Below are 144,179 nucleotides of genomic sequence, written 5' to 3'. Positions count from 1 at the left end.
AAGGAGCAAGGAGGGGAGGAGCAGTGGAGTGGGCTAGCATAGATTCTTAAAACTGTATGTATGAAATTGGCAAACAAACAAGCTGTCTGCACATTAATGTTTATTGCAGCTCAATTCACAATAGCTAAGACCTGGAACCAACCCAAATGCCCATCAACAGTAGACTGGATAAAGAAATTATGGGACATGTACTCTATAGAATACTATACAGCAGTCAAAAACAACGAAATCCGGTCATTTGCAACAAGATGGAGGAATCTGGAAAACATTCTGCTGAGTGAATTAAGCCAGTCCCAAAGGGACAAATAGCATATGTTCTCCCTGATCGGCAACAACTAACTGAGCACCAAAGGGGAAAACCTGTTGAAGTGCAATGGACACTATGAGAAACAGTGACTTGATCAGCTCTTGTTCTGACTGTTGATGTACAATGTAATACTTTATCCATTTTAGTATTTTCTCTTTGTTTTGTTCTAGTACTGTTGGTTGAACTCTGTGATTAACACACAATTATTCTTAGGTGTTTAAATTTTAACTGAAAAGAGATCCCTGTTAAATATAAGAGTAGAAATAAGAGAGAGAGGAGATGTACAATTCGGGACATGCTCAATTGGACTTGCCCCAAATGGTGGAGTTAGAATCATGCCAGGGGATCCCAATACAATCCCATCAAGGTGGCATGTACCAATGCTATCTCACTAGTCCAAGTGATCAATTTCAGTTCACAATTGATCACACTGATAGGTCTAAGAGTCAAAGAGATCACACAAACAAGTCTAGTGTCTGCTAATACTAGCTGATAGAATAAAAAAGGGAGAGAACGATCCATCATGGGAAACAGGATACACAGCAGACTCATAGAATGGCAGATGTCCTAAACAGCACTCTGGCCTCAGAATCAGCCCTTAAGGCATTCTGATCTGGCTGAAGAGCCCATGAGAGTATTTTAGGCAAGGAAAGCCAAGACACCCTGGAAAAAAAAAAAAAAAAAGAAGAAGAAGAAGAAGACCTAAAAGGAAGATCTCTGCGAGTGAGATCCCAGTGGAAAGAACGGGGCCATCAAAGAAGGAGGTACCTTTCTCTGAAGGGAGGAGAGAACTTCCACTTTGACTATGACCCTGTCTGAATAAGATCGAAATTGGCGAACTCAAAAGGCTTCCCTAGCCTTGGAAACTCATGACTAGAGCCTAGGGAGATTACTGACACCATAAACAAGAGTGTCAAATTGTTAAGTCAACAACAGGAGTCATTGTGTACTTATTTCTCATGTGGGATCTGTCCTTAGTGTGTTGTCCAATGTGAAGTAATGCTATAACTAGTACTCAAATAGTACTTTACACTTTATGTTCTGTGTGGGTGCAAACTGATGAAATCTTTACCTAATATATATTAAATCGATCATCTCTATGTAAAGATAATTGCAAATGAATCTTGATGTGAATGGAATGGGAGAGGGAGCGGGAGATGGGAGGAGTGTGAGTGGGAGGGAAATTATGGTGGGGGGGAAGCCATTGTAATCCATTAACTGTACTTTGAAAATTTATATTTACTAAATAAAAAATAAATAAATAAACTACATGTATGAAATTTGTTTCCTTTATATAAATAAAAAGAAGGAGAGGGGAAAAGGAGAACCTTTCTAACCAAAGTTAGCTTTGGGAAGCAACTGGAGAGAATAACATGAAATTCGGGAAATCTACCATAGCCCCTTAGATAAGGGTGTGGCTACAGTATTTGCATGCAAGGGTCACATCCTGGGGCATGGTTTGAGCAGCACAAAAACTGAAATGGAGCTTTACCAACTGAAAACATCCACAACTACTCACGAAATGGGCAAGCAGCTGGTGAGACTAAAGGCAAAACCACGCCATGTTGGCTCCCAGTGCCTCGTAGAGTATGCCTCTGCTAATTGGAAGGCAAGTAATAAAACAGAGGTCCATTTTCTAAGTATGTATGCTATCACTTTTCTTCTGTTTAAGAGACTCTAACTTATATCTTTCTCACTTCAAATGAATTACAATGTTTTTCTTTCATAAATTTGTAGTAGTAGATAGTTGTTTCTCAATTAACTTTCATGAAATTTAAAACTAACAATACTGTGTTTCCCTCCAGTTTTTAAAATTATATTGCCTGTGAAAATAAGGTCTATAACTACAAGTTTACCTAACTGCTAGTGAAAAACATAACTACTAGTATCTATTATAAAACAATTAAATCAATCAAGATTAATGTGTTCAAACATCAGAAGATCTCCAGAAATGTGAGGAAGAGGAGGAAGAGGAAGAAGAAGTTGAAAAATGAGAAGGAGAGAGGAAAGAGAAGAAGATGTCAAAAAAAGAAGACGACTAAGCAAAGTGATCTGAACAAATGAACACTGATCGGTATTCTAATTCTGGAATCAGGTGATAACTTTTTTAAAATACTCATTCAAATTCTCAGTGAAACTTTAAAACATAGTATGTTTTTAAAGTACACTGCTGTAAGAAAAAACTCAGGAGAACAATACTTTTTAGTAATTATAAAAATGATTGACAGAACATATAAATCAATAAAAATGATTAGCAGAAGCAGCATTTCTCTGAAAACCAAGTCTGTGAATCAAAACTTGAAAAGTTCTTCCAGAAAAGAATTACCATCTTAGAATTATGTATGCTATGTCAAATTATCATTCATGTATGAAAGAAAACATTTGTTTCATAAATGAATGGATGGATGACTCACAGGTATAAGGCATCACAAACCTATGACAATTGTGAGCACTGGTAGCATTTATCCCCTCATGTAGGACTGGCAGTGCTAACGTCTGAAATAAGCAGTGCTGTGTCAGAACTGTGCTGATGGCAATGAAGCTGGTCAGAAATGCCAGAGAATCCATGCCTCCTACCTTTCTTGTCGACTTCAACCAATAAATGAAGAGAGAAGGGTGGGTAAATATGCCACCATTACTTTGGGGATAAGATAACTCCAAATTGTTTTCCACACTGATTCCCGAAAGTTTTTCAGATGAATGAAGCTCCAACTGCTCACAATGCTAATCTGCTGGCTAACCTATCCTTGTGACTCTACATTGGTAGATCAATAGATTAAAACCATATACTTGGGGCCGGTGCTGTGCACGGTAGATTAATCCTCCACCTGCAGTGCTGGCATCTTAAATGGGCATTGGTTCTAGTCCTGGCTGCTCCTCTTCCAATCCAGCTCTCTGCTATGGCCTGGGAAAGCAGCAGAAGATAGCCCAAATGCTTGGGCCCCTGCACCCACATGGAGACCTGTAAGAAGCTCCTGACACCTGGTTTCAGATCAGCACAGCTCCTGCAGTTGCAGCCATTCGGCGGGGGTGAACCAGCAGAAAGAAGACCTCTCTCTCTGTCTCTCACTCTCAATGTCTGTAACTCTACCACTCAAATAAATAAAATAAAATCTTTTAAAAAATATATACTCACATTTATTTATATAGATGATAAAACAGTGCTGAACTTAACATATATATTTAGTATTATGGATTTCCTGAATGTAATTCTGAATGAGAGAAAAAAGAGAGTATCATTATTCTTCATGGTGAATTAGAGACATTTCTATGAAAGTCAGATATTAAAACAAGAATATTTGCTTTAACATCCATTACTTGGCATTACTCTCAATTCTCTAGTCAAATACAATTAATTAAGAAGATGGAAGAGGGTTAATATAGGAAAGCAAGCCAGCAAATTAGCATGATTTGTAAGTGATAGGATTACCTACAGCCAAAAAAGGCAAAAGAAGCAACTGAGGGGCCTGCACTGTGGTGGAGCGGGTAAAGCTGCCCTCTGCAGTGCCAGCATCCCATGTGGGCACATGTTCAAGTCCCAGCTGCTCCACTTCCCATCCAACTCTCTGCCATGACCTGGGAAAGCAGTAGAGGATGGGCCCAAGTCCTTGGGCCCCTGCACCTGCATGGGAGACCTGGAGGAAGCTCCTGGCTCCTGGCTTCAGATCAGCACGGCTCTGGCCTATGCAACCAGTTGGGGAGTGAACCAGCGGATCACTCTCTCTATCTGCCTCTCCTTCTCTCTGTGTGTAACTCTGACATTCAAATAAATAAATAAATCTTTAAAAAAAAGAACCAACTGAAAAACATTGAAATCTATAGGAAAGTATAATAAGTAATTGAATTATAGTATTAACACACAAAAAATCAGGAAATTCTTTTTTTAAGCTTTTATTTAGTAAATATAATTTTCCCAAGTACAGTTTATGGACTACAATGGCTTTTCCCCCATAACTTCCCTCCCACCCGCACCCCTCCCATCTCCCGCTCCCTCTCCCATTCCATTCACATCAAGATTCATTTGCAATTATCTTTACATAGAGATGATCGATTTAGTATATATTAGGTAAAGATTTCATCAGTTTGCACCCACACAGAACATAAAGTGTAAAGTACTATTTGAGTACTAGTTATAGCATTAATTCACATTGGACAACACATTAAGGACAGAGATCCCACACGAGGAGTAAGTGCACAGTGACTCCTGTTGTTGACTTAACAATTGACACTCTTGTTTATGGCGTCAGAAAGCTCCCTAGGCTCTAGTCATGAGTTTACAAGGCTATGGAGGCCTTTTGAGTTCGCTGACTTCGATCTTATTTAGACAAGGTCATAGTCAAAATGGAAGTTCTCTCCTCCCTTCAGAGAAAGGTACCTCCTTCTTTGATGGCCCATTCTTTCTACTGTGATGTAACTTGCAGAGGTCTTTCATTAGTTTTTTTGTTTTTTTGTTTGTTTGTTTGTTTTTTGCCAGAGTGTCTTGACTTTCCTTGCCTATAATACTCTCATGGGCTCTTCAGCCAGATCGGAATGCCTTAAGGGCTGATTCTGAGGCCAGAGTGCTGTTTAGGACATCTGCCATTCTATGAGTCTGCTTTGTATCCCACTTCCCATGTTGGATTGTTCTCTCCCTTTTTTATTCTATCAGTTAGTAAAATCAGGAAATTATAAACATTAGGAGGCCGGCGCCGCGGCTCACTAGGCTAATCCTCTGCCTTGCAGCGCCGGCACACCGGGTTCTAATCCCGGTCGGAGCACCAGATTCTGTCCCGGTTGCCCCTCCTCCAGGCCAGCTCTCTGCTGTGGCCAGGTAATGCAGTGGAGGATGGCCCAAGTCCTTGGGCCCTGCACCCCATGGGAGACCAGGATAAGTACCTGGCTCCTGCCTTTGGATCAGCGCGGTGCGCCAGCCGTGGCAGCCATTGGAGGGTGAACCAACAGCAAAGGAAGACCTTTCTCTCTGTCTCTCTCTCTCTCACTATCCACTCTGACTGTCAAAAAAATAAAAATAAAAAATAAAAAATAAAAAATAAACATTAGGTAAATCATTAGTGTTAGAATGGAACAGTGCTCCTCACAGCTCTATTAAAATAAAAACTATATTATTTTTAGAGTAAACCTAAAAAAAATTACGTATAACTCATGAAAGAAAAAACCATAAGAATTATTTTAGCCCATTAAAAAAAAAAACTCACATTCACTTCTTCAGTCCTTAAATGGTCACAATGGCCAGGGCTGGGCTAAATTGAAGCCAGGAGCCTAGAACTCCGCCTGGATGACAGGGGTCCAAGCACTTAGGCCTTCTTCTGCTGCTTTCCCAAGCACCTTAGCCTGGATTTGTTGAGAAGTAGAGCAGCCAGGATTCTAAATGTTGCTCTGATATGGGATGCTGCCTTGCAGATGGTGGCTTAACTCACTGGGCCAAAGGGCTGGAGACTGTCATTTAATTTTTACAGTGACTTGTATTGCCAATATAATATTCTCCATTTTGAAACAAAAATGATTAAGATATACAAAATTTTAATATTTTGGAAAAAGTCATGGTGATTTAATTTTTATTCTTCATTAACCTTCCAGTAAAATCACTTGTCTAAATAAATTTTTACATCACCCATTTGTAGCCACAAAATAGGGGATTATTTTAAACAAGCCTACAGCACCCAGTATTCCCAGGCAGTCTCCTATCCAAGTACTAACCAGGCCCTACTCTGCTTAGCTTCCAAGATCAGCCAAAATTGGGCGTGTTCAGGGTGGTGTGGCCATAGACAATAGAGGGTTATTTTAAAGAGGGACTTTAAGCAAACGCATATTTTTTTATATTGGATCCACAATACAGATGAGTTTTAATATTTTTTTATTTATATAAAATGAACGAATTTCATATAGCAGCACAATGATACTTCCCCACTTTGACCTCCCCCAACCCATGTTCCCAACCTTCTTTCCCTTACTTTCTGATTTTTTCTTTCAATTTTTACAAAGACATACTTTCAGTTTATTTTATAATTACAAGTTTAACCCTCCACTAAGCAAAGGATTTAACAAGTAATAAATAGAAAAAGCACTGTTCCTCAAGAGTATAGACAGGGCTATAAACAAAAATCAAATCTCGAAATGTCAGTTTTACTCATATATATTACTTTTTTGAACTCTGTATATTTGTCACCACGAATTGGGAAAAACATACCATATTTGTTCTGAGAAATAATATCTGCTAACAAAACATCTATAGCTTCAAGATGCTTAAAATTCTTAGCAAAGAAACTATGCACACAACAGAAAAAAATAATCAAGGTTATATTTGCCTTCATTTCTGAAGGTTAATGTTGAACAAAAACCAAAACAACAAAAGACAAAATAAAATGGGTGACTTAGTATTTTATAGATAAGAATGATTTTAATGTTAGGCATTTCAAGTAGTTTGGGCACAGCAATGCATTTGCTCATTTATATTTTCTAGCTATCGAAGGAGGTCATTTAGAAGATCAAAAGAACCTGAATTTTCATTAGATTGATCAAAAGATGCCTTGTATGTTCCTTCCTTCAAAAATACCCATTAGCTTTGAAGAAAGGAACATGCTTATGCCAAGCAAATGTATTTCCTTTGTCTACTCAAACTAACATTATAAAAGTACTGTAATATTTTCACTGATACTAAAATTTTACTGACATCCCCAAAAAGTCATGCAGAATATTTTTTCATGCACAAAGAAATCCCTTTAACACAGTGTATGGTAGCCTAGATGCAATGTAACTCTATAAAGTCATGTCAACCACAAAATCAAGTGAATCTTTTGAATAAATTTTCTATGCCTAACAGAGTAAAATATTTTTATGTTTCAAGCATATATTTGCTGCCTGAAATGCAATAGTTCATAGAAACAGCACTATCTGCTCTGTAAATAATGTGTATAGTCTTTGAAAGTTCATAATTATGTAAATAATCTTTAAATCAATATTAGGTTTCTCATAGTAGGCTAATAAAGGGATTCGTGTGCAAAATAAAAGGAATGTTTATTTAAAACAATTTATTTATGACAAATTCTCCAAGAGTGGAAATACTGAGTAGAATATTTTTATTTGGAAGATATAGGACCCTGTATTTGAATACATTTTGCATGGTAAACAAGTTATATAAGAAAATTATTTGCTGATGATTTCTCTCTGTTTAGTGAACTAATTTGTGAATGCCACACAAAGTTACAGTGTAATGCTCATAGCAATATTCTTCATACCTAAACCTACTGAATAACCAAAGTGCCCATCTACCATTCTGATTAAGTGGTAGAAAAATCACCCAATTTGATGAAAACATAAATTAAACAGTTACTTTATTGTAAAAGCGAAAGCAATGGGGTCTTCGAGTAAATGTTTCCTGTCAAATTTCTCTGGGGTTGGTTAACCCTGTCTAAACATTCTGGATAAATCTGTTAGGTTGAGTGTTTTGAGAGAGATCGTGAAGGGGTGGAGGCACAAAATGAACAGGTTACCCAGTGATGCCAAAGAGCATTGGAAGAGAAGCAACAGAACAAAAAGGAGCCCATTCACCCTCCTATTTAAACCTTGTCAACTGTTTTGATAAGTCTCACTATTTCCTAATCACAAATGAAGAAACATGCATAAGAGAAATAAAATAAAATGTTCAGTCACCAAGACAATAAATGCTGGATTCAAGCTTTAAATCCAAGTTTGTGACCCCCAACCAAAGCTCTTCCTTCTCCACCACACTGCCTCTATGCAGACCTCAAGCCACGTGGTCCCTTCGGCACAATACTCAGCCTAGTTTTCATAAAACAGTGTAATGTCAACTTATTCCCATCAATCAAAACATCACAGATTGGCAAAACTCACTTGATAGTTTACACTAACAATGATGAGAACCAGTGAAAAATACCACACTTTGTTAGTCAGAATGTATATAAGCAAATATGATTAAAAATCAAAGACACTGGGATGACACTGTGGCACAGTTTGGGATGCCTGCAAACCTTAAAGTCCCCACCTTTACTTCCAAACCAACTTCCTGCCAATGTTTATCCTTGAAGCAGCAAGTACTTGTGTCCCTACCACCAAGTGCAAAACCTGAGTGGAGTTCCTGGCTCTTGGGTTCAGCCTGGCACAAGGCTGGATGTTGTGGGCATTTGGGGGATGAACCCAGGAAGGAAACTCTCTCTGTGTGTCTGTCTGTCTGTCTCTCTCTCTCTCTGTCTTTCTCTCTCTCACACATACACTCTCTCTCTCTCTCTCTCTCTCACACACACACACACACACACAGACACCATTCTTTTCCTCTTCTTCCCTCCCTCTCTTTCTCTGCCACTCTGCTTTTCAAATAAAAAATAAAATAAACGTTAAAAACTCACAGATATCATTCTACCAAATATATTTTTCTTGAGAGTTGCTTAGCTTGAATTACTTACATAAATGTCCTTTGCTGTAAGCTGTGCTTGGTGAAATATCACCAAGCATTAGTAATACTTTCAACCATTTAATATTTTCTAAGCAATGGGATGAGACAATCCAAATTTTCTGAGGAAAAAAATAGCAAACCTGTACACTTCTCCAGGAGAGCAAGAACAGGCAGAAAGAGGCTTAAATTTTATTTACAAGGCAAAATTCATTTTAAATGAAAGTCATTAAATGCTGGAATAAAGATAAAGGTCAAAAAAGAACAAAGATGGGCTTTACGAGGAGAATAGACTTTCTGTCTCCTAAAAGGTTTCTGCTATTGTACAAGGAAATGAATTCCTATAAATCTAAGGAGTTTTAGTTTACAGTAATATATGAAGGAATGTACTATGTCTACCTCTTCAATTTACAGGCAAGGAAAAGAAGACGCAGTGAAATAAAATGACTGCTTGTGAATACACCATGAATTTGGGTATCACCAAAATTAGAATTCATGGGTCAGATCTAAATTTCTTACACCTTGAAAATTCATTTTCACAATTATAGCTGACAAAAACAGGAACATGTTACTTGTGGTTTCAGAAACATGGTGAGAGAGATGACTAATGCACGCTACAAAATATTGAACCTACATTCTGTTTTCTCCCTCTCTATATAAATGTTACTTCTTTGTATTACCTTAAAGTCCTTTTTCCTTTGGAGAACTAAATATAAACCCAGTAACATATCTTGCTTGGATTTAGGACTTTGTACTAAAGAAAAAATATTTTAATTCCAAATTTAAAGATATTCAAGAAGGGATGACTTGAGCAGCACTTGTCTTGACTGTCAAGGAACAGTTTTGATTTTTTTTTTTGTTTTTTTCATAATATTTGTTGAACTCTTTATTTAACATAGAGTTAATCATATGTGTATAAAGTCACTTGAGGATGGATCTCATTAAAAAGTAAGAGTGGGAATAAGAGAGGGAAGTTTGTAACTGTAAAGCTGTATAGTTCTGCATATATTTCTACAGACTTTCTAAGGGTACTTACCATGAGATCCCAAATCCCATTAAGCTGGGTGGTAAAAATGTCATCTTAACTGTTAAAGTAATCATATAGATATGATTAAGTGTTAAAGGGATCATACAAATAGGATCAAGTGTCTGGTAATAATAATAGAATAAAATAAATGCTACAACATGCGAAGCAGTCCACACAGCAGACTCACAGAATGACATTTGCTTTAAGTAGCACTCTGACTTCAAAATCAGCATTAAGGCATCCTGGTCTGGGTGAAAAGCCTATGAGAGCATTTCAGGCAAGGAAGGCCAAGACACTGTGGCAAAAAAAAATGTTCTACATGAAGGATCTCTGTGAGTGAGACCCCAGTGGAAAGAATTGGCCATCAAAGAAGGATGTACTTTTCTCTGAAGGGAGGAGAGAACTTCCACTTTATGTGGAAGTTTTGTTTATGGCCTTGTCTAAAATCTACAGAGTTTGTGGATTCAAAGGGCCTCCACAGCCTAGGCAGTTCATGTCAAGAGCCTCAGGTGGTCACTGACTTCATACATAAGAATGTTAATTGTTAAATTAACACCAGAAGTCACCGTGCACTAACTTCCTATGTAGGACCTCTGTCCTCAATGGACTGTATTAGGAGAATTAACTGTAAAACTTGTTCTCTCTGTGTGTGTGTGTGTGAGTGCAACTTGTTGAAATCTTTACTTAGTATGAAGTTGGTCTTCTGTGTACAAAGCAAATTGAAAATGAATCTTAATGGAGAATAGGACTGGGAAGGGGAGAAGGAGGAGGAAAAGGAGTGGGAATGTAGGTGGGAGGGCAGATATGGTGGGAAGAATAACTGTATATGTACTTATGAAATTCTACTCCTTAAATAAAAGGTCTATTTGAGGAAAAAATAAAATAAATCTAGATGTTAGGAAATAAAAAGATATATGAAAGAAGTACAAGTGTCTAAGTTTTAAAAACTAGTCCAAAGAGTTAATTTTACCTTCAAATTGATGGATATTGTATAACTAGCTAAATCTTCCTCATTATAACTCATATCATATGTCCAACTTCCCTCATGAAATCCTAAATTTTATATTTTTAAGACTGTCTTCTTGGAGGCCAGCGCTGTGGCACAGTGGGTTAATGCCCTGGCCTGCAGTGCCAGCATCCCATATGGGCGCAGTTCAAGACCTAGCTGCTCCACTTCTGATCCAGCTCTCTGCTGTGGCCTGGGAAAGCAGTAGAGGATGACCCAATTCCTTGGGCCCCTGCATGCACCCATGTGGGAGACCCGGAGGAAGCTCCTGGCTCCTGGCTTTGGATCAGCACAGCTCCGGCCATTGCAACCAATTGGGGAGTGAACCAGCAGATGGAAGTCTTTGCTTTCTCTCTTTCTCTCTCTCTCTCTCTCTCTCTCTCTTCCTCTCTCTCTCTTTCTCTCTGCCTTTCCTCTCTCTGTGTAACTGTGACTTTCCAATAAATAAATAAATCTTTAAAAAAAAAGTCTTCTTAACTAACAAAGTTCCTAACCAGGCTATGACATCTGGTCAGGTAATCTTTGCCTGCATAAAACACTACCAATAAAAGTTATGTAAGATTCACAGTTTGAACATAAAGAAATATTGAAAACTACAGGCTTGTAGCCATTAACAAATAAAAAAATCACCTGGAAGTATTGCCCAGTAAATCTTTAAAAGGAAAGAAATATATCTCAATTGTTTCACCTTTTCTTGTATCTTATAATTTATGATAACTGCAAAGAAAAATAATTTTTTCTTCACTGTTTTCACTTCACACCAACAAATTTTAATGAAAATGACACTTGGAAACAAAATCCAAATTCGTTGTTAGTGTTGCTAGAGCCCCTGGTGTGTTTAACTGGAAATATGCATGGATGATGTCATGATAACTAAATTTCTCTGGGGTAATTCCACAGCTGAGTAACAAGTTTGAACTAGCAAATTCTAATCATGCTGACTAGTTTCCTTATCACCCTCTCTGGCGTTATAGACTTATTTCAAGTAAAAGAGAGTCAAGTGTTGAACTAGTTAACCATTCTGGCTGTGTGCTCTGGTGTCTGGCTTTTTCCACATAAAACTTTATTGGCATGACCATCATATATTGCATTTGCTTTTGGACCACATGTGATTGCTCTATTTCCATAATTAAAGCATTTACACAACTTGGAATTTCCATTATTGGTTTCAAGGCCTCTACCACTTATTTAGGATGCCCCAGCTCCAACACGTTGCTACATGTCAAGACAAAATTATGACCTCTAGGCTACAGACAAAAGCAATTATGTTAAATACATGTAGTCAGACTTTTATATTTTCCTAGTTGAGTCCCCAGTGTTCTTAAAGAACTCCAAATACTTTTGTTTTAAGTTAACAGTTACATTTTTTTTTACATAAGGACCAATGTCTTCTTTTTTCTTAAGAATGTTCCAGGATATTAAAAATTACTTGGGCTAAAATTAGAAATATTTTTATTTATAACTGATCATGAAGTTCTCAGCAAGCTGAACACAATACAAACACATTGAAAACACTGTTCGATCTCTTGGGCTTTTATAAGACACTTTAAGCATATGCATTCTTTGTCCGTGGCGAACATTCTCTTCACATCCCCTCCCACTCCAACATCTCTGTCCACTTACTGAGTGTGTGTACTTAAAAGCACACTACATGATGTTAGAATCATGGGACATTGAGGAGAGAACTTCCACTCTGACTACGACCTAGTTTAAATATGATCAGAGTCGGTGAACTCAAAAGGCTTCCATAGCCTTAGCAAGTCATGACAAGAGGCTAGGGTGAATACTGATGCCATAAACAAGAGTGTCAATTTGTTAAGTCAACAACAGGAGTCACTGTGCACTTACTCCTCATGTAGGATCTCTGTCCTTAATGTGCTGTACATTGTGATTTGATGCTATGACTAGTACTCAAACAGTATTTTTCACTTTGTGTTTCTATGTGGGAGCAAACTGTTGAAATCTTTACTTAATATATGCTAAACTGATCTTCTGTATATAAAGAGAATTGAAAATGAATCTTGATGTGAATGGAAGGGGAGAGGGAGCAGGAAAGGGGACGGTTGCGGGTGGGAGGGAACTTATGGCGGGGGGGGGGGACTCATTGTAATCCATAAGCTGTACTTTGGAAATTTATATTCATTAAATAAAAGTTAAGAAAAAAAGAATCATGGGACACATGTTTAAGTTGTGGTTCCCCCACATCACAACCCTCTTTACTGAAGAAGACACTTGAAGCTATTGTCTTCAGAATATCACAGAATTTCAGAATTGGAAGAGATTTTACATGTCAGTTACTCCAATCCTTTTTCCGATTCTTGAATTTCATCTTCAATAGCCAACATAATATCTCACATATGTTTCTGAATAGTTCCACTTTCCATCTTTTTCTCAGGCTTTGAAAACAAAATCCTTGATATTCTATCCATTGGCATTCAAACATACTGTTTAAATAAAAGGTAAAAAAGACACACAGATATGTAGGACCTTTTAAGTGCTGAAGAAGCACTTAAAGCACAACAAGCCAGAAACACCAGTGGAATGAGGTAGGTAAGGGGGAAGCAAGGAAAGTCAGTTCTCTCTGCCAAAGGATCAAAAAAAAAAAAAAAAAAAAGTCAAGTTAGCAAAATAGAAAGCTTACCCCAACCCAGCATCACAGAGAAAATGAAGGTATACATCTCTTCCAGAAAAGGCCAAGTGAGGAACAAAGCCCACCCTCACCTGACTATAAACAAGGAACCCCTCCTGCTTGAGTGGAGACGTTGGAGAACAGGCTTTCACCCCCAACTGACAGTAACCACCAGGTCCCATGACAGTACTGGAGACCCACAATTCCACCCTCACTGTCCCCTCACTGCAAGATAATAATGAAGCTGTCATTTTTGGACGTTTTGCCTACAGGTGGTTTCAGAAAAGACTCAGTACATTATAAGATTCAAATAAGATCCATACTGTCATTATACAATACTCAAAATATGCAGGATATAATTAAAAATTAGTCATCACGCAAAGAATCAGGAAAATCACAACTCAAATGAGAAAAGGCTGTCAACAGACACAAACACTGAGATGACAGACATGGTAAGATGATCTGGCAATTATTTAAAAGCAACCATCATCAAAGGAAAAAAGGAAGGAAGGGGAGAGAGAAGGATGAATGGAAGGAAGGAAGGAAGGTGTCGCTCCCCCTCTTCGTGGAGGAACGACACTAAACCCTGCCTAGGCTTCATATCCGAGTCACGGCACCATTATGTCGCTCCCCCTCTTCACGGAGGAACGACACAGGACCCTGTGCTGTTCTTTTGTCTGTTCAGCCCTCCCTGGGTTTGCTGCTGGTCCTTCCCGGGTTGGCTACCGACCCTTCCACCTCCGTGGAAGGGCGGTTCCCCCTGCCACTTTCCCCACTTCCGCGGGGGAGCGGCACACCGCCGGCCGGCTCTCTCGGGGGCTGCTCAGATGTTCCTCAGGTGTTCCTTCAGATAAATGTTGCTGGTGCATGTTGTCTCTCTCCTCCTTTATAGTCCTCTTCCACCAATCCCAACTCTGCTACCCACACGCCGAGTACACTGCTCTCCTCCAATCAGGAGCAGGATCAGCTCCTGCAGGTCATCACTCAAGTTGGCGAGAGGCAGCTGCGTAGAAGTTGTTACTCCCTTCTCAGCGCCATATTGTGGGAGGGCAGATGCATAGAATAAGTCTTAATTCCAGTAACAGTCTAGTCCGAGTTGCTCCCCACAGAAGGAAGGAAGGAAGAAAGGGAGGGAGGGAGGGAGGAAGGAAGGAAGTATGATTAACTTCTTGGAATGTATGTATGAAATACATTAAATCTGTTCCCTTTATATAATAAAAAATAATAGGCCAAAAGAAAGAGATTTGAAATGGTATGAATTTTATTCAAAAAGAAATGTCCTTACTTATATACCCATTGACCAATTTGTAGGTGTAAGTGACCAGTGAGACCCTAACTTTTTCAAGAGTACTCATTTATAATATGCTCTCTCAAATTATGTGAAAATTTAATTTAAAATAAAGATATGAATGATTGTTGAAATATTTTATTGTCTGTTAATGGTACTTATTTTTAGTTACAGAATTTACTAAGTAAAATAATTATAGGCACAAATCATTGTTTTTTCCTGCCATTCCTGGAAACAACTGAAGTATCTACTTTAATTTTGCTCTCATTTTCTTATCTTTAGTTCTAAGAAAAACAGCAAGAGGAATAATTAAAATAGTTCATTGACATTCCTAGTGAGTACCAATCACAATAACACGAATGGTTTCAGGTTTGTTGAAACAATGTACAGCATTAATTGAACCTTATAATTTCCAAAGTTTCTATATTTATCTGATTCTTATAACATATTAAATCCCTACATTCAGGACCCTTAAAGCCTATTACTTAATAATAAAATAATCATTGCAACCTTTAAAAAAAGGGCAGCCATCACAAAAATGCTTTTATTGCAAATACATTTCCCAAATGAAAAATAGAAAGTCTGACCAAAGAAATGGGAGGTATAAAATAGAACCAAATGAAATTTTAAAATTAAAAAAATGCAAATGTTAAACCCAACATCAGATCAATATCAGATGGAAAGGTCTATGAAGCAGTCAGTGAAATTAAACATAGAATAATAAAAATTACTCAAATTAAGATATGGATAGAGAATGGGCTTGAAAAAATTTCAACAGTTTCAAGGACCTGTGAGAATATGATTAAAGATCTAAGAGTCCCAGAAGAAGAGAAACAATGGCCAAAATTTTTCCAAATTTGTCAAAAGATATAACTCAAAAAGCTAACAAAACCACAAACAGTGTAAATCCAAAATAATTCATGCCAAGACATAGCACACTCAACTACAGGACAAAAAATTCAGAAAGATTACATTACCTATGCTAGAAAAACAACTGACTATCTTCTAAAAAGTTGTCACAAGGGACCTATAAGTCTGAAATTAATAAATTATATTTCATAACTATTGAATCATAAATATTTAAAAAATGAGTAAAGAACTAGATTTTATAGGCTAATAATATGGAGAAATTGTAGGGTTAGAGATGTGCAGGAAAAGACACACAAGCTACAAACCTGGCTCTGTAACTATTAGTTGTAAACTGAGCCTCAGGTTCCTGTTTCTAAGAGTTGTGCTAGGGCCCAGTGTTGTGGTGCAGCAGGTAAGACTGGAGCTTGCCACACTGGCATCCCATGTGGGCACTGGTTCAGGTGCCGGCTGCTATACTTCTGATCTAGTTCCCTGTTAACCACCTGGAAAAAGCGACAGAAGATGGTCAATGTGGTTGGGTCCCTGCCATCTACATGGGAGCCCCAGAATGAGCTCTTGGCTCCTTTCTTCAACTTGGCCATCTGGCCATGGCGACCATCTGGAGAATGGATCAACAAATGGAAGATATATATATATCTCCTCTCTCATCTCTGCCTTTCAAATCTTTAAGTAAATAAATAGAAATTTTACTAGACAATTTCAAAGATCTCTCCAAATTCTAAGATTCCAAGTTTTACACCCACAGGACTGAGAAAGTCATATAGCAAAATAAGCTGCTGATTTTTTAAGTTTAGAGGCATGCATTGAAATTGGGGAGGTAATGTTCAGTTACAAACTTCAAAAAGATAGGGCATTAAAATTACTGATGGGTTACAATAACCAGTGTGTCTTCCCTTCTTTGTCTCCAGTTTCCATTCCAATATCAGATCCCCAGTGATAATCTAGTCCCTAGGAGTTATTTGTGTGGTGGATGAAACCAGCAAAAACTGACTCTCAAGAGCCAATTGTAGGCCGGCACCGCGGCTCACTTGGCTAATCCTCTGCCTGCAGCACCGGCACCCCAGGTTCTAGTCCGGGTTGGGACAACGGATTCTGTCCCAGTTGCTCCTCTTCCAGTCCAGCTCTGCTGTGGCCCGGGAAGGCAATGGAGGATGGCCTGAGTGCTTGGGCCCTGCACCCGCACAGGAGACCAGGAGGAAGCACCTGGCTCCTGGCTTCGGATCGGCTCAGCACACCGGCAATAGTGGCCATTTGGGGGGTGAACCAACGGAAGGCAGACCTCTCTCTCTCTCTCTCTCTCTCTCTCTCTCACTGTCTAACTGTGTCTGTCAAAAAAAAAAAAAAGACCCAATTGTTAAACAGGCAGGAATTTTGCAAGCCATTTGTTAAATTGTTGGTAGCAAGAAATCAGACATGGTGGGATTAATGACACCACGGGAATGAGTGAGCATTTAAAAATGATGATTTTATTCAAGAACAGTGTACCAGCACAGCATTGGCCAATTCTCCTTCCATAGACTATAGATTGATTTGGCCCCTACCTACTCGTACAGCCTCAAATCTCACTATCAGCTTCTTTCAGTGTCATCCCATTAATGTCTTCAGAAACACTGAACATGTGCAGGCCCACAAGCATGCTATGGCCCTCTCTTGTACACGTGTACAGGCTGTCCCCTTTAGCACCACCAGCACCACCCTCTTCACTACATCCATTACCAAAACTAGTCTCCAAATCCAGCTTCAACTTTACTTATGTCAAAATAAGCCCTTCTGGTGCTTAGTTGTCATCTTCTCTGGAAACTTTCCCTGCCTCAGTTGAATGGGATAGGTACCTTTATCATTTCCCTCAGCACTCCACATTATCTTTCCATGACACATATCATACTGTATTGAAATTCCTTGTTTATGTCTTTGTGTCTCTAACTAAAAGGTAAAACTTTTGAAAGCAGAAAACATATGACTTATCATTGCATCCCCAGTTTATATGCAGTAGAGAGTATATGGGTATTATCAAAAATTTGCTGTTAAATAAAAACCTTTATTAATAACTCTAGATGAGTATTTGATTTTGCTTCATTATTTTCCATGAAAAAACATTTCCAAATAATTTTTAAATAATGTTCATCATCATTAGCCGTATGACTATTGGTGCTTCAGTTAGTTTTCATTTCCATAACAACAAAGTGCTAGATGCAGTACCTCTGAGCATATTCTAATTGCTTTCCATCGATCAGACAGTATACTTATTTAGGGCTCATCACTGCTCTCCCTGAACATAAACATGCTTAAAAGAACAAATAATAACAAAGAACATTTTCCTAGAGGAATTAAGGGTATAGTGTAAAAATTTTAAGTCTGAGTCAGGCCTGAGTATACCAAAACTTCATTATTCCAAGAAATGAATTTGAGAAGAATTCAACTTTAAAAATTTCCCTGATACCCAGAGAACCTACTTGATGTATTGCTTCCAGAAGGCAGTCACAAAGATTCTGGAATAAAATTTATGTATGGTAGATTCTCTTTGCTTTTGTTTGTTTGTTTTGTTATTGATTACTTTTTCTACTCTCATTCTTAGGGAATATTTTAAATATACTTTTTTCAATCTCTCATGAAAGCTTTTTTCCCAGGGGATTTCTTGATTTTTGTGTCACGGATAATTGAAAGGGATATTGTAACAGTGACTGAGATTATTCCAGCCAGCTTTGTTAGTCACCATGCATAATCATGTGCCACAAAATATTTTCGTCAATGAGACTGCACTTACAAAGGTGGTCCCATAAGAGAATATGACCTAGTGACATCACAGCCATCTTAATTTAAGTAAGTATACACTACAGTGTTCATACAATGATGAAATTGCCTAAGGATGCATTTCTCAGAACATAGCCCCACAGTTAAGTCATGCATGACTGTACCTCAAAAATGTAAATGTCTCTTATCATGATCAACAGTGTTCATACTTTTTGCTGGCATTGTTTGCAATGTAGAAGTCAGAAGGTCATTCAAAATACCACTTCTAGTTAATGAGTTAAGACTCGAATGGGAATTAACAGTAATCATGTACCAAGAAAATCACCATGGAATTTTGCTATCAAAAAGGGCATGAGAATGGTTTCTGCAGTCTATAACAATGGTTCAAGATTAGACGATTCTTAAGATACGAATCTTAAATCTAAATTGAGTTCTTCTATGCTCACCTTAATAAATACTCATTTTAACTGTATTAATCACTAACTACTTGACCTCACTAGCACCCTACCAGACCCTTAACATATGGTTTCTTCATCATCTTCAAAATATATGAGATAAATATCATTATTTCATGGCTTTTAGAACTACCCTTGACCAGATGACAAAATTAGCAAGTAACAAAATCAGAATATTAAAGTTCTCAAATAACTGCAAAGTCAGTGCTCTTCCTATCATCTGATGGTATCTAATCAGGAATACAAATGATCATTTAATGCATGATAGGATAATATTAAAACATGTTGAATTTTTTTAACTCATCAGACACTCAAAAAGAGTAAGTCCACTTTTGAAATTTTTACAAATCTTACCCACAGATGCTATCCTATCTCTCTTTCTACATATTCAATATCAATCCACATCTTCTGGACCTCTAGATAAACCAGAAATAAATATATTCAGAATCCACTTTTTCCCTTACCCTTTATAAAACACTAGGCAGAAGGAAATTAAAACCAGAAAAATACACAAAATGTTTTTTGGATTCTGATATCTTCACTTTCTTATGTACAGGAAAGTTTGGCATAACAGCCTGTTTCAATGCCTACATTTATGTACAATCATCCTTAGTAGAAAACTAAACATAATGGGGGGTCAACATTGTGGCATAGCAAGGTAAAGCCACCACCTGTGAAATCACCATCCTATATGGGCACCGGTTTAAGACCTGGCTGTTCTATTACCAATTCAGCTCCATGCTAATGCGCCTAAGAAAGCAGAGGCAGATGGCCCAAGTGCTTGGGGCCTGCCACCCGCATTCCTGGTTCCTGGCTTCTGCCTGGCCCAGCCCTGGCCTCTGTGGCCATCTGGGGAATGACTCAGAGGGCAGAAGACCCATCTCTCCTTCTCTCTGTAACTCTGCCTTTCAAATAAATAAAATAAATCTTAAAAAAAGAAAATTAAACATCATGAAGTCAGATGGATTTTCTCCTAGTGGAAGCACCAATAAGAGATCAAAATTTATATATCTTATAACACGTAACTGAAAGAGGTCAGAATTTTATCATCCTCTATTACTCCTACTGACACATACAAGCTCTTTTTCCTTATAGCATTATTTGGGAAAAGTAAAAGGAAGACAAAATTGAGTATTTGTTAACTTGTAAACCAAAAACATATTCATAAAATAAATGGCAATGATCAACAAAATGAAAAGGCACCCTATGAATTGGGAGAAAATAGTTGTAAATCATTTCTCAAATAAAAGATTGATAAAAAAAAAAACATACAACAAACAGTATTCAATAGCAAAAAAAAAATTTTTTTAAGGGTAAATAAACTACATCTTTTAAGACTGTAAATGGGCTGGCGCCGTGGCTCACTAGGCTAATCCTCCACCTGCGGTGCCCACACCCAGGGTTCTAGTCCCGGACGGAGTGCCAGATTCTGTCCCGGCTGCTCCTCTTCCAGTCCAGCTCTCTGCTGTAGCCTGGGAGTGCAGTTGAGGATGGCTCAGGTCCTTGAGCCCTGTTACCCACATGGGAGACCAGGGGGAAGCATCGGGCTCCTGGCTTCAGATCAGCGCAGCGTGCTGGCTGTAGCAGCCATTTGGGGGGTGAACCAATGGAAAAAGGAAGACCTTTCTCTCTCTCACTCTCTCTCTCTCTCAATGTTTAACTCTGCCTGTAAAAAAAAAAAAGAAAGAAAGAAAAGACTGTAAATGATGTTATCAAAGTAATCTTAATCTTTTAAATCTCACCAAAATTTATATTTTATAATTCACCCTGCATATCAAAAGGTCAAGAATAACACATTTCTTAAATCCAAATATTTTACAGCTGTACCCAAAAAGAAAAATCAAAAACAAAAAAAAAAAACTATGCTTGACTAAGGGCTAAAGTTACCCAAGCAGCCAAAATTAAAATAAAATATCCAAATCATTAGCATTAATATATTTACAGTTATAAATTCAGTAATCACTTTGTCATTAACAGTGATCGCTTGAGCACAGGAGTTAGTGCACCAGGGCTGGTAGTACAGGCTGTTGCTGTAGACCAGAGTCTGCTCTGCATCTTTGAACTGACAGCTCCCACCCAAAAGGTATTTTAAAATATGCGTTAAAAATTACACTGAGATCTTACCTCATACCTATTAGAATAAATATCAGAACAACAAATGATAGCAAGTGTTAATGAGGGTATGGAGTAAAGGGAACACTGGTACATTTTTGGTGGAGATAGAATTTGTATAGCCATGGGGCCGGCGCCGTGGCTCACTTGGTTAATCCTCCCCCTGCAGCACCAGCATCCCATATGGAAGCCGGGTTCTAGTCCCGGTTGCTCCTCTTCCAGTCCAGCTCTCTGCTGTGGCCCAGGAAGGCAGTGGAGGATGGCCCAAATGCATGGCCCCTGCATGGGAGACCAGGAGGAAGCACCTGGCTCCTGGCTTCGGATCGGCACAGCACGCCAGCCATAGCGGCCATTTGGGGGGTGAACCAACGGAAGGAAGACCTTTTTCTCTGTCTCTCTCTCACTGTCTAACTCTGTCTGTCAAATAAAAAGAAAAGAGAGAGACAAAATTAATTAATTAATTAATTTTTTAAAAAAAGAATTTGTACAGCCATTATGGAAATGTTTGGAAATTCCTTAAAAATATTATTCATATCAATAAGATTAAGTGTCTGCTAATAATAATAAATAGAATTAAAAGGAGAGAATGATCCAACATGGGAAGCAGGCCCTAGACAGCACTCTGGCCTCAGAATCATCCCTTAAGGCGTTCAAATCTGGCTAAAAAGCCCACGAGAGGAGCAGCACTGTGGCGTAGCAGGTAAAGCCGCTGTCAGAAGTACCAGTATCCCATGTAGGCACCGGTTCAAGTCCCAGCTGCTCCTCTTCTGATCCAGCTGTCTGCTGTGGCCTGGGAGGGCAGTGGAGGATGGCCCAGGTCCTTGGACCCCTGCACCCACAAGGGAAGACCCAGAGGAAGCTCCTTGCTCCTGCTATCATAAATAAGAGTGTCAATTATTAAATCAACAACAGGAGTCAATGTGTACTTGCTCCCCAGGTAGGACCTTTATCCTTAGTATATTGTACTATGCAAATTAATGGTAAAACTAGTGTTCAAACAGTACTTTATACTTTGTGTGTCTGTGTGGGTGCAAACTGTTGAAATCTTTATTTAGTATAGAGTTGATCTTCTGTATGTAAAGTAATTAAAAACGAATCTTAATGAAGAATGGGATGGGAGAGGACGTAGGAGGTGGGATGGTTGCGGGTGGGAAGATGGGTATGGGGGAAAGAACCGCTATAATCCAAAAGTTGTACTTATGAAATTTATATTTATCAAATAAAAGCTTTCTATAAAAATATATTTAACTAAAATGTAAGCTCTGCAAATGTTGAATTGTGACCTTATCCACCATTGTTTCTACAGCAGCTACAATAGTTCCTGATACCTAGTAAATAGTTGCTGAATAAAAAAATAATAAAATAAAGTATATTCATATCTGGGTCCATTTTTTCAGTCTTATTAATATTCTTAGGATCAGGGCATCAAAAAAAGTTTAAGTTTTCTGCGTGATCCTAGTGTGGAACCACTGCAGTAAGGCTTGTCCTTGGTGGCCAGCATTGTGGCACAGTGGGTGGAGCTGCTTCTTGCCATGCTGGCATCACATACAGAAGGGCCAGGTTTGGTCCTGGGTACTCTACTTCCATTCAGACTTTCTGCTAATGTACCCAGGCAGCCAGCAGGTGACGGCCCAAGTGATGGGACCCTTGCTACCTACTTGGAAGACCCAGATAGTGTTTCTGGCTCCTGGCTTTGGTTTGGCCCAGTCTGAGTTGTTGCTGGCAATCAGCGAATGACTAGTAAATGAAAAATCTTTGTCCTTCTGCCTTTCAAATAAATGAATGATTACGTGTTTTTTAAAAGGCTTGTCTTTTCTTAAAGCCCTTAACATACAGTATGTTAATTTCACCATCCCAACTCTCTGTCAATTCATTCAATAATTTATTGAACATCCATATGTCCTAGGCACAGTGTTTAACACTGTGGAGACAAAATGTTAGAAAGACCTTACAGGGCTGGTGCTGGTGTAGTGAGTAAAGCTAACGCCTGAAGTGCCGGCATCCTATGTGGGCACCAGTTCAAGTCCCGGCTGCTCCACTTCCTATCCAGCTCTCTGCTATGGCCTGGGAAAGCAGTAGAAGATGGCCCAAGTCCCGCATGGGAGACCTGGAAGAAGTTCCTGGCTCCTGGCTCCTGGCTCCTGGCTCCTGGCTCCTGGCTCCTGGCTCCTGCTTCAGATCAGTGGAGCACCAGCCATTGTGGCCAACTGGGGAATGAACCAGCAGATAGAATACCTCTCTCTCTCTCTCTCTCTCTCTCTCTCTCTCTCTTTCTGCCTCTCCTTCACTCAAATCTGACTTTTAAATAAAATAAATAAATCTTTGGGAAAAAAAGTAAATAAAGACCTCATCTTTGTATCTGTGGACTAAGAGGCAAAGGAGAGGTACAATGCAACGATTAATTCTGAGCAACAAAACAAAAGGTAAAGAAAAGTTTAAGAGGGAGTAATTCATAATCTTGAAAGATTAGGCAGAGAGGAAATAACAGATTGAAATACTTAAAGCGTAGGATATTTTGTAGAAAACAAATGACTTAATATAGCTGGATAATTGAGAAAAGAACCAAAAAGGACATTGAGAGAACAGAAGAAGAACAAGTGAAATTACAGACGGTGTCATATGCCACACAATGGAAAGGGCATAGTCAAGTCTCCTTTAGAAAAAGCACTAGCAGTGTTGCAATTAATGAATTTGATTTCTTTTCTGATGAAGATGGAATAACAAGAACCAAATGCACATATACTAATACCTGTAAAAACAACAGAAAAACTATACGAAATATATGAAATAATTATTTTAATGCACCAGACATCAGGCAATAAAAAAAAAAAAAACAGTAACTCTGTATGGTAGACACAAATGAGGTAAGCTCAGTCATTGCTGTAACTTTTAGCCTTGTGAAGATTCCAGTTCATACTGTAGAGAGAGGAATCCAGGTAAAGGACGGTTAGCTTCTGAGTTAAGGAGACAATGAACAAGAACCAAGGAGAACAAGGTTTCTCAAGTTCACAGAAGAGAGCACAGAGAGAAGAAGGCAGCACACAGAGATTACTCTGGAGAGGTTTCCCCTGAAATCTTTTGCTAAGCACTGATCAGTGCATATATCTGATAAGACAAATCAGTGCTGTTAAGAACCACCAGAAACAAGGAGGAAAGAGTACTCAATGTTGATTCCTACCAGGCAGAATAAAAACCTCATAGTTCATATGGGAAATCTGGTAGAATATATCTTATCTTAGTAAAGAGGAATAATTAGCCTTACACTACATATGACCTGACAAATCTTTTTAGCAGGACCCAAACAAATCAAATTGTCCTAAATGATGCTAATTGTGTTTCACAACAATGTTGAGTACCAGATAGAATAATCTGAAAGTAAGCAACACTCAGCAAGTTAAACTGTATAATGTCAGGAAAACAATAAAAAAAGACATGTAAATAATACTCATACTGAGGAGACAACTCAATTAATCAAAACTGAAGAACAAACTGCAAAAACATTAGAATTAGCAGATAAGGACATCAAAATTGCATTACATATGCTCAAAAATTTAAATATAGGCATTGAAGATACTAAAACACAGTTTAAACTAACAGAGATAAAAACCACAATGATTGAAATAGAAAGCATACTAAATGAAGTTAATATCAGAAATCACAAGGAAAATATTAGTGAATTTTCAGACATAGCAATAGAAACTTTTCTAAATGAAACACACAGAGAAAAAAATATTTGAAAAAATGAAAAGATTATCAGAGAACTGTGGGAAAACATCAGGCAACACTTTCAGAAGGATGGAGATTAGGAGAAATTTTTAGAAATAAGTTTGGAAAGTTTCCTAAACTTTATAAAAAATCAAACAATTCAAAAAGAAAAAGTGAAACTTAAATACAGAAAACATAAAACAAAGCATACCATGATCAAATTTCAAAACTGGTAATGATAAGAAATCGTAAAAGCAATCAGGAGATAAAGAACACTTTACATACAGAAAAACAAAAATAAAGAAAACTTCCCATTAAAAACAATCAACTGAAAATCATACTGGGCGAGGAGGCGGAGCCAAGATGGCGGAATAGTGAGGGCGCGCACCGATAGTCCGGGAAAATTTAGTTTAATAAAAGGGGAGTTACGGTAGCCGCAGAAAAAAGAACCAGGAAAATATTGCAGGGGAAACCCTTCTGGATGGAGTAGCCGTGAATTGGAGGACCTACTGGCAGAACAAGGTCGCCCACCGCTTGAAGCCAAGTCGCAGGACCGAGCCGCGGAAGCCCCAGGGTCTGCGCGCCAGTGCTCGAAGGGGAGTGCATGCCACACAGACAACAGCGGGGAGACTTGCGACGTCCAGGGCTCCGAGTCCGCACATCGGCGCTGGAAGGGGAGGTGAGCTCAATAACCCGAGACATTGGTGGGGAAACGGGGATCAGAATCTAGAGGGGGGCCGGAAAGTGCAGCAAACTCACTACCGGAAAGAAGGAAAAAAAAAAAGCTTCGGGGTTTCTCTTCCCCCTAACCTTGCAAAGGTTACAAGGCTGCAAGGCTTGAAGAATTCCCAAGAGACAAAGAGCAGGCCTCCTCTCTGGATTTACATATCAATGGGGGAGAGCTAAGGAACTGAGTCACTACAATTCAGTAGCCTAGGCAACCCAGTGGGAGTCCAGAGGAGCCAAAGACTGGAAGCAAAATACCATCAATTCTGCACAGCCGTGCCCTGCGGTGTTACTTACCCCCTGAATAAATAAAATAAATAAATAAATAAAAAGAGAGAGATTTACCACACATAACCTGAGGGTGTCACCTTTGCACACCCTTAACCAGGAAGAACCAGGCAGAGCTCTCAGGCCGCACCCATCTCAAGCCTCCAAGGCTCCTCCAACAGCAGGCAGTCCACTTAACACGGACACAGTATAAAAAAAAAAGAAAAAAAAAAACGCACAGTGACGCAAGAAGAATTAACTATGCCGAGTAACAAACACAGAAATAGAGGGAGCAAGATCAACGATGACACTATGATGCCTCCAAATAAGCAAAACACCCCAAGCCAAGAGTATGAAGATGATGAGATAGAAGAAATGCAAGATACGGATTTCAAAAAATTTATGATAAGAACATTTAGAAGTTTTCAAAAGCAAATCCTTGAACTACAGAAATCCTTAATGGACAAGATTGAAAATCTCTCTCGTGAAAATGAAATTTTAAGGAAGAGTCAAAATGAAACTCAGAAACTAGTAGAAAAGGAAAGTGTTATAGTGAAGAGAAATCAAAATGAAATGAAGAGCTCAATAGATCAAATGACAAACACATTAGAAAGCCTTAAAAACAGAATGGGTGAAGCAGAAGAGAGAATATCGGACTTAGAAGATAGAGCACAGGAAAACATACAGTCAAACCAAAGAAAAGAAGAGGAAATTAGAAACCTAAAAAATATTGTTGGGAATCTACAGGATACTATTAAAAAAACCAACATTCGAGAGTTCTAGGAGTTCCTGAAGGCATGGAGAGAGAGAAAGGATTGGAAGGCCTTTTTAGTGAGATACTAGCAGAGAACTTTCCAGGTTTGGAGAAGGACAGAGATATCCTAGTACAGGAAGCTCATAGAACCCCCAATAAACATGACCAAAAGAGATCCTCACCACGACACGTGGTAATTAAACTTACCACAGTGAAACATAAAGAAAAGATCCTAAAATGTGCAAGAGAGAAACGTCAGATTACTCTCAGAGGATCTCCAATCAGACTCACAGCAGACTTCTCATCAGAAACACTACAGGCTAGGAGGGAATGGCGAGACATAGCACAGGTGCTAAGAGAGAAAAATTGCCAGCCCAGAATATTATATCCTGCCAAGCTCTCATTTGTGAATGAAGGTGAAATAAAGACCTTTCATAGCAAACAGAAATTGAAAGACTTTGTGGCCACTCGTCCAGCCCTGCAAAAGATACTTAAAGATGTGCTACACTCAGAAACACAGAAACACGGCCATCAATATGAAAGAAGGGAAAGGAAGAACACCTACCAGTAAAAGAGCATGGGAAGCTCAAAGCATATACTAGAAAATATTTCCGGGAAAATGGCAGGGCAAAGTCACTACGTATCAATAGTCACATTGAACATTAATGGTCTGAATTCTTCAGTTAAAAGACACCGTTTGGCTGACTGGCTCACAGAACACAACCCAACTATTTGTTGCCTACAAGAAACACATCTCTCTAACAAAGAGGCATGCAGACTGAAAGTGAAAGGTTGGAAAAAGATATTCCATGCCAACAGAAATCAAAAAAAAAGCAGGTGTAGCCATATTAATATCAGACAAAATAAACTTTAATACAAAAACTGTTAAGAGGGACACTATATAATGATTAAGGGTTCAATTCAACAGGAAGATGTAACTATTATAAATGTATATGCACCTAATTACAGGGCACCGGTCTATTTAAAAGATATGTTAAGGGACTTAAAGGGAGATTTAGATTCCAATACAATAGTACTGGGGGACTTCAATACTCCACTCAGAAATAGACAGATCATCCGGACAGAAGATCAACAAGGAAACAGCAGATTTAATTGACACTATTGCCCAAATGGATCTAACAGATATCTACAGAACTTTCAACCCTACATCTACAGACTTCACATTCTTCTCAGCAGTGCATGGAACCTTCTCTAGGATTGAGCACATACTAGGCCATAAAGCAAGTCTCAGCAAATTTAAAAGAATTAAAATCATACCATGCAGCTTCTCAGACCACAGCGGAATGAAGCTGGAAATTAGCAACTCAGGAAACCCCAGAAAGTATGCAAACACATGGAGACTGAACAACATGCTCCTGAATGAACACTGGGTCATTCAAGAAATCAAAAGAGAAATCAAAAACTTTCTGGAAGTAAATGAAGACAACAACACAACATATCAAAACTTATGGGATACAGCAAAAGCAGTATTGAGAGGCAAATTTATAGCAATAGGTGCCTATATCAAGAAATTGGAAAGGTACCAAATAAATGAGCTTTCAGCACATCTCAAGGACCTTGAAAAACTGCAGCAAACCAAACCCAAATCTAGTAGGAGAAGAGAAATAATTAAAACCAGAGAAGAAATTAACAGGATTGAATCCAAAAAAAACATTACAAAAAATCAGCCAAGCGAGAAGCTGGTTTTTTGAAAAAATAAACAAAATTGACACCCCATTGGCCCAACTAACTAAAAAAAGAAGAGAAAAGACCCAAATCAATAAAATCAGAGATGAAAAAGGAAACGTAACAACAGACACCACAGAAATAAAAAGAATCATCAGAAATTACTACAAGGACCTGTATGCCAGCAAACAGGAAAATCTATCAGAAATTGATAGATTCCTGGACACATGCAATCTACCAAAATTGAACCAGGAAGACATCGAAAACCTAAATAGACCCATAACTGAAACAGAAATTGAAACAGTAATAAAGGCCCTCCCAACAAAGAAAAGCCCAGGACCAGATGGATTCACTGCTGAATTCTACCAGACATTTAAAGAAGAACTAATCCCATTTCTTCTCAAACTATTCAGAACAATTGAAGAAGAGGGAATCCTCCCAAATTCTTTCTATGAAGCCAGCATCACCTTAATCCCTAAGCCAGAGAAAGATGCAGCACTGAAAGAAAATTACAGACCAATATCCCTGATGAGCATAGACGCAAAAATCCTCAATAAAATTCTGGCCAATAGAATACAACAACACATCAGGAAAATCATCCACCCAGACCAAGTGGGATTCATCCCTGGTATGCAGGGATGGTTCAACATTCGCAAATCAATCAATGTGATTCACCACATTAACAGACTGCAGAAGAAAAACCATATGATTATCTCAATTGATGCAGAGAAAGCATTTGATAAAATTCAACACCCTTTCATGATGAAAACTCTAAGCAAAGTGGGTATAGAAGGAACATTCCTCATACAATCAAAGCAATTTATAAAAAACCCACAGCCAGCATCCTATTGAATGGGGAAAAGTTGGAAGCATTTCCACTGAAATCTGGCACCAGGCAGGGATGCCCACTCTCACCACTGCTATTTAACATAGTTCTGGAAGTTTTAGCCAGAGCCATCAGACAAGAAAAAGAAATCAAAGGAATACAAATCAAGAAGGAAGAAGTCAAACTATCCCTCTTTGCAGACGATATGATTCTGTACTTAGAGGATCCAAAGAACTCTACTAAGAGACTATTGGAACTCATAGAGGAGTTTGGCAAAGTGGCAGGATATAAAATCAATGCACAAAAATCAACAGCCTTTGTATACACAAGCAATGCCATGACTGAGAAAGAACTGCTAAGATCAATCCCATTCACAATAGCTACAAAAACAATCAAATACCTTGGAATAAACTTCACCAAGGACGTTCAAAATCTCTACAATGAGAATTACAAAACCTTAAAGAAAGAAATAGAAGAGGATACCAAAAAATGGAAAAATCTTCCATGCTCATGGATTGGAAGAATCAACATCATCAAAATGTCCATTCTCCCAAAAGCAATTTATAGATTCAATGCAATCCCAATCAAGATACCAAAGACATTCTTCGCAGATCTAGAAAAAATGATGCAGAAATTCATATGGAGGCACAAGAGACCTCGAATAGCTAAAGCAATCTTGTACAACAAAAACAAAGCCGGAGGCATCACAATACCAGATTTCAGGACATACTACAGGGCAGTTGTAATCAAAACAGCATGGTACTGGTACAGAAACAGATGGATAGACCAATGGAACAGAATTGAAACACCAGAAATCAATCCAAACATCTACAGCCAACTTATATTTGATCAAGGATCTAAAACTAATTCCTGGAGCAAGGACAGTCTATTCAATAAATGGTGCTGGGAAAACTGGATTTCCATGTGCAGAAGCATGAAGCAAGACCCCTACCTTACACCTTACACAAAAATTCACTCAACGTGGATTAAAGACCTAAATCTACGTCCTGACACCATTAAGTTATTAGAGAACATTGGAGAAACCCTTCAAGATATTGGCACAGGCAAAGAATTTCTGGAAAAGACCCGGGAGGCACAGACAGTCAAAGCCAAAATCAACTATTGGGATTGCATCAAATTGAGAAGTTTCTGTACTGCAAAAGAAACAGTCAGGAGAGTGAAGAGACAACCGACAGAATGGGAAAAAATATTTGCAAACTATGCAACAGATAAAGGGTTAATAACCAGAATCTACAAAGAGATCAAGAAACTCCACAAAAACAAAACCAACAACCCACTTAAGAGATGGGCCAAGGACTTCAATAGACATTTTTCAAAAGAGGAAATCCAAATGGCCAACAGGCACATGAAAAAATGTTCAAGGTCACTAGCAATCAGGGAAATGCAAATCAAAACCACAATGAGGTTTCACCTCACCCCGGTTAGAATGGCTCACATACAGAAATCTACCAACAACAGATGCTGGCGAGGATGTGGGGAAAAAGGGACACTAACCCACTGTTGGTGGGAATGCAAACTGGTCAAGCCACTATGGAAATCAGTCTGGAGATTCCTCAGAAACCTGAATATAACCCTACCGTTTGACCCAGCCATCCCACTCCTTGGAATTTACCCAAAGGAGTTTAAATTGACAAACAAAAAAGCGGTCTGCACCCTAATGTTTATTGCAGCACAATTCACAATAGCCAAGACCTGGAACCAACCTAAATGCCCATCAACGGTAGACTGGATAAAGAAATTATGGGATATGTACTCCATAGAATACTATACAGCAGTCAAAAACAATGAAATCCGGTCATTTGCAACAAAATGGAGGAATCTAGAAAACATCATGCTGAGTGAAGTAAGCCAGTCCCAAAGGGACACATACCATATGTTCTCCCTGATCGGTGACAACTGACTGAACACCAAAAAGGAAACCTCCTGAAGTGAAATGGACACTATGAGAAATGGTGACTTGATCAGCATAGCCCTGACTGCTAATGGACAACTTAATACATTATCCCTCTTAGTATTTTTTTTTTGTCTGTTCTACTTAATATGACTGGTTTAATTCTGTAATTAATACACAGTTATTCTTAAGTGTTGAAAATTAACTGAAATGTGATCCCTGTTAAACATAAGAGTGGGAATAAGAGAGGGAAGAGATGTATAATTTGGGGCATGCTCGGGCTGACTTGCCCCAATTGGTAGAGTTGGAAACATACCAGGGGATTCCAGTTCAATCCCATCAAGGTGGCATGTGCCAATGCCATCTCACTATTCCAAGTGATCAATTTCAGTTCACAATTGATCATAATGAAAGGACTAAGAGTCAAAGGGAGCACATAAACAAGTCTAGTACCTGCTAACACTAACCGATAGAATAAATAAAGGGGAGAGTGATCCAACATGGGAAGTGAGATACTCAGCAGACTCATAGAATGGCAGATGTCCTAAACAGCACTCTGGCCTCAGAATCAGCCCTAAAGGCACTCGGATCTGGCTGAAAAGCCCATGAGAGTATTTCAGGCATGGAAAGCCAAGACACTCTGGCAAAAAGATCTCTGTGAGTGAGATCCCAGTGGAAAGAACAGGTCTTCAAAGAGGGAGGTGCCTTTCTCTGAAGGGAGGAGAGAACCTCCACTTTGACTATGACCGTGTCTAAACAAGATAAGAGTCGGAGAACTCAAGGGGCTTCCATAGCCTTGGAAACTCATGACTGGTGCATAGGGAGATTACTGATGCCATAAACAGGAGTGTCAATTTGTAAAGTCAACAACAGGAGTCACTGTGCACTTACTCCTCATGTAGGATCTCTGTCCTTAATGTGCTGTACATTGAGGCTTAATGCTATAACGAGTACTCAAACAGTATATTTCACTTTCTGTTTCTATGGGGGTGCAAACGATTGAAATCTTTACTTAATGTATACTAAACTGATCTTCTGTAAAAAAAAAAAAAAAGAAAAAGAAAAAAGAAAAAAAAAGAAAGTATCAATTCCCAACTTGACTCTCACTGGGATTAAACATGACAATAGGTCTGATCTGATTTCATCATCATTTAAAAAAAAATCATCTATTATTTTTCACTTTATGTTTCTGTGTGGGAGCAAACTGTTGAAAGCCTTACTTAAGGTATACTAAGCTGATCTTCTGTATATTAAGATAATCGAAAATGAATCTTGATGTGAATGGAAGGGGAGAGGGAGTGGGAAAGGGGAGGGTTGTGGGTGGGAGGGACGGTATGGGGGGGAAGCCATTGTAACCCATGAGTCGTACTTTGGAAATTTATATTCATTAAATAAAAGATTAAAAAAAATCATACTGGGCAGAAAAAAAACATGTCAAAAATGTGGGGAAAAGACAATCTTTTTCAACCTTTGGATATTTAAATGCAAATACATGAGCTTTGAGACATCACTTATGACACTTTCAAAAATGAACCCAAAATGCATCATAAACCTAAACATAAAATTTCAAACTACAGCATTTGTATAAGAAAGCATAAGACAAAATCTTTATAAACTTTAACAAGGCAAAGTTTTCTTAGATAAAACACCAAAAACATGATCCACAAAAGAAAAAAATTGATAAGGGGCACTTTGTTAAATTTTTTTTAAGTTCTTATCTTCAAAATACAGTGTTAAGAGAATACAAAGACAAGTCACGGACTGAGGAAAAATATTTGTAATATGTATATTCAATAATGCTATACATCTAGAAATCCTGTTAAGAATAAAATCTCAAAATCAATAAGCAGATAATACAATGTACAAAATTATTTAACAGACATTTTGCCGAAGAAGACATGCAGATGGAAAATAAACACATTAAGGATGGCCAATATTATCAGTCATTAGGGAAATTCAAATTAAAACCTTGTTGAGGTGCCACTACATGCATATCATAATATCAAGGTAAAAAGACTGACTCTACCAAGTGTCGATGAAAATATAGAAGAACTGGATATCTCATGCAGATCTTTTGGAAATGTAAAATTATATTCCATAAAATGAAACACTACTCAGCAACTTTTTAAAACTGAACTACTCACAGATGATCATAACGAAAGGACTAAGAGTCAAAGGGAGCACATAAACAAGTCTAGTACCTGCTAATACTAACCGATAGAATAAATAAAGGGGAGAGTGATCCAACATGGGAAGTGAGATACACAGCAGACTCATAGAATGGCAGATGTCCTAAACAGCACTCTGGCCTCAGAATCAGCCCTAAAGGCATTCGGATCTGGCTGAAAAGCCCATGAGAGTATTTCAGGCATGGAAAGCCAAGACACTCTGGCAAAAAAAAAAAAAAAAAAAAAAAAAAAAAAAAAAAAAAAACCCTAAAAGATCTCTGTGAGTGAGATCCCAGTGGAAAGAACAGGTCTTCAAAGAGGGAGGTGCCTTTCTCTGAAGGGAGGAGAGAACCTCCACTTTGACTATGACCTTGTCTAAACAAGATAAGAGTCGGAGAACTCAAAAGGCTTCCATAGCCTTGGAAACTCATGACTGGAGCATAGGGAGATTACTGATGCCATAAACAGGAGTGTCAATTTATGAAGTCAACAACAGGAGTCACTGTGCACTTACTTCTCATGTAGGATCTCTGTCCTTAATGTGCTGTACATCGAGATTTAATGCTATAATGAGTACTCAAACAGTATATTTCACTTTGTGTTTCTATGGGGGTGCAAACTGTTGAAATCTTTACTTAATGTATACTAAACTGATCTTCTGTAAAAAAAAAAAAAAAGAAGAAGAAGAAATTGTCAATTCCCAACTTGACTCTCACTGGGATTAAACATGACAATAGGTCTGATCTGATTTCATCATCATTTAAAAAATCATCTATTATTTTTCACTTTATGTTTCTGTGTGGGAGCAAACTGTTGAAATCTTTACTTAATGTATGCTAAACTGATCTTCTGTATATAAAGAGAATCAAAAATGAATCTTGATGTGAATGGAAGGGGAGAGGGAATGGGAAAGGGGAAGGTTGCGGGTGGGAGGGACGTTATGGGGGGGAAGCCATTGTAATCCATAAGCTGTACTTTGGAAATTTATATTCATTAAATAAAAGTTAAAAAAAAAACCTGAACTACTAATGTATACACTACTACATGAATGATTCTCAAAGTAATTATGCTGAATGAATGAAGCCAGACCAAAAGAGTGCACATCATATTATCTCAATTACATAGAACCCTGAAAAATGCAAACTGACTTATAACAGTAAGCAGCAAATTGGTGGTTGCTTGCATTTGGGGAAGAGGTGTCTAAGAGGAGTAAGACATAAGGAAGGGTAATAAAGAGACATGAAATTTTGAACATGGTGGATTTGTTCACTATCCTGATTGTGATTGTGGTTTCACAAGAGTAATCATTCATCAAAACTTGTCCAATTGTACACTTTAAATATGTGCAACTATTATATGGTAAGTAGACTGCATAAAGCGATTAACTTAAAAATGTTAATTTTAAAAAATGAATTAGAAAAGGTGTCTGGAGTAGAGGCAGGGAACTAGCTAAGAGGCTATTTCATTATTCTAGGAACTGGCTGGGCTAAAGAGGCTGAAGGAAAAAGCAGCTGTGGGAGTGAAGGAGAGGATTTTATTATCATTTTGAAGTAAACCACTCTGATATAGTAAATAGAAAAGTCCACAAAAAACGCATATATTTGGGGCTTGGGAACCTAAATTACCATGAACCAAAATGTGAAATATAGATTTAGAAAACATGGGTGAGATGAGGGCTGGAATATAATGAGTTTGATTTTGAATGTGAATTCACTGGATTTCATATCCCTGAGTTATTTTTAGCATACCTTCATATAGGTATTTGCTTTAGTTTTTGCATTTGTTTTAAATGAATTTTCACTGATCCTCCCACCCTCCCCTCTGTCTATCCTCCCCAGGCATTTAAATTTAGATCTCAAAAGAATGTGACATACAATGTTTTAAAATATCAGGCCTGCAATTAAAATTCATTAAATATAATTACTGTTAATAACTCATTATAAGTATATTTATTGATCATCTACCATGTGCCAAACACAAAACAATAGGGGCGAATGTTTTGCACAGCAGTTAAGATGCTGCTTGGGGTTGCCCCATCCCATATCAGTGCCTAGGTTCTAGTCCCACCTTCACTTCCACTTCCAAGTTATTGCTGATGCATATTATGAGATGCAGTAAATGATAGATCAAGTACTTGGGTCTCTGACACCCAGTTGGAAGACATGAATTGAGTCTCTGAATCCTGGCTTTGGCTTGAGCAAGCTTTAGCTATTGTGGACATTTGGAATGTGAACTAGCAGATAGAAGCTGTCTCTGTTCCTGTCTCTCTTCCTTGCAAATAAGTAAAAAATATAAATAAACACATTTTTAAAAAGGAAAATACAGACTTCATCCCTGTCCTCATAGAATGCAGAATCTGTTTGGAGAAAAAGAGTGATGAATGTTATGATAGGAGCATCACACAGGATGCTGTCTTGGCACATAGTGGGATTATATAACATGGCAGAACATTTTTAAGAAGACTTATTGAAAAAGTGGTATTTGAGTGTAGTGCCAAACTCTAATCAACTCTGCTAAGAGACTATGTGGAGTTGTTTGAAAAAGCAGGAAGTGCACGTGCAAAGGCCCTGGAGATGATAGAGAGTCTTAAAGAACTGAAAAAGATTGAATACAGAATAAAAGAGAGCAAGAGTGCTGGATAAACATGTCTAAAAAGAAGTCAGACAGCAGAATTTTTTTAAATCATACGTATTCATTGTAGAAAATTCAAGAACTATTAAAAAAGAAGCTAAACTAATCAAGAAATTTTGCTATTGGGTTAATCACTGTCAAATATTCATCTGGTCTATTTCTCTCCAAAGATAGCCAGATTGTATACCAGGTAGACGCCTGGACAAGAAATGGAAGGAACACCCACCCACTTTGGATTTGAGAGATATTAAATCAGGGACTATTTCTAGCTCTAAAGGGGATTGGTGATCCCCAAAAGCTAGTAACAGTGGACAGAGGAAGAGAAAGTCAGACACAAGACTGCTTTTTTAAAAATTTTAAAATTCTTGAATAGTACATATTTATTTTCTTGATTAACTAATTACCCATTTTCAATTCCCATTACATTTTAATGTACTTTTACTTGTAAATTATAACCTATTTTAGGCCTTTTCTTCGTTTCCTCTTTTTTAGAGATTGATTGATTGATTTGAAAGGCAATGTGACAAAGAGAGAGGAAGAGACAGAGGGGGTAAGAAGGAGAGAGAATTTTTCGTCCTCTGATTGACTCCTCAAATGCCCACAAAAGTCAGAGGTAAGCCAGGTCCAAGTAAGGAGCTAGCAACTCCATGCAGATCTCCCAGGTGGGTGGCAGGAATGCAAATATTTGGGCCATCATCTGCTGCCTCTCAGGTGCATTAGGAGGAAGCTGGACACAGAGTTGCCAAGACTAGAACCAGGCACTGTGATATGGGATACAGGCATCCCGAGCAGGGTCTCAACACACTGCACCACAATGCTCACCTCCTACCTCATTTTTTTAAAAGGATACATTTTTGATTCACTGCCTATATTGATGAGAACTTCTGCCAGACACATGTCTTTCATACTTTTTAAAAATGTTAGCCGGAGCCGCGGCTCACTAGGCTAATCCTCCACCTAGCGGCGCCGGCACACCGGGTTCTAGTCCCGGTTGGGGTGCCGGATTCTGTCCCGGTTGCCCCTCTTCCAGGCCAGCTCTCTGCTGTGGCCAGGGAGTGCAGTGGAGGATGGCCCAGGTGCTTGGGCCCTGCACCCCATGGGAGACCAGGAAAAGCACCTGGCTCCTGGCTCCTGCCATCGGATCAGCGGCAAAAGGAAGACCTTTCTCTCTGTCTCTCTCTCTCACTGTCCACTCTGCCTGTTAAAAAAAATAAAATAAAAAAAATTTTTAAAAAAGTACAAAAAAAAAATGTTACAAAAGTCTATTGGGGAGGGGGAGGTACACTTATGAATTAAAAGATATTAACATGTAATGACTTTCTTGTCATCAGGTCCTAATTCAGGTTAACATCAAGATAGGGTACATTCCCCATCTGTTGTTAGCTAAATATAGTCCTTGAATACATAGTTTCTTTAATTGGGCCTTTAAAACCACTAGATAAGTACTGTATGGCCCAGCTGAGAGGCCCAGGAGAGAAGATGGGGAACAGTAAATAACTCAGTTACCCTACAGGTAGAAGAATCATCTCTTGGTGAGAATAGAACCTGGCAAGATCCACACCTATAAAGGCTGCTGGTGGGTAGCATTCCAACAGGGAAGTGCTGTAGTGGGCAGAATAGCAAAAAAAGAAAGGAACGTGGAAAAAAATTTACTCAAAATATGTGTTTTGTGTAAATGAAGAGTTGATATGACAGGGATAGTGTTGGATATAAAGCTGAAAATATATAGGAAATTGGATTCTGGGTTTAGGGATTTAAATTTTATTCTTCATGCAAATGGTTATGCACTGAATACAACAGGCAAGTGTGCATCTTTTAAGGAAATTGGCAAATTTCTTCAAATCTAAAATAAATCAACTTAAGATACATGGTTATCATATATCAACTTGAAGGTTATAGAACACAGACTGTAAGATGCTTCACATTCCAGAGAGATTAAAATGTGGAAAAGACGGAGAATTTACAATTGATGAAAACTGGTAGCAATTATAAATGCCTGGTTATTTAGATAACTCCTATTTTTAAATACTTGGCAAAATGTGCCTCCAACTTTATATCCCTTTCTTTTTATAAATAAGAGTACTATACATCTTTCAAAAGGTGAAAATAAAGTTAAGATGAATTAGAATATTTCCAACAGTATTTGATAGTTTTTATAATTTGGGAGATCAAAGTTTGAAAGGACTTCAGAATGATGCTAACTATGCCAGTTAGTTGCCTCAGAAAATCTTTTTTGCTGAAGGCAACAGTCTATATTCCTTAGTAGAAATGTATTGTGAAAATGCATGCTACTTATAACAAAAATACTAGCGCATAGTCACAAAATTATAGAATTAAGTGGATTCAAGTCACAGAAGTTATAAAATAAATCACACTTTCACAACACTCCTAGCCATTCAGCCTCCATTTCTTTCCTGCCAAACAGCAATCCCATAAGGACAGAGACCCTCTTATGCTCACTGTTCTAGCCCCTTAAATGCTACACCATCATCAACAAATATTTTTGAGTGTGTAAATGATTGTTCTTGAGGGGGAATTTTACCACTCATATAGGAGTCTATAGAAAAACTCAACTCTGAGGAGACTGAAGGGCAGTAAAAACCATCTCTGGGTCCTGCTAATCAAGTCTATCCCTTTTATGTTAGCTTTGCAAACATTTGAAGGCAACTTCTCCAAGCCAAACTTTCCAATTTCATTACTTAATTTTCCACATGTCAGTGTTTCCACGACTTTCTACTATCCCCTATAGGAGCTACATTTGGACAGAGCTTTTAAGGCTTGTCATTCCCAGAATTAAATATAATTATTTCCTATGTTACCTAATCAGTCCAGAGGACAGAGTTGTTTTTCTAAATCTGTTCAAGTTATTCAATCCTTCAGAAAATTACATCAACTATGGCAGAACGATGCTGATGACAGATCTTTCAGAGAAAACTAGTGGATAAAACTGTGAGCTGCTCCAGCCCTTACCCAAGAAGGTTGAATTCAACTATTTAATTCAACTTACTCTCTCTGTCAGGTGTAAAATGCTAAGAGAGAGAGATTAATAACATTCTCCATTTATTGAACCTATATTTTTCATAGGGGCTCTCGTTGTGGTGTAGTGGATTAAGCTACCACCTGTGATGGCCTGCATCATATGCGTGCACCTGTTGGAGTTCTGGCTACAGCACTTCTGATCCAGCTCCCTGCTAATGGCCTGGGAAAGGTAGTAGAACATGGCATAAGTGTTTGGGCCCCTGCACAGTTTTAAGCAACTTGGAAGAAGCTCCTGGCTGCTGGCTTCAGAAAGACTCAGCCCTGGTCATTGTGGCCATTTGGAGAATGAATCAATGGTGGAAGATACTCTCTCTCTAATTCTGCTTTCCATATAAGTAAATAAATCTTTATGGAAGCCAGTTTGGAGATTCCTCAGAAACCTGAATATAACCCTACCATTCAACCCAGCCATGTCACTGCTTGGAATTTACCCAAAGGAAATTAAATTGGCAAATAAAAAAGCTGTCTGCACCTTAATGTTTATTGCAGCTCAATTCACAATAGCTAAGACCTGGAATCAACCTAAATGCCCATCAACGGTAGACTGGATAAAGAAATTATGGGATATGGAGCCGGCGCCGTGGCTCAATAGGCTAATCCTCCACCTTGCGGCGCCGGCACACCGGGTTCTAGTCCCGGTTGGGGCGCCGGATTCTGTCCCGGTTGCCCCTCTTCCAGGCCAGCTCTCTGCTATGGCCAGGGAGTGCAGTGGAGGATGGCCCAGGTGCTTGGGCCCTGCACCCCATGGGAGACCAGGAAAAAGCACCTGGCTCCTGGCTCCTGCCAGGATCAGCGCGGTGCGCCGGCTGCAGCGGCGGCCATTGGAGGGTGAACCAACGGCAAAGGAAGACCTTTCTCTCTCTGTCTCTCTCTCTCACTGTCCACTCTGCCTGTCAAAAAAAAAAAAAAAGAAATTATGGGATATGTACTCCATAGAATACTATACAGCAGTCAAAAACAATGAAATCCGGTCATTTGCAACAAAATGGAGGAATCTAGAAAACATCATGCTGAGTGAAATAAGCCAGTCCCAAAGGGACAAATATCATATGTTCTTCCTGATCGGTGACAACTAACTGAGCACCAAAAAGGAAACCTGTTGAAGTGAAATGGACACTATGAGAAACAGTGACTTGATCAGCCTTTGTCTGGAATGTTGATGAACAGCTTAATACTTTATCGCTTTTAGTATTTTTTTTGTTCTACTTAATACTATTGGTTGAACTCTGGAATTAACACACAATTATTCTTAGGTGTTTAAATTTAACTGAAAAGTGATCCTTGTTAAATATAAGAGTGGCAATGAGAAAGTTAGATGTACAGTTTGAGACATGCTCAAGCTGACTTGCCCCAAACGGTATAGTTAGAAATGTGCCAGTGGATTCCAATTCAATCCCATCAAGGTGGCATGTACCAATGCCATCTCCCTAGTCCAAGTGATCAGTTTCAGTTCACAATTGATCGTAATGAAAGGATTAAGAGTCAAAGGATCACATAAACAAGACTAGTGTCTGCTGATACTAACTGATAGAATAAAAAAGGGAGAGAACAATCCAACATGGGAAGTGGGATACACAGCAGACCCATAGAATGGCAGATGTCCTAAACAGCACTCTGGCCTCAGAATCAGCCCTTAAGGCATTTGGATCTGGCTGATGGGCCCATGAGAGTATTTTAGGCATGGGAAGCCAAGACACTCTGGCAAAAAAATAAAAAATAAAAAAATAAACCTAAATGAAAGATCTCTGTGAGTGAGATCCCATTGGAAAGAACAGGCCATCAAAGAAGGAGGTACCTTTCTCTGAAGGGAGGAGAGAACTTCCACTTTGACTATGACCTTGTCTAAATATGATTAGAGTCAGTGAACTCAAAAGGCTTCCATAGCTATGGCAACTCATGACAAGAGCCTAGGGTGATTACTGAGGCCATAAACAAGAGTGTCAATTGTTAAATCAACAACAGGAGTCCCTGTGCACTTACTCCCTATGTAGGATCTCTGTCCTTAATGTGTTGTACTATGTGAATTAACAGTATAACTAGTACTCAAATAGTAATTTACACTTTATGTTCTGTGTGGGTACGAACTGTTGAAATCTTTACTTAATATATATTAAATTGATCTTCTGTATATAAAGATAATTGAAAATGAATCTTGATGTGAATGGAATGGGAGAGGGAGCGGGAGATGGGAGCATTGCTGGTGGGAGGGAAGTTATGGGGGCGGGGAAGCCACTGTAATCCAAAAGCTATACTTTGAAATTTTATATTTATTAAATAAAAGTTAAAAAAGAACAAAAAATACATTTTTGAGAGTTTTATTTGCTTTGTTTTTCTGAAGAGAGGCTATTCAAGCATTCATTAAACCTAGGAAGTTCTCAGTCTTCTAATTTGCATAGTCACTTAGAACCACCTGCAGTAGCCTAAATATGAATGGAGCTCTGGTAATTCAGTAACACGAAATGGGAAATGCAGTTTCATTATCCTGGAGGTTTTTTTGCACACAAATTGCTTCTGCTTTTATGACAATGTTGGATCATGAACCCATTCACCTTAAGGTTGGGTAATGAGGCCTATAAAGCAAGTCATAAACATGCTTTGTTTGCAATGTTGTTTTTAGAAACTCCAATCTTACGGAAAAATCTCATTATTAAAGCATTTGCAGTTTTCCCAGAATCATAGAGTTAAAAGGATTTCTGACTTGAGAGGTAAGTTCCCTTAAACATTAGTTAATAAATTAAATGATTTGGTGGCAGTAAAAAGAATTTCTCATTTTACTTCAAATCTGTAAACCTGGAACACACACTTCTTTACTGGGACCTTAAGGACTTGGTCTAGAAATGGCCCAAAATACAAACCCAAAAGAGATATTGATTTGAGGTGACAATCTGGGATCAATAATTGCTTCAAGGAAAAAAATAATGAAACTACATTTGTGCCATTAAATAAATACTAACAAAAATCCCACCATGGAAGCAAAAGGTCAATTTTAAAAATTAATGAGTGCGAACTATAGGGGAAAAGCGATTAGTTTTTGCCCATTACATTAGCACAAAAGTTTTTTTTTAAGATTTTATTTATTTATTTGAGAGAGAGAGGTACAGACAGTGAGAGGGAGAGACAGAGAGAAAGGTCCTCCATCCACTGGTTCACTCCCCAAATGGCCACAATGGCCAGAGCTGTGCCAATCCTAAGCCACGAACCAGGAGCTTCCTCCAGGTCTCCCACGTGGATGCAGAGGCCCAAGGACTTGAGCCATCTTAGATTGCATTCCCAAGCCATAGCAGAGAGCTGCACTGGAAGAGGAGCAGCCGAGACTAGAACCGGCACCCAAATGGGATGCCGGCACCAGGGTGGAGGATTAACCTACTGCACCAAGGCGCCAGCCCCAAGCAAAAAGTTTTAAAGGCAATAACATTCATAGCTAATGAGGATAAGCGATGTTCAGACTTTGTTCACTTGCATACAAGTTGCCACAATTTGGAGAAAATACCATGGAAATGCCATTAAAATTTAAAACACATAGACTTTTTGAATCAAAAATACTGTTGTTGAATTTTGTGTTTACTTGAGGGTTAAGCTTATGATTATAAAGAAAATTTAAAGTATATCATTGTAAAAATTAAAAGAAAAGCAAGAAATGGAGGGAGGGTGGGAGTGAAGAAGGGTAAGGTGAAAAGAAAAACAGAAAATACATTTGAAGTAAACATGTGAAGGTGTTTGTCGCCGTAAAACAGCACAAGAAGAATGTCTATAATCATGGTTATTCAATAAAATACAATAATATTCGACTATAAAAGTATGTATTAAATTGTTGGCACTGGAGGGATGCCCTCAGACTTATAAGATCAGACTGCAATATACAGAACCTAGTCCCTGTTCTATAAAACCAAGTAGCAACAAAAAAATAAAAGCCATACAAGTTTATTTCTGTGTCTGTATTAGCATGGAGCTTTTAAAAGTGATTACCTCAGGGTACTGGTAGCACTAAGAGGTGATTTAAAAGGGGATTGAGAGAGAGGGAGGGAAGTATGGTTATCTTCTTAGAAGTGTACCTATAAAATCTGTTCTCTTTTTTTTACTAAAAAAATTAAAAATAAAAAGGAGATTTGGAACTTCATAATCTGCATTAGCTACTCAAAACCACTCTATATAAACATGAAAAAAATCAAAGAGTTTGATTGTTATTGGCACACAGCTTCAAAAAACCTCCTATTTCTGTTCCATCCACCACTATCCCATTAAGTTCACAGCACCTAAAGATTCCTACATGGAAATTCTGATATTGACATATTTTCAAGAAAGTGAAATGAGAAAGAGATTGCTTTTCCATATAAAATTTTTTGACTTTCTAAAATTATCTTGTAGTGCCTTGGAATTTAAGATCAAATTCTTTAAAAAACTATGCACAAAAAAAGTAGCAGAAATACTTAGAAATTTCTACCACAGTGTGTAAATGTTGTTTTTGCTTTATAGGAAAGAAAATAGTTGCAATTACGGACAATAATAGAAATGTTAATTTGCTTTTCATCATGTACCTTCATTTTTTTTCCTGGTATTTTTCTTTGTCTCACAACTGTTCCCAAAATCTACACATTGCTAGCCCTTCCAGGACTAGAAAGAGTCAGATACTTCAAATCATACGTGGACACTGTGTTTTTGTCCTCTCTTCAATATTTATCCTTTGGCATTGCCTTCCAAATTCATATACTGTATTTTTCATTCAAAGATCACAATCCCATGGGGCCGGCACTGTGACGTAGAAGGTAAAGCCCCGGCTGCTCCACTTCCGATCCAGCTCTCTGCTATGGCCTGTGAAAACAGTAGAAGATGGCCCAAGTCCTTGGGCCCCTGCATCCACATGGGAGACCCAGAGGAAGCTCCTGGCTGTGGACTTCGGATTGGTCTAGTTCTGGCTGTTGCGGCCGTTTGGGGAGTGAACCAGTGGATGGAAGACCTCTCTCTTTGTCTCTCTCTCTCTCTTCTCTGTCTCTCCTTCTCTCTGTAACTCTGACTTTCAAATAAATAAAATAAATCTTTAAAAAACAACAACAACAAAGATCACAATCCCAAATATTGTAATAGACAGGAACATTTTCAGAATTAGTTTTCCAGGAATTAGGATGAACTTGCCCAAGCTATTGGCCTTTCATTTCCATAACTGTTTTTTCTTGTAACCAAAGGTGCCTCTCTATTGAACAAAGTCTGTGACGAGGTAACTTACATAACTTAAACTTTAACTCCCACATATGCAAAAAGTTAGGAGATTCATGCATACAAAGTAACTTGTGCCTACTTCCATTACATTAATATGTAGTATTGTGGGTGTTTATGTGACTATATTCCCAGAAACCTAAGCTTCAAGAAGGTAGGCTCTATGTCTTTTATTTCATTATTTATAGTGTCTAGCAGAGTCCTTGACATAATAAGTGTTTATTGGATGAACTGAAGTACAAATAATTTGACATTTAATGAAGTTCTATTTAGTTTGAAAATATAAGGCTATTAAGCTCTCAAATTTTATTTCTCAAATTCTAGTGTATCTGTTGTGTAAAACTAAGAATAATAGTATTCTCTGCATACCAAGCTCAAAGACTAAATCTGAAAATTGGATAAGGTAACTTAAATGAAAGTAATTTATAAACTCTTATACTATGAAAGTGATGAATCCATTAGAAGGTTATTGAAATATGTTCATCCTAATTCCTGGGCAGCTCTGAAATTATGAGCCTCCAAAAAAGATACAGATCCACTAGTGAATAGAGACACAGTCTCAGAAATATAAATTTGAGGACTATCACACTGAGTTGCATAAGAGTAAAAATAGAGAGCGTGGTAAATCCACTTGAGTTCACTTTAAGTTTATACTAACTTTGTATTTTCTCTTATTCTTCATTTTTCTCTTTGCAGCTCTGTGATTAGGCACTTGGGAAACATTTTCAGTAGCTCTCAAAGTCTCAAAAGATTAAAAGCTAAATTCTTTAGAAGTATTTATGTGAATAACAGATAATCTGAATATTTTACCACATTAAATGACACGACATAGACTACATTTAGTTTTGTAGCTATTTCCAACTGTGATGGCAACTTCCAGTTTCTGAAAAGTTCTCCAGCAGGATTTGCTTTAATAGGAAGGAGAGAGGGAGATACGTGAAGGTCACTGCCTGAGTCAGTATCACCTTGCTAGGAACTTAGGCCAGATTCTCCCTCTCTTTGCTTTAGTTTTCTCCTCCTAAATTCAAAGGCAGTAAACTATGGCATCTGTAAGATCACTTTTTTCTCTAATATTTTAAGATTTTGTAACTTGGATCTGTAATTTCCAGTTATTATTTTTCAATCTGGAACAAAACAACCCTGACCTTGCTTTCTCAAGACTAATTCCTGCAAATTACCTAAAGAAACAATTATACGATGGGGTGTGTGTGTGTGTGTGTGTGTGTGTGCTTGATTAATTTATTATTGCCAAGCTTTCCTCTGATTTTGATGAAAAAGATACTAAAAGTCTTGGAGAAATTGCAGGCAGATATAGGCATCATAAATGTGGTCTCCTGTCTCAGTTTTCCCCTTTTATTTGGGAATCAAACCCTCACCAGGTATAATATTCAGGAATAAGATTCTTCCTAGACTAGGAGAATGTGAAGGGAAATAGGTCTGTTTTCAGCAACCAATCTCTGAGCTAAGGATCTCCCACCACCTGCTGCTTCGAATACTCTGAAACTCCTGCTCCCGCTAGCTTTCCGGGGAAGAGAGGCGAAAACTGGAAGGGAGGGGAAGAAGGTTGGTGAGAGCAAGAGGCGGGGAGTGAGGAATGGGAGGCAGGAGGAGGCGTGGCCCAGTTTGAGGCCGTCGGGATAAATACTGAGAACTGGGTGCGGGGTGCAGAGAACTCCGGTGGAACGCGCGAGCCGAGCAGCACCGAGGACAGCGCCCGCAGCCCCCGCGCTCAGGTCTTCCCCTGCAGCTTGGATTCGCACTCACTGAGGTCCCCGCTCACCCCACTCTCTCTCGGACACATTCACACCCACTCATCCATACCCGCACACACACTCCCCGCTGTACGATGGCAGAATCCCACCTGCAATCATCCCTGATCACAGCCTCACAGTTTTTCGAGATCTGGCTTCATTACGACGCTGATGGTGATTATCTGCCTTTTTTTTTTTTTTAACTATTTCCAGACCCATGTGCATTCGTCTTCCCACTCTCTCTCCTCCCTATCTCCCTCCTTTCTATTCCCTACTCCTGCTCCCCCACCCCCAGACCTCACCTAATCTTATCAACCCGGACTGGCAACGTGAAACTTTGCTCTGCTTCTCTATAATCCCCCAAACTTAAACTTTTGGCTTTCCAGGAATGGTAATAGTAGAAGACAGAAAGCAAGGAATCTGGAACCCTGCCCCCCAAAGTTTCTATGGCTGCGTTCAGCACCTAACCATCTTCCTTTGTCCTCAGTGGATCTAAAGTTTGACAACCGGGAGGAGAGCCGAGTTTGTACCCTCAGCTGGTTAATCAATGTAGAGTCTATCAAGTCGCCAGAAAGACAGCTGTCTTGGAAAGTAAATGGGAAAGAAAGTCGGATGAGATATCTGACACCTGCGTGCCTCTTTGTCTTTGCAGGAAGTGGTTACCTGGAGGGAATGGAGCTGCAGAACTTGATCCAGGAGCTCCAGCAGGCGCGAAAGAAGGCTGGATTGGTATGTTCAAGTTTGTGAAGGAAGAGAAAGACCTTCGACTCTAAATACATAAACATTCTTGTGTTTTCATAGGGAGCCAGCGGGGTCTAATGCTTTCCAGGAAATGTAAACGTTTATAGGCTAAAAAAGAGTAAGAGAAAATAAAATTAAAAAAAAAAAAAAAGCCTTTCCAAATGCATAGAGAAAAGGAAAGGGGGGAGGGATGGAGAAAGCGGGGAAGGGGGATTTCCTAACGGGGAAAGCCTTACAGTCTAAAATCAGAGCTTTAAAAATAAATACTTTATCACTGTACAGCTTTTATACCTCCTAAAAGGAAAGTGTGGGTGCATGAAATCTTGCCCAGATAACCACCTCTGCCGTTGAGTTCGGTTAGATAATTTTTAACTTCTCTTTTACTGTGTGAGAAGAAGAGGGGTAGAAATGCATTTCTGCCCCTTGGTGGTCAGGAAACAGATCTGCAGGTTATGAATCTGATTCTATTGCCAGTTACAATGGTTGTGATGTTGATTTTGTTGCGGAGATAAGAAAAACCTCTTGCGTTGACTCTCCTCACTTTAGCACTTTGTTCAGTTTAGCAAGACGAAGTCTCCATTTCAGTAAAAAGGCTAGAAACTCCAAAATCGGAGAAGTTAAAAGTAAAATAAAGAATTGCATATGATACAAAACAAGAAAGAGATCCTCTGATGGTAAACAATGGTGTTTTGAAATGAGCGAGTTTTTTTTATTATTATTTAAACCATTAGTTAATTAAACAAATGAACATTCTTACTAATTATAAGTGGCTTTTGGAGGACATTAACTAGCCAGTTTAGAAAAATGTTTTCAGCATAAAAAGATATACCCACCCTTCACACAGATGAGATGGCTGTTAAGGATTAAGGATTTTATCTATTAGAGTTTTCTGTAAGATTGTCTTTCAGAAGGTAGTGTTGGATTTGCCCTAATTTAAATGTTTATAGCCTTTGGCCTTTTTGACTACAGTGACAATGACATTTTTTCATTATTAATGATATACTTATCTGCACATATTATATAGCAAATCACCACCTCTAGTAATGAGTAATATTTATATATATAATTTATTGATAGTATTATCTTTTTGTTCTATCTAAGTTGGAAATTGTGTAATACTTATCCCTGTATAACATCTTGCAAAGAATCCTAGAGGGCTCTAAATGTATTCTAATGCATTATAGAACTATCAATTGATAAAATCATTGGCCAAATTGACTTTAAACCAGATTGTGCTCAAGGAATTGTTTTACCCTAACTTAACATAATGTAGATCTAAAAGTATAATAGAATGAGATCTAACAAAAAATGTTTTACATACTCCCCCTCCTCCCATCTTCTATGTAAATAAATATGCATAGTACTGTCATTACACTTCTGTGGATCTTTGGATAATTAAATAGAAGCAATTCTTGTCCTCATTTAAAAATCTATATTTAAAATATGTGGTTGGAAAGTCTTAGTTTCCATAAAATTGAGAATTAAACTTGGAAGATGCTTCCAGCAACTAGGAGATATTTTAATTTTTCTGAAGTAATTTTAATATTGAGATTTATTTTAATCTTAGAAATTCTCATGAGTTCTATAGATCTTTTATGATTTTTTGCCCTGTTTTAGTATTTGTACCTTTTTGTAAATAATGCCTTTGTGTTAGAGCTTTAGAAATTTTAGAGCCTTTTTTTAACTGACTAATGCGTGTTGCTACAATTATTTTATTATAACCCAATAATACTAAATTTGAGCACAAGCATGAGATTTTATCAAGGTTCCCTGTACTTCAGTCCCTGTACTTGAAGTCCTTATTTATGTGGGTTTTGAATAGTTAAAATCTAACTCAAGACCTGGATTGAGAGGCTCATCGACTCAATCTGTTTCACTATACCATTGGCCCCATTACAATAAGCTTACTTTTACATATTTTTATCTCTCTTTAGACATCAAGATTGACCCAAATCTTTGCATTTCTAACTATAGGATAACAGATTTCATTGCACTAATGGAAACATTGTTTAGCTTCTTATATTCATAATGTAAAATTTCAAAAATTTCACTAAGTGAATACAGCATCAATGAAATATAACAATACCATAAATTTCTGAAACTATTTTTTCCACTAATATAGTATTTAGCCTTTAAATTTGCATTTATTTTTATAGATGTTTAATTGGTGATGATGATGATTATATGCTTTGCATCCTTTAAAAAATAGATTTGGGCACAATTGTCACCCAGAAATTTCACAAACTGAATGTGAAGATTGCCAGTTAAACCAGTAGCATTACATAGTTTTAATATTTAAGAACGAATTCTTTGGTTTTTTTGTTTACTTTAAGTTAGATGTTTAAAAATATAAGGACTGACAATTCCACTATTGTCATAGGATAAACATGATTCTTTTCTTGCAATTATTCCTGTAACAAAACGTAATCATATAAATTTCAATTTACCTACAACAGAGTTTTTTAAGTTTAAAATATAATTAAATTGTTCAGTTACAAAATATTACCTTAATTATACTAAAGATATTTACATTGATTTCAAAAAGATTTTCTAAGTACTATTGGTAATGACATTTAGCCCCAAAATAGCACTTAAATTATATCAACCTATCCACTAATGATGTTTAGCCTCAATATAGCCCTTAAATTACATTAATCTACCTATCCCTAGAGCAAACGTGTTGTCAGTAACCACCATATTGCTAGTTATGATGAAAATTGAGACCTTAATTTGCTTTCCCAAGGACATAGAAAGGGACATTAGTAAGGGCTGACCTATTTTAAATAGGTTCAGTTAATGCAACAGGGCTATTTTAAATGGGCTATGTTAGAGACCCAAGGGTAAAAATTGAACTTCCTGAATACTAGGTCTATGTCAGATCACTACTTTATAGTCCATAGCTTTCTAATCTGTCAATATGTAAAACAGATTATATAATTAATACAACAGATTTAAAAACAAGTTGAATACAAAGAAAGCATTCACTTCATCACTCTTGAGTATTTTATTGTACTAAAATACATGGGAGAAAGAACATAATCTTAGAAATAAATGGAAACAGAGTAACCCTGGAAAACTGTTCCTCAAGTTACTCTAGAGACAAAGATCTTAAGCATATAAACAATGGCTTAAAGTAAGGTCATCAACATTGTCTGTGATGAATTCAGATTTGTCAAGTTATTGTTTTACCTAAGAGTTATTTTTCTGATATTTAATGTTTTAACTTATTTAGCCAATGAATGCTTCTTTCATACTGGAAACATTCCTTGCTTACTAAGTGAATACTATTCAACATTCACATTTTTTGCTGTCCAAAGCAAAATCACATATTACTACTCTCTATGGAAAAAAACATTACTGTAGAATAAGGAACCTGTAACAGGAAAAAAATCATGCAATAATATAAAAGAAACTTTACTGAACAAATAATACTTAATGTCTATTAACAATGTTCATTCCCTAAATGTTATTAATTGAATGATTCTAAATACATTATCAAAGAATTTCAAAAACAGTTATAGTGGTTAAAAAATGATGATTATAACTTTCACTTGAAACTAATAAATACCATATATTAGTTATATCTTTAATTTGCATGATAACAGTTCATCAACATACATAATTCCAAATGGTTTCCATTTTGGTTTTCCTGTAAAGTAAGTAATATTAACAGATCACAAGCATAATTGTGTATTTTTACAAAGTTCTTACCTGCTTTTTTATAATTTTAGGAATTATCACCTGAGATGAAAACTTTTGTGGATCAGTATGGGCAGAGAGATGATGGAAAAATAGGAATTGTAGAGGTAAGAAACTTACATGTTGCCTGATTTAATAAATGAGCTTACTTTTGAGGTTGTATCCAAGTCAAATATGTCATAGAAAGACTCATTCAGAAAGATATATTTTACCTAAGTAATGTGTTACTGTCTATTTTGTATATAAATAGAAGTAAACAGACCTATGAGTTTTTGCCTTAAACAGAGCTTAAATTTAATACATTATGAAACTGAGACCCTGGAGAGATGAAATGACTTGCCTCTAGTCGTGCAGCTGTTTGCTGACACAGGTGTGGTTAGATAAACAAATCCCCAACTTCAGGATGAGTATCCACCACATTAAATCACCAAGCATCAGCTCAGTAAAGTGTCCGAGTATTTGATTCACTCATGTATCTTATCTTTTAGCAAAGTAGACATTTCTGTTAAAATATAATATGAAATGTTTGCAGGTCAATGACAATGTCACACTAAAATGCTGTATCCTGGTTTTGGTAATCTATTTTAAATCTACAGATAGCCTTAGAACTTCACTAAAGTGAATATTTTATGATGTGTCCATAGGTACATTTTTCTTTTGAGTCTCTAAAAGTGAAGATAATGGGTGTCAAATCTTTGACAATGACTTTTCCAAAGGAAAACAACTTCTTTTTATTTGTGAATCAAGAAAGCAAAACTTTGGTTATGCATTGATTCTGCATTTCAGTTTGTGAAAAAAGTTGCTCCCCTTCTAGTTTTCCAAAATCTAGTGGTATCTTGAATTCTTTCTTTAATTCTGCAATTTATTAAAGAAATTGAGTGGAAGCTTTTGTCTAGAAAAATTAATAAAGTCATTTTTAAAATATGCCGAATTATGAGCATAATTATATTATTCTTGTAGCATGCTCAATGTATTAGATTGTGAAGTATTCTGACTCTCAAGAACATTTGGTCATAATTTACCTATGATTAAGAGGAATAACCTGGTTTTCAGATAATTGATCTTATGAGGACACTTGTGATGCCAATGTTAAATATACTTACGTTTAAACACCTTCTACAAATAGAATTAAGAGAGGGCATACTATTATTATCTTTGTAATTAAAAATTTTCCCAGGAGTATGCACTTTCCACTTTGCCCATGTGTAACTCATTACTATGTAAGTAGATAAATTAATAGTAATGGGACTTATAAACTGACATGGAGGACAGCTAATCAAGATATGAAATCAAGAACAAAAAAGCTTAAATGAATATAAATAAAATAAAGTAAATCTAATTCTTCAAAACTAGTCTGGAAATCTGACATCAGTGAAATTACAGATTGGCTATTTCAGTTTGGCATACTTTGTAATTCTAGCAGAGGAAAGATTGTCATGTTACATATGACATATTTCACCTTGAAGGACTTCAATGGTTGCAGCCATTTATTTTAGTTCATTTCTTCAGAGACAACGAGGGTTGTGCAATTAAAGTATGGATCAGTTCACAAGGATTTTACATTTTCAAAAGGACAAAATAGATGAACATTTTGAAGTCAGGTTCTATTATTATACATATTTTAGTCACTTATGACTTTTATTGAGGTCTAACTTTAAGGAGAGATTGGAGGGTCACATAGCAGATGCATTGTTTCAGAGGTGTGATGCCAAAAATTTCCCCAAAGTTTGGGATGAGAAGCTATTACAGGAAAGAAAGGGGTTTCTGTTTTAGCAAAGAGAAATGAGTATAGTTGACAGAATAAGACAAAGAAGGTAATAAAGGCTGAAAAGAAGATATGAGGAAAATTTACAGCAACAATATTAAGAAAAAAATTTGCATGTCATTATACAATTTATAAAGTGTCAGTAATTATGCCTCAGCTGCACTTCCAAGTAGCCATATCACGATTTATACCTCTAATGGGGTTGCCCTTTGTGTGTACTTCTCTCACATCTAGTACTTAGGTTTGTCACTGTATTCATCTCTTGCTTTGAAGCTGTCAGGAAAAAACAAAATCGTTATCTGCATCTCTGTAAGGCTCTTACTAGCAGTGACTGAATCCTCAGCAGCCATTTCAGTTCATAGCATTTAGTAGCTAGATGAGAAAGAGCAAAGGATTCCAACCAACTGTAAACCTTAAGGCAAAGGCTTCATATCTGCTAGAAACAGAAGGAATATTTAAAGACCCCTATTGTGGTTTGAGTTCCCAGGGAAGCATATCTAAGTAAAAGAATAGCAATGAGGAGGTTAACTCAAATTAGCAAGAATTCATGTGCTCACTACCTGTAGAAGGGAAATGAAGAGAATAAGATTGGAAAGAGGAAGGGGCTAGGGTGTGATACAGTCTCAATGGAGACCTCAACTGTCCTACAGTTTGCTCCGAAGAAGGGGTGACCCTTCAGAGATACCTAGTTTTTGAATAAGAGGGTTGGTCTTTTGATACATGTGGATCAGTTCTAGCATTCAGTCTCCTTGGAGACACAGCTGCCTTCAGCCCAAGCAATTTCTCAAGGGGGGTTAGCACACAGCAACATACCCCACACCTGAAAGGATATCACAATGCCTACTACAACCCCATCCACAGCTCAGTAATAAGTTGTTCAAATTTTCTCCAAACAATTTTACTTACATTTATTTACAGCCTAACACTGACTCTAGACACATAATCAAAAGCCTTCCTTCATTGCTTCAGTAAAGTATACACTGAAATTTGTGTAGCTGCTGGGCAAAGAAACAGAAAATAAGATGTAGATTTTATCCTCGAGTTGTGTATAGACTAGTAAATGAGATAAGTAGAAATAAAGTTTTGCTTCCACACTTTCAAAGCAAGCAGCAAAATTTCATAAGAGCATCTCTGAGGGATCTGTCTGCAGCCACAGCTATCGGCCTTCCACTTATACCCTTGATAATCTCCACTCTCGTCTGCAACCTATAAAAGGTATAGGGAGTTCATAAAAAAGCAGGCAGGCAGCCCAGAAAACAAAAAAATCACCCACAATCTAAGAAAAGGCAATAGTGGCTACTCCTCTGGACAACAGTGAGTTACGAATCTGAGACTAAAGCAGCCCTTCTTAACATCTTCCATAAAAGACCTTTGGCACATTGCAAGCAGTTCTTAGATGCCACAGCTGGAGAAAGAAGGAGCCCTGAAATTTTTAAAAAAAGATTTATTTATTTGAAAGTCAGAGTTATACAGAGAGAGAAGAGGCAGTGACACAGAGAGAGGTCTTCCATCTGCTGGTTCACTCCTAAATTGGCCGCAATGGCCGGTGCTGTGCCGATCCGAAGCCAGGAGCCAGGAGATTCCTCCAGGTCTTCCCACATGGGTGCAGGGACCCAAGGACGTGGGCCATCCTCTAGTGCTTTCCCAGGCCATAGCAGAGAGCTGGATGGGAAGTGGAGCAGCCAGGACTTGAACCGGTGCCCATATGGGATGCCAGCACTGCAGGTGGCTGCTTTACCCACTACACCACAGCACCAGCCCCTCAGGTAGGTATTTTTCATGAAGTAGAACTATTGGCAAATCCACAAGAATTTCTTTCAGGAGTGTGAGTATAATATGCTGGGCACCACTCTAGATATTCACAGGAGGCAAACTAGAAATATTTTCCACCTTCTTGAAATGAATGTTCTAGGGGGAGATTCATCCAAACTTATTAAGTAGTATCTGACAAAGATACATACAAATAAATAAAGGAAGAATTAGTATCATTGATGTCCTTTTTATTAAATTAATGCTTATACTAATACACAACCATGATATAACGTGGCCAAATACTCGGTATCACACAGAGTTTTCTAAAATATTAACTGCCAGCAGGATCCATTAGTCAATCTGTGCTTTGAAGTTTCTGTTCTAACATATTTTCCCCCTCTTGAGACATAAGCTTTTTATTTTATTCTGTTTGTTCCTTTCTCCTTCCTGAATCATTCTTTCTTTCCTTCCTACGTCTTTTGGAGTTTTTGATAAAAACACCCTCCAGTACCTCTGCAAGACAGTATTATTAAAGGCAAGTCAGAGCTCTACCAAAGGCTTGAGGGCATGAAGCTTCTCCCTCCACCAGAGACCCTCTCCCATCCCAATCCTTTACTGTCCTTTCTCCAAGTTTTTCTCTCCCTCTTAGCTTTGGGTGTAGACCTACTCTCTAGGCCTGAGTTACCTGGTATCCGGCTACTATTGAGAACAATTTTTAGCTACTTTTCACCAGCATCCCATGTGCAAGGAGGAAAGAGGTCTCTATAAGAAGATGGTGTTTTAATGTTCCATGACTGGGAACATTGTCTATCATGCCCAGACTATCTTGATGTCACATATAAAAATCTCCAACAAATGCATATTTGCAGTCCAAGATTAAAGAAGAGACCAAATCATTCTATTATTTTTTTATTATTTGACAGATAGAGTTAGAGAGAGAGACAGAAAGATCTTCCTTCCATTGGTTCACCCCTCAAATGGCCGCCACGGCCAGAACTATGTCGATCCAAAGCCAGGAGCCAGGTGCTTCCTCCTGGTCTCCCATGAGGTACAGGAGCCCAAGCACTTGGGCCATCCTCCACTGCCTTCCCAGGCCACAGCAGAGAGCTGGACTGGAAAAGGAGCAACCGGGACTAGAACCCGGCACCCATATGGGATGCCGGCACCGCAGGTGGAGGGTTAACCAAGTGAGCCATGGCACCAGCCCCTCTATTATTATTTTCAATAAACATGTTATTAACTTAATTTTCTAATAATCATCAAATTAAACTGATCTTCAATTTATGCCAATCACCAGGTCAAGTCATTAAGTTTCTGATCCTTAGCATCCTCAACTGAATTATTTGGACTTGAAATTAAATTGAATTACAGTATTTCTGGAGGATAGGATTTTATGATTCAGAATTCAAATGAATTAAAATCAGAGGTCACAGAAGTATATCACAATTTTAACAAGAGACCTAGAAAACGCATACACACACATATACAGAGCCATGATCTAAATGTGTTTATGGATCAAAATCTAATCACATTTTGAAAATTACTGGCAAATACTATACCCCTACTTTCTCCTTTTAGGTATATTATTGTCTAATCACACTATTGGCTTTTTTTTAAATAAATAAGAGAATATTTTAATTGGGTCAGACTAAACATTCTAAGATATTTGTGCCACTTTCCAGTTTTAGTCTCACTCCTAATATGCAGTGCTTATAAACTGAATGGTTTAATTTGAGGCATTTTTTCAAACATAGAAATAAGTTGAAACATATTTTATAGCTTAAAGAAGATGAGATTATTTACTTATAAGGTAGAGTGATGTTTTATATTAAATTTTAGATTTTTGAATGGATCTTAAAAGAAGGAAATTTGTAAAACTAGATGTGTTAATCTTTTATGTAACATTGTAGAGTTTTTAAAACTCATATAGACTTGAAGGTTGATCTAGATTATAGGTTTTTAACATAAAGTCCAGGGATGAAGACCCATCCCTCTGCTTCTGGGAATTCATGGGCTTCCAGAAATCAGATGAAATGTAATGGGGATAAGTTCATTCCTTGATGCAGAGATGCAGTGATTCCAACAGAAGGCATTTCTGACTTCGTACAGTTGAGAAACACTGGTTTCTATTTCAGCTCCTTATTTTAGTGAAGAGGCTACTGAGGTCCGGAAATGGCAGAGGGAGTAGCAGCCAAGCCAGAAATAGAACTCACGTCTGCAGTGGGGCCATCAGTCCAGCTCTCTCCTTCTCTGTACGCAACACATAGATCATGCTAGTCTGAAAATGGGATCAGGAACACTTTTATTCTTAAAAAAAAAAAAGAAAGAAAGAAAGAAAAGAGGAGTGTTGAAGGTATGAAGTGAGGTTGAAGGGGAACTGTTAGAGTCATGCTGTGATGTTAAAAACTTAATCCAGGCCAGCACCATGGCTCAATAGGCTAATCCTCTGCCTGCGGCGCCAGCACCCCGGGTTCTAGTCCCAGTGGGGGCGCTGGATTCTGTCCCGGTCGCTCCTCTTCCAGTCCAGCTCTCCGCTGTGGCCGGGGAGGGCAGTGGAGGATGGCCTAAGTGCTTGGGCCCTGCACCCGTGTGGGAGACCAGGAGAAGCACCTGGCTCCTGGCTTCGGATCAGCACGGTGTGCCGGCCACAGCAGCCACTGAGGGGTGAACCAACGAAAAAGGAAGACCTTTCTCTCTGTCTCTCTCTCTCTCACTGTCCACTCTGCCTGTCAAAACAAAACCAAAAAAAAAAAAAACAAAAAAACAAAAAAACACCTTAATCCAGGGTTCAAGCAATGGATGTTCTGTTAGCAGAAACCAACAATTTGGAAGCAACTTTTCTGTTAGTGTTTGATTTCCCACTTGTCATTGTGGACTGTCTTTTCTATGCCTTTCCACTGCTTCACAATCATCTTCAGTTTATCTTCTTTCATATCTCAGAGTAGAATTTCCCCTCAGACTTAGAAATCCAATTTTTCTTTCATTGCCTTCTCCTACATTCACATTTCTCACAGTATATTTCATTTCATAAGAAATTTACTGGCTCCACATATGTTCTTCCAGGCACTTTGGAATCTGTGGCACAGATCATGGGAAGGGTTCTGGGCAACAGGATGAACCTGCTTGTAGCCCAGCAGGACAGATGTTGGTCCCGTTTGAGCACATACCTGCTGCTGCCACCTCACTAACAGGAAAACCAAGCCTTGCAGAGCCCACAAGCTTTGGAAAACATGATGGCACTTTGTCAGAACAAAGTATCAGCCAGAGGAAGTTGACGCTGATGTTCTTCCCCTCCCGCTTTTCCTAGGGAAGATGCTGAAGACAAACTAAGCACCAGGTGATGACAGAGACTTGTTTTCAAGCCCCTTGCAAACACTTTCTCTTTCTCAATCTCTTCCAGTTGGCCCATGTGTTACCCACAGAAGAGAATTTCTTGCTGCTCTTCCGGTGCCAGCAGCTGAAGTCCTGTGAGGAATTCATGAAGGTATAAGAAATTTGTCACTTTCACTGTGGAATTTAGGAAAATAAATGATTTTTAACATGTTTGGTTTTCCTTATCCAAAATTACTTACAGACATGGAGAAAATATGATACCGATCACAGTGGCTTCATAGAAACTGAGGAACTTAAGGTAAGCAAATAAAAACTTGGGCTACTTTTTTCCCCTTTCAAATATAATTATGAACTGCTAAGAACTTCATAGCTTTTTAAAAAACCTCCCACTGAAGAAACTAATGTTGAGCAATGGCACATTTTCACCCACTCTTCCACATCATTAATGAAGTAGCAGATCAAAAAAGAGATTTTAAGTGCTTCTTGAAACTCTGTTCAGTAATACAAAAAAATATCATTTTCTGGTGTACACAAATTGTTATATAAGGCAGATAGCCACAGAACCATATAAAAGCCCAATAAGCCATTCCTTTCATTGAATTTTTATTTTACAAATTAAACACATATATATACATATTTCTCTTTCAAAAAAGACAAAGAACAAATTATTGCACATTAATGTATGCCAACTACTTTGCTTATAATCTTATATAAATTAGTAATACCCCAGTGATGAAAATGGTTCAGAGATGTTTAGTGATCTTCTGAGGGCCACACAACCCACTGCCTCTGAGCAATAAAAATAACAACCAAACCCTAATATAATCAAACTTTTGAAAAACTGCCACTTTGAAAATGAATTTACCAATTCATGTCATATGAGGGACAAACAGTTAAGTATAAAAGGAGGAGAAGGCAAAGACAGGTCTGAAATAAGGTCTCACCTTGCTAAATCTCTACAATGTTCTTGTTTGTTCCATCTTTAATACTGGAGTGACAATACCTTCCTCTCAGATGTACTGTGAAATTCAGGGGATATGTTGTACATGAAAGATTTTGTTAAATTCAAGACACGGTAAATTGTATTATTAATGAACTCAATTTTCTAGCACATATGGAAGTATCTTTCACCTCATTTCCTTTTATTCAGCCCAAGACATTTCAGACCAAAAGTTGCAGTTTTCTCTAACTTCAGAATATAAGCAATTAATAGGGAAGCAAGTTGATATTTGTTGAGCATCTACTATGTGGCAGGCACAGTACTTGGTGCTCGAAATGTATATTTACAATTAATCTTCACAGAAGACTTTGCAATGCAAGTATGATCATTCCAAATATGCCAACAAGGAAACTGAAGTTCAGATAGATTCAAAATTTGTTCAAGGTTACAGAACTGCAAAGGAAGAGAACATAAATTTGGACCTACAATACCTAATAATACTAAATAATGCTTTTTTCCTGTAACACTACACGCTTTCAAATTTCATTCATTGAGATCTACTGCTTCCACCACATGGGGAAACATGAATGTTAAACAGTTTCCTAATCATAGTTTAACATAGTTTAGATATTTCCTATTCAACTACAGCCTTGTGAAAGTGAAAACATTTTTAGCTTTTTAAAAAAAATTTATTCATTTTATTTATTTCAAGCATAGATGAACAAACAGCTAGAGGTTGCCCGTCCATTGGTTCAGTGCTCACATGCCTGCAATAGCCAGGGCTGGGGCATAATGAAGCCAGAAGTCAGAGATTCTGTCTGGGTCTCCCACAAGGATGGCAGGGATCTAAATACTTGAGCCTTCACCTGCTGCCTCCCAAAGTGTGCATTAGCAAGAATCTGGAATCAGGAGTTGAGCAAGTATGGAAAACTGGGCATTCTGACATTGCTGGTGTCCCAAACAATATCTTAACCACTAGGCCAAATGCCTGCCCCATAACATTTTCAATGTGGAGTCATTGAAAACAATGACTTTTATAAACTTGCAGCTCAGCAATCTAGAGCCCATAAGGTGACAGAGCTTATTCTATTAGACACACACAAAAAAACCTTTTAAAAATCCTTTCAAGTTCATACTGAAAACCTTAGCTCATTTCCAATACTGACCTCGAAATATTCTGTCTCCTCCTTTGTTCTAAATTTTGTTCTCAGAAAGAAATTCTAAAAAGAAGTTCTCCTCCCTAGAGAATTCTGAAGATAAGTTGGCATTCTTCTTTAATGGATCTTTCAAAAAAGCTAATTTTAAGACCCATAATAGAGTAAAACACCGCTTGCTCTCAGACACGACTTTGAATCTCAGCGTCCCTAGGTTTCTCCCAGGCTATTTTTGTGACCACCATTTTAGTCTCTAATGAGGCTTTTTAACCCAATTAATCTCTGACAAAAGCCTCATAAGGCTCAAAAATAAAATTCACCCCCAACAGATAACTTTGAATTTTCCATGCTTCACTTTGGATTTGAAGTGGAATGTTTCAGGTGAAGATAAATTTATTAAACCAAGAAAAAGTCTCCTTCTTTCAAAAGAGTGAATGAATGGGTGCATTTCAGAAGGAGATAAACCACTGTTAAACCAAAGAAACCCAATCCTTCAACAATAACTGGGCACGGTATCTGCTGAGTTTCCCATAATTACATTAAATCATTTTCTGAGAAAACAAAGGAGTTGCAAATGAACAGCACTATATAAAATGAAAGACTATTCTATACTTAAGTACTTTCACTATCATTTATACGCCAAACCTTTGTAAAGCTTTTATTGATTTATGTCTCTCTAAAACAAAAAATGAAATTCAGTCCTCAGCTCCAACTGTCAAGTTAAAAACCATCTTTTTTCTTCTTTCCCACATTAATCTCTATTTCAATGTGATTAACGTGTACCCTTCAAGGGTTAGATGACATCATCTGTAGGCACCTGTTTTCAAGTGAGTGGTCAGCTGAGGCATTTTAACCAAAGTGTTCTGGACTACATCAAGTTTAAAAGCCACTAACACTTTGGAGAAATGAGCTTCATACTGGCCATAAACTAGTATACAAATACAGCCTGTGAGAACAGAAAGTGCATTTGAAATTAGAGGTATCTCTCCATCTGGTTTACTGATTATTTTTCAAGCATGTTACAGAGATATAGAGAAAGGCCCTAAGTGTCTTACAAAATAGTCACATAAAGACTTGTCCAGATATCAGATAGAAAGGCATCCCTTGAGCTGGCTGGGTTTTAATGTTTTTAATTCAGATTCTTACATGGTGCATAATCCAGATAGTCCTTTTGTTGAAATCTGAAAAAATTCTATATAGCTCAGTCTCTGATGGATCAAGTCTCAGTAAAATTAAGATACTGTACCTGTCACTGGCACATTCATTGCCACAATGATTTAATATTGCATCCAGGGCCCTCTCCTCACCCAGTTCTACCCTCACAAAAAGACTCTTTGTATTCCTTGAATGTTCTATTTCAAGTGGAAGCAGACTATATGCATAATCGATGTCACTTATCTGAGTGTTCTTGATCTCAACAGAACTTTCTAAAGGATCTGCTGGAAAAAGCAAACAAGACGGTTGATGACACAAAATTAGCTGAGTATACAGACCTAATGGTAAGACTGATTGTGAAAAGATGGTAGCTAAGAGCTCATAAAATATTACTGTGTTCTTACTAATTCCTGAAGCTACACAGGATGAAATAAATAAACCATGATGTGGGCATCACATGCACACAGGTATCATTTCATTTGTAAAGGATGCTTACATCTTGTAATGCTGAGTTCTGCAGGCATTAAGTTCCAGGCTCAACATATGGGCATTGCCTCTCTGTGGAGCTATATAATTTTTATCTATCGAAATATTACTTTTTTTCTTGAGAAATTAGGGCATATATCACTGAATTACATAATTTATAATTTGTAAGTTATATTTTATATCACCCAAAATTCACTTTTTGTGGAGGTTCTGAATCTATTATTTATCTTCTAGATTAGAAAATGATAGGCTGTGTAAGAATTTAAACAAGCCTTCTAGCTATTTTATTCGTTAAGATACTTATAATGGATCCCCTTTCTTTCCATTTTTACTTCAGGCTATTATGCTGATGCTATCAGTGAGGAAGTCCAAATATAGCCTTAGCTTGATGCTATAGTAAATAGTTTAACCAAGATCTATTATAGAATATTGATAATAGAATCAAGAAAATTGCTTTATGCTTAGGCATCTTATATGTTGAGAACAAATAAACAAATAGATTAATGTGGTCTAAATACAATAAGCCAATTCACATGAAGTTAATTTGTTTCAAATAGGTGATATTTTCTTATTTTGACTAATTACAGGGTTAGGACTTCCAGGAGATACATAAGGGTACTTTTAAAAGTTCATGGAAAATATATATTGTTAAAAAGCTATGTATTAGTTACAATTTTTTTTGCCCCCAACAAAATACTCTAGGGAATTTAAAAAATATCATGGAAAATGGAAATAAAAGATAGGTTGAGGGGCCAGATCTGTGACATAGCGGGTTAAGCTGTTGCCTGCAACGCTGGCATCCCATATGTGTGCTGGTTCAGGACTCGGCTACTCCACTTCCAATCCAGGTCCTGGCTGATAGCCTGAGAAGGCAGTGGAAGATGTCCCAAGTGCTTCGTCCTGCACTTGTATGGGAGGTCCAGAAGACCTGAAGCGCCTGGCTTCAATCTGGCCCAGCCCTGGCCATTGTGGCCATTTAAGGGGTTGAACCAACAGATGGGAGATCTCTCCCTCCCTCCCTCCCCACCCCTCTTTACGGGTCTTTTTCTCTCTGTGTAACTCTGATCTTCAAATAAATAATTCAATTCTTAAAGGAAAAAAAATATAAGTTGACTTTGGTAAAAGAGACATTTGAAACCCATGCAGAGTTTTTCAATAATGTATATTTTCCATGAACTTTTTAGAGACCCTGAAGCATTTATAAATGCTTCAAGTATTGTGGGGAAACTGTGAATTCTTACAACTTGGATTCAGATAAATAACCCAGAAACCATAGTTGTGTATTATAAAAGCTGCTGTTTTGTTAGACTAATGAAGGAGTTAGAATTTGTCACTTTCCTGAGAAACAGTCTTACAAAGGACTTGATTGTAGTTGATGTAACTGAGGTTTACTTTCAACCTTAACCTACTTTCTGGGGATAAAAAAGCTACTAGGACTTCTTTATGCCTTATTCACAAAGCTGTGATAATTGTTTTAAAGATGGACTAATCTTGAGTTTCAAAATAACCAAAAATATCTTCATGGGGCCTCCTTAATTCTTCATCATATGTCCATTTACAATAACATTAGCAAACAAATGGGTAGATTTGCCTGCTATGTGCCACAATGGGCAGATATAAACTCTGATTAGCTTTTGGGAAATGGACAATAACCTACATTTATCAATTTTCTATTTTGTTCCTACCTTAAGGGATATCTATTTAAAGTCAAATCTCCTTTCCAGGTAGAAATTTTAAGCAACCTTTCAAAAGCCACTCAAATGGGACTTTTCCCCTGTTGGACTGGCCCAGGATATCTGATTAAATGTCATAAACCAGTTCAAATTCAGGAAGCAAATTAATCAAGAACTAATTAAAATTTAAATATATATGTGGGTAAATATTTCCCTATGGGCGCTAAACTGTGTGATCTACTTGTCCAGGATCTTGGTAGATAGTATGACAATATCAGAATTTATGACCTATTTAGTGTTCTTTTAATGTACATATTATATATTAATACATTGTAGTTATACTACATTCTTCTAACATGGCAATAATTGCTACTTTTAAAAATGTGGATGTTTCTCTAATAAGCATAAGTGTGTTCATGTCAGGTTGGGTCATGGTGCATGATGAGTATGTAAGTATAATGGAGAGTTCCAAAGATTTACTGAATATGTTGTACCCAATTAAAAATTATGCAAGAATTCTATTTTCTAAGACTCTGTTCATGTTATCTGTATATTGCTTTTGTTTGTATTCTTTTGCTCCAAAATTATGAAGTTAACTAAATTTTTATTGTCATAACATTGTTTGGAAAGATTTAGGAAGTGCCATGTACTGCAAAGCTCCAGCCCTCCCATATCTGGACACACATACAAATATATTTGCAAGAAGAAGAAATGATGGTAGCTTTGAAGTCTAGCTAAGATCACTACTCCTCTGTTTGGCTATTCCATGCTGTTCTGACACGCTTTGGCAATTAACTCAAGTTCCAAAATTAAAATGTTGCATTAGAAGTTTAAAAAATGCTAGTTTCAAAAAGTTTTATATTCATTTGATAATTCAAGCTGCTTTATTTTGAATGTACATGTCCTTCATTAAATAAATCATTCATCAATGGCTAGAATAATGTCATTCTGTCTTTCAGCTGAAACTATTTGATTCAAATAATGATGGGAAGCTGGAATTAACTGAGATGGCCAGGTAAGTTTAGGAACTGCACATAAGTTCTTATAATAAACTGTTCTCTTTCCAAAAACCAATTTATTCATATGTTTTTCTTCCAAAAGGTTACTACCAGTGCAAGAGAATTTTCTTCTTAAATTTCAGGTATTTAATTTTTTTCTCTACAGCAAATAATACTTTCCTTGAAAAGATAGAATGTGAGATATTTGTCAAGGGAAATATGTTGAAATACAGTAAGCATTTTAACATTTACTCTCTTCTCTGTCTCCTAGGGAATCAAAATGTGTGGGAAAGAGTTCAATAAGGCTTTTGAGTTATATGATCAGGTAAAAATTCATTTTTTATCCTCTCTTTTTATTGTGATGAAAACAGCACATGATCTGCCCTCTTAAAATTTTAAGTGTAAAATATCGTATTGTTCACCATAGACAGTGTTGTTCAGCAGATCTTTAGAACTAATTCATCTGCATAATTGAAACTTTATGCCTATTGATTAATAGCTCCCCTTCCCCTAGCACTGGCAATGACCATTGTATTTACAATTTGAGTTTAGCTATTGTACAAACATCGTTTAAGTTAAATTTTACAATACTTGTTCTTCTCTGACTAACTTATTCCACTTATCATGTCTTCAAGTTTCATCTATATTGTCATATATTGCAAAAATGCCCATTCTTAAGGCAGAAAATATTCCTCTGTGTGTGTATATGCATATATCACAATTTCTTCATTCATCTACTGGTGGGCATTTAGTTTGTTTCCACATCTTGGTTTTGTGAATAATGCTACAATAAATATTGGAGTGTTAATATCTCTTTGAGATCCTGATTTCAAATCTACAGGTTAAATACCAAGAACTGAAATTGCTAAATAATATGGTAGTTCTGTTTTCAATTTGTTTAGGAATCTTAATTACTGTTTCTCATAGTGCCCACACTATTTGGGATTCCCAACAATAGTGTGCACCCCAAGCAGTGTCTCAACAGCCGAGTCATATGCTCCACCCAGTTTATTCAAATCTCCACCAACATTTGTTTTGTTTCATAATATACAATCTAAAAGCTATGAATTAATATTTAATTGTATCTTCTTTTTAATTCTCTGACAGTCAGTGATATTGATCATCTTTCATATACCTGTTGGCAATCTGTATGTCCTCTATGGAACAATGTCTGTTCTAGTCATTAGTTCATGTTTTTCAATTGGATTATTAGGTATTTCACTAAAAACTATAGAGTTGTGTGAGTTCATTGTGCACCTTGGAAGTTAACACATTATCTGATATATATAACTCACAAATATTTTCTCTCTGTAGGTTGCTTTTTCCTTTTGTTGATTGTTCCTTTGCTGGGCAAAAGCTTTTTAGCTTGGTGTAGTCTCACTTGTCTATTTTTGTGTTTCTTGACTGTGCTTATGATTTCAGATCCACAAAATCATTGATAGGACCAATGTCGTAAAGTTTTTCCCTGCCCTGTGAATTTTAAAGTTTCATGCCTTGCATTTAGATCTTTAATACATCTTGAGTTAATTCTTGTGTAAGCCTAAGGATCCAGTAACACTCTTTTGCATATGATGTTCATTTTTCCACCACCATTTGCTGAAGGGATGATCCTTGGTCAAGTATCTGTTGACATGTAGACTGATTTCTGGGCTCCCTCTGCTGTTGCATTGGTCTGAGTGTCTCTATGCCAGAAACAACCAGGCAGCATAAGGCTTCAACCTTTATTCTTCTTTCTCAAATTTGTTATCTGGAGTCTCCTGTGGGATGAATGTTAGTATCATTTTTCTGTACCTTTAAAAAGATGCCATGGGAATTTGGAAAGGGATCACATTGAATCTTTAGATTTCTTGGAGTAGTATGGACATTTAGTAATATTGACCTCTCCAGTCTGTAACACAGGAGGTCTTTTCACAGGCCTGTATCATTTTCAGTTTCTTTCAATGATACAAGTTGTAGTTTTCAGGATACAAGTCTTTCACCTCCTTAATTGCCTTTATTCTTAAGTGTGTTACGAGCTTTTTGTTACTTCTACTAAAAATACCTGAGTGGAGCTTCCCAGAAAGGAAAAGGTTTATTGCATGTCACAGTTTACAAGCTCACAGTTCCGAACCTGGCAGCACCATTAGCTTGGTGCCTGGAGAAGGCTGGCAGTAGCGCAGGGGCTGCTGACAAATGATCACATACTGAGCCAGGAAGCAGAGAGAAGCTAGGATAAACTCAGAGTAAAGAAACAGTCCTCTGGCAAGAACCACACACACAAACACACACACACACACACACATAGCTAAAGATCTCCCACTGGAACTCCATTATTAGACCTAGTCTCCACCCTGAATCCATCAACATTTAACATTAGGCCTTTAGAGTTTAGATATCTGCCTGAGTTTGGGAAACTAAGTCCCTGTTCAATCCATAATATTAAGTATTTTATTATTTGGTGTACTATTGAAAACAGGATTTGTCTAATACTTTAGGAGTTTACTGTTAGTGTACAGAGACACAATTGGCTTTTGAAGGTTGGTATTTTGTCTTGCAACTTTACTGAGTTTGTTTACTAATTCAGAGGTTTTTTTGCAGTCTTGGGGATTTTCTTTATATATAAATCATGTTATCTGTAAATGGACAATTTTGTACCTCTTCCTTTTGCATTTGGATGCCTTAAAAGTTTGTTCTTGTCTATAATTTGATTTTTGAGAATTTAGAAAATGCTCACTAGGGGAAAGTAAAAATCTCAGACTTCAGGTTCATATTGAAAAAAAATGGGCTTTAAAGTCATACAACTAATTCATTCTTTCCTAGGAAATGTATTATGATATGTCCTATATGATACAAAGCTTGATTCAGATCCCACACTGTGATTTATTGACTTTGAGGCTTTGAACAAGATACAAAACTCCTTGGAGCCTCAATTTCTTCATTGGTGAAGACATGGGCTCTCAATCATCTGCCATTTCCTGGTGTGGTATCAGGCCCCTGACATTTCCCCAGGTCTTGGCACCCATCCTCACCAGATGAATATATTTATGATGACTTTCTTACATACTGTGACTGACTTTGTTACTCCCGTTTCAATAGGAGACAATACTGTTAAGGCAAAATGTGAAGTATAAAAGTATTGCAAAATATTTAAGATATTTTATAAATGTGACATAAGTGAGAAGCAACTCATTTTGTAACTTGGGAGCAGCTAAAGATTGTGAGGGCCTGACATACAGTATTTTTCATGGCTGGGCGATTTCTGGGTACTCTAATGATTGGCAGTTTACTTCATTCCCTACCATCACTGTCCATAGTGTTGGTTGTTTGCTGTTTTCTCATCCCCCAGGATGGTAATGGGTACATAGATGAAAATGAACTGGATGCCTTACTGAAGGATCTGTGTGAGAAGAATAAACAGGTAATTCAGTTAACATGCCACTTACTTCTTAGGCAGAATTTATGGGTCTATCTTGAGGCAACCACACATCCATTTTGTAAATCTATTTAAAATATTTACAGAGGAACAAAAGTACATTACCTGTCTTGACTAGATTTGGTTCTGGCCTACATCAGTGTAACTATGATAAATAGTTTTAAGAAAACAACAACCTGTGATTATTCACATTTGTTTAAGTATTTAACCTAGCTCTTTTTTTCTAAAACATTTTGTTGAGAGGTACAGAGAGACATAGATACATGCACATATACAAACACACACAACTGCACACACACAGATAGAACTCCCAACTCATTGGTTCACTCCCCAAGTGATTGCAATGGCCTGATCCGGGCCAGGCCAAAGCCAGGAGCTGGAAACTCAAACCAGGTGGCAGGCACCCAATTACATGAGCCATCACCTGCTGCTTCCCAGTGTCTACATTAGCAGGAAGCTGGAATAAAGAGCCAGAGCCCAGTGTAAACTCCAGGTACTCTGATATGGTACACGAGTGTGGTAACCACTAGGCTAAATGCCTGCCCCTTCAACTCTTTTTTTAATGGATTGATCTAACAAGGAGGTTTCATCTCACATTGTATCACTTGTCATTGGCTAATTAACTTCCTTAATGCCATCTATGTTCTACACAGGAACTGGATATTAATAATATTCCAACATACAAGAAGAGCATAATGGCTTTGTCGGATGGAGGGAAGCTCTACCGAACAGATCTTGCTCTTATTCTTTGTGCTGGAGACAACTAGAGTTGGTGGCTACTTGCTAGTGACACATTGTATCTAAAAAATAACTGTGCATTATAAGGGAGTAGGCTGTATTTTCTTTTATATCTGTAAATTTAACTGCATATAGATAATTATCCAGGATGTGTGGCACATTCTTTTCAGCTTGTTTCTATACTGTTTGTAATGTACAGTTTTTGTAACTATATGACTGAAAAAGAGAAAGTCTATGCTTAGGCCAGTCAGTACACCCAACTAAAACAAAAGTAACCTACCATATTTCTGCTTTCATAAATACAGTTGGGCACTATGATTTCCCTAAGAATTCCACCAGAATTAATCTCTGAAATTCTAATCTTTGATGTGTAAATGGACATTTGCTACTGAGTAAGAGAGTTATATATGAAAAGCATTTTTATTTTAAATAATCATAGGACTGTCCCACAAATGTATTTCAAAGTTATATTTTCAACTGTTAGAAAGAATGTGCTTTTACATCTAAAATACTCACCAAAATATCAAGAAATAGAAGTTAATTGTGGCTTTATGTGGTTACAGTCACACAGTAGAAGATTTAGTTTATTATCAACAACTGTCTATTGCTTGAATCCATATTAAACTATTGGTTCAAATTGAGTTGGTAATAAGAGAAGACAGCACCAGATGACACATAAATCTGTCTGATTCTATGTCTTTATTTCCACAAACCTAACATCAGAGAGTATGACCTTAGTCCATTTTCTAAACTGTTTTCACATGTTGCAGATTATGCTTATTCAAGTAAACTGCTGTTTCATGTCATATTCTGTGTAATCTGATTAAATTTAATATACTGAGTATCCTGGTGTCTAGTTTGCATACTTCCTGGATTTTCTTTCTATGTAGAAGTGTTCATTTCCACCAAGGGTATCTGCTGCCTCTGAAAATATTTTTTGTAGCTATAACAACTCTATTTTTTACTATGTAATTGAATTTTAATGTAAAATTCATAGCATCCTGATTATTGAATGTTATACCATCAATATTTTTGTGTATTCTGTGAACTATATTTCATATTGAGATCAGCATTCAAAATAGTTCTATTTCTATCTGCAAATAGTTTCAAATGAGTTTTAAAAAAATCTGAAGAAAAATGCTAATGTAATCATTTATCTTATCTAGTAAGGAAGATTCTAAAACATTCTTTGACCCACATCCAAGTCAATTCCACCTATTTGTAGCTAGAACATTCTATAACCAGATATAGTTAATATGTAATAGTTGGCAATTTAGTTCTCAGATTGTGAAGCAGAGAGCTGTGAGAGATGTGTCTATGTATTATAAAGTTATCGCCAAAAAGTTAATGATGGTTCCGGGTCAGCTTGAATGTCCCTATTCTATAAATTCAACACTTATTTTTCAGTTCATAAATAACAAAAAGGTAAGCTTTTTCCCTCAAGAATGAACAGAAAAGTGATCTGTCAAAAAAAATTTAACAAATAATGTGAGTGGTAGATTGGCTTTGCCTCTAGTGTATAAATGCAAGCACCGAAATTAACTGAATTTAACTACTAAGTATAAATAAAGAAGAAAATAAACTAAATATTTTGTATTTGTTTACTCTCCAAAGTATTAGTTAACATGTAATTCACAATCAATCCAGGTAGAAATATAGAATGATCAAATTATTACAGCCTAAAGAATCTAACTTGACTAAATGAGTTACTTGTATTAGATCACTTATGGAATAAAGGGGTATCTCTGGCATTCACATTTACAAACAAAAAACTTTCAGAAAGTTCAAATATCTGAAAATTTTTTTTGCCCAGTTGATATTGTAAAATATTTTTTATGGAAGGTTTCCAGAGGAATATGAGAAAAAAGAATTTTCTTACAATTTATCTTTAGAAAAAGTTATTCAGCACAAAATACACACAAAATCTGTCCCAGGTTTGGCATTCTTGCAATAATAGCATGGAAAAAGAAGGAAAAACAGCAACAAGAAAGTATGATGGGAGTAGTTCTGAAGAGACTTTCTGGAGTACTCACAGTAATAATGGTCACAAATCTAGCATGTAGGATATTAACACCTAAGCACTAGCAAACAAAGAAATCCTTCCACCTCAACTAAATCCATCATACTTCTATATGCATGTCAGGTCTGATTCCTGTGCCAAAAACAGGGGGAACAATTGTTTTTAAATGAATGTAGAGGGGTAAATGTAAGATGATTGGCACAGGGCCTACCTCACACTACAAACAAAACTCATTCCACGCTTAATACCAATCTTAATGCAAAAGACATGCATGCAATAACAGAAGAATATATTCAATACCCTGTGCATGGAAATATTTCTTAGTACCAATTAAGAAGAAACAGATTTAAAACTTGGACTCAGTTAAGTACTGCTGTTCAGGAAAATATACCATTAAGAGAGTGGGAAAAATTCAAAGTGAAGAAGGTATTTGCAACACATATAACTGACAAAAGCACATATCCAAAATACATAAACATTACTCCTGGAAATCCACTTTTTAAAATATAATGCAAGAGAGAAAAGTGCAAGACAGCTGAGCAGACATTTTACAAATATAAAAATAACTAAATGTCCAATAAACATATAAAAACTGATCAGCTTTATTAGCAAGGAGGACAAACACCAATTTAAAAAATTAGACACCAGAAAGACTACAGCTAAAGATGCAGCTAAAGTATTGGTGGGTAAGGACGTGACACAGTGGGAATGCTCACACTCTGCCTGGTGGGAGGTTAGATCGTGAACTCTCTAGAAAACCATTTGGCAGTATCCTTAATTTGAACATATGCACATCCTATAATTAAGTGATTTCACTATTTATCACCAATCTAACAGAGAAAGGTGGGTTTGTTTTCATCACAGTAACATTTATTTAAGCATTGTCTTTGGCATAATCTTTTTTTTTTTTTTATTTGACAGGCAGAGTTAGAGAGAGACAGAGAGAAAGGTCTTCCTTCTGTTGGTTCACCCCCCAAAATGGCTGCTACGGCCAGTGCACTGTGCCGATCCTAGACAGGAGCCAGGTGCTTCTTCCTGGTCTCCCACGTGGGTGCAGGTGCCCAAGTACTTGGGCCATCCTCCACTGCACAGAAGAGAGCTGGACTAGAAGAGGAGCAACCGGGACTAGAACCCGGCACCCATATGGGAAGCCAGTGTTGCAGGCGGAGGATTAACCAAGTGAGCCACTGCACCGGCCCTAGCATAATCTTAACTAGAAACAATCTGAATGATTACCAATAGTAAAATGAACAAATGTGGTACCTTCATTTATAGTATATAGTCTGTAGAATATCACTGGACAGTGAGAATACATAAACAATTGCTACCCGGGAAAAAAAAAAAAAGAGGCAGAAACAGAACACATTGTTGTATGATTCTATTTACATAAAACAATTTCACTATGGTGTTAGAAGTCAAGATAGGGAGCAGGTACAGAGTCTTGATGAGGGACAGGAGCGAGTCTTCTGGATTCCCAGTGCTATTCTGCTTTTAAAATATATATATTTTGAAAGGTAGAGTGATAGGGAGAGACAGATCTTCCATCCACTGGTTCACTCCCCAGCTGACCTCAACAGCCAGGGCTGGGCCACCCCAAAGTCAGAAGCCAGGAACTCTGAGTTTCCCACAAGGTAGCAGGGGCCCAAGTACTTGGCCCTTCATCTGCGGCTTTCCCAGGCCATTAGCAGGGAGCTGAATCAGAAGTGGTACAGCTGGGGCTTGAACCAGTACTCAGATAGTGGGTGCTGGTGTCATAAGCAGCAGCTTAACCTGCTGTGCCACAATGCTAGCCCCAGTGTTCTACTTCTTGGTCTGAGCAGTGGTCACATGGGTATATTCATTTTATGACAATCTCATTTATACACTTTTCTAATTAAACATTAAAAAAAAAACTAATGGGATTCTCCCCCTTAAGGCCTTTTGCAATATAATGGTATCTCATATAGATCCTGTCATCTCTTGATTTAAGCTATGATCTAACCTGGGCAAGATACAGCAGTCACAAAACTTCCTTGAGCCAGACTCTTCAATGGTAAAATAAAAGGATTGAGAATTAGTAGCATCTAAGGCTTTCCCAGCTCTAAAATTTTATTATTCAAAGCCACTTAAATCTCACTGCTTTATTTTCCACAGGAACAATAAGGAAACAATGGCTGTCATACTGTACCTGAAATATCTCCTGCAGGTTTTCACATTTTAATTGTAAGATGAGTGACACTGTCACCAATAACCCCACTTTAATTTACTGAGTATTAATCCCTCCATTAGTGAAAGAGAAGCAGGACTCATAAAAGGTACCAATCACAGTGACAAAGCCGTAATTCTTAAGGTGAAAACAGGATGTGGCCTGTCATAGGGTATAGTGACTCTCCATCAATAATGTTTGTTTCTCTTTCAGACTCAGGAATAATTCCTATTAGTTGGTATCCTCCATGTCTTCTCTCTTCTGATTCTGTTAGATCACAAATTTTGCTCCCTCATCCACTATTTGTAATAATATGCAGAAATGAGGCAAATTCTGAGAGATGTTTAACAGGAAAAATTACATACAAGCTAACATAAATAAAAATGTTTACAATCTCCCATTAAGAAACCAAGTTAGTAAGACAAAAAGGAAATTTATAAGTGTAAAAAAGTATACCATCTCACTATCAAACACATTTTTAAAAAACTGTTTTCTAAAGATTTATTTTATTTGAAAGGCAGAGTTAGAGAAAGAAGGAGAGACAAAGAGAGAAGTCTTCCATGGGCTGGTTAGCTCTCCAAATAGCTGCAACAGCCGGAGATGGGCCAGTCTGAATTCAGGATCCAGGAGCTTCTTCAAGGTCTCCCACATAGGTGCAGGGGCCCAAGCACTTGGGCCATCCTCTATGCAATCTCAGGCACATTGGCAGAGAGCTGGATCAGAAATGGAGCAGCTGGAACCTGACACCCATATGGGATGCCGGCACTGCACGTGGCAGCTTAACCCACTATGCCACAGCACAGGCCCCAATTAAGCACATTTTAAAAGGAGCTCTGTATGACATTGGTAAATACTTTTAAAATATTTATTTATTTGAGCAAGAGAGTCAGACAACCAGCCAGAAAGAGCCCCCATCCACTGGTTTGCTCCCCAAATGTCCACAACCTGGTCAAGCAGAAGCTGGGAGCTGGAAACTCAGTCCAGGTCTCCCATGTGAAAAGAACTCAACTACCTGAGCCATCACCTGCTGCCTCCCAGAGTGTGCATTAATAGGAAGCAGGAATCAGAAAGGACCCGGACATGGTGATATGGGATGCAGGTACCCCAGTAAGCAGCTTAACCAGTAGGCCAAACACCTACGCCTGGAAAATTGTTATCAGGTAATTTTTTTAAAAATTATTTATTTCATTATCTATTTATTTTACTTGAAAGAGTTACAGAGAGAGGAGAATCTTCCATCCACTGGATCACTCCCCAGATGGCCACAATAGCAAGGGCTGGGCCAGGCTGAAGCCAGGCCCTTCATTCGGGTCTCCCTCATGGGTGGCTGGGTCCCAAACACTTGGGCCATCTTCCACTGCTTTTCCAGGTGCATTAGTAGGGAGCTGGATTGGAAGTGGAGCTTCCAGGACTCAAATAGGTGCCCATATGGGATGCTGGTGCTGCAGGCAGTGGCTTAATCCACTATGCCACTGCACAGACCCCCAACTGAATGGTTTTAAAAGGGGAAATAAGAAAATATTGAAAACAAAAAAAATTATAAAGTTATAAAAAGGTAAAAATATCAAGTTAATAAAAAAGAGATATAGTTATATTGGTAGAATTGGTGGAAAGAAATATCTATGTCCATGTGTGTTTGGAGAGAAGCAGAAGGCAGAGGATGGGCTTGGAAATGGAACAAGAGACTAAAGTATCACTTATATAAGAAAGTCCACAAAGGTTCTAAAATTGGGGGGGGGGGGTGTCAAGAAACAGCAATATAAGCATGGGGCATTTTCCAGAAGAAAAAGCAGACAGTGAGGAGCTGAAGATGGCTGTTTTGTGAAGTGAGCTGGGGAATGAACTGCAGTAGACTCTTCGTATAAATTACATATACAAACTACCTGCACAGAAACTGTTACATAAAAAAGCAAAATGTTGAAAATAAACACACTAACGTAAAGAAAATTACTTTAGGAGGTTAGTGAGCTTTTCATTTTTTTCATTCTTTTGTATTCTCACATTTCCTATTATAAAAAACAAAAGAGCACATTGTAACCCATGAGACGTACTTTGGAAATTTATATTCATTAAATAAAAGATAAAAAAAAAAAAAAAAAAAAAGCAGAAAAAGCAGCATCCATTTTTCATCGTGTTTCACACTGTTAAGAAGCATTTATTTCTTTTTATTTATCAGGAAGACAGAGAGGGTGAGAGAGACAGAAGCAGAGACAGCTGGATATTCCATCCACTGCTTCATTCCACAAATGCCGCCACAACAGCCAGAGATGAGCCAGGCTGAAGCCAGGAGACTCCATGTGGGTGGCAGGACCCAGGTAGTTCAAACGTCATATTCTTTACAATTTTCTTGGAGAGACAATATCCCATCTTATTTATCTTTGATATACAATGGCTATCATTGTTCTGTCACAGCATATGCATTCAATCACTGTTAATTAACAATCTATTAGACTTGACAATATTCAAGATTACAGTCAGTTCCTACTACTTCTGTTTTCTGACTTCTACTGTAACCAAGAAAAGGCAGCGTGGCCTTAGGAGCCTTTTGTCTTCCTGATGAGTCCTTCTATTGTGTCCCACTGCTCCTTGGTGACCTGACACAGAAAGAAGAGGTCAATTTAATGTGACTCTCACATGTTTTCAAAGCTTAGCATCCTAGCTACTAATATATCATTCAATATACACAAAATGGCATTACCTTCCTCAGACTGTTGAATTCACCCGATATAAGTACTTCCTCTCCGCCATCAAATCTAATGACCTGAAAAAATATTAAAAACCCCGAAATTAAACTCATTTTTAAAAGTTTCTGAGCCATAAGCCATTTCCACATCTTAATTGGATAGGATGTCTTCTTGGCACTTTCAATCAAAATCCAAATGTTAAAAATAAAACTGATGATTAAATCTAAATTGATTTACTCCATTCGGAATACTCTACCATTTCAAATTCTACCCAGTCACAAAAATCATCTTAAAGACATATCTCTGGGGCCAGCGTTGTGGCATAGTAGGTAAAGCCGCTGCCTGTGATGCCAGCATCCCATATGGGTGCCTGTTATAGTCCCGGTTGCTGTACTTCTGATCTAGCTCCCTGCTCATGCGCCTGGGAAAGCAGTGGAAGATAGCTCAAGTCTTTGGGCCCCTGCACCCACGTGGGAGACGGGATGAATCTCTTGGCTTCTGGCTTTGGACTGGACCTTCTCTGGCCATTGTGGTCATTTCAGGAGTGAACCAGTGGACAGATGAAAGGTATTTATCTCTTTCTTTCTATTTCTCTCTCCCACACATCTGTCTCCCACTCTCTATGAACTCTGCTTCAAATAAATAAATAAATAAATCTTTTTTAAAAAGACATCTATCATGATAACTTGCACCTTATAAAATTAATTTATAAAGGAATACATTTCTTAAGCTAATTTTACAATTTACAGATAAGTAAGATTTTAAATCACCTTTACATTCAGCATTGTTAGAAATGGTTCCACAACAGGGCTCCCTACTCTCCAGCCATCCCCACCAAATAAAAAGAGCCACAATCATGCTTACTGCTCCATTAATCCAAGAAGCATAATCACTACAAAGGAAAACGGCAAGATTTGCCAGTTCTTCTGCAGTCCCCAGTCGGCCACAGGGAATTCTTTCAATCATATCTTTCTCAAATGCTCCAGTTGGGTCCATACGGCTAAAGGCACCCTTGAAATTAGAAAAGAAAAATTGTTTTTAAAATTCATCCCATTTTCTACTTAAGAAACAAGTTTGAATATAATAGAATGCTTTTATATGGCAGCCTGTTCATCGCTTGGGCCTTGGAAGTACCAAAATTTCACCAAATTCTTCTACATTCAGTTTAGTTCAAAACAAGTCATTTTATCTGATTAGACCTAAAACAATTACTGGAAAATGTGACATTTTACTTTAATTAGCCTCCTTGTAAAATTAGGATATCTATCTTAGCTACCTCACAAAACTGTTGCAAGGATATAAAGAAATACATAAAATATATATAAAATATATAAAAGTACTCAGGAATACAAGGGTCCCCAAAAATTTCATAGAAAACAGATATAATTAAAAATAATGCATGGGCTCCAAAATTTTTTGCACCAAGATAAATTTATCTTTTTAATTCCATCTTTCACAAACTTTTTGAAATATTCTCATATGCACAAGTGTAGTGTCACAGAGGTAGTGGTACCATTATCATTTCGTTTAGTACACAGAAAAGTGACCCAAATAGGAAATATTGAAGAGAAAATTATTTTTCTTCTCTTTTGTTCCCAAAATAACTAGAAACAAGGAAAATCAGTATGTAAAAATTTGAAATTCAAGTAGATTCTGGAGAGAGAAGAAAATATAACTGGCCACACAATTTCTGGTTCATGTTAATGATATGAAGGAACACCCAAAGATGAATTATGAATGTGCACTGGTTAACAAAACTGACGGAATCTTTCTGTACTTGTGCCTTGAAGCCTACATGACAGTTTTCCTCAGTAACACAGCCATGAGACAGGAAACAAGCAAGGCTCTCTGTGAGTCCTCCAGCTCTCTCTGGACAGGTATAAAAAAAGCATGGGCAGAGGGCAGCAACTAGTCTTGGTTCTGTCCATGCTTGCTAGGAAGTTTCAGTTCTTCAGTTTGGTTCTTTTATTTTTCTTTTGCTTTTTTTTTTTTTTTTTCCATCACTCTAAAACTAAGTACTTGGGGCCCAAAGCTGTGTAGTAGGTTAAGCCTCCACCTGCAGCACCAGCATCCCATAGGTACACTGGTTCAAGTCCTCACTGCTCCACTTCCGATCCAGCTCTGCTATGGCCTGGGAAAGCAGTAGAAGATGGCCCAAGTGCTTGGGACCCTGCACCCACGTGAGAAACCAGGAAGAAGATCCAGGCTCCTGGCTTCAGATCGGCCCAGCTCCTGCCATTGCAGTCATTTGGGCAGTGAATCAGCATATAGAAGATCTTTCTCTCTGTCTCCCCCTCGCTGTGTAACTCTACTTCCCAAATAAATAAATAAAAATCTTTTTTAAAAAATTAAATACTTATTACTTGGGCATAATTCATAGTTCTCCTGCTAGACTACAAACTCCTTGAGGGCAAGCACTTTGTCACCAAAGATTTTTAACTTTTTCAGTATCTACACACAATGGACACTCACTACATACAAGTTAAATAGATAAGTAAAATGGGTGTGATCTTTCCTAGACATAGGATACTAGAAATAACCTTCTGTGACGAGAGAATTCTTTTCAGACAGAACTTAGCAAAAGGTCATCCTGAATTATGTGCTTTCATATATGATATGCATCTGAGTTATTTTCCACTAGTTTCATTAAACTCTTTATTATTTAAATGTTAGATAGGATATTCAATCAAGTTTTACATACTCAGGTAATTTTTGCCTTTAAAAATTTTTATTTATTTAAAAGAATTTTTCTTCTCTTTGTTTCTACCCATTGAAGTGCTAGATAAAACCAATATGACCACTTCCATATTAATATTGAATACTCAAGAACTACCTACCACACAAATGTTCCTTAGTACAAGTTACCAAACTTACTGGGTTTTCAAAGCTACATCCTTGTTGGATCTATCAATTTTTACTTTACATGAAAACAAAAGGAATTATGAGGATGAAGTTATTTGCAGTCATTAGAGTACAGAGAACTGTGGACATTCTGAGCAACATCTGCAACAGCATTACTGATAATTATGAGTTGCAACGAGCGTCTGCAGGGATTATTAATTTTAGGTGAGACGTATGCCATCAGAAGGATTTTTAATCAGAGAGATGTAGGAGTTAGATGACATGCATAATTGACAGAGTGAAAGGCAAAGACATGAGTCAAAGAAAACGCTACCTATAGCAAGACCAAGCTCGGATGATAAATTTCCAGAGCATCACTTAAACTAAAAATACAGTTAACAGTTTTATAACTTTAAAAAAGAATATTCGGGGGCCAGCGCTGTGGCATAGCAGGTTAACGTCCTGTCCTGAAGCGCCGGCATCCCATATGGGCACCGGTTCTAGTCCCGGCTGCTCCACTTCCAATCCAGCTCTCTGCTATGGCCTGGGAAAGCAGTAGAAGGTGGCCCAAGTCCTTGGGCCCCTGCACCCATGTGGGAGACCAGAAATAAGCTCCTGGCTCCTGGCTTTGGATTGGCACACCTCTGGCCATTGCGGCCATCTGGGGAGTGAACCATCAGACGGAAGACCACTCTTTCTCTCCCTCTGCCTTTCCTCTCTCTGTGTAACTCTTTCAAATAAATAAATCTTTAAAAAAAAAAAAAAAAGATGTTGGGGCAGAGGTTTGGTGCAGTGGTTAAAATACCACTTGGAATACCTGCATCATATATCATAGTGCCTGGGTTCAAGTTCTGGCTCAGCTTCTGACCCCAGCTACCTGGCAATGTATACCCTGGGAGGCAGTAGGTGATGGCCCAAGTACTTGGGTACCTACCACCCTGTGGAACATCCAAAATGACATCCCAGCTCCTGGCATCAGCCTGGCACAGCACCAGCTTTTGTGCACATTTAGTGAGTGAACCAGCAGACAGAAGATCTCTCCAGTCTGTCCCTGTCTCTGTCTGTCTCTCTCTACATTCTTAATCAAATAAAAAATTAAATAAGTAAAAATTGTAAAGGGATGTCAAAGTAAATCTTTAAAATAATCATAAAAATTAAGAAGTATAGGATAATAGCAGATAGTGACAAAGCAAATCGGAAAAAAAATATCAAAATTGACAGCATAAAAGATCCTTGAAGATGAAGACACTGAAAGAGACATTATCAGGAAGCTGTGCATATGCTATGCCCTGCCCACCTCATTATTTCTTCTATTAGATAATGGCACAAACTTCTTCCAACATTCAGGGCTTCAAATCCAGGTATCCCCAAAGTCCTTCACACAATAATCAGAATACATAAATCACTTTTTCATGCTTTAATCATTCACAGGTTAAGCAAATTAAAACTTACTTTGGTTTTTATAGGCCCTGGCTGAATCACATTGAATCGCATTCCATATTTACCCCATTCAGCTGCAAGAGACCTAAACATTACAATAGATAACATTAATTTTAAAATATTATGTCAAAAACCCAAATAACCAAGACTCACTGTATGCTTACTACATACCAAAGTTTATAACCCCACCAGGCAGAGACTACTCTTACTCCCTAGGTAACAGTTGGGGTAACTGAGGCACAGAGTAATCAAATCTTTTTGATAGGTCATATGGCTGATTTGTCAAGCTCAAGTGGTCTAGCGTGAGAGTCTGTCCCTCAACTCCTCTGCTGTAGGATCTCCCATTTATGCTTTAATGCCCTTGATCACTAGGCTGCACTACCTACCATGTACATTTCAGAACAAGAAGTCCAATATTAACATATATAATTAGTATATTTTTTGGAGTAGGTGTTCATTACTCACATAAAAACAGGAGAGCTTCACGCCCTTCCCTTATATATTCTGGAGATTAATCTTGCATTTATAAAGTTCATTATAATTTTATATATAGCCTGGTAATTTTACATATAGCATTGGATTACAATGTCTGCAATATCACAAGTAAGTTAATTGAATAAGAGATGGATTACACAGATTTAAAATATTAACCACATCCATGTTTAACTAGGCTTTAATACAATTGTTGAACTGCGTTAAAAAGGAAATAGGAATCTAACAAAACCTTTCTAAATGTACTGAAGCAAAAGAGAATCCAAATAGCAAACACAGAACCTTGAAGCAATCTGTTTTAAAAGCCTGCCTGATAGGTCTATATACTTCACAAATTTATAATAGTATGTATATCCATGTGTATGAGGATATTTCAAAATATTAATGGAAAAGCTATTAACAGATTTTTTCCTAATGCAAATAATCTGAAATCCATACACAGTTTTTTTTTTTTTTTAAACTTTTATTTAATGAATATCAATTTCCAAAGTACAGCTTATGGATTACAATGGCTTGCCCCCCATAACGTCCCTCCCACCCGCAACCCTCCCCTTTCCCACTCCCTTTCCCCTTCCATTCACATCAAGATTCATTTTCGATTCTCTTTATATACAGAAGATCAGTTTAGCATACATTAAGTAAAGATTTCAACAGTTTGCTCCCACACAGAAACATAAAGTGAAAAATACTATTTGAGTACTAGTTATAGCATTAAATCTCAATGTACAGCCCACTAAGGACAAAGATCCTACATGAGGAGTAAGTACACAGTGACTCCTGTTGTTGACTTAACAAATTGACACTCTTGTTTATGGCATCAGTAATCTTCCTAGGCTCTTGTCATGAGTTTCCAAGGCTATGGAAGCCCCCTGAGTTCACTGACTCTGATAATATTTAGACAAGGCCATGGTCAAAGTGGAAGTTCTCTCCTCCCTTCAGAGAAAGGTACCTCCTTCTTTGATGACCCGTTCTTTCCACTGGGATCTCACTCGTGGAGATCTTTCATTTTTTTTTTTCCCCAGAGTGTCTTGGCTTTCCATGCCTGAAATACTCTCATGGGCTTTTCAGCTGGATCCGCATGCCTTAAGGGCTGATTCTGAGGCCAGAGTGCTGTTTAGGACATCTGCCATTCTATGGGTCTGCTGTGTATCTCACTTCCCATGTTGGATCATTCTCTCCCTTTTTGATTCTATCAGCTAGTATTTGCAGACACTATTCTTGTTTATGTGATCCCTTTGGTTCTTAGTCCTATCATTATGATCAATTGTGCACAGAAATTGATCACTGGGACTAGTGAGATGGCATTGGTACATGCCACCTTGATGGGATTGAATTGGAATCCCCTGGTATGTTTCTAACTCTACCGTTTGAGGTAAGTCAGCTTGAGCATGTCCCGAATTGCACATCTCTTCTAATGAAGAACTGGATTAAGGATTCCTCTGGGTTGCCTTTAGAAATCTCTCTTTTTTTTAAATAATAGGTAAAATCCAACAATTTTATGTAGTACAAGCAAGTGGTATTTATCCCACGTAAGCAAGGCTGTCAGCATACACAGTTTTTTTTTTTTTTTTAATTTTTGACAGGCAGAGTGGACAGTGAGAGAGAGAGAGACAGAGAGAAAGGTCTTCTTTTGCTGTTGGTTCACCCTCCAATGGCCACCGCGGCCGATGCGCTGTGGCCGGCGCACCGCGCTGATCCGAGGCAGGAGCCAGGTACTTATCCTGGTCTCCCGTGGGGTGCAGGGCCCAAGCACTTGGGCCATCTTCCACTGCACTCCCTGGCCACAGCAAAGAGCTGGCCTGGAAGAGGGGCAACCGGGACTAGAATCCGGTGTGCCAGCGCCGCTAGGTGGAGGATTAGCCTAGTGAGCCACGGTGCCGGCCCATAGTTTTTTCTATGATCTGTTTTATTTAAATATATATATATATGGCTTTCCAAAAAATTTTGCACCAAAATAAACTCATCCATTTTATACAAATTTCTTGAAGTAGCCTCATACATTCTTAATCTAGTTTTTAAAAATGCTTTAAGGTATCTTGAAGAATACAAATAATACAAATGAAGAAGGAAGGAAGGAAGGCATGGAGAGGGAGTGGGAAGGAAGGAGTGAAGAATAAGGAAACATACAAGAGCAAAGAAGGAAGCTAATATATAAATGGATTTTTAAATTCCATGTTACTGCCAGAAGCAGGTCACAAATTTCTATCTAGCCTTTTCATGGTCCTATGCAAAAAAAAAAGTTAAGCATAATAGGTTACACAATTCACAGTGTTCATATGGAAAAAGCAAGCTAATTACTCAGGAAAAGCATAATTTTTTCTAACAGAAAAAATGATTTCTTCTGGAAGACTGATAAAAGGAAAATGTGATAATGTAATAGTGTCCTTAAGACATTGTATCCTTGCAACAGATGAAATTGAGTATGTTATATGGAAGCACAGATATCTATTAATAGAGTCTGACAGTATCACTTCAAAGGCCAATTCAGTAAAACCAACTCTACAGGATATGCAACATATGATCCAATGCCAGCCTTATTCTCACCTAATCCATGGGTATATTTGAGAAAAACAGATTGACTATACCTTTTTCAGGCAAATCACCTCCAAGTTATGCTTTTTTAAAAACAGACATTCATTCATTCATTTATTTGGAAGGCAGAATAACAGGGATAGTGGGAGAAACAGAGAGAGGAAGGATAGGAGAGAAAGAGATGTAGGAGGAGAGGAAAAAGGAGAGGGAGGGGGAGAAGGAGACAGAGGAAGAGACAGAGAAATCTTCCATCTGTTGGTTTATTCTCCAAATGCCCACAGCAGCCAGGGTGGGCCAGGCCAATGCCAGGAGCATGGAACTCCATCTTGGTTACCTATGTGAGTGGCAGGAACCCAAGTACTTGGACAATAATCTGCTGCCTCCCAGCACAGGAGTCAGCAAGAAGCTGGATCAGAAGTGAAAGAGTCAGAGCTTGCATGTCAAGCAGTTATTTAACCCACTGCACCACAATGTCTCACCCTCGAGAATGCTTTCAACGAAGTTCATGACCATACCGTGGGTACGTACTTGTAGTGCACTGACTCCAAGCTGCTAGAGAAGTAGTAACTTCATGTCTTAACAGGATTTCTAAACTGAGCAGAACCTACATTACGCTGGGAAAAACTGAGCAACCTATGAAACAAATGAACCTAGGGAAAAGCCATCCTAATCTTAGGGATGTGCCAGATAAATTCATTCCACTAAGGCAGCAGAGGATGGCCTGAGTGTTTGGGCCCCTGAACCTACTTAGGAGACTGGAAGAAGCTCTTGGCTCCCGACTTTGGCCTGGCCCAGCCTTGACCAGTTCATCTGGGGAGTGAACCAGCAGATAGAAGACCGCTCTTTCTCTAGGCACACTGCCTTTCAAATAAATAAATAAATCTTTTAAAAAATATTTTTTAAAAATTTCATTCCACTGCTAACATGATCTATCAGCTCCCACTGAGCTAACTTATATTGAGGAACTACTGTGACATGATAAGGAATTCACCTCTCATGGTTAGTGGTGCATGTTAAAATGCTGAGCACACGGCTAAAATATTGGCTATTTAATTTTTTTTTAACTTTTTATTTATTGTAGAAGCAGAGAGAGAGGGGGACACAGAGAGAGATCGATCTCATCCACTGGTTCACTCCCAAAATGCCCAGAATAGTCTGGGTTAGGGCGGAGCCAGGAGCCCAAGCACAATCCATGTCTTCCACATGGGTGGCCGGAACCTACTTGAGTCATCCATCATTACTGCCTTCCAGGTCCTCATCTGCAGGGACAAGGAAGTATCAGAGCTGGAAATTGAACCCCGTTACTACAAAGTGGCACACAGGTGTTTTAACCACTAGGCTAAACACCTGCTCCCTAATTTAAAATTTTTAAGTTAAGCTTTACAGTAAGAGTGGCTATATTTCATGGGTCCAACAGCTACATATGGCCGTGCGTTAGGGTGATTGCAGAACATCCCTTTCACTACAGAAAAGTTCTTTGGACAGTACTGAGACTGACAAATAGGGCTCACTCAAGAGATAGAATGCCTGCCTTTGGTGAATTCAAAGTACCCTCTGTTTTACTTTTCTCCAAAGGGAGATCAGAAAGCAAGAAATTAGTTTCATGAGTTAGCAGAGTACATTATTTACGTTCAGCAGCAGGATTAACTAAGGAGTACTCACTTGTGCATGGCTTCCACGCCTGCTTTGGAAGAAGCACTTGGTACCACAAAACCTGATCCAGTCTCCGCATAGATAGTTGTGATAGCAAGAAACGCTGCTCCTGAAGTTTAAAAGGACACAGTTGATTAACAATAAAGCTATATCAATTCACATGAGGAAAACGCAATTTAGAAGAGGATCTCATTCAAGAGGGTGTAACAAAAACTGAGCTTTTCAAAGAAAATTCACTAACCCTAACTTAGTAAGAGAGTAATCAAAGACAATTGCTAGGTCCTGCTACTAATCTTGCTGTCCCTTCAGATGGCCTAGTCTGTGCTTACCTGGAATTCTATTCCTGGTGAATCAACAAAAGACCCAAATCTCAGAGGCATTCCCTGTAAGACCCTATGTTATCAGCTAAACAGGATTCCTATGAACTAAAGACCACTTATGTGTGAACAAATCATAATCAAAATTAGCAGAGTTGTCCGCCTCCAGCCATGATAGGCTCACTCTTGTGCTGTAAACATCAAGCAAACTGTACTTTCACATGTGTACATCAGGCTGGCAAGGACAATGATTCCTGAGAGAAGGAAAATGAATGAAATGAGTCCCAAGATCACCCCCAGATTTTTGCCTAAAAAATTACACAGGCTGTAGCATAAGGAGGCGTAATCCAAACAGAAAAGTACATTTGCATTAAGTTAAAGAAATGGAGATCAGAGTTTGGGAAGGCTGAGGAAAATGAAATTTGTGACTAGGAGCTCCCAAAGGAGGAACACATGCAGGACAGAGCTCCATAAATCTGCAAAAAGTCTCCTTGGATCTTTGGCCAAATACTAACCTGTATATATTTAGGGAAAGATTCTATGAGGCCAGATAAAGAACTACTGCCAGGGAGCTATAAGGCTAACAATTCCCAGAGCTCACATAAGGCTGGGATACTTGTAAATTCTAAGTAGCTTCACTGAACCCCCATGGCTTTCTGCAGAGAGCTCAGAAAGACCATGGCCTTAGAAGAAGATTGCATTATCCCCAAAATAAAGTCTTCTGTACACTTGCTCAAACAAAGCTTTAAAATGAACCTTGAAATGATCGGGCTAATCTACAAGTAACTTAGCTGCTTGCCAAAAAAGAACTCATCACACATCAAAGGAATATTTAAAACACACTTATAACTTACACACAAAAATATAAAATACATGGTATGTAATCAAAAATTATTACACATAAAAGACATAGAGACATAACCAGGAGAAAAATCAGTGAATAGGAAGAGTCCCAGAATGGACAAGAGATAGAAATAGCAGATGTAGACCTTTAAAATGCTATTATAAAAATGTTAAGGAGTTCAAGGAAAAAATAAATAATAAAAATGAAAAAATACAAAAATAGAAATAACACTTCTGAAACAGAAAAATACAATATCTGACATGAAAAATTAATGCACTTTGCTGCAGAAGAAAAGATCCAGGAACCAGAAGACCCAGAAGTAACTATCCAAAATGAGGAACAGAGGAGGAAATAAGTTGAGGGAAAAAGGAGAACAGATCATCAGTGATCTGTGGAATAATATCTAGTGTGCTAACACACATATAACAGGAATCACAAAAGGAAGAAGTACTTAGAGAAATAAAGACAAAAAATTCCAAATTTGGTGAACAGTAACTTAACAAATCACAACTAGTATAAACAGGCTAGGGCTGGGGGAGGCATATAGTAAAGCCATTGCCTGCAGTGCCAGCATCCCATGTGGGCACTGGTTCAAGTCCCAGCTACTCCATTTCCAATCTAGCTCCCTGCTGATGCACCTGGGAAAGCAGCAGAGGATGGTGCAAGCCCTTGGGCCCCTGCACCCACATGGGAGACCTGAAGGAAGCTCCTGGCTCCTGGCTTCAGATCATCCCAGCTCCAGCCGTTGCAGCCATTTGGGGAGTGAACCAATAGATGGAAGATTCTCTCTCTCTCTCTCTCTCTCTCTCTGCCTCTGCTCTCTGTAACTCTGCTTTTCAAATAAATAAATAAATCTTTTTTTAAAAAAAAGTGATAAAATATTACTAATAGCTAGAGGAAAAATAACACTATAAATATAGTAACAGATAAAAATTTCACTGATTTCTCCTCAGAAAGCAGGTAAGCTAAAAGGCAAAGGGATGGTGGTACCTTTAAGGTGCTGAAAGAAAAATCTGTCCACTTTGCATTCCATACTCAGCAAAAGTATCCTTCAATGAAATAGGGCATGGGTGTTTAGCCTGCTAGTTGAGATGCCGATGCGCCACACTGGAAATCTGAGTCCAGTTCCTGGATCCAGCTCCTAAGTCCAGCTTCCTGCCAATGCAGACCCTGGTAGGCAGCAATGATGGCTCAAATACTTGGGTTCCCTTCACCCACACGACAGACTTGGAATGAGTTCCCAGCTCCCAGAACAGTCCAGCCGAGCCTCAGCAATGGCAGGCTTTTAGAGTGAACCAGCAGGTGGGACCTCTCCCCCCACCAAAAGTTAAAAATAAAAATAATTTTAAAATCTGCAAAAAAGAGATGATATTTTCTGATAAACAAAAGATTAAAGAATCTTCTACCACCAGACTTGCACTGTAATAAATGTTAATGCAAGTTCCTTTAGCTAAATAAAAACTATATTATATAGAAACTCAGAGTATCAGTATCAGAAATGTTAATTATGTCATAAATATGACATTTTTCCTTGTTTTCTGGATTCCTGTTTAAAATTATTGTATTTGGTAGTCATTTTACATAACATTTAAGATGTCTTTTATGATGCCTACATCCCATACCAAAGTGCTCTCTGAAACGGGACTGGGAATGGGAGAGGTAGGAGGAGAAGGGGTAGGAGTATGGGTGAGAGGGCAGGTATAGTGGGAAGCTATACTTAAAGCTGTACTTATGAAATACATGAAGTTTGTATTCCTTAAATAAAAGGTTTCTTTGAGGAAAAAAATAAAGTTTTGAGAAAACAAAAAAAAAAAGTGAAGTTCAGACACCTCTGCCTCTTATCTGGCTTCCTGCTAAGGCACACAATGGGAGGTGGAAGATGACAACTCAAGTACTTAAGTCCCTGCCACTTAAACAGAAAACTCAGAATGAGTTTCAGGCATCCTGGCCTGATCCTGGCTGTTGCAGGCTTTTGTGGAGTGAACCAGTGGATATAAAAAAGCAGCACTAAAAAAATATATAAAAGCAACACAGCACATACAGTAATCAACAGTACGTGGGATATAGTAGGTTCACAATGAAAATGAAAGCTTTAAAGAGTAATCCTTAGCTCCTCAGAAATCAGTGATTTTCTAATTATTTAATCACAACATTGGCTAAGAGCATACTCTTTTAATATCCTGAAAAGCATCAACATTCATTTATATATTTTTATAAAATATACTTTAAGAAATTTAAATTTGAAAGAAAGTAGTTTGAAGATCATTCAGATAAGTTTTTTCTCTCCTTCACATATTTAGTTTCTCTTTCCCTCAGCATTTTCCAGAGTAGAAATAAAATTCAGCACATCCTGGAGAACATGGGGGTGGAGGAGGGGGCTGGAGTACCATTTTGAGGATATGAGAAATAAGAATGATTATGTTAGTCATTCTGGTAACTACTTTTCTATATCAAACTTAGCCTCTCAGACATCTGAAAATTACTTGGGTTCTAAAATATTACTCTGTAAAAAAAGGAGGGATGTAGAACATCCCACATTAGTGGGCTCTACTGCAGTATACTAACAACAGATGCCAAGTATACTGCAAAAGTACAAAAACTACTTTAAAAGTGAATTACTTACAAAAAACAAATGCTTCAATAGAAAGTGCACTATCTTCCAATTAAGACTTAACAGATAGGTTTGTTAAGGGTGAGAGAGAAGGAGTTAAGCCATTATAATATAATTTAGATGCCAAAAATGAATGTTACTGTACTCTTCCTTTCTTCAGGTTTTCTAAACCTAGAAAATTCAGAGTCCACTGTTGACAATAAAATACTATTGCTTTTAAATTTTACTAAATGCAACAGGAAGTAAAAATTTATAACTGCCCTGTGCAATAAAATAAATGCTACACAGTGAAACAATGAGCAGTTGCCCTTCAAGAAATGAACAGCGGTGCTGAAAGTTCAAAGTAAAGAATTCCCAGATTCCCAGGATTAGTCAGATATATTTTTCTTTTTCTAGGAAGGCCAATTATTTCGATTAGAATGGGAGAAGATTTTAAATGGCACATTCTAAAGCCCAGTGCAGTCAACTGAAATGCTTCTATATTATTTAGTGAGGTCAACAAGATGGAGAAAAGGAGCAATAATTGAAATAAATAGGCTATAAAAACCAATACATAAACCAATTAACACAGAACTAGAGAACCCAAAAATAAATCCATATACTTATAACCAACTGATTTTTGACGAAGGTTCCAAAAACATACATTGGTGAAAGGACAATCTCTTCAATAAATAGTGCTGGGAAAACTGTACATTCATATGCAAAAGATTTAAATTAAACCCCTATCTGTCACCATATATGAAATCAACTCAAAATAGAAGACTTAATTGTGAGAACTGAAATATGAAACAACTGGAAGAAAACACAGGGGAAATACGTCATACTTGGTTTAGGCAGTTATTTTGGAGAAGATCACAAGAGCACAAACAAGAAAAGCAATAATACACAAATGAGATTATATAAAACTAAGACGCTACCTACAGCAAAGGAAAGAATTAACAGTTTGAAAAGACAACCAGAGAATAAAGGGAGAAACCACTGCAAACTATTCACCTGGCAAGAGATTAATATCCAAAACATACAAGAAACTCAATTCAACAACAACAATAATGATAACCTGATTTAAAAAGGTTAAGTAACCTGAATATATATATATATATATTTAAAAGAAGATAAATAAATGGCCAACAAGTATATGAAAAATAGCTTAACATCACTCACTAATCATCAGGGAGACAAAAATCAAAACCATAATGAGATCTCATGCAGTTAAAACAGCTACTGTCAAAAAGACAAAAATTTACAAATGTTGGCAAAGAAGTGGAAAAAGGGGAATTCTTATATACTGGGGATGTAAATTAGTACAAGCATTGTGGAAATCAGTATAAATATTTTTTTCAAAAACTAAAAAGAGAACCATCAGATGACACAGCGACCCTAAGGGCATACAAATATATTCAAAGGCAATGAAATCAGTATGGCAAAGAATTACCTGCACTCCCATGTTCAATGCAGCACTAGCCACAATAGATAAGACATGGAATCAACTGGGATGTCCATCAATCAATGAATGGATAAAGGAAACAATGTAATATTGTTCAGCCAAAGGGGGAAAAAAAAAAAAGAACTCCTGTCACCCATGGCAACATGGATGGACTTGAAGGACATGTCACATAGAAAGACAAATACAGCTTGTTTTCACTTATTTGTGAAGGCTAAAGAAGTTGATCTTGTACAAGTAGAGAATAGTATAATGGTCACAAGATATTAGGAAGCAAGACTAGACAGAGGGAGGTACCAAATATGATTAGATTGCAAGAATAAATTCTAGTGTTCTATAGCACATTAGGGTGACTATAGTTTAAGACAATTTATTATATATCTCAAAATAACTAGAAAAGAGAGTTTTAAAGCTACCTAGCAAAAAATATATTAATTATCCAGAATTAGTTATTATAGATGTATACATGAATCAAATTATCACATTATACCCCATAAACACAAACAATTCTTATGCACCCATTACAAAGAGAGAGGGCTAGCAATATGGTGCAGCAGGTTAAGTCAACACCTGTGACACTGGCATCCAATACTGGAGCAATAGTTACAGGCCCAGTTGCCCTTGTCTTGCATACAACTTCCTTGATAATGCACCTGGGAAAGCAGCAGATGATGGCCCATGCACTTGGGTCCCTTCCACTCACATGGGAAACCAGAATGGAGTTCTAGACTTCTGGCCAGTCCTAGCTATTGTGGCCACTTAAACCAGCAGATGTCAATCTCAATCTCTCTCTCTCTCTCTCTATCTCTATCTCCCTCCCAGCCTTCCTCTTCCTCTCTCCCTTTCTGTCAGTCTGCCTTGCAAACCAATAAAATTAATAAATCTTTAACAACAAAAACAGAGAGGAGGGAAGGCGGGAGGGAGAGAGGGAGAGAGGGAGAGGGAGAGAGGGAGAGAGGGAGAGAGGGAGAGAGGGAGAGAGGGAGAGGAAACAAACTCTAGACCCTTTGGCTCAAACAAGGTTTCCTATACAGGCAACTTTGCAGACTGAGTTGCTAAACACACCCTGCACAGCTCCACTACAGGAGGATTCTGGAAGCTGATCTTCCCAGGCTTGGCCCAATATGCTTTTATTCTTCATTATCCTTTATTGTTCTTTTTGTATTCTCTCACTGTAAACCATGGCTGGAAGAAATAACTAAAGTAAAATTTTTTACTTACTTACTTATTTATTGCCAAAGAAACCTTTCATTTAAGGAATACAAACTTCATGCATCTCCTAAGTACAACTTTAGGAATATATTGATTCTTCCCACCACACCTGCCCTCCCAACCCACCTCCCCCTCCTTCTCCCATTCTCAGTCCCATTCTCCACTAAGATCCATTTTCAATTAATTTAATACATAGAAAGCCAACTCTATACTATGTAAAGAGTTCAACAAACAAAAAAACACACACACACAAAAAAAAACTGTTCCTAAACAGTTGAGACAAGGGCTATACAAAGTCATTGCATCTTGAAGTTAATTTCACTTCTTTTTTTTTTAAACTTAATTAACTGTAAAGAAGTACACAAGAATGATAAATCTTTTTCAAGCACTTAGACATAACTATAACTTATGAGACAAAGACCTCCATGTAATACATTAAAAGAAAATAAGTCCTTGAGAACGAGTTTTAACATTAATTAAGGGTCAGCGCCGTGGCTCACTAGGCTAATCCTCCACCTGGTGGTGCTGGCACACCAGGTTCTAGTCCCGGTCGGGGTGCCAGATTCTGTCCCGGTTCCCCTCTTCCAGGCCAGCTCTCTGCTATGGCCCGGGAGTGCAGTGGAGGATGGCCCAAGAGCTTGGGCCCTGCACCCCATGGGATACCAGGAGAAGCACCTGGCTCCTGCCTTTGGATCAGCACGGCGCGCCAGCCACAGCGCGCTGGCCGTGGCAGCCATTGGAGGGTGAACCAACGGCAAAAGGAAGACCTTTCTCTCTGTCTCTCTCTCTCTCACTGTCCACTCTGCCTGTCAAAAACAAACAAACAAACAAAAAAACATTAATTAAGGAAGTACCTAAAAAAATAAGTAATGGAGTTGGACACTTAGGCATAACTAAAACTTTTGAGACATAATATCCTTCACTTAACACACTAAAACAAAATAAATCTCTGAGAAAAAGTTTTACTGTTGATTCTCATACTATATCTTTCCCATAACAGGCATTTTCCATAAACTTTTTGAATATTCTTCATATATGGACTCAGATATCATGATTGTCAATAAAGCTAACTGTCAGGAAAGCTGCAAACAGTGGCTCAAGTGTGTTTAAGAATTACAGGAAGCTCAATTTTCCTTATATGTGACATATAATTCCTGGATTATAGATTATAAATAATTCTATTACTAGCTGTATAACTGTGTGACCTTGGGCAAATCACAACTCTCTCTGAGCCATAGATCACCTATAATATCAGAAAATAAGAAATCCACAAATGTTAGCTTCTAGGGATTAACTGTTACATAACTGTTGCTGTTCTACTCATTACTCTTCTATCCTCATGCAAAAAGTTCCATCTTTTAATATTTATTTATTTGAAAGTCAAAGTTAGAGAGAAAGAAAGATTTGAAAGGCAGAGTTACAGAGAGAGAGAGAGAGAGAAATATCTTCCATCCATGGGTTCACTCCCCAAATGGTTACAACAGCTGGGACTGTGTAAGTTCAAAGCCAGGAGCCAGGAACCTCCTCTGGATCTGCTATGGGGGAGACAGAAGTCCATTGCTCTCCCAAGACATTAGCAGGGAGTTGGACTGGAAGTGGAGTAGCTGGGACATAAATCACCAACCAGTGATGCTGGCACTTCAGGGCAGTGGTTTTATGCATTACGCCACAACACTGGCTCTAAATTTCCATGTGAAAACTAACAATATCCAGCTTTTTAACCATCTGTAACTGCAAATGATGTTATCTAGCAATTCTGATAATTTCATTTAAACCTCACTCCTGCCATTAAATCTACAAATACACCTATATCAATAACTCCAACTCAACTTCTTCCATCTTTCTGGTAGATTTCAAAATTAAGGTGGATGAGATCATAAATTTACCTTGTAGTTCCATAATTTCCCCATCCACTGTGCCCTGGTCTGATCCTCCAATTTAGCCACAACCTAATCTCTGTCAGCATTCCAAACCACTGAGTACACTGCCTCACTCTCTGGGCTCTGTCTTTCCAGTTCTCTCCCATTCTCAAACCATTTATGCTCTTTTAGACTTCATTTTTAAAAATCTTGATGTTTTATCACCTATCTTCTTTAGGCTTATAATAACCTCCTTTTCTAATTTTCCTATTTAACAACATAATCTAACATAACTAATCGCTAAATTCTATATTCTCTTAAGACTTCCATCTTGCAACCCATCAATACCACAATTGCTTCTCCAGTGTTACAATTTAACACTGTTGTAAACTGTGGTTGAATCCCATTGGAAAAATGCATCTAGAGATCTTTTCCTGGGGCCTCAACATAACTCATCAGCCCTTTCAATATCCGGAGTAAGCCCCTTTCGGAATCACAGCACCTGAGACTCAACCATTCCTTCAGTGATTCTCTCTTTCTCCTTTATCTTTACTACTTCTTTTCATCGGGTCCTCCCCTGAGTCATTATTCATGTTCCAATATCCACTGGAATATATCTCTTTTTAAGAGCCTTCAATTTAATTTTACTCATCTACAGAAAATAAAGGCCAAGTCCCTTAGCCTCAGCTCCTGACTCTCCAGGAATTATATGTCACATAGGAGAAACATCAAACTTCTCGTAATTCTTAAAACGCACACTTGAGCCATTGTTTACAGCTTTGATGACAATTAACCTTACTGACAATAATGGGAAGAAGAGGAACTTCCCTACCTTTGTGATGATGGTATAAAGGAAACCTGTGTTGGTCATTTTTCAGTAAGAGACCAGATTAAAACCTAAAAGCCATCAATGCTCTAAATATTATTCAAAGGAGGACCATATAATTTTTTAAATGGTTAAAACAAACATTTTGTAAAAGGGTATTACCTACTAATTAAAGTATTAATATATCCTATGGTTTTTAACACGATTTGGCTCCCAAATGTACACAGGACTTTAAAATACAAAGCCATAAGTACTAAGAGGGCAGAACTTGATCTGATCAATTTAAGTTATTGAAGGTATGCCTTCAAATGACAGTCATCATGATAGGATTGGTCCAGCTACTTTCTCTGCTTCCTGGCTTGCTATGTGATTCTTCTACACTTGCTCCAACCACCAATGGTATCCACTTCACACAGCTGAGGCCAAAGAAATGAGGCTACCTGACCCTGGACTTGAATCATAAACCAAAATAAACCACTTTCCTTCATACATAGCTTTTCTCAAGCAATTTGTTGTAGTAAAGAAAAAGCTGACTAATGCAATATAAACATATTTAAATATTTACTATAAATACATCCCTCACATAGGTTGCAAACTAGAAGTATAATTATAGTAATTTGTATCAGGGCTCTGTTTTTCTAATCCATTTTAATTATGGGTCATCAAATTTCAGAGACTTAATAGTCCCCTTATAAAACAAAATTCATATACTTGATAGTCCCCTCATAAAAGAGGTGGTAAAAAATATACTTACTGTGGAAGTAATTAGCATATTCATTAGCTCACCCTTACTGACCACTAGTCCTGGCGAGTGACTCTTCTTAACCCTTCACAAAACTGCTCATGCATCACTGCAACAACCCTAGGAAGGGAGCTCTCTTATTATCACCATTTTACAGAAGACATTAAGACACAGAGAGGAAATTTGCCCTTGCTCACAGGACAGGTAACAGTACAACCAGCATGCGACTAGTGAGTTTGGCTATGGAACCTACAATCTCAACCACTATGCAAGACTGCCTCTCCAAGAAATTTCTAATTACATCAAAAAGAAAAAGGATTTCCCTTCAAAAATCCCCAAATTTCCTTCCTTTACATTACCTTCACAAAACAACAAATGAAGGTACATAGTTGCTCCGAAAAATTTTAATAAGTGCGGTTAAAATCCAACCTGGTAAGATAATGCTAGGAAAAATTAATTTTAAAAGGATGCAGCTCAATAGGCTAATCCTCCACCTGCGGCACCGGCACACCGGGTTCTAGTCCCGGTCGGGGCACCGGTTTCTGTCCCAGTTGCCCCTCTTCCAGGCCTGCTGTCTGCTGTGGCCCGGCAGTGCAGTGAAGGATGGCCCAAGACCTTGGGCCCTGCACCCCATGGGAGACTAGGAAAAGCACCTGGCTTCTGCCTTCGGATCAGCACGGTGCGCCGGCCACGGCGGCCATTGGAGGGTGAACCAATGGCAAAAGGAAGACCTTTCTCTCTGTCTCTCTCTCTCTCACTGTCCACTCTGCCTGTCAAAAAAAAAAAAAAAAAAAAAAAAAAAAAGGATGTTACTGCTGCCAATGATAAATTTCAAAATATTACCATAAATGTATTTTATGGGGGAAGGTGATCTGGAGGGTGACTGCTACTGAGTAAGAGGTTTCCTTTTTGGAGGGAAGAAAATGTTCTTAAATCAATTGCACTGATGGCTGCACAATGCTGTGAATAGACTAATGACTGGACTGTACACTTAAATGGACGAATTGTATGGTATGTGAGTTATATCTCAACAAAGCTGCTCAAAGGGAAAACTGTGTATTCTAATATTCTTTAAATGCAGCCACTGTTCTAAAAAACCGTGGACATAATATAAGGAAATGCACCCATATGGTTCTTAAATAATTTAAAGTTACACAGTGTATACCTAGTACTTGCACTGTGGTCTAATAAGGAAGGCCTATTCTTCCTGCTTCTGGATCAAGCTGCATTTGCCTCTGCTCCAGCTGATCATGGCCAATGTCTGAACATTTTCTTTTTCCTCAAACAATATAGTGAAAAAACATAACTGGGTGCTCCAAGATGGCAGATTAAGGAGGGAGTGCACTGATAGTTTGGGAAAAGATAGTATAATAAAACTGGAGATACTGTAGTCTAAGGGAAGAGTTAGGGGAAAAAGTGCAGAGGAAACTCTTCCAGAACTAGTGAGACACGGTGGACCTACGTGGAGGTCAAGGGCGCCCACAGCTCGGGACCCCAGCCGCTGAGACTATGCACCAGAGCTGGAAAGGGAGGTGAGGCGAAACCACAGTAGCCCAAGACACTGGTGGAAAAGTGGTAGGAAGTGCCTAGAGGGAACGAGGCTTGAAGCCCCATGGGGGAAAGTTCACCAGGCTAACTAGAGGAGAGAAAAATAAATAAATAAAAGGGACCAGTACGGACACGATTCTCTCTCTCCACTCACCTTACAAAGGTGGGGAAAAGAATACAGCAGGTGCCATTTTGGACATATGTAACAGCTGAGCCAGCTCAGGGCTGTGCCCGCCCCCAGTCATGCAGAAAAACCTGACTCTGGTGGGGAGAAATAACAGGAGGTTAAGACATAGTGAATGTGTGGAGCTTATGGACTGGGACTGTAAAAAAAAAAAAAAAAAAAAAAGCAAAAACTGAGGGTGTGTGAGAGAACGCACATTATGGCTGAGACTTGAGTACGCTCTGTGAGAGATGCCACAAACTCGCTAACTTTGGCAACCTGGTGGGAGACATCGCAGAGGAATCTGAGCTTACTCTGAGGACTGCACAGATCCTTTGTGTGGTCCTTGGGATGGAGTAGACAAATATTATACCCACTGGGGCTAGCGTTTAAGCACTGATTGCCATTAAGGAGAAGGGCTCAGCTGAGCAGAATTACTTCACTTCTAAATAAAAAAAAAAAAAGAGAGAGAGAGAGAGAGAGAGAGAAGATTTACCACGCCTAACCTGGGTGTGTCACCTTTGGCACACCCTTAACCCTGAAGAACTGAACAGAGCTCTCTGGCCACACCCACCACAAGCCTCTAGAGATTCACTAAAAGCAGACAGAACACTTAATCTAGAGTCATAGCATAACGAGAAAAGCCACCACAATGAGGAAAAAAAAAAAACAAGGAAGAAATCCAAGAATATCTCCACAATGCCAAGCAACAAACGCAGAAACCAAGGAAATAAGAACAAGGAAGACATTATGACACCCTCAAATGAACATGACACTCCAATACAAGATTACAAAGATGATGAGATAGAAGAAATGCAAGATACAGATTTTAAAAAATTTATGATAAGAGCCGGCGCCGTGGCTCAATAGGCTAATCCTCCACCTTGCGGCGCCGGCACACCGGGTTCTAGTCCCGGTCGGGGCGCCGGATTCTGTCCCGGTTGCCCCTCTTCCAGGCCAGCTCTCTGCTATGGCCAGGGAGTGCAGTGGAGGATGGCCCAGGTGCTTGGGCCCTGCACCCCATGGGAGACCAGGAAAAGCACCTGGCTCCTGGCTCCTGCCAGGATCAGCGCGGTGCGCCGGCTGCAGCGGCGGCCATTGGAGGGTGAACCAGCGGCAAAGGAAGACCTTTCTCTCTCTGTCTCTCTCTCTCACTGTCCACTCTGCCTGTCAAAAAAAAAAAAAAAATTTATGATAAGAACATTTAGAAGCTACCAAAAACAAATTCTTGAACTACAGAAATCCATACTGGACAGGATAGAAAATCTCTCGTGAAAATGAAATCTTAAGGAAGAATCAAAATGAAATGAGAAATTTAGTAGAACATGAAATAGAGACATTGAAGAGAAATCATAATGAAATGAAGAATTCAATGGAACAAATGACAAACGCATTTGAGAGCCTTAAAAACAGAATCAGTGAGATAGAAGAGAGAATATCAGGACTTACAAGACAGAGCAGAGGAAAGTATACAGTCAAAATAAGAAAAGAAGAGGAAATTAGAAATCTAAAACATATTGTTGGGAATCTGCAGGATACTATTAAAAAAACCAACATTCGGGTTCTAGGAGTTCCTGAAGGCATGGAGAGAGAGAAAGGATTAGAAGGCCTTTTTAGTGAGATACTAGCACAAAACTACCCGGGTTTGGAGAAGGATAGAGACATCCAAGTACATGAAGCGCATAGAACCTTGAATAAACAAGATCAAAAGAGATCCTCACCATGACACATTATAATCACACTCACCACAGTGAAACATAAAGAAAAGATTCTAAAATGTACAAGAGAGAAATGTCAGATTACTCCAAGGATCTCCAATTAGACTTACAGCAGACTTCTCACCAGAAACACTACAGGCTAGGAAGGAATAGCAAAATATATCCCAGGTACTAAGAGAAAAAAGCTGCCATCCCAGAATATTATATCCTGCAAAGCTCTCATTTGTGAATGAAGGTGAAATAAAGAACATTCATAGCAAACAGAAATTGAAGGAATTTGCCACCACTCATCCAGCCCTGCAAAAGAAACTTAAAGATGTGTTACACACAGAAACACAGAAACACGACCATCAATACGAAAGAAGATAAAGGAAGAAAACCTCCCAGTAAAAGATCACAGGAAGTTCAAAGCATATATTAGAAATACCTTTGGGAAAATGGCAAGGCAATGGTACTACTTATCAATAGTCACACTGAATGTTAATGGCCTCAACTCTCCAGTTAAAAGACACAGACTGGCTGAATGGATTAAGGAACAAAATCCAACTATTTGCTGCCTACAAGAAACACATCTTTCCAACAAAGATGCATGCAGACTGAGAGTAAAATGTTCGAAAAAGATATTCCATGCGAACAGAAACCAAAAAAGAGCTGGCATAGCCATCTTAATATGAGACAAAATAAACTTTAACACAAAAATTGTTAAGAGAGACAAAGAGGGGCACTATGTAGTGATTAAGGGATCAATTCAACAGGAAGATGTAACTATTATAAATGCATATGCACCTAATTACAGGGCACCAGTGTATTTAAAAGATATGTTAAGTGACTTAAAGGGAGACTTAGACTCCAATACAATAGTATTGGGGGATTTCAATACTTTCAGCAATAGACAGATCAACCGGACAGAAGATCAACAAGGATGGCCGGTGCCGCGGCTCACTAGGCTAATCCTCCGCCTGCATCACCGGCACTCCAGGTTCTAGTCATGGTTGAGGTGCTGATTCTGTCCCAGTTGCTCCTCTTCCAGTCCAGCTCTCTGCTGTGGCCCGGGAAGGCAGTGGAGGATGGCCCAAGTGCTAGGGCCCTAGAACCGCATGGGAGACCAGGAGGAAGCACCTGGCTCCTGGCTTCTGATCGGTGCAGCATGCAAGCCATAGCGGACATTTGGGGGGTGAATCAATGGAAGGAACACTTTCTCTCTGTCTCTTTCTCTTACTGTCTAACTCTACCTGTCAAAAAAAAAAAAAAAAGAAGAAGAAGAAGATCAACGAGGAAACAACAGATTTAATAGATTTAATTGACATTATAGCCCAAATGGATCTAACAGATATCTACAGAACTTTTCACCCTACACTAAAAGAATTCACATTCTTCTCAACAGTACATGGAACCTACTCTAGGACTGACCACATACTAGGCCATAGAGCAAGTCTCAGCAAATTCAAAAGAACTGAAATCATACCAAGCAGCTTCTCAGGACAGTGGAATGAAGCTGGAAATTAGCAACTCAGGAATCCCTAGAGCATATGCAAACACATGGAGACTAAACAACATGCTCCTGAATGAACACTGGGTCATAGAAGAAATCAAAAGAGAAATCAAATACTTTCTGGAAGTAAATGAGTATAACAACACAACATATCAAAACTTATGGGATATTGCAAAAGCAGTGTTAAGAGAAAAGTTTATAGCAATAGCTACCTTATCAAGAAATTGGAAAGGCACCAAACAAATGAGTTATCAATGCATCTCAAGGATCTAGAAAAACTGCAGCAAACCAGATCCAAAACTAGTAGGAGAAGAGAAATATTAAAATTAGAGAAGAAATCAACAGGATTGAATCCAAAAAAAAAAATTACAAAAGATCAGCCACACGAAGAGCTGGTTTTTTTTTTGAAAAAATAAACAAAATTGACACACCATTGTGTGTGGATTTCCACATGCAGAAGCATGAAGCAAGACCCTACCTTACACCTTACACAAAATTCCATTCAACATGGATTAAAGATCTAAATCTACGCCCCAACACCATCAAATTATTAGAGAACATTGGAGAAACTCTGCAAGATATGGGCACAGGCAAAGACTTCTTGGAAAACACCCGAGAGGCATAGGCAGTCAAAGCCAAAATTAACAATAGGGATTACATCAAACTGAGAAGTTTCTGTACTGCAAAACAGTCAGGAAAGTGAAGAGGCAACCAACAGAATGAGAAAAAAATATTTGCAAATTATGCAATAGATAAAGGATTAATAACCAGAATCTACAAAGAAATCAAGAAACTCCACAACAAAAGAAACAACCTACTTAAGAGATAGGCCAAGGACCTCAATAGACAGTTTTCAAAAGAGGAAATCCAAATGGCCAACAGACACATGAAACAATGTTCAGGATCACTAGCAATCAGGGAAATGCAATACAATACCACAATGAGGTTTCACCTCACCCTGGTGAGAATGGCTCACATTCAGAAATCCACCAACAACAGATGCTGGCGAGGAGGTGGGGAAAAAGGGACACTAACCCACTGTTGGTGGGAATGCCACTGGTAAAGCCACTATGGAAGTCAGTCTGGAGATTCCTCAGAAACCTGAAGATAACCCTACCATACAACCCAGCCATCCCACTTCTTGGAATTTACCCAAAGGAAATTAAATTGGCAAATAAAAAAGCTGTCTGCACCTTAATGTTTATTGCAGTTCAATTCACAATAGCTAAGACCTGGAATCAACCTAAATGCCCATCAACAGTAGACTGGATAAAGAAATGATAGTAAAAAAAAAAAATGAAATCTGATCATTTGCAACAAAATGGAGAAATCTGGAAAACATTATGCTGAGTGAATTAAGCCAGTCCCAAAGGGACAAATATCATATGTTCTCCCTGATTGGTGACAACTAACCGAGCACCAAAAAGGAAACCTGTTGAAGTGAAATGGACACTATGAGAAACGTGACTTCATTAGCCCTTGTCCTGACTGTTCATGAACAACTTAATACTTTATCCCTTTCAGTATTTTTTTATTCTACCTAAGGCTTCCACAGCCTTGGCAGATCATGACAAGAGCCTAGGGTGATTACGGATGCCATAAACAAGAGTGTCAATTGCTAAATCAACAACAGGAGTCACTGTGCACTTACTCCCCATGTAGGATCTCTATCCTTAATGTGTTGTACTATGTGAATTAACAGTATAATTAGTACTCAAACAGAACTTTACACTTTGTGTTTCAGTGTGGGTGCAAACTGTTGAAATCTTTACTTATTATATACTAAACTGATCTTCTGTATATAAAGATAATTGAAAATGAATCTTGATGTGAATGAGATGGGATGGTTGTGGGTGGGAGGGAGGTTATGGGGGGAAAAGCCACTGTAATCCAAAAGCTATACTTTGGAAATTTATATTTATTAAATAAAAGTTAAAAAAAGAAAGAATATAACTGAAAGAGTGTTAAATACATACTAGTCACCTTCTTTATAGAGGTCTGTACAAAGTTTTACTGCATAAACAAAACAACATCTGTGTGTTTATTATAGGAAATGGTGGAGAAACAATGGAAAGTATTTATCAGAGAGGCAGAGGGATATAAAATATATATAAATATATTTTGAAGTTTATTTTGATGTTTACAATTCATACATCATATACTCCAGGAGAACAGCAAGATGAATAAAATCTTGTGTTTTCTGATAATTTAACTGAATTGTAAGAACAGTATTTTACATTGTTAAATGCTTCCAAGGTGTCTGGCCTTGAAAACTATTTCTTCATATTCACTGACTGTAAGGGTCTTTTCTTTTTTATTCCTTCTCTATTCAGTTATTTACATTTATTCTTCTCTTCCTCCTTCACAGACTAATGGTAAGATTACTTCAGGCATAATTCCAATAATGTGCATCCTAATCATAATGCCTTTTATAGACATTTCCTAATTACTTCCCTTTACTCCCCCTCACTTTACATGATTAACCTACAATGATTAACCTGCCTCTGTCCCCAACACAAGCTCCATATGACTCAAACTTCCTTATTTTGTTTCTATCCCTTACTCAGATTTCCCTGATGCTCTTTAAAATTATTTCCACCAAATTCTTTAAATTATCTAAATGACCATATGTCATTCCCACAGATGAAGAAGCACGTGGATATCTGTAAAGCAATTCATATCTTTCATGAAGCTTTCATATCTAATGTTTTGTGCTACTAAATATTAGAATAGGCATTTACCATCAAATACATTTTACTTATAAGAAATCTGAGCCATAATAAAAGCATGATGACTTCCTAACTGTCCAAATATACAGTGTAAACTATGTGACCTTTATAAGAACAAAAGTACTGTTCCTTTTTTATTCTCTATTTAACCACAGTGAAAAAAAATTTAATAGTGTAAATCATCAATTCTAATAGTAATAATATTTAGAAAACCATAGCTTCTCATCTGTAAAGCAAGTATTAAAAATATCCACCTCATATATTTAAAAAAGACTAACTCTATGCCTTAGTTTTAACCCTTATCTATAATTAGGAATACAACAGCACTTACTTTAGAGGGTCATTGAAAGCATTAAGTGAGTTACTAAATGTTTATCATTTGGAACATCTATGTAAAATAAGCACTCACTAAAAGTTGTTTAGAAAAAGAAAGAAGAAGGACTGAGGAAGGAGGAAACCAGGAATGGATTAAATTTAGAGCACATTTTTATGAATAAATGTTTTGATTTTTGCTTATTCTGTTCTTCAATACCTATTGTATTCTATGTCTTCATTTAGTAACTGTAGAACTTACAGCAATCATTGCAAAATGTTTATGCAGTTCATAAGGAAGGAATTCTAGGTCCATGGTATAAAGTAATCCAACAGACTCAATCACCAAAGCTAGTTACCAAAAACGTTAATATCTGGGTAGGCTGCTATACAGTTTTAATGATATATGAAAAAGAAGCAAGTACTTCTTGGATAAGACCTCAGAAGCACAGGCAATAAAGGCAAAAATGGACAAATGGGATTATGTCAAGCTAAGAAGATTCTGCACAGTTAAGGAAACACTCAACAAAGTCCAGAGGCAATCAACAGAATGAGGAAAATATTTGCAAACTACACATTTGATAAAGGATTAATGTCAATGTATATATAAGAAGCTCAAGAAACTCAACAACAACAAAACAAGCAATCCAGTAAAGAAAAGGACTAAGGATATGAACAATTTTCAAGGGATGAGTACAAATTACCAACAGACACATGAGAAGATGCTCAGAATCACTAGCCAACAGGGAAATGCAAATAAAAACCACAATAAGGTTTCACCTCACCCCAGCTGGAATGACTATGATACAAAAATCAAAAAATAACAAATTTAGGTCCAGCATGGTGGTGTAGCCACCTGAGGTGTCAGCATCCTATATGGGCACCAGTTCAAGTCCCAGCTACTCCACTTCCAATCCAGCTCTTTACTATAGCCTGGGAAAGCAGTAGAAGATGGCCCAAGTCCATGGGCCACTGCACCTATATGGGAGACCTAGAAGCAGCTCCTGGCTCCTTGCTTCAGATCAGCACAGCTTTGGCCATTGCGGCCATCTGGGGAGTGAACCAGAGGGTGGAAGTCGTCTTCTCTCTCTCTCTCTCAGCCTCTGCCTTTTTAACTCTGCCTTTCAAATAACTAAAGCCTTTAAAAAATAACAAATGCTGGCAATGATATGGGGAAAATGGTACGCTAATACACTGTTTGTGGAAATGTAAACTAGTACAACCATTATGGAAGACAGCATGGGGATTCCTCAGAAATCTGAAAATAGATCTACCAGATGACCCAGTCATTCCACTCCTGGGAATTTACCCAAAGGAAATGAAATCAGTATTTGAAAGAGTTATCTGTACCCCCATGTTTATAGCAGCTCAACTAACTCACAATAGCTAAGATACAGAATCAACCTAGATGAATACCTGAAAAGGAATTCAGAAGAATGATATAAGATTACTCAAAAACAATGAAAAGCAAATTCATGAGTTAAAGAAATCCATACACAACATGGATGAAAAATTTTGCTGGGAGATAGATATTGAAGAGAAATCAAACTAATATAATACAAATGAAGAATCCAATATGCTAAATAAAAAATACAGTGGCAAGCCTTAACAGATTTGGTGAGGCAGAAAAAAGGCTAGGCTATCTGAGCAAGAAGACAAATCTTTGGTAATATCAATATCTCAAAAAAAAATACAGGAAGGAGGAAGGCAGTTGGGAGCATGGGTGGGAGAGAGGTTAGGGTGGGGAGTATCATTATGCTCTTAAATCTCCATATATGAAATTTATTTACCTTACATAAACAAAAAATTTTTAAAAATGAATAACCAGTAAGTCTGTTGAAGTATGTTCAATTAACATCTGTGATACCTACTCCTTGAAATATTGTTTGCTCTTATCTGAAGTTCATATTTGACTATCTTATATTTTATCAAGAAATGCAACTTGGGATGAATATTCAGATAACCTGCTCTTATGAAGTGAGCAACACACAATAGTAACATTTTGAGAGTAGATTCACATAGGATACAATGATTTAACGATATGAGAAAGAGTAAATTAACGAAGCTATAGATGGAAAGTAAGTATGTACTTTCCAAAAGGTCTTTTTCCAAGTACACCATTAATTATTTTTCTGAGAGTAAACATTTCCAGAAGTTCTGGTTATCCATCACTCTTCTGGTTTGTACTGAATTCCATTTAAGAAGGTTCCCAAACCTATTGGATTATTCAGTAGTCTTGAAATTGCTGTTGTTTGATTCTGATTCATGTAATATGCAATTGATCTACAACAAATAAATTTCACAGTGACCTGTTTAAAAAGAGAGAAGAAAAGAAATTCATGGCTCCCAGCCTCAGGCAGGCCCAGGAGATTGGAAATCTGTCTTTTCTTTCTCTCTCTCTCTCACTCTAATAAATAAAATGAATCAGTAAAACATTTTTTAAAAAAAATGAATTACAGACTAAATGGTAAAATTGAAAACTATGAAACTTCTAAAAAATGCAGATACTATTTATGAATGGTATGTTAGGCCAATAATTCTCAGACAGTTCTTAAAAAACAAAAGAAGGAACAAAAGAACGAAAAAGTACCTACATTGGACAGTATCAAACTTAAAAACTTTTCCTCTTCAGAAAATACTGCTAAGGACATGAAAAGATAAGACACAGATTAGGAACAAAATAAGTGCAAAATGTATAGAGTGGAATAAAAAATCTTTCAATTCAAAAGCAAGAATACAAAAAAAAAAACAATTTTCAAAATAGACAAAAGATTTGAACAAATTTACTTCATCATAAAATAGATGCAAGTGATGAGTAAGTACATGAAAAGAAGCTCAGCATCATTAGTCATTAGGAAAAATATGCCAGCATCATACATGAGAAGCCACTGTAGAACTCCAGAATGGTTAAAATGTAAAAAATAAATAAATAAAAAATATAAAACCTAACAATAGCAAGTGTTGGCAAGGAGGAAGAGAAACTGAAATTTATGCACAGCTGTTGGGGATACAATACAGACAATCTGGGAAATAGTTTGGCAGATTTATCTAATTTATAAGTTTTTCTTCTCATCAAAAAACACTGCTAAGGAAATGAAAAGGCAAATCATAGACTGGGAAGCAACATCCTAAATAGTGTACTAGAACTAAACCATTTGGTTTTACCTCCATTTTAGCAAATAAAAAATTCTCTGTTAAAGCTATAATGTGGGGCTGGTGCTGTGGCATAACAGGTAAAGCTGCTGCTGGTGGTGCTGACATTCCATATGGGCACTGGTTCAAGTCCTGGATGCTCCATCTCCAGTTCAGCTCCCTGCTTATGTGCCTAGGAAAGCAGTAGAAAATGGCATAAGTGCTTGGACCCCTGCACCCACGTGGGAGACCTGGAAGAAGCTCCTGGCTCCTGGCTTCAACCTGGCCCAACACTAGTCATTGCAGCTCTTGGGGGAATGACCCAGTGGATGGAAGATCTGTCTTTCCCTCCTTCTCTCTATAACTCTGCCTTTCAAATTAAAAAAAAAAATTCCATTTAACAAAGCTAACTTATACATTGATTTACTTTTTCTTTTTCTTTTTTTTTTTAATTTATTTGACAGGTAGAGTTACAGACAGTGAGAGAGAGAGACAGAGAGAAAGGTCTTCCTTCCATTGGTTCACTCCCCAAATGGCTGCAACGGCCAGCACACTGTGCCGATCCAAAACCAGAAGCCAGGTGCTTCTTCCTGGTCTCCCATGCGGGTGCAGGGGCCCAAGCACTTAGGCCATCCTCCACTGCCCTCCCCGGCCACAGCAGAGACTGGACTGGAAGAGGAGCAACCAGGACTAGAACCCGGCTCCCATATGGGATGACAGCACTGCAGGTAGAGGATTAACCAAGTGAGCCATGCACCAACCCCTCTTTTTTTAAGATTTTATTTCTTTATTTGAGAGGCAGAGTTAGAGAGAGAGGGAGAGACAGAGAGAAAGGTCTTCCTTCCATTGGTTCACTCTCCAAATGGCCACAATGGCCAGTGCTGTGCCGATCCAAAGCCAGGAGCCAGGAGCTTCTTCCTGGTCTCCCATGTTGCTGCAGGGGCCCAAGCACTGGGCCATCTTCCACTGCTTTCCCAGGCCATAGCAGAGAGCTGGATTGGAAGAGGGGCAGACGGGACTAGAACCGGCGCCCATATGGGATGCCAATGCTGCAGGCGAAGGATTAACCTACTGTGCCACGGCCCCAGCCCCCACTTTTTCTTTATTTATATTTAGGTTTACAATTTTCTTGGATTTCAGACTGTTTCCCTATTGTAAATATAAAGTACTTGGGTTGCAAAGAGTATTATTGGTATGGACTGAATGTATTCTTATGTTGAAACCCTAATCTCCAAGTTACCTTTTAGCTTGCCCTTATATTCCCTAGATGACTGCCCAGATGTTAACTTGACTGACATCCTAGATGCTGGACCACCTTACATATTTATGCTCACAGACCACCATTGATTACTGCCCCCTGAAGTGACTTTCAGGTTACTCCCACTGATACGCTTGAGAGACCACTAACACTTGAGGTTCCTAACTTTTGATCTAACACCAGATTAGATTGAACTCTCCTCAACTCAGTGGACCAAGTTCTCCAAGTGCTGTCAGGTTATAGCATCAATAACTGACAGTAATCTTCAAAGACTAAAAACTGGCTTCTATATTTCAAAAATTCTTATCTAATATATTTTTAATGAAGGCCATAGAATTTTAATCCAATTTGATGAATAAAAATAGATCAAAGTCGATGTTAAAATGAAAGACAATAATGAGAAAAGAAGAAAGACAGAAATCAAGGGGCCCAGAGATGGGCAAGGGAAGTAATAAAAGTAACAATGAGGCAGAGAGAGGCAAGCGAGGAGAGAGACAGAAGAAGAGAGAAATACAGACCAGAAATGAAGAGAATACAGAGACATAAGCAATAGGTGTGGAGAAGCAAAATTCACACAGAGCAGACACCAGGGAAAGACACAGAGATCAAGATTCTTTGTATAGACAGGACAAGAAAGGAGTCAGCCCATTTTCCCTGATGTCCCATGCCAAGCTTATCCATCCTTCCCTGCTCCCCTCCCCCCCAAAAAAATAAATAAATCAAGCTTGACCCAAACTCTAAATCTAAATCATATCTACCTTGCTGCAGTGGAAATGAGTGATGAGGGGACTTCAACTTAAATGGCACATGGAGGAAGGATGGAAGCTGTTAGCACCAAAAGAAACAAGGCTAGTGCCTCTCTAGCATCCTCTGCTTTTCTAAATCTGTTCTTAAGCTACTTCAAAGATTTGCCATGCTGCACAGAATTTGAACCTCTTAAGGCACAGAGGTAGGAGTCAGACAGCTCCAGGCCAATTTTCCTCCCCACTAGCACCAAAAGACAGTCTCTGAAAAGCATGAGGATTCTTCTTCCTGATCCTTATTCAGAATGCTCTCCACCCTCTCTGACAAAAATACCTTCATTCTTCAAGTCCTAACCTCAAATTACTCAGAGACAGTCTTGTATACGTCTGGGCTTCATGCATGTACCATGGCGCCTGGTTCACAAAAAGTCATCAGTCTGATAAGTGAATAAATGCACACTAGGTCTAGACATATAAGTATGCCCACATATGCATATATTACACATGCTTACTGTTTATACACACATGAACTTTTATAAGGAAGTTGTTCACAGTATAACAAAAATACTAACAAACAAAAGTTCTTCCCATAACTTCTCCATCAACCTATTCTCCCTCAAATGTTCTGACATCCGTGTTCACTGATATCATCATCCAAACCATGCATTCCAGCTAAGGACTCTCATCTAACACGTAAGGCCTGTAGACCTTATGTTCTAATTGCTTCCTACTTTACCTACCAAGCCATCTATCTGCATGCCAAAAGAAGTACCAAACCCACTTGAATGGGTCTCCTATATTTTTCATTCCCCACATTGTTGCCATTAACCTTTCCAATCAAGTCATATTCTTCATCAGACATCCTCAATAGAATTCCAAAAGGAAATATCTTCCCATTTAACAGAAAATATCCTATTTTGGTATTGGAAAATTTCCCAAGTATATCCAACCCATTCCCCAAAATCATTTCTTGCCCTTCTCTCTTCCCATCTCTAACCATATAAACTTTCTCATCATTCTCTAAATGCTTTGGGTTTCCCTTTGAACAAGCCTCTGCCCATGAACATTCACATTTCCTTTCCCTCCTCTTTTTCCACATTTAGGACTTAGACAATTCAGCTGAAAGCACTACATCCCTCAATATAACCACCAACCCCAGGGAGAGTCAATCATTCCTGCCTATGTATTTCCAATGCTCTTCAATCATGTATTTGTTATAACTTGTATCATAATCGAGGTGATAACTTAATTATCTTTGTTTGCCATTACATTGTGACTTGTGCAAGTACAGGCTCTCATAGGGCTTGATACAGAACTTAACTCACAGTAGAAGCTCAATAAACATGCAAAGAATAAATAAACATACCTTTCTGTGCTTTAATTAGTTGCTTTCCAATTTCTAGCGTCACATAGGCCGTGCCATTTAGAACTATGTCACTTATCGTCTTCCAAGCATTAGGAGACAGTCTTTCAGAGGGGGAAATAAAATTTCCTGCTGCATTGTTTATCACGATCTAACAAGTGAATAACAAAGGTTATAGAAACTGGCATGAGGAAGAATGTTCTCCCTCTAGGACTTTTATTTCTGAAACTATTAATACAAAACAATACAATAAAATTTCATTCAGCTTTGTTATCTGAATCTGTGACAGTCTCTTGTTATTTACCAAATTTCAAAATCCTGACCCCTGTCTTTAAGTTAGAATAGACTCTATTATTAAGAAAACAAATACAGATTGATCACATTTACCATGTGAATATATTTTAAGGAATCTCAAGAAATGCATTTTAACATCCAGTGTTATTTTAGTTTCACTGATCCAATAAAACTCTTGCTTAGTGACCTTCACTATCAAAAAATATTCTGAGTAGCTCCATGGCAGATTCAATATTACTGGTCAATCTCAAAATATCTTTAACATTAAAAAGTGCTTTCTTTGAAGCTAATGGAAGAAATGACTTCTCTCCAAAGAATGAACCAAACAACAGCAAAATATCCATGCATATCTCAGGTATTATAAAGAGAAATTCAGAATTTCTTATATTTTACTTGTTTGTATTATAAGAGAGAGAATCAAAATTATTAGGAAAATCAGAGCATACATCATTTAAATTAGATATTGTGCTCTTGGATAACTGCTCTTGTTATTTCACAATCTTATTAAATAAAGTGAAATCCAGTTTGTTCTATAATTATAAATGCACCCTTTAAATATTCCTAAAAGGAAGTAGTGCAGTCCACCTAAACTGCTGCCTGCTTTAAATGGAGTTGGCATTTTCCCAGAGACAGAAAACAGGTGTTTCTCAGCACAACACTCGCTCACATCAATATTTTACATCCTTTGTGCATCTTGATGGGTGTTATCCACATCAAACACCTCACACTTTGGCCTCATCACAATTGTACTTACATTGGGATGCCCTGCTACTTTGATCAGTTCTGACACTGCGTTCTGAACCATGTTAGGATCCCTCACATCACACTGAACGGCATGAACCTGAAAATAAAGCAGAAAAAGCATCCTATATTTTTCAGACTTCCTAAGGCAGAAATATGTGTGAAATATTTAAATATAATAATTGTTAAATCCACATTAAATGACTGATTTTTAATGTACCTTATTTCCAGTCTGAGAAGAAATTTGTTCTGCAGTAGCTTTCAAAACATCAACATTCCTGGAAATAAGTACAAGGTATTTTACATGAGTTCTAAAATGACTTCATATTTTATTTTCTTTTTAGTTCCCTAAATTAAAGAACTCAGAGAATCTACAGCTTAAAGAAAAGAATTTATGAGAAAGCATAAAAGTTGAATCAATACACAAATTGGGGGCTGGTGCTGTGGCTTACTAGGCCAAGCCTCCACCTGTGTGTGGTATGGGCATCTCATATGGGCTCCAATTTGTGTCCACACTGCTTCTCTTCGATCCAGCTCTTTGCTAATGGCATGGGAAAACAGTGGAAGGTCCAAGTACTTGGGCCCCCGCATCTGTGTGGGTGGCCTAGATGAAGGTTCTGGTTTCAGATCAGCCCAGCTCTGGCCTTGTGGCCATTTGGGGAGTGAACCAGCGGATGGAAGAGATTTTTCTCTGTCTCTCTCTCTCTCTCTGTAATTCTACCTCTGAAATAAATAAAATCTTTAAAAAAATATACAAATCAGTTTTTTTTTTTTTTTTTTTTTTTGACAGGCAGAGTGGACAGTGAGAGAGAGAGACAGAGAGAAAGGTCTTCCTTTGCCGTTGGTTCACCCTCTAATGGCCGCCGCGGCCTGCGCGCTGCGGCCGGCACACCACGCTGATCCGATGGCAGGAGCCAGGAGCCAGGTGCTTTTCCTGGTCTCCCATGGGGTGCAGGGCCCAAGCACCTGGGCCATCCTCCACTGCACTCCCTGGCCACAGCAGAGAGCTGGCCTGGAAGAGGGGAAACCGGGACAGAATCCGGCGCCCCGACCGGGACTAGAACCTGGTGTGCCGGTGCCGCAAGGCGGAGGATTAGCCTAGTGAGCCGCGGCACCGGCCAACAAATCAGTTTTAATAAATTCAATGTCTAAAAATTAAATTCAAATAATTTTATACATCTGATACTAATTATTTCATTAGTCACTTGTAAACCAGTTATTATAGCATTATCTACTCATAGCTTTAAATTATTTCCTTGATTATAATCATTGTATCTGCTCTTTTGCCCAAGCCAGCTTTACAAAGAAAACACATTCATGGTATAATGTCAGCAGGTCTTAGATCAAATTTAAAGTTTCAAATAATCTATACACATTCAGAGTCATATCCTTGAGAGAAACACAAAAATAAATCATGAATTTATATAGTAGGAAAATGAAAATACTGCAAAACTCTTGGAAACATTACAATATAAAAACACAAAAGTTCTGGCCAATTTACATTTGTGAATGACATAGTGACTATTGTTCAGATGACTATTTGGCCCACATAAATTTTACACCATTCAAAATCAGAGAAAAGGATGGATTTTCCTGACATCTTGAAAGCTCCAGACTTACACAGTCATAGAGTGTCAGATATGCCTAAATAAGAACTTCCTTCTACATGGTAACACCCTTTCTATATTCACCACAATAGATGTTCTGAAAAATCTGTCCAACTTACAGAAAATAGGAGTACATCAAATATCCTAGTACAAAGTTAGTTATCAATTGATGCAGTAAAAGAATCACTTCTACTGAAAACAAAGCAGTCTCAATGTAGTATGTTTAAACCTCATCTTCATGAGCAGAAAAAACAATAAGCTATCACTCAATTTGGGAAATGTTAACATCATCAGCTCCATAATGTCACTACTTCTATCAACTCCATTTATAACTAACTTTTTCCAGGGAGGTCTGTTTAAACAATCTAAAGAATACAAGCATTTCATATAGGATTAAGATGTAAATCAACGCCTCTGGCACCTGTTTTCAATGGTACAGCACAGTTTCTTCTGTAGACTTTCAGCAAGTGGCTCAAGAGACTGACTTACCTGCTGGCTATCACACACTGAGCACCCAGGCTGGACAGGAAGGTCGTCATTGCTTTCCCAAGGCCAGTACCTCCCCCGGTAATGAATGCAACTTTTCCTTGAAAACTATTGGGTGGTAGCATCACTTTTTGAACTGGTGGAAAGAATTTAGCCTGGGAAGCTTCAATGTTTTGATATAATATCTTTGTCCCATAACTGAAAAACTAAAAAAAATAAAAAAAAAAGAATTGACATTTGCTCACAGGTACTTCCATAATAGAGATGAATTTTTTTAAACTTATTCTTTAAAATTAATCAAAGTTTTGGATTAATACAAACTGCAAACATATAAAATTATATTTAATCATTTATGCTTTGTCTTTCTGAATGTTATGTTACATAATGAAATGGTTTTCAAAAATGGGCTTCAGAATTCCATGGTATGAGATAGAATTTTCTTTCTAGTAATAAATACTTCAAGTTATTTAAGCTCTCTGTGTCTCCATTGCTTCATCTAGAAAGAGATAAAGGAACAATAAAAGAACCCTCTTCACAGGATACTGTGAAGATTATACGAGTTATCATAAGTAAAGCACTCAGAGCAATGCAGGGCACACAGTAAGCACCCTAAAAATGTGAGCTTTACTCTTTGCAGATGTTTTGCTTAAATTTAACTTAATTTTTGTTAATTTATGTGAAAGGCAGAGAGACAGACTGAGAGACAGATAACACACACACATACACACACACACAAACACACACAGATTTTCCATCTGCTGGTTCAAGCCAGGAACTCAATTGAGGTCTCTCATGTGAGTGACAGGAACTCCAGTGCTAGAGCATCACATGCTGCCTCCACATGTACGCATCAGCAGGAAGCTGGAATTGGAAGCGGAGCCAGGGTTCAAACCCAGGAACTCTGATGTGGGATACAGGCACCCAACACAGCATCTTTATCACTGTGCCAAATGCCCAGCCCTAACTTTAACTTTAAAAATTCACATAAAGCATCTTTGTCTTTTAACAGCAATAATTTAAATAAAATCACAATTCATCTTTGAATCACTTAAGAAAATTATTTTAAAATTCTTTTTAAAGCTTACTAAATCAAAGACCTCTTCTTATATTTTCTCCTGGCCAATGAACTTAGAATAGGTAAAATATTTAAAATAAGGGAGTGTGGGCATTGTAGTGCAGGGGGCTAAACTGCCTGGTGGGATACCCACTCCACATCCCTTACTGGATACCTGGGGTCAAGTCCTGCTTCCACTTCTGATCCAGCTTCCTGCTAATATGCACCCTGGAAGTAGCAGGTGATGACTCAAGTATTGTTGTTATGTCCCTATCACCCATGTGGAAGACCCTGGTTGATTCTGGGCTCCTGGTTCAGCCTGGCTCAGCTCTGGTTGTTGTGGCATTTGGAGAGTGAATCAGCTGACTGAAGTTCTCTCTCTTTGTCATTCTGTACTTCAAATAAATAAATAAACTTAAAAAAGGGAAAATCATCCCATTCTAAACTAAAAATATTGATATTGCCCTATTTTATATTTTATAGCATATGCCCGCAATACTTGTAAACACCACTACCAGAGCTGGTGCAGTGTCATAGTGGGCTAAGCCTCTACCTGTGGTGCTGGCATCCACTATGGGCACCGGTTCTAGTCCCAGCTATTCCTCTTCCTATTCAGCTCTCTGCTATGGCCTGGGAAAGCAGTAGAAGATGGCCTAAATGCTTGGGCCCCTACACCCACATGGGAGACCCAGAAGAAGCTCCTGGCTCTGGATTGGCCCAGCTCCAGCCATTGTGGCCATTTGGCGAGTGAACCAGCAGATGAAGGTCTCTCTGTCTCTTCCTCACTCTGTCTGTAACTCTCTCTCTCAAAGTCTTAAAAAAAAAAAAAAAAAAAAAAAAAAAAAAAAAAAAAAAAAAACAAACAAACTACTATTATCACATTTAACTATAAAAACAAACTTTAAGAGTTTAACATAATTAACAAATAGTTAACTTTCATAAAGTGGTGATCATGTACCAGAATTAGATAAACATTTAATCTTCGCAACCTAGTGAAGTCTTCAAAATGAACTATCTAGTGTTCACAATCCAGCCTTCACACTGAAATAGATACTATGTTTATCCCCATCAAACAGGAAAGGCTCACAGGACTTCAAAACATTGTGAAGGTCAAGGAGGGCATTTAGCATCTAATTAAGATGTCAGTTGGACCACCCACAGCCATGTTCTAGTGCTCCACTCCAGCTTCATGCTAATATGTACCCTGGGAGACAGCAAGTGATAGCTCAAACGGATGGGTCCCTGTCACCCATGTGTAAGACCCAGACTGTGTTCCCAGCTCCCAACTTCACCCTACCCCCTGCCCCCAGGACAATGGGCATTTGGGGGGTGAACCAACAGATCAAAGTGCACTTGCTCTGTGTCTCTGTCTCTCTGACTCTTAATAAGGTTTCTTCTTAATTATTATTTGTTAAATATTGTCAAAGTTACAGAATCAAGATTGGAAAGTATGCTAACAGGCTCTGAAGCCCTCTCCAATAACCACCTTGCATACTTCTCTCTATCTTCTTAACTCCGCTAAGTTTAGCAGTCACACCATGGAGTTTTGGGATAGTTCCCCACCAGAAACTGGTTCCAAGATTAAAACTCCAGACTCTTATCATTTGCTCCTAAAGTATTCCTGAAAACTGAATAAGCTGCCATCAGTTGGTCTTGGGTATCTAGAAATTTATCTTATGGAAATAATTAGAGATGTGGTCAATGATTTAGGAAAAGGCTGTTTATCATCTGGAAGTTGTACAAGAAGTGCATATGATATGATGTAAAGTGGAAAAAGAAACAAATAACCATAAATAAAAACAAATGCTTAGGAAAAAGCAAGGAAATAACATAGAAGATTCAATATGTTCCACTTGCCACAGCATCCTAAAGTCTTTCCTCACAGCAGTTCCTTGGGTAAATTTTAGTTTTACTCCTATTTTATGGACAGAAAATTGAAATTGAAGCACAGAAAGACCAAGCAATTCACTTTTAAAGACAACTCATAACAATTTGCAAATTTCCACACCAGTCATATTTCTTTCCACTTCCTGTTGACCATTTTCTTTTTTATCTTTTTGCCAAAGCATGATAATACAGCAACCTACAATAACCTTTCTCTACATAAATGGCAATTTGACTTGAGGCTGCAACCTGCCTTCAGAACTATTACATGAAGATGATGAATCAGGAAGTGTGCACAAGTAGGCTGGTAAAATTGTCACTACCTAATAACAATGAAAAAAGGATTCCAATTTTCCAAAGGCACTGTCATAAATTTTTACTTATTGCTGACTTGTGTACAGAATCTGATGTGGTACTTTATGAAGGATAATTGAACAAGATATTTACATACAGAACTTCCTTTTTAGTTTATTTTACAACATTTTCCTCAACATCCTAGCTGACAGAGGAAAAAATATAAAGGTAAAACTAGCACATTTGATTTCATGGGTTGAAAATCACCCCAGCTTTGGCCATGGCTATGGGTGAGATTCTGAGCCTAGAGCCACCAGGGGTCTCAGCTCACCTTCCACTGCTTCGATGTGGGGAGGTGAAACCCAGGCCTTGACAGGGGGAAAAAAAGTAGCATATTTGATAATAATTGCTAATAAGTTTCTACAATATAGTGGTACTAGATGTAGCATGGTCTTACTTATTTGAACTAATCAACACTGATTTTAAGACTCAACTTCCCCACCAAACCAGAAGAAACTACATGCTCTTTTAATTCACATTACCCTCTGACAATTCAGCACATATATGTAAATATAAATTCAAGTCATTACTTTGCCTCAAAATAAGTTGTTCATTTCAACAATAAGATGCACAGAGCTGGGGTCTGCTTTGTGGCATAGTAAGTAGTCTAAGCCTCCGCCAGAGGTGCTGGCATCCCATATTGGCGCCGGTTTAGTCCGGGCTGCTCCTCTTCCAATACAGCTCTCTGCACATGGCCTGGGAAAGCAGTAGAAGATGGCCCTGGTGCTTGGACCCCTACACCCACATGGGAGACCCAGAAGAAGCTCCTGGCTCCTGGCTTTGGATCAGCCTAGTTCTGGCTGTGGTGGCCATTTGGGGAGTGAACCAGCAGATGGAAAACCTTTCTCTCTGTCTCTCCCTCTCTCTGTAACTCTGCTTTTCAAATAAGATATATTTTTTAAAATGCACAGAGCTAACCAGACCTCACTGGATTATACTGTATTCAATGTCCTATTTCTAAATAAATAAATAAATAAATAGGCATCCTGAAATAACATTTTGGCTGTTACTTTTTGACATAAAAAGTGGATACAAAATAAGCTTTTTTTTGCCAAATCTTGTTTTACAGTTTTCCTGGAAACAAGTCTAGAAATAAGTTGTTTTTGAAAATGGAAGTAACACCTTTCAAATAACAGAACTGATTTCTCTACAGATCTTCAGCGCCCTAAAATTCTTAAAACTCTCTAAAGTCTTCCAATTTTGGCAATACAGATGTACTTTTTAGGGTTACAAGTTCTAAATCTACCCATACAAAAGTCAGCTGTCACCCACCTCTGCCTCCACACCCACAGCTCATAAACAGTATCTTCCTCCTTTCTGCACTGCTACATTATAGCAACCAAACTAAAGGGAAGGGATCATACTTGTAGATCTCAAATGGCAATTCAGAAAAGGTATTGAATTTGTCCCTTCCCTAGAGGACAACAATTTTGTTCTAGTAGAATTATACCTAAATTACTTATGTGTTTTGGGCATTCTAAAATGTTTAGAATAAATATCTAATATGGGGGATAGTTTGTGTCCTACATCAACTGTGCTTTGTTATACCTGCCTAATGTTTTTAAAATTTGAAGCAACACTTAGACATCAGGAAAATCCTCATAAAAATCAGAAGTTCAGGGTTAGCATTCGATGCAGCAGTTAAGATGCCCCTTGGGACACCTGCATCCTATAAGAGCACCTGGTTTTAGTCCCAGCTCCACTTCCAATCCAGCTTCCTGTTGATGAACACCCTGGAAGATGGCAGATGATGGCTCAAGTACTTGGGTCCTAGCCACTTTATCGAGGAGACCATGATTGCATTCCAGACTCCTGGCTTCAGCCTGGACCAGCCATAGCTATTGTAGGCATTTGGAGTGTAAACCAGCATATGAAAGATCTCTTTTCATCTCTCTCTCTCTCTCTCTCTCTCTCTCTCTCTGCCTTTCAAATAAAATGAAAATACAAAAATAAAATCTCATCTCTCAAAAATGTTGATGCCTTTCAGAGTCAAAAAGACAAAAACCAGTATCTTGACCCTGGCTTTCAAGTCACTGTAAATATGTCATCCTAACTCTATTTCCCACCAGTTCCACCAGAGAGGTAAACTCTGCACATATAAACCTTTTGACTTTCGCTAAACTTGCCAAGCTCTTCCCTCTTCTGGCCTTCACTTCTGCCTTCTCCTTAGCCTGAACCACTCATTCTTCCTCAACTTTCAAGAATCAGAAAAATCAGGCAAATGTGTCAATACTTTGAAACTTTTTAAACATGTTTAATACAATCAATGAACACATCCCTTCACCAAGGCTTCTGAGCCAGGCTGTGAGCACTCAGGAAGCCTGGAACAGTTTCTCGTTCATCACTGCAATCATGTTTCTGGCAGCAATTAAGTATTCAGTAAATGTTGGGCTTACTGAATTTCATATTGGTTGGCCAAACTCCAATTACACTGAAAAAGTACATGGATGCAGATGTACAGTCTTATTTGAATATATGGTACAAATACAGCTCTTTACCATTTGTTCTAAAAAATTAAAATAGGGGACTGGGTTGTGTTGCAGTGGGTTAAGCTAGCACTTGTGACACAGGCATCCCATATGGGAGTACTGGTTCCAGGCCTGGCTACTCCACTTCCAATATAGCTTCCTGCTAATGAACCTGCAAAAGCAGTGGAAGATAGTCAAGTAGCTAGGCCCCTGCCACCCACATGGGAGACCTGGATGGAATTCGTGGGTCTGGCTACAGCTTGGCCCAGGCCCCACATTTGTGGCCTTTTGGGAAGTAAACCAGCAGATGGAAGATCTCTGTCTATCTCTCTCTGTGTGCCTCTCTATCTGTCACTCTGCCTTCCAAATGAACAGAGCTTCCTGGCAACACCCAGCACATGCTTCAGGGTATTCACTGAAAGAGCAGAAACTCCGCTAATCCACAGAGGCATAGTCAAAGATAAAAGCCATCACAGGGGGAAAAAAAAAAATAAATAAACCAACAAGTATCTCCACAAATGCCTAAAAATAAATGCAGCAATTCAAAAAATAATAAGGAAGGCAACATGACGTCCCCAAAGGAACACGACAACATTTCATACTAGAATTTGAAAATGAAGAGATTAAAGAAATGCCAGAAACAGAATTTTAAAAATTGATCATGGGATTACGTAGAAGCAAATCCATAAACTGAAGAAATCCATATATGACATCAAAGAAAACTTTTCTCATGAAATTGAGATTTTTAAAGAGAAATCAAAATTAAATATTGGAAAGGAAGAATTCAATAGAACAAATAAAAAATGTGGTAGAAATCCTTAACAACAGACTCACTGAGGCAGAAGAAAGAATATCTGAATTAGAAGACAAGTCTCAGGAAGTTTTACAGTCAGACCAGAAAAAAAGAAATTAGAAAACTAAAAACAGTGTTGGATATTTATGGGATACTATTAAACAACCCAACATAGGGGTCTTAGGAGTTCTGGAAGGTATGAAAACAGAGAACAGATTAGAAGGCCTTTTTAGTGAAATAATTACAGAAAACTTTCTTAATTTGGAGAAAGAAAGGGACGTCCAAGTACATGAAGCACATAGAACTCCTAATAGACAGGACCAGAAAAAGATAGGTACCATGACAAATTGTAGTCAAACTCTCCATATTAAAACATAAAGAAAAGATTCTAAAATGTGTCAGATTACTTTCAGAGGACCTCCAACTACACTCAGAGCAGATTTCTCAGAAACCCTACAGGCTAGGAGAGAATGCTGAGAGTATTCCAAGTCTTAAGAGAAATAACTGTCAACCCAGAATACTGTACCCTGCAAAGCTCTCATTTATGAATGAAGGTGAAACAAAGACCTCCCATAACAAATGGAAATTTTTAAGAATTTTTCAACACTTGTCCAGCCTGACAAAAGATGCTTAAGGATGTGCTGCTGTACGCAGGAAGACAGAAATATGGTCATCATGATGAAAGAAGGTAAAGGCAGAAAATCTCTCAGTAAAAATATAAAGGAAATCCAAAGTAAACAAAAGGAATCTATATGGATAAACTGCAAGGCCAAGTCGTTCCTTATCAATAATCAGCTTGAATGATATTAGCCTCAACTCTCCAGTTACAAACTTGGCTGAATGGATTAAAAAACAAAACCCAGTTATTTGCTGTCTATAAGAAATGCAGCTCACCAACAAAGATGCATGCAGACTGAAAGTGAAAAGATGGAAAGATATTCCAGGCTAACAGAAGCCAAAAAGGAGCCAGAGTAGCCATCCTAATATCAGACAAAATAGACTATAACACAAAAACTCTTAAAAGAGACAAGGAAGGGTACTATGTAATGATTAAGGGATCAATTCAACAGGAAAATGTGACTATAATAAATGTTTATGCACCTAATTACAGGGCACCTGACTATTTAAAAGAAATACTAACAGATCTAAAGAGAGACATAGACCCCCATACAATAGTAATGGGGGACTTCAATACCTTACTTTCAGCAATGGACAGATCAGCCACACAGAAAATCAGCAAGGGAACAACAGTAAATTGACACTGTAGTCCAAATAAACCTAATGGATATCTACCGAACTTTTCATCCTACAGCTCAGTTGCAGAACACACATTCTTCTCACCAGTGCCTAGAACTTTCTCTAGGATAGACCATATGCTAGGCCATAAGGCAAGTCTCAGCAAATTAAAAAAAATCGAAATCATACCATACATCTTTTCTGACCACAATGGAGTGAAGCTAAAAATCAACAACTCAAGAATCTTTAGAACATATGCAAACACATGGAGACTGAACAACATGCTCCTGAATGAACAGTGGGTTACAAAAGAAATCAAAAGAGAAATCAAAAAACTGTTGAGGAACAGTTTTTTGTTTTCATACTACTTGTTGAACTCTTTATATATAATCTTCTGTGTATAAAGTTAATTGAAAATAGATTTTAGTAAAAAAATAAGAATGGGAATAGGAGAGGGAGGAGGCAGAACGGTGGGAGTAGGGGTGGGAGGGCAGGTACACTGGGAAGAATCACTATCCCTATGTTAAGTTGTATTTATGAAATGCATGAAGTTTGTATACCTTAAATAGAAGGTTTCTGGGGATAAAAATCCCAAACAGCTTTTTGCAAAATTTGACAGGCTTATCCTAAAATTGATATGGAAATGCAAGTGCCTCCAAACAGCCAAATATAATCAGTAAAGCTTTATCTATAACAGAAGAGACTAGAAAACAATCTATGTACATTTCCATAGGGGTCATAGCCAATGGGCACATGCATATAACAATATACTGTTAAATAAATCAATTATCTGCTAAAAGAAGAAACTAGCATTTACATGCTCTTGCTGCTGGAGCTGAATGTTAACACTGCTAGTGAAACATTGTTTATTCAATCACTCAACAAATATTTGCTGAATGTCAACAATGTGAAACATCATGTGTTAAGCAAAACCTCAGGTAAAGAAATACATATGATATGCTTCCATTCATGTGTATTTTTTCTAACTGAGGATATCTTCATGCATAAACTGAAATATGCATGGGAAGGACCCACAGGAAACTATTCATAGTAGCAACCTCTTGGAAGAGGGACTTACTACATTATCACTGCACATGCTTTCATACAGCTTGAATGTTCAACATGTGCATAAATTAGTATTTCATTAAAGACACTTAATAAATAATTAAATCACATATTGATGTATTTAGTGCAGGAAAGATGTAGAGCAAAACAACCTTACAGCAAGGAGAAAATGGCATAGAACTGATTTCATGATAAAGGCTTATATCTTACTTAAAGTGTAAATATTCTGTATCTGACATTTACATGAGAGCATACTGATAAATATCATTTCCCTATATTTTGGAGTTTGTTAGTATCCACCACTTTATGTCAAATTAATATTTTTGATCAAATTTACTCCAACTTAAATTCACATAAGAACTTTGCATAATGAGCTTTAACTGGAAAATAAAAATATTAACTTGTCAAACATAGGACATCATATTTTTTGAAAACTAAGTATGAAAAATTACATACTTTAATTCCAAAAGCACATCACGTATTCCTAACCATAATGACCCTTCCATAACTGCTCCCTAACTTATTTTGTCCAGTTACTAGAAGGTACATGTCTGTGCCATGCATGTATTCTTTTCCATGTCCAGACCATGGCTATTTCAGTGTGGTGTATGTGGTTTTTAGCTGGAGGCATCTGGTGGATGCTCTATTGGGTGTCCCAGTGCAGATAAGTACAGTTTTGTACAATGAAGGATTGTGTCATCCCAAATACCAACAGTGACACTGCAAATTTTAAAAATACTCAAGTGCTCAAATTCTACTCCACACATGGCTTGCCATAGGCCGTTAAGTTCACACTCGATGCTTCTGTGTATTGCTTGAGCATATCTAGCTGCTCCTGAACTTAAAGCAGGACACTGCATGGAGGCCATGGATATTCTGAGCTTTCGCAGAGCACAGATCTCGTTGCCACAGCAACTTGAAGGTAAGGCTGAGCAAATATAAAAGAAAAGTGCCTAGCCGGACTCTAAGCTCCAATAGCTAAGCTGAATTATACAATCGCCAGTAGCAAAACAGAAATTATACTTTTGAGCAACAATACATCTTATATCAGTGAATATGAGCCCTTGAAAAAGTAGCTGCTCTGTGCTACAGAGTGTAGTTCTCATTTTTATTACAGCTCTTATCCGCAGGTTAAAAGCCAGATATTTCCCCAATACTATACAATGAAGGGAGACAACATCAGACACAAATTAGGAGGCAGCTTGAAATTTTCAACTGCGATCTTCAATCTGCCCACCTCCCACTTAAGCCACATCTATTTTAATCCTCTGCTTTATTAGGCAAGACTAATGGGACTAACTTTCGTGAACAAAAAAATCAGACCCTCTGCTCTTGCAAAGGGCTTTGATTCAAGGTTTTGCTTACATGAAAAAGTATTAGAGATAAACATGACATCATGACTGGGTACAGAGTGTAGTCATTTATTCATTTTCAGCAAGTTTTCATTGATCATTACTCTGCCCCCAAGCAGGCATCACTCTAGACAACAGTAAGGCAGCAGCAAACAGAATAGATGTCATTTTCTACCTTCCATGAGACTAACTTAAGGAGCACAAGGCATAAACAAAAGGAGTGAAATATACGGTACAAAATGATATGTAGGATCGGGGGAAATAGGGCATAGCAGAGAGGCAGAAGTTGCTAATTTGAATAAGGTGGCCAGCAACGACCTCAGTGAGATGGTGACATGTAAGCAAAGACCTGAAAGAGGAGAAGGATGAGTCACACGGTCTTAGGCCCAGGGAAGAGTAGAGCAAAGGCTCTAGAGGAACATGCCAAGTAGGTGGGGTAATTGGGCAGGAGGGCAGTGTGGCCAGTGTAGGAGGGAGAGAGGCAGGAGAGGTCAGTGAGGTAGAGGGGACTGGCTCATATGAGCCGAGTGAGCCAATTTGCAGTTACGCATTTATTCTGAGTGGGAAACACTGCCCAAGTGTAGAGTAGAAGACTGACATAATCTGCCCACGTGTTTACAGGACTGTTCCAGCTGCGACATTGCAAAGCAGTGGCAAGGTTGAAAGCTGGGAGACCAGTTCTGACACTAGGACAGCAGACTACTCACAAGATGATGATGGCTTAGGCCAGCAAGCTAATAACATCAGAAGTGATAGGAAGTTAGCAAATCCAACTGCTTGCAAGTGCCAGGCCCCCAAAAGACAGAAACTCATGTATCACTCCTCTGTCTCACAACGCTTGGTCTGATCCCATCTTGCATCAGGCCCAGCCTCTTCACACTTTGACCTATTTCACCAAAAGCAGATAAACAGATCTCCTTTTACTGAGATCATGGTCGTTCAGCTGAAAGTGTTTCACCTCTGTCACCTTCACCTCACTTCCACTGTTACTATAGCACTGCCTTGGTATTTCAGAAAAAGTTAGATTAACTGTCAGCTCCAAAGAGGAAATGGAGACTTGTATGACAGCAGACAGTCCTCTGAGAGATAGTGAGGGCAAGAGCAATAAAAGGAGGGGACATTTAATATATTGACCAGCACCAGCTAGAAGTAATAAGTCGAGAGGAGCTGAAGATGACTGAGCTTTCTAGTTCACATGGCTGAGTGCAGTGATGCTCTAACAGAAATGACTGGGTAGACATGAAAAGACCCCAAGTAGAGGATTGATGCTAGCAGGTTCTGCGCTAGAATTCCTGCTTCTGGGATATCTGTGGAATATTCAGGTGAAGATATCTAAGCTGCAGTAGGGAATACAGTTTTGAAGCAGGATCCTCCAACAGCACCCGGGAGCTCTGGAAGTTCCGATTCTTCAGCTCCACACAGCACATCAAGTCTTCACCATCTGCTTCTTGTCCATCTCTCCTACCTCATTTCCCTTGAAACTCAAACTCAGAAAAACAAGGTACTCGGGATTTCCCGAACACAAAGGGTTTCCTCCAACCTTACGCTTAAGCAAATTGCTCCCCACCATCACCCAACCCCAGCTCTAAGCACTCTGCCACCTTCCCCAACACTCAGGGAGAATGAACATTCTCTCCTCCACCTCTCTACCTGAATTATCTGGAAACCAGTGTAGGAGTCTCAGAGTCCACTAACACTCCAGGACTGACTTCACTCTCTCCACTCCTTCCTCCAGCTCCCTCTTCCATGTCCTCTCTCTCTCAGACACATTGTCCTCAAGCCAGAGGCAAACAACAAACAAAAACACATGGGTTCTGGGCCTCAGCATTGAACACTCAAACCATCAACTCCAGTTCCTATCACTCCTCAACAGCTCCAGTGCTGCCCTTGGTTCAGACCCTCATCACTTTTGTTTTCTCTTGCGCAGACTGTAACTCACATCTTACCTTATGCTGCTACTTTCCTGCTCAAAATTCTGACTCACCCCTATGATTCAAGACCGAACACCATGGCTGCCTAATCTATCATGTGAAAAAAGTGTGTTAGCAGTTGGCAGATTAAGTCTTCTACCTGACCAAAGAAATTTTGCCTTTGGGTTTAGTGTGTTAAGATTTTCAAACTTGGCCGGCGCCGCAGCTCACTAGGCTAATCCTCCGCCTAGCGGCACCGGCACACGGGTTCTAGTCCCGGTCGGGGCGCCAGATTCTGTCCCGGTTGCCCCTTTTCCAGGCCAGCTCTCTGCTGTGGCCAGGGAGTGCAGTGGAGGATGGCCCAAGTGCTTGGGCCCTGCACCCCATGGGAGACCAGGAAAAGCACCTGGCTCCTGGCTCCTGCCATCGGATCAGCGCGGTGTGCCGGCCGCAGCGCGCCGGCCGCGGCGGCCATTGGAGGGTGAACCAATGGCAAAGGAAGACCTTTCTCTCTGTCTCTCTCTCTCACTATCCACTCTGCCTGTAAAAAAAAAAAAAAAAAAAAAAAAAAAAAAAAAAAAAAAGATTTTCAAACTTACCGGGTTGGTGTTGTGGTGCAATAGGCTAAGCCTCTGCCTGCAGTGCAGGCGTCCCATATGGGCGCTGGTTCCTATCCTAGCTGCACCACTCCTTATCCAGCTCTCTGCTATGGCCTGAGAGCAGCAGAAGATGGCCCAAGTGCTTGGGCCCCTGCACCTGCAAGGGAGACCCGGAGGAAGCTCCTGGCTCCTGGTGTCAGATCGGCCCAGCTTAGGCGGTTGTGGTCATTTAGGGGAATGAACCAGCAGATGGAAGTCCTTTCTCTCTGTCTCTCCTTCTCTCTCTCTCTCTCTGTAACTACCTCTCAAAGAAATAAATCTTTTAAAAACTTTCTCATGAATTTAAAAAAAGATTTTTAAATTTAATGGGACACGGGGCTGTCTTGGATAGCACTGCTTTCCTTTTGTTTTATTTCTCTGCCCCTCTCTCCAGCTGTCTTCACTAGTATATTTTATGTGTATAATGGTCCCTGGAAAGACAGGTCCACAAAACAAAACAAGGGCATACAGGGAGAGGTGGAGGCTATCTGGGAAGGGGACCCTGTAGACAGCTCAGGTTTTCTTTTTCGTTTGCTTTTGCCTTTATGCTAAAATTTTTAATTCCGTGATCCGTCTTCATGCTTAACCCATAGGCGGATTTTCAGATAAAGCAAACGACCTCTTTGGAACCTGCTCCCCGACCCCGTACTTTGTCCACTCCACTTTCTACACTATCAGTGCACAACTTTGAAACTTGCAAGAATGTGAAAACTTGGAAGCCGCGCCCTCCTTTGTCCCCTCTTCACATACCACAGCTTTTATCTGATGGTGGAATAGGACCCCAGCCCCGCTCTCTCAGCCCGCCTGGCCTCGAGCGCCAGGGACGCCCCTTCCCCTCTCCTCGGGCTTCCAGGCGCCCTGTCACCTCCGCTTCCGCCTCCCTGCGCCCCGGGACACCCCGTCCGCTCTTCCAGAGTCTCCAGATTCCCCGTCTCCGCTCCCCACGGCCCGGGGTAGCCCCGTCCCCTCTCCTCCAGCTGCGGGACGCCCTGTGCTCTCTGCTCGGTCTCCCCGCCCTGGGACCCCAGCCCTCGTTCCGCGCACCCCCGGACACCGCCGCCAGGGTCAGCAGGGCAAGGCGCTCGCGGGGAGCGAGCTGCGCCCCCTGGCCCTCCGCGCTGCCTTACCCGCCGAGGACCGAGGCCACAGGGCAGCCAGGACTCCCCAGCAGAGACAACCAGGCGCAAGGAGACCATGTTTCCCTCAGACCTGAGGCCGGAAAGCCGCACGCTCAGGGGGCGGGCCAGAAAAAGCAAAGTTCCGGGAGCTGGGCAGGGACTAGAGACCCATGGTCTGGGGTCTTGCCCACACGGAGCTAACCTGGAGGGGGCCTGCCCGCACCCCTCAGCCCCTCAGCTCAGCTGCCTTGTTCCTTTTCCGGCTCTCCAGGGCCCAGGATGATTTGTGGGGCGGGGAATGGTGATTGGGCGCTCCTGTGTGGGTGCAGGGACTCCTGCGGCATCTAAGGGCCCGAGGACCTCAGAAACGCAGGACATCCACGCTGCCCACCAGGGCTGATATCTCTTTGAGTCTTTATTTCTTAAGTGCGTGTTGCAGTTCGTGTAGCGTTCAGTCACCCATTATCAGCATAATAATATCCTGGGTCAGAACCTCAGCCTCACTTTTCCTGAGGCGAAGCTTCTCAAAGCTCTGGGGCAGTCCCCTGGAGTCGCGGACTTGTCCAGGACACACTGCCCCCTGTCGCGGGGCTCCCGCTCCAGCGCTGGCCTTGCAAAGGAGGGAGCCATTCAGGCATTAAAAGCGAATGTTAGCCGTTGACACGCTGCGGAAGCTCAGATCACGTTTCCTACCTGACTTGTCAAATGTGAATGCTCAGCTCTAACTCAGGATTATTGTGAAGACAGAAGAAAATGTGTGTGAAGCCCAAGCTTGAGCTGATAGTAGTGACACCGAGAGTTTACAATGTGTCTGGTATTTTCCAGGTGCTGGCAAAGGGAGGAAAAAAAAAAAAAAAAAGCACTCCCTGACATTCAGAACCTCGCCTGGAGCTCACAAGGGCCCCGTATTAATCTCCTGTCAGACATAAACTGTCTTAGAATACCTAACTCTGACAAGGTTACTCAGCCTCACAATAAGGTAAGACAAAACAAGTCAGCTTGATCAGTTTGTCTAAGCACAGAGAAAAACAAGCTCACAGTGTTGCACGTAAAATACTAAATGTTCCTGACTCTCAGCCAAAATGAGTTACTACCAATTCTTGACTAATTTCTTCTTCAACCACATGGTAGTGTCTCTTCACTATGGATACAATTTATTGAGATTCTGGATCCTAGAATTGCCTGCACTGATGTCCTAAACAGCACTCTGGCCTCAGAATCAGCCCTTAAGGCATTCGGATCTGGCTGAAAAGCCCATGAGAGTATTTCAGGCATGGAAAGCCAAGACACTCTGGAAAAAGAAAAAAAAAATCTAAATGAAAGAGCTCTGTGAGTGAGATCCCAGCAGAAAGAACGGGCCATCACAGAAGGAGATTCCTTTCTCTGAAGGGAGGAGAGAACTTCCACTTTGACCACGGCCTTGTCTAAATAAGATCGGAGTTGGTGAACTCAAGAGGCTTCCATAGCCTTGACAGCTCATGACAAGAGCCTCAGGTGATTACTGATGCCATAAATAAGAGTGTCAATTGTTAAATCAACAACAGGAGTCACTGTGCACTTACTCCCCATGTAAGATCTCTGTCCTTAATGTGTTGTACTATGTGAATTAATGGATAACTAGTACTCAAGCAGTACTTTACACTTTGTGTTTCTGTGGGTGGGTGCAAACTGTTGAAATCTTTACTTATTATATACTAAATTGATCTTCTGTATATAAAGAGAATTGAAAATGAATCTTGATGTGAATGGGATGGGAGAGGGAGTGGGAGATGGGATGGTTGCGGGTGGGAGGGAGGTTATCGGGGGAAAAACCACTGTAATCCAAAAGCTGTACTTTGGAAATTTATATTTATTAAATATAAGTTTAAAAAAAAGAATTGTATCCATCAAAAAAAGTATATACTAAGTTGATCTTCTGTATGTAAAGATAATTGAAAATGAATCTTGATGATTCATTTCATCTTGAATGGGATGGGAGAGGGAGTGGGAGATGGGATGGTGTGGGTGGGAGGGAAGTTATAGGGGGAAAAGCTGCTTTATTCCAAAAGTTGTACTTTGGAAATTTATATTTATTAAATAAAAGTTGAAAAAAATGCAAAAAAAAAATTGCCTGTACTTTCCGACAGCACCCAGTCTAGAGTGAGTGGTCTTCCTCAGACCCTCCCCCAAATCCTCTGATAAGTTATTTCTGACACCCTCCTCCTGTGAGACATACTAGGTTTTCAAGCCAGCAAGGAGGATTTCTCACTGCAAAAAAAGGTCCAGTCTGTCTTTTAAGGATAATCTTCTAACACAGTGAGACCTAAACCAGAATAATCCTCATTTCCTTTTGATTAACTAAACATTAACTGATTTGGGCACTTAATTATATCTGAACAATCCCTTCCCTTTTGCCACTTTCTGTTGACTAGAAGCAAGTCACAGTTTCCATGCAGGCTTAAGGATGGGGGACTACTCAATACCAGGGAGTTAGTGGGGAATCTTAGAATTCTGCCTGCCATAACCACAATGTTACACAGTGGAAGGGAAAGAGGTAGCAAAAGTTTTAGGTAGAGCTACAGTCTACCACCAAACCCCTAAACAGTGCCTTGAATGCAAATGTGAGATGCTCTCTGTTCAATCTCCTGACCTCCCTTCTTAGCAAAACGTGTCTTTGCCATGCCTTATGATAGAAAATCAACTGTTTGGTAGAAACAACTCACTGAATTGAGGGAGTGGTGCTGTTGGTCCTACATGGTTCTAATCACCAGACCCATGAGGTCATTTTCTTCTCCAGTAGATAGAATCTTGGTGCCATCCAAGTTTAGTGGTATGTGAAGCATCTTGATGGTCAGTATTGTCTCCAATCACTTCTTTGTGAGAATTCCAGTTATGGGGCAGAAAATAACTACCACCCGCATGTAGCCTCCAGACTGACAGAAGCCCAACTTTGCCATCTTAAAAAGTCTCTAAAGTGTGCAGAATCACGAACCACAAACATCACCAACCAACCAGGAACCCAGACACGATGCTGAAAACAAATATCTCATGCCAATGCCAACTCATAAGGGCCTTCCTACCTAGTTCTTTGGGGGAGCCTGGGAATTAAGTGATAGCCCAGCTCCTTGCCCTGCACTCTACAATAAATACCTCCTTTAACCACTCTGATGTCAGCGATTGGCTTTCTGTGTGTAGGCAAGTGAATCCAGTTTTGGGGGACTTATAGCAAAGTCCTCTAGACAGTTTTTGGGGTTGTTCCATATCACTGTCAGAATGGAATAGCTGAATAATTTGAGGGATCTTCAAAAAGTTCATGAACATGTATATTATGAAAAAGTTATGCATGGATTTCCAGGGTTTGCACACAAATAAACGTTTTAGTGCCATGTTCCTATAAGCTTTTTGCAGTATCCTCATCCATTTAGTCAGGTTGACCCCTGGCCACCCAGCTTGATTGTTAATTCTCAAGCTTAGTTCAGAAACTGACGAGTAAGACTTCAAGGAATAAGCACATAAGGAAAATACAACTACTCTAAGTGGAAATCAGAGTATATGAATCTAGAATGTAAAAATAAATCATAACAAATTATAAATTTCAAAAAATTCACAGTACTTCAAGTTGTACATGAAAAAAGGATGGTAACATGATTGCCCAAATGCCAAATAAACGTTGTTTATAATTTTCTCTTACATTTTTTGGCTGCATCATCTTTGGTCACACAAAACTGGTATGATATATTCATAATAGTAAATACTTTGTTGAATATTGCTGGCAAGGCAAGCCACTACTTTGGCTAAGCATCTGTTAAATCATATCCTCTGCTTATAGCTTTATGTAATTTGATACTATCTTCTTGCTCTGTACACTTCAAACAATTCAAACTTTACTTCTCTTCCAATCCATATGCTTCCAGAACTGGGCACCACAGGATGCATCCATATTTCAGTTCATCCTCAGGCCCTGCATATTTGAGGAGACTTCAAAATTTTGTGGAAAGTGGAATTAAAAGATGAATTCATTTTTGAAGCAAAAAAAGTTTAAAGTCCACACATAGTTTTATAATAAAACACACTTTCCATGGACTTTTTAAAGACCCCCTCATACCTATTGATAGGAACTCCAAGGGCCCCAGGAAAGGAAAGAAAAAAATATGATGTAACTCTCTAGGCCTCCTGAGGGAAGAGGAGATAGGAAATGGAGGAAATATATACCATGTAATCTTCAATGCTGAGTCTGCCTAATGGATCTGATTGAGCACTCTGCACACTTCCATGCAAACAGGATACTCCAATGCCAGTTCCCTGATTGGTTGATGTAACATGCATTTTCAGTTCCCTGATTGGTTGCTATTCTGGCCTCCTGACTGTTGAAGGTTATCCCTGCCTTCTGATTGGTTGTTACTCTGTCCCTCCTCTTGACTGTTTAAATCTGTACTCACTTTTCAGAAGGGGGCCAATAAGAGACAGTCATTTTGTGTATAAAAGACCTAGCACCGGCAAGCTTCTTTGGCAATTCCTCCCTTAGAGTCCCCGTCCTGACTGCTGTGGCAGGAGGTTTCTAGCTTTCAATAAATCTTTTCTCACTGTCCCTGTCTGCATGGAAATTCTTTGATGTAAAACAAGAACAGAGATCACATTCATAGTCCCAAAAACAGTATTACAGCATTGGCAGAAAGGATATTCCAGGAAGATGATCTTATAGCAGGACAACTAGTATTGATGTAACTCTACCAACACAAGTATTCTCAGTTAATCTTAGTTAAATCTGTCTCTAAACTAACTTCCTTTTAGCAGCAGCCAAAACTCCAAGATTATCTAATGTGAAAAGTTTGAAGAACAGAAATAGAAACGGAAGATGATATTCAATGTATCTTATTGTTAATATATCTTACCTTTCAAATTTTAATGAAAAATAGATGCCATGGAACCTCAGAAGGACCAGATAAGTAAAGGGGCTTGAAGTTCACCAGCTTTAGGTAAATCTACCCCCTGTTCTTGCAATTCATGTTCACAGAGTATAGCTCTTATTGTGATCACAATTTCACTTCTCTGCTGTGTGTTAGAAGTGGATGTTGAGGGGCTGGCATTATAGCATAGCAGGGAAGGCTGCCACCTGTGACATCAGCATCCCTTATGGGCACCGGTTCATATCTCAGCTGCTCCACTTCCAATCCAAGTTCCTGCTAATGCTCCTGGGAAAGCAGCTGAATATGGCCCAAGCCCTTGGGCCCCTACACCCATGTGGGAGACCTGTAAAGATGTGTGGGCTCCTGGCTTCAGCTTGGCCCAGCCCTGGCTATTACAGCCATTTGGGGAGTGAACCAGTGGATGGAAAATTCTCTCTCCCTCCCTCCCTCTCTCCCCTCCCCCCTTTCTGTGAAACTCTGCCTTTCAAACAAATAAATCTGAAAAAAAAAGTGTATGCTGGAAGGAATGGTGGCTGTTGTTTTCATTTACAATGCTTCTATCCCCCCGTCCAGCATAATACCCAGTACATATTGAGCCTTCAACAAACGTATGTCAAATGAATAAATACTAAGACTACTGCTATTTCTAAAGAACTATAAAATGCCATGAAGCCAAATGAGAGGAAAATTTGTTGCACTGATAAGAGCTACTAAGGGAGCCGGCGGCACCGTGGCTCAATAGGCTAATCCTCCACCTTGCGGCGCCAGCACACTGGGTTCTAGTCCCGGTCAGGGCGCCGGATTCTGTCCTGGTTGCCCCTCTTCCAGACCAGCTCTCTGCTGTGGCCCGGGAGTGCAGTGGAGGATGGCCCAAGTACTTGGGCCCTGCACTTCTCCATGGGAGACCAGGAGAAGCACCTGGCTCCTGCCATCGGATCAGCGCGGTGCGCCGGCTGCAGTGGCCATTGGAGGGTAAACCAACAGCAAAAAGGAAGACCTTTCTCTCTCTCTCTCTCTCACTGTCCACTCTGCCTGTCAAAAAAAAAAAAAAAGAGAGAGAACTACTAAGGAACAGAATAGGAGCATGAAAGAAGACTATTTCAAATGTAATGAATTCCTTTAAATACAAAGGAGTCACAGTGCCTGCTTCAGTGCCTGAGGGTGTATTACTAGGAAAGGAAATTTTGTCAGTTATCTTCTTTGTCTCAGAGTGTGTTAGGTATCCATTGTACATGTTTCACTAACCCTCACAAGCATGTATGAGGTTTATAATACTATTTTTGACATTTGAGAAACTGAGGAGCAGAGCAGCTAAGCAAACTGCTTAGCTAATGGAATCAGATGGTTTCCGAGCCCAGCCCTGCCTGTATGTAAGGCCTATGTTATCAACCACTGAATGTTACCCTTGGCTAGGAGAAAAGACTTAGTCGTCAGACTTCTGGGATTCAAACTGAGCAACATGTGTAATGATCGTTAAGTTATAAACTGTCTTTCTGATTTCCTCATCTGTGAAATACAGATATTAATAATGCATAACTCTGGGTGGGTATTCTGGTATAGCAGGTTAAACCACCACTTGGGATACCAGGATCCCATACCAAAGTACTAGTTCAAATCCCAGCTATTCCACTTCCAATCCAACTTGCTGCTAATGCACCTAGGAAAGCAATGGAAGATTCCTCAAGTAATTTGGTCCCTGCCACCCAATGTGGGAAATGCAGATGGAGTGCCTGGCTCCTGGCTTTAGTCTTGTCCAGCCCTGGCTGCCAAGGGCATTTGGGTAGTGACTAAGTAGATAGAGCATCTCTTTTACTCCCTCTCTTTTTCTCTCTCTCCCTTCCTGCCATCACTCTACTTTTCAAATAAACAATTAACCTTTAACAAAAAAGAATATAGACCTCATAAAGTTCTACCCAGGTTTAAGTAAGATCATTTATTCAAATCAGGAAGCTTAAAAAGAAAAGTTAATCTGAAGGTAGAATAATGATCACTAGAGACTGGAAAGGATATGGGGCTGGCGGAAAGATGGAGCCTGGATAATGCATTCCAAAGTACAGTTACATGAAAAGAGTACACTCTGGTGTTCTACAGCACAGTGAGGTGACCAGAATTCATAACAAACTATTATATATTTTATAGATAACTAGAGGAGAAGAGCACAAAGTTTCTGACCAAAAGTATTAAAAAGGAGATGAAATGCTAATTACTATGATTTGATCAGTACATATCATGTACACATATTGAAATACTACATTGTACCACTGAAATATGTTCAATTATTATGTTAATAAGAATGTTAAGAGAATGTTCAAAAAATGGAAATGCTAAGGACCCTGATTTGGTCATTATGCATTGGATACAATGTATTGAAGCATAACACTGCCCCAGAAAAGTATATAATAAAAATAATGCACTTAGAAGAGGGCCTAGCACATAAAGAGCTAGTAAGCACTCACTGCTGTCATGCACATAGAGAATGGTCAATTGTTAACCCAGAGGCAGAGAATAGCCCCTGACACCAACTACATGATTTTTTTTCTCATGGATCCACAAGTTATAACTATCAAGCAAGTTTGATAAGATTATCCAGAAAATAAACTACCCAAGGGGGAAAAAAGCGAACGAAACCCATAAAATGCCTTGATCAAGGCATTATTGCCAAGAAATCACTGTTAGTGTTGCTTAAATTTTTTTAAGAGAATGTTAAAAAAAATGTGATATATGGTGTCCGAATCAGTTTTACAAGGTTGAACTTCAACAAAATTAATGTTTACCATGTCTGGCTCAGGGGAAGTGATTTAAGAGGGTGATCACAACTTGGCAATGTAAGGGTAGATAAAGGAAGAGGGAGTTCCCCCACCCGCACTTCCTATTCTGAGAGTATTTACAGTCTGTGCCCCAAGTCTAGGAGTTCTGTATCTGCAGAGGCAGCCAACCACAGATAGAAAACACTGAAAAAAATTGCATGTCTCCACTGAGCATATAAAGTCTTTATTTCCTTGTCATAATTCTCTAAACAATATAGTTTAAAACTATTTTCATGGCATTTACTTTGCAATATATACTTTAAGTAATCTAGTGATGTTTTAAATGATGGAAGATGGAAGGATGTGCACTGCTTATATGCAAATGATGCCCCATTTTATATAAGGGACTTGAGCATCTAAGGATTTTGGTATTCACAGGGTGTCCTGGAGCCAATCTCCAATGAATACTGAACTTCAATTTTTTTTAAGATATTGTATATTACAAACTTTGCCATTGTAAATCCTTTCATTGCTTCTGAAATGTATGTTAATCTTTTTTGAAAAGGCCAACTAAGCTTCTTGCAGGCTTTACAACTAGCAATGTCTTTCAAAGCATCCCTTTGAAATGTAGCCATCCCTAGCTCTCATTTCTGTGGGAGAGCAGGAGCCTAACTGCTGGCTGCCACCTGACTGCAACTTGCAAACTTACCTCCTGTCATAAAGATATGACAAGTTTATTTTTCCTTTAGATCAAACCAATTAACTATCACAGATGGCCATCCCTATTTCTAAGTGAAAATGGGATGAACTGTGTGTGACAAGTGTTGCTATGAAGCACTTGGGAATGCAGGTTGTTTATCACGAGAGCGTGTGTGCATGTGTGTGTATCCATATATGGCTATACAAAAGGTGGAGATTTATTTCTCTTTCTGCAAACTCTTTAGATTATGGTTTAATAATTATTCAATAATAAAACTATTTCCTTTGTATAAAGGCCTTCTGGAGTGGCAGGTTTTGTTTTTAATTCTATTGCTCCAACAACAGTGAATTTAAGGCAAATTCATGGATGCTAGCCTCAAGAAACATATTGACCCCAGCCTGGACTGCTGAGTAATAAAGAACCATGCCTTCCAGAAATGGCCAGAGGGTTGCTGAGCATTGTGTTGGAAAGGAAATAGAGGTACTGGAAGATTTTTGGCTGTTTTTTTTTTTTTTTCACTGCTAAAGAATATCAGTAACACACATCTGAAAGGGGCAGTTATGCTTACTTCTAGCGGGAAGTCTCAGACATGTGACTGGTGCATCCTTAAAAGTACAAATCAGAGTGTGAAAAGGGAGCTACAGTTGGCTATGTTCCTCCCTCTGGCCTCTGGTCCGGTATTCACTCCCATGTTGACACATCACAGGGATTGTTCAAGTGTAGTTCTCCTAAGACCTGGTCAAGTTTAGGAATGAAGGGATTCAAAGACAGCTTCACTGGCTGATAATTTTGCTATTGTCACCACTATGCTATAAATGCACTTTCTGCTAGTGGACAAAATATTCTCATCATCCTTATTTAACTAATTCATAAAATCAGGGGGTGTTTAGACTTGTGTTGTGGCACAATGGGTTAAGCCATTGCCTGCAGTGTTGGCATCCCATATAAGCACAGATTCTAGCCCAGGCTGTTCTGCTTCTGATTCAGCTCCCTACTAGTATGCCTGGGAAGGCTACAGAAGGCCCAAGTACTTGGGCCCCTGTCACTCATGTGTGAGATCCAAATGGAGATCCAGCCTCCTGGCTTGGGCCTGGCCCAGCCCTAGCTGTTGTGGCCACTTACATAGTAAACCAGTGGATGGAAGCTCTCTCTCTTTCTCTGTAACTCTGCCTTTCAAATAAATAAATAAAATCTTTAAAAAGAATTAGAGGGTGTTAGTGTAAATTATTTCTAACATCACTTGTAGGTCTAAGAATCTGTGATTTTAAAAATAAACTATATTTGGCAGAATTGTTATAAGCCACCTGGCTTGGTACAAAAGAGGTCATTGTGAAATGCTGTTAAGATAAAATAGCTGATAGATAGGTCTTTTTAAAAGAATGTTAGTGCTTATGTATCTCTGGCATTTTAATGCTTCATCTAATATACACATTTTAGATGATTACTAACCTTCAGATTTTCAAAGTGTTTTGCAATCATTAATGGGCTTCTTGAATGACTACCATAAGGAAGTCTTACCCATGATCCCATTAACAAAGCTTATTCATCATTATTCTCTAAAGTCAAGTCCTATATCAGCAATTTGGGGTCCAACATTCTTTTATCTTTAAATTAAAAAAAAGTATCACCAGTCTATTTGATTCAAATAATCCACTGATGCTTCAATTAAATCTGATTATACACAGATTAACCATATAGATACATCATGTATTTCCATATAAAGAATAAACAAGTGAGATATATAGATGTTAAATTATTCTAGTAAAATATAAAATGACTTAAGTAAAATCATTGTAGTAAAGTAGAATTAGGGTTGAAATACAAAAATAGAATTCATTCTTACAATTATCAGATCATCTTCACGATGATAAAGATACCCTTTGAGTCAACACTTGTTCTCCACATGCTCCTGACTCCCCTGGACCCTACAGATATTCACTGTTCCAATATAATTAACAGCTGGAATGAGAGGGGTAAGAAGTGCAATGAGTAAAGTCAACAAACAATTATGTGTCTGCCATGCCTCCACCACTACAGTATATTAGTGATACAAGAGTGATGTAGACAACAGGAACACAAAAAATAACTTAGCAACTGCTCCTGCCCTCATGGAATTAAAAAGAAATGAAAATTTGCTTAACACTTACCATGAGTGAGTATTATCTCATCCAAGCCTATCATTAAGCCTGCAAGGTAGCCATTAGTTATAGATGAGATAGAGATACTTTGTTGGCCATTCCTTGTGTAGTCTTAAAACAATAAAGTTGAAATCTTTACTTAGTATAGAGTTGGTCTTCTGCATATAAAGTTAATTAAAGATGAATCTTAATGAAGAATGGGATGGGAGAGGGAATAGGAGGTGGGACAAGAGGAGGGGTGAGAAGGTGGTATGAGGGTAAGAACCACTATATTCCTAAAACTATACCTATGAAATTTATATTCATTAAATAAAAGATTTTTTTAAAAATCTATACTTTAGCTTAAATTTAAGAGTTAGGAGCCAGTGTTGTGACACAGCTGATTAAGCTTTCACCAGTGACACCAGCATCCCATATGACATGTTCAAGTCACAGCTGCACCACTTCTGAGCCAGCTACCTGCTCATGCACCTGGGAAGGTACTGCAAGAAGGTCCAAGTACTTGGGCCCTTGACACTCAGTGGGAGACGGAGGAAGCTCCTGGCTCCTGGCTTCAGATCAGCGCAGCTCTGGCCGTTGCAGCCAACTGGGGAGTGAACCATCAGATGGAAGACCTCTCTCTCTCTGCCTCTCCTCTCTCTCTCTGTGTAACTCTTTCAAATAAATAAATATTTAAAAAAAAGAAAGAAAAGTTTATCAGGGCCATAGCAGGTAAAATCACCATCTGCAGTGCTAGCATACCATATGGGCACCAGTTCGAATCCTTGCTGCTCCACTTCCCATCCAGCCTCCTGGTAGTATGCCTGGCAAAGCAATAGAAGATGGTACAAAAAAAGCTTGGGTCCCTGAATACTCGTGGGAGACCTGGATGAAACTCCTGGCTCCTAGCTTCAACCTAACCCAGCTCTAGCCATTGTGGCCTTCTAGAGGGTGAATAAATGGATAGCAGATCTCTCTATATATATAATTATGACTTTCAAATAAATAAATAAATAAATCTTTTAAAAACAGAAAGAAATGTTTATCTTCTGATAGGCATAAAAGCAGAGTACAGTCAGCAATTATAAGGAAGTTTTCTATTAGTTTCCTCAATAGGGTGTGATATCATATCCTTAGAAGGAAGGCAGGGAATGATTGACTAGATTCGAGAAGTTTGGCAATGGTATGAAATACATGTAGTTCTTTAGGGTTACAAAGAATGGGTATTGTTACAAGCAGAATAAGGTACTGATGAATGGTATTCAATGGCTCAACTGATATTAGAATTTAAAGATATATACTGGCTCCACGTTATGAAGATGGACAGATTTTGCCCGGAAGCCTCAGTGGAAAAGTTTACTGTAGACTTGACTTGTGGTTGGAGGCTTGTTAGGGCTCATGTGCAAGTGAGCTACAGAAATGAAAGTGAGAGCTGAGAGATCTGAGAGCTACAGCTGAGAACTGTGAGTTGAACTGAGAGAAGAAGTTAGCAATCTGTAGATACTGGTGTCCATTCTGCCTAGGAAGGAGGGTAGAAAGAGAATGCCAATCTGAGTAAAGTTGAAGGGTCAAGTGGCTGGAGAGCTGGGTGAGGTTAAGCAGCGTGTGTTACGGGAGTGGGTATACAAGCAAGCTAGAACGTCAGGAAGCTCCCACCAGAAAGCAGGATAATAAAGGTGGGGAAGGTTCTGCAGATGTGACTAAAGTATGACCATTCCAGAGTGGAGAGAATGGGGATGAAAGTAACAGGAGCTAAGAAAGTTAGAAAAATGTGTGTAGAATGTGTTCTCTGTGTATCTTAATGATTAATTGACAATGATGGCAGAAATTGGGATGGATCAAAAAAACCTCTCATATAGGTGACAAGATGCTCAGTGAATATGGGCAGGTAGCATAGACACACTTGCTGTAAGTGTTGTACAAGGGAGCATAAAGAGTGCATAGTCATATGAAATGGTCCTGACCATTTGTTTTTTGCTAGGCGGGGAAAAGTGATACAGAATGGAAAGTAAAGGTTTGAGGACAAATTAGTAACTCTATTGAACCATAGATATTGTAGATATTGGTGGGAGACATATTGGAGCAAATTATCCTAAAACTTGTCAGGGGAAGCTATGATCTAGGTTGAGAGCCATGTAACATTTAAGGCAGATGTAGAGGGAAGTCCCTAAGGATCTAGAATGGTTTGTTTATAATAGAACAGAGGTGAGAGGAGATGCTAGCAAGCTAAACAAAGCAGAGAGCACAAAGCAATAAGCAGACCGGTTTGCTACTTGTCTTAAACCCTATTTGCATCATAACCCTTCTTTTCTATTTTTCTGGGCTTGGATTATCAGACCTCTGTGGTTGCCAAGCAACAGATAGAAGTCACTGGGTCTCGTTTTTTCTTTATCACTTTGTCACTGCCATCTATCCTCCTGGAAACCAACAGTAAATAAGGCCTGGAAGGACACGGGTCTGATAAGGGAAGGAAGTGACTTTCCCCTAAATGAGGTGCAGGAATAACCAGCTTGTACTAGCAGGAACCAGAACAGTATTTACAGGTCTATATTCTGAGGATGCTGAACAAGAAGAAAAAGGAATACATTTGGATGAGAGCAAGTTTATCAATCTGAGAGCACTCGTCATAAAGAACACCTTAGTAAGGATCCTTGGAAACATTGCCATAATGCTTGTTTATACAAAAAAAAAATCTATTTGAAAGGTAGAGAAACAGAAAGAGAGAGAAATGTCCATTCTCTGATTCACTCCCTACATGTCCATAGCAGCCCAGGGCTGAATTGGCCCAAGCCAGGAACTGGGAACTCCATCTGGGTCTCCCATGTGGGTGAAAAGAACTCAAGCACTTGAGCCATTACCTGCTGACCCCCGAGGTGCACATCAGCAGAAAACTGGAACAGGCAGCAGAGTCCGGGCTTGAACCCAGGCATTCCAAAATGCTGGTACCACCATACCAGATGCTGCCCCATAATCATAACTCTATGATACTCCAGGAGTTTTAGGAAAAGTGACTCACACTGAGAGAGTTGCATGGCAGATGGTGGGTGTAGGGATCAAAATGCTCAGAGAAGTGGGTTTGCTGGAGTAAGTCAGTTGTCAAAGTTCTGATTCAGATATTTCATTTATTAAAGTGACAAGGAATTCTCCGGTGAGGGGAACACCAGTATTACTGAGAAGCTAAGTGGCAGCTTTCCTTTTTAGGTCATGGTTGATGCTAAAATATGCTATCATAGAAGTAAATTCACAAATAACAATAGGGATAACAGAATTCAGGAATAATGGAGGACAGGTGGTAGTGGCATCAGAAAGCTACAGTTGTCCTAATGAGAGGCAAGACTGGAGCAGCAGCCAAAGCTCTTGACTCATAAAGAGCCTGAAAGATGGCTGATGGAATATGGTATCCCAATGGTAAAGAACAGATGCTGGACAACAAGGCATGCTCATTCTACACAAGGAAAAGGTGACAAGATGGATGACACAAGTCTAAGAACAGCATCTCAAAAAGCAATCAGTCTTTGACTCATTTCCTGACTTGAACTAGTTTACCAATCCAGAACCCATTTACTGAAGGAGAGTCAGGTTTCCAGAAGCCAGGACCCTGTAGCTTCATGGCAAGGATAATGATTCCACTCCCAGTCCTTTGCCCAAAGAGATCCATGGCCATTCACTTGGGAAATCATACACCAAGGACAAGGGAATAACCAAACATTTTTTTAGAAACCTTTTATTTAATGAGTATAAATTTCATAATTACAACTTTAGGAATATAGTGGTTCTTGTCCCATGCCCGCTCTCTTACCCCTACTCCCATCCCACCTCTTCCTCCCTCTCCCATCCCATTCTTCATTAAGATTTGTTTTTAATTAACTTTATATATAGAAGACCAATTCTATACTAAGATTTCAACAGTTTGCACACACACAACATATAAAGTACTGTTTGAGAACAAGTTTTTCAGTTAATTCTCACAGTGCAGCTCATTAAGGACAAAGGTTCCTCATTGGGAGTAAGTGCACAGTGACTCCTGTTATTAATTTAACAATTAACACTCTTATATATGATGTCAGTGATCACCGGAGGCTATCTACAAGAGCTGCCAAGGCTATGGAAGCCTTTGAGCCCACAATCTCCATCAGTGTTTAGACAGGGCCATAAGCAAAGTGGAATTTCTCTCTTCCCTTCAGAGAAAAGTAATTACATCCTTCTTTGATAGCCCTTACTTTCCCGTGGGGTCTCACTCACAGAGATCCTTCATGTAGGATTTTTTTCCCCACAGTGTCTTGGCTTTCCTTGCCTGAAATGCTCTCATGGGCTGTTCATCCAGTCTAGAATTCCTTAAGGGCTGATTCTGATGACCAAACATTGTGAGGATTGTTGTATGTGATCATTGCTGATATCCATGAAGCAAAAATACTAGCATAGACCCTAATAATGCAGGGAAAAGATAGTCTGTATAGTCTTCACCTGAGTCTGGTATACAGTGAATCCATTAAACATGCAGACCTATCTGGTGGTCATTTCTTCAGTTCCCAAATGCCTAACTGAAATGGACATCCTTGGTTGTTAGCACAATACCCACATGAGTTCCTTGTCCTATAGGTTAAGAACTATCAAAGAGGTAAAGGCCAACAGGGAGACTCTGAAATTGTACAACTAAAATAGTAAACTTAAAAAAATTTATAGGAGAATGACAGATACAAGACCTTTTTTGTTCTCATCAAATCTCCATTTAATTCACCATTGTAGTCCTCTAAAGACCAACAGTTCCTAGAGGAAAAAAAATTAGACTATTGCAATTCAATCAAATAATAACCCCAATTAGATTGCTGTACCAGATGTGAAATCTTTATAAGATTATAGCAACATGATCTCAGGTAACTGGTTGAGAGTGATTTGTATGATGAATGTGTACTTTCCCAACTTTATCAGAAAGTATAATCAGACTGCTCACATTCATTTGGAACAAATTATAGAAAATATTTACAGTGTTGTCCCAGAACAGTGTTGTCTCTCCTAAGCTCTGTCATAATATGTAGTGGCCCTCTGTATCTATCAGCTCTGCATCCACAGATTGAATCAACTGTGGATCAGAAATCCTCAGGGAAAAATGGTCCTGATCAGTAGACCTTTCTTCTTGTCATTAGTTCCTGAACAACACTGTACAGCAACTATTTATTTAGCATTTACATTATATGAAGTATTGTAAATAACATAGAAATGATTTTTAAAATATATAGGAGGCTTTTGGCCAGCGCCGTGGCTCATTAGGCTAATCCTCCACCTGCAGTGCCAGCTACCCCGGGTTCTAGTCCCGGTTGGGGCACTGGATTCTGTCCCGGTTGTCCCTCTTCCAGGCCAGCTCTCTGCTGTGGCCCCGGAGGGCAGTGGAGGATGGCCCAGGTCCTTGGGCCCTGTACCCGCATGGGAGACCAGGAGAAGCACCTGGCTCCTGCCTTTGGATCAGCACGATATGACAGCCATTGGAGGGTGAACCAACGGCAAAAGGAAGACCTCTCTCTCTCTCTCTCTCTCTCACACAGTCCACTCTGCCTGTCAAAAAAAAAAAAAAAAAAAAGACATCACTGTGGGGGCCAGACCTGTGGTGTAGTGGGTAAAGCCACCGTCTGAAGTGCCAGCATTCCATATGGGTGTCGGTTCGAGTCCCAGCTGCTCCACTTCCAATCCCGCTCTCTGCTGTGGACTGGGAAAGCAGCAGAAGATGGCCCCTGAACCTGCATGGGCCCCTGAACCCGTGTGGCAGACCCGGAGGAAGCTCCTGGCTCCTGGCTTCAGATCAGCATGGCTCCGGCCATTGCAGCCAACTGGGGAGTGAACCACAGGATGGAAGACCTCTCTATTTCTCTGCCTCTCTTTCTCTCTCCATGTAACTCTCTAACTTTCAAGTAAATAAATAAATCTTTTAAAAAAATCACTGTGGTCTACTACATTGATGGTACTATGCTGATAAACTGGATGAGTAAGGACTGGCAAGGATGTTGGAGACTTCGGTGAGATATGCATACTCCAGAATGTGAAAGAAAACTACAAATTGTTAAAGACCCAGTACATCAGAAAACTTAGATTCTGAGGTCCAGGGCACACTTTTTTGCATCCTATTTAAGAAATATTTGTCTAGGGCCAGCACTGTGGCACACTAGGTTAATCCTCTGCCTGTGGCGCTGGCATCCCATATGGGTGCTTGTTCTAGTCCCAGTTGCTCTTCTTCCAGTCCAGCTCTTTGCTGTGGACTGGGAAAACAGAAGATGGTCCAAGTCCTTGGGCCCCTGCCCTGGCGTGGGAGACCAGGAAGTAGCACCTGGCTCCTGGCTTCGGATCGGCATAGCTCCGTCTGTCACGGCCATTTGGGGAGTGAAACAACAGAAGAAAGACCTTTCTCTCTGTCTCTCTCTCTCTCATTGTCCGTAATTCTATCCGTCAAATAAAAAAAAAATAAAATAAAAGAAATATGTGTCTATTTCTCAATCATGTTTTCTTTAAAATTATTTTTATTTTGCTTTCATGTTTAAATATATGATCTATCTGGTATTGATTTTTTTGTATCTGTGTGAGGTAGGGAGTTAATCTTAATTTCTTCTTAGTGTTAATCAGTACCTCCAAGATCAATTATTAGGGAGGGGGAACAAGTTTCTCCATTGCTCTGGAGTACCATCTTGCTAAAATCAAACTATCTTATGTGTGTGGATCTTGTCTTATGTCTTTCTATTCTGATTATTGTGCCAATAGAGCCTAACCTAAAACTATCATTTTATAATTGGTTTTGATATTTTGTAGTATAACCAACCTAGCTTTGTTTTTCAAAATTGCCTTGGCTATTTTTTAATGAGTTATTTTATGAGTTTTCGTTTTTCATATAGGTTTTACAATTTGCCTGTAGATTTCTGCTCAAAAAAATCTTCTAGGAAATTATTGAAGTTGCACAGAATCTATAGATCAATTTTGGGAGAAATGGCATCTTAGTGATTCGTCAACATGGTATATTATCTTTGCATTCATTTATAACTTTTAGAAATTTCTATCAGTGATATATGTAGTGTTTTACATATTTTTGATAAATTTACCATGAAATATTTGATTTTATTGTCATTTTAGTTATTTTATATATGTTATCTTCCATTTATTTCTTGGACTAAAGGTATATTGCTAAATTTTACATCTAGATGTTGTATTCAGTGGACTTATTATAATTCACCTATTAATATGAATAGTTTGATAATAGATCCTTTTTTATGCACACAACTTTGTAATTTGTGACTAATAATTGTCACTTCTGCCTTTCAATCTGCATGCCTTTTGTTTCTTTTTCTCCTTTATTGTATTGACTATAGCATTCAATACCATGTTAAAACTAAGTGGTAAGAGTGTGTGTTTTTCATTCTTGATATCAGGGGAAATATTCAATAATTTATTTAAAGCACAATATAAGCTGTGAGTTTTCTGTAGCTGTTCTTTATTAGATCAGGGATACTCCCCCTACTTATACTTTGCAGAGAGTTTTTTTTAGTTATCGTGAATGGGTGTTGAGTTTTATCACATTTGTTACCTGAAACTATCAAGATGATCATATGATTTTTCTTTTTTAAACAATTACTCTCGTTAATTACATTGTTTTCTCCCCTTAGCATTAATCCATCCTTCTGTTTCTGGAATAAACTCCACTTAGTCATGATTATTTTTCCTATATTACTACTTGATTCAATTTGCTAATTTGTTAGGAATTTTTTCCATCATGTTGATAAAAGATAGGTAAACCAGCCTTTTCAAACATTTTTAAAATTTGACACAAACACACACACACACACACACACACACAGAGTGCTTTTGTCTGCTGGTTCATTCCTCAAATTCCTACAACAGCTAGGGATGGGCCAGGGCCAAAGTTAGGAGCCTGGAAAGCAATCCAGATTTCCCACTAGGGTGGCAGGAATCCAATCACTTGAAGTATCATCACTGTTTCCCAGGGTCTGCATTGGAAGAAGCTGGAGTCAGGATTTAGAGCCAGGAACCAAACCAGAAACTTTGATGTTAGAAGCAAGCTTCTTAATCACTAGGCTAAGTGCTGCCCCTCAGATCAGTTTTTAAGACGATATTGTTTTTCCTGTTAAAGAATTTTTGAAAACGTAGAGATTGTACAATCACAAGTGGTGCTTGTGGTACTCTCAAGTATCTGGCACTGTGCAGTCTGCAGAACAGATTAGTTTTGAAGGTGGGTGGTGATGGGTTAGAAGGGTACTTGTGTATTAGGAGGAGACTTTAAACCAATTTGGGACAGGAAGAAACAGTAAGGAGTGGTGGACTATCCATACTTAGCATATGATTAGATGACAGTGTAATATTATGAAATAGAGAAGTTAGGATAAGTTGACTTTAACATGAAAAAGAAAAGCTGTAACAACTTGACTTTGGGGTGAAATCCTTATCTTTACTGTTACCATTATTATTAAGAGCCATACAAATGATTTTAACTTATGAAATTACAAATTCATGGATCTACATGACTAGTCAGTATTTTAATGTATATTTTAATGTATATGTCTTGCATTAGAGCTATTTTTAAAAATTATTTCCAAAGCAACAGAAGATGGCCCAAGTGTTTGGGCCCCAGTCTCCCACATGGAAGACCCAGATGAAGCTCCAGGTCCCCTTGGGCCTGGCACTGCCCTGGCCTTTGCACTATCTGGGGAGTGAACCAGCAGATGGAACATTTGTCTCTGTTTCGAAAAAGGAGAGGAGAGGAGAGGAGAGGAGGAGAGAAGAGGGGAGGGGAGGAGAGGAGAGAGGAGGGGAGGGGAGGGGGGAGGGAAAGGGGAGAGGAGGGGAGAGGGGAGGGGAGAGGAGAGGAGAGGAGGGGAGGGGAGAGAGGAGAGGAGAGGAGGAGAGGAGAGGAGGAGAGGAGAGGAGAGGAGGAGAGAAGAGGGGAGGGGAGGGGGGAGGGGAGGAGGGAGGGGAGGGAAAGGGAGGGGAGGGGAGAGGAGAGGAGGGGAGGGGAGAGAGGAGAGGAGAGGAAAGGAGAGGAGAGGAGAGGAGGAGAGAAGAGGGGAGGGGAGGGGGGAGGGGAGGAGGGAGGGGAGGGAAAGGGAGGGGAGGGGAGAGGAGAGGAGGGGAGGGGAGGAGAGGGGAGGGGAGGGGAGAGGAGGGGAGGAGAGGGGAGGGGAGGGGAGAGGGGAGGGGAGGGGAGAG

At 38.7% G+C, this 144,179-nt stretch overlaps 2 protein-coding genes, 1 non-coding gene and 1 pseudogene across 9 annotated transcripts; 2 read left to right on the top strand and 2 right to left on the bottom strand.

The window, feature by feature from the left end:
• Window positions 1-5,955: 5,955 nt before the first annotated feature.
• LOC127490809 (5S ribosomal RNA) lies at window positions 5,956-6,074 on the bottom strand (annotated as a pseudogene).
• A 39,372-nt stretch (window positions 6,075-45,446) lies between these two features.
• CALB1 (calbindin 1) lies at window positions 45,447-68,218 on the top strand. The gene is given in 11 exon segments (NM_001082112.1): window positions 45,447-45,702; window positions 46,181-46,257; window positions 50,001-50,075; window positions 56,886-56,969; window positions 57,060-57,116; window positions 60,334-60,411; window positions 63,186-63,241; window positions 63,328-63,367; window positions 63,496-63,549; window positions 66,550-66,621; window positions 67,290-68,218. Coding segments are annotated over 11 exon segments (786 nt in total). The 5' UTR covers window positions 45,447-45,623; the 3' UTR covers window positions 67,404-68,218.
• Window positions 68,219-73,701: 5,483 nt separating this feature from the next.
• DECR1 (2,4-dienoyl-CoA reductase 1) lies at window positions 73,702-124,876 on the bottom strand. Of its 7 annotated transcripts, none has more exons than XM_089335502.1 (11): window positions 124,734-124,840; window positions 123,375-123,531; window positions 110,663-110,865; window positions 108,787-108,844; window positions 108,580-108,666; window positions 107,535-107,682; window positions 83,231-83,330; window positions 78,557-78,629; window positions 75,128-75,274; window positions 74,278-74,340; window positions 73,702-74,173 (listed from the first exon to the last, which is right to left on the bottom strand). In XM_089335502.1, exons 2-11 carry the CDS (start codon window positions 123,429-123,431, stop codon window positions 74,114-74,116), a joined length of 996 nt encoding a protein of 331 aa, XP_089191628.1. In that variant the 5' UTR covers window positions 123,432-123,531; window positions 124,734-124,840; the 3' UTR covers window positions 73,702-74,113. The 7 variants fall into 7 exon arrangements, with proteins under 7 accessions (XP_089191628.1, XP_051700582.3, XP_069931951.2 ...); XM_051844622.3 differs by lacking the exon at window positions 124,734-124,840 and adding an exon at window positions 124,541-124,638; XM_070075850.2 differs by lacking the exon at window positions 123,375-123,531 and having other exon boundaries at window positions 124,734-124,876.
• On the top strand, window positions 114,143-114,269 carry LOC127490882 (small nucleolar RNA ACA64). Its single transcript, XR_007919271.3, has one exon. It is a non-coding gene; the product is annotated as a small nucleolar RNA ACA64 (small nucleolar RNA).
• Window positions 124,877-144,179: the final 19,303 nt, after the last annotated feature.

Source organism: Oryctolagus cuniculus, chromosome 6 (genome assembly GCF_051225735.1).
Source record: "Oryctolagus cuniculus isolate XC-2025 breed Fujian yellow rabbit chromosome 6, ASM5122573v1, whole genome shotgun sequence".
Lineage (NCBI taxonomy): Eukaryota > Metazoa > Chordata > Mammalia > Lagomorpha > Leporidae > Oryctolagus > Oryctolagus cuniculus.
The sequence above is the reverse complement of the archived record's forward strand: the minus strand, read 5'-3'. Positions and strand labels throughout refer to the sequence as shown.

Bases quoted from the DNA above. Each gene is read 5' to 3' on its own strand.
- DECR1 (XM_002710572.6), bottom strand. From the start codon at position 124,609: ATGGTCTCCTTGCGCCTGGTTGTCTCTGCTGGGGAGTCCTGGCTGCCC. The intron at 110,866-124,540 runs GTAAGGCAGCGC...TATTTTTTTTAG, and splicing joins GTGGCCTCGGTCCTCGGCGG to TTTTTCAGTTATGGGACAAA. The intron at 107,683-108,579 runs GTAAGTACAATT...TTCACTTGTTAG, and splicing joins AAGTAGCAGGGCATCCCAAT to ATCGTGATAAACAATGCAGC.